This window comes from Molossus molossus, unplaced genomic scaffold, assembly GCF_014108415.1.
Source record: "Molossus molossus isolate mMolMol1 unplaced genomic scaffold, mMolMol1.p scaffold_m16_p_22, whole genome shotgun sequence".
NCBI classification, from domain to species: Eukaryota; Metazoa; Chordata; class Mammalia; order Chiroptera; family Molossidae; genus Molossus; species Molossus molossus.
Genome location: NW_023425358.1, coordinates 32,096,718 through 32,234,736, shown reverse-complemented (window position 1 = coordinate 32,234,736; position 138,019 = coordinate 32,096,718). Strand labels below are relative to the sequence as shown.

At 54.9% G+C, this 138,019-nt stretch overlaps 7 protein-coding genes and 1 pseudogene across 8 annotated transcripts in view; 4 read left to right on the top strand and 4 right to left on the bottom strand.

Annotated features, from left to right (window-relative positions):
• Positions 1–16,729, top strand: part of OAS2 (2'-5'-oligoadenylate synthetase 2) — a 22,151-nt gene extending 5,422 nt beyond the window's left edge. Inside the window, exons 4-12 of the mRNA XM_036277295.1 lie at positions 99–277; positions 2,036–2,271; positions 2,775–2,916; positions 7,247–7,420; positions 9,617–9,911; positions 12,242–12,417; positions 13,618–13,856; positions 15,209–15,365; positions 16,423–16,729. Of these exons, the coding sequence (XP_036133188.1) occupies positions 99–277; positions 2,036–2,271; positions 2,775–2,916; positions 7,247–7,420; positions 9,617–9,911; positions 12,242–12,417; positions 13,618–13,856; positions 15,209–15,365; positions 16,423–16,512 (1,688 nt within the window). The 3' untranslated portion in view covers positions 16,513–16,729. The remainder of the gene's footprint in view (positions 1–98; positions 278–2,035; positions 2,272–2,774; positions 2,917–7,246; positions 7,421–9,616; positions 9,912–12,241; positions 12,418–13,617; positions 13,857–15,208; positions 15,366–16,422) is intronic.
• Positions 16,730–23,529: 6,800 nt separating this feature from the next.
• Positions 23,530–56,619, top strand: DTX1 (deltex E3 ubiquitin ligase 1). Its single transcript, XM_036276692.1, has 9 exons — positions 23,530–24,442; positions 39,992–40,670; positions 53,399–53,460; positions 53,780–53,941; positions 54,216–54,277; positions 54,821–54,979; positions 55,070–55,231; positions 55,329–55,418; positions 56,067–56,619. Exons 1-9 carry the CDS (start codon positions 24,184–24,186, stop codon positions 56,289–56,291), a joined length of 1,860 nt encoding a protein of 619 aa, XP_036132585.1. The 5' UTR covers positions 23,530–24,183; the 3' UTR covers positions 56,292–56,619.
• Positions 56,620–58,441: 1,822 nt separating this feature from the next.
• Positions 58,442–84,372, bottom strand: RASAL1 (RAS protein activator like 1). Its single transcript, XM_036276572.1, has 21 exons — positions 84,218–84,372; positions 80,481–80,537; positions 78,242–78,355; positions 78,026–78,087; positions 75,300–75,429; positions 73,182–73,263; positions 72,969–73,100; positions 70,539–70,627; positions 69,921–70,038; positions 69,617–69,770; positions 69,201–69,265; positions 68,786–68,898; positions 66,780–66,972; positions 64,576–64,713; positions 63,872–64,016; positions 62,468–62,640; positions 61,236–61,373; positions 61,017–61,152; positions 60,235–60,355; positions 59,293–59,369; positions 58,442–59,044 (listed from the first exon to the last, which is right to left on the bottom strand). Exons 1-21 carry the CDS (start codon positions 84,280–84,282, stop codon positions 58,905–58,907), a joined length of 2,442 nt encoding a protein of 813 aa, XP_036132465.1. The 5' UTR covers positions 84,283–84,372; the 3' UTR covers positions 58,442–58,904.
• Positions 84,373–84,509: 137 nt separating this feature from the next.
• Positions 84,510–87,128, bottom strand: LOC118640392 (annotated as a pseudogene).
• CFAP73 (cilia and flagella associated protein 73) lies at positions 84,790–103,345 on the top strand. Its single transcript, XM_036276701.1, has 12 exons — positions 84,790–84,812; positions 89,812–90,012; positions 90,628–90,654; positions 91,465–91,689; positions 93,665–93,793; positions 94,635–94,740; positions 95,483–95,587; positions 96,189–96,389; positions 96,902–97,123; positions 97,422–97,580; positions 102,408–102,495; positions 102,810–103,345. The coding sequence occupies exons 5-11, from the start codon at positions 93,738–93,740 to the stop codon at positions 102,483–102,485; spliced, it is 927 nt and encodes a 308-aa protein (XP_036132594.1). The 5' UTR covers positions 84,790–84,812; positions 89,812–90,012; positions 90,628–90,654; positions 91,465–91,689; positions 93,665–93,737; the 3' UTR covers positions 102,486–102,495; positions 102,810–103,345.
• On the bottom strand, positions 103,276–119,139 carry DDX54 (DEAD-box helicase 54). Of its 2 annotated transcripts, none has more exons than XM_036276700.1 (20): positions 118,946–119,139; positions 116,459–116,588; positions 114,532–114,602; positions 113,771–113,959; positions 113,609–113,658; positions 112,746–112,787; positions 112,533–112,628; positions 111,505–111,626; positions 111,356–111,417; positions 111,146–111,277; positions 109,707–109,917; positions 108,618–108,752; positions 107,899–108,129; positions 107,746–107,819; positions 106,784–106,993; positions 105,568–105,710; positions 105,232–105,345; positions 104,665–104,769; positions 104,369–104,481; positions 103,276–103,962 (listed from the first exon to the last, which is right to left on the bottom strand). In XM_036276700.1, the coding sequence occupies exons 1-20, from the start codon at positions 119,117–119,119 to the stop codon at positions 103,730–103,732; spliced, it is 2,637 nt and encodes an 878-aa protein (XP_036132593.1). In that variant the 5' UTR covers positions 119,120–119,139; the 3' UTR covers positions 103,276–103,729. The 2 variants fall into 2 exon arrangements, with proteins under 2 accessions (XP_036132593.1, XP_036132592.1); XM_036276699.1 differs by having other exon boundaries at positions 103,330–103,962; positions 107,899–108,132; positions 118,946–119,119.
• Positions 119,140–119,425: 286 nt separating this feature from the next.
• RITA1 (RBPJ interacting and tubulin associated 1) lies at positions 119,426–123,781 on the top strand. Its single transcript, XM_036276895.1, has 4 exons — positions 119,426–119,641; positions 119,800–119,937; positions 120,589–120,954; positions 122,755–123,781. Exons 3-4 carry the CDS (start codon positions 120,653–120,655, stop codon positions 123,257–123,259), a joined length of 807 nt encoding a protein of 268 aa, XP_036132788.1. The 5' UTR covers positions 119,426–119,641; positions 119,800–119,937; positions 120,589–120,652; the 3' UTR covers positions 123,260–123,781.
• Positions 123,782–125,826: 2,045 nt separating this feature from the next.
• On the bottom strand, positions 125,827–134,735 carry IQCD (IQ motif containing D). The gene is made up of 5 exons (XM_036276971.1): positions 134,673–134,735; positions 131,944–132,735; positions 129,656–129,889; positions 127,706–127,777; positions 125,827–126,148 (listed from the first exon to the last, which is right to left on the bottom strand). The coding sequence occupies exons 2-5, from the start codon at positions 132,670–132,672 to the stop codon at positions 125,828–125,830; spliced, it is 1,356 nt and encodes a 451-aa protein (XP_036132864.1). The 5' UTR covers positions 132,673–132,735; positions 134,673–134,735; the 3' UTR covers position 125,827.
• Positions 134,736–138,019: the final 3,284 nt, after the last annotated feature.

The following is a 138,019-nucleotide window of genomic DNA, read 5'->3' as shown; positions in this document are numbered from 1 at the left end:
TCTTACAGAGGGAGCAGTTTGCCATCAAACCACGCCCGGCCTTCACGGTGGGTCATCACTTCCATGACTGCGAACGTCCTTTCTCGCTCTCATTCCAGGCTCACGTGACAGGCCCAGCCCCTGGACTTATCGAGAGCTCAAAAGATCCCTGGATATGACCAAAGCGAGCCCTGGTGAATTCTCGGTCTGCTTCACAAAACTCCAGCAGAAGTTTTTTAACAACCATCCCAGAAAGCTGCAAGATTTGATCCTCTTGGTAAAGGACTGGTATCAACAGGTAAGTTTCAAATCTCTAGCTGTCATCCATTTCCTCTTGATCACGATAACCTGTGATCCAGTAAAGTGCAACAATCTGGAGTATACAGCTCAATGCGTTGTTATAGAGAGAGGATGTCCCCCAAAAAGTATACACACAAAAAGTGTAATTATAAAGCCATGTTTCTTCAAATACATTTCATTTTCAAAACGTAGCAGAATCTACAGACACCCTAGATACATAGTTTTGGGACACTCATTAATTTAAGCAACACCCAGATCAAAATCGGGCATGTTTCCTGCACCCCAGGAGGCAGCTTCAAGCCCACTCCCAGTTAGTACCCCCCCAAACAGTCCATGATCCTAACAGCTGTCACCACAAATTCCTTGGCTTGTGTTTCAACTTGATACCCATGGAATCCTACCATATGCACTTTGTGTCTGCTGTCTTCTGTTCAACATGGTGTCTGAAAGGTTTGTCCCCATGGGTGCGTGTGGTTGTCATTGTTCATTGCTTTATACTATTCCATTGTATCACCATACCACACATTTATCCATTCTACTGCCAATGGACATTTGGGTCATTTCTGAGTTGGGACTGTTATGAACTAGGTGACTCTGGATATGTTTTTGTGAATCCGAGCACTCCTTTCTCTCGGGTGCATATGCAGGAGTGCAACTGCTGGGTTATGAGGTATATGTAATAAAAACATATGTGTGTCTATACATATGCACATGGCATCTATCTGTACACACGTATGTGTACACAATGAGGAACGCATACCTATTTAACTTTAGGAAATACCGCCAAAGACAGACGGGCCCATCAAAGTACCGATGGTTTGACTTAAGATGATGATTATTATTTTTTTATCCTCACCCGAGGACATTTTTCAATTTTTTGTTCATATAGAGTGGGAGGGAGAGAGAGAGAGAAACATTGACGTGAAAGGGACACATCGAGTGGCTGCCACCCACACGATCCCAAACTGCAACCGAGGTACATGTCCTTAGCGGGAACCGAACCCGGGTCTCTCTGGACCGCAGGCTGACGCTCTAACCACTGAGCAGAACGGGCCAGGACAAGATTATTGTTTTTACTACAATGGTGGGACAGTGATAGGCATTCAGTAGAAACTGTACTCCGAATGCTGGCCTTTTCCTGGGCTGGACGATGCGGTACGTGCTCTCTCTCGTGTGTCTGGACCGCGGCAGTGAGCTTCAGCGCTGGGTCCGCCGCGGGATCGCGACCCTCGACAGCGTGCGGGGTGGCCGGCCTCTTCCGGAGGCCGTGGTTCGCGCCTGCACATCCCGTCCTGTCTACAAAATGCCCCGCTGTGTCTCCTACTTCTGGGGAGACGAGGAAGGCCATGGCTCTTGAGATGAAACTCAAGATCACCACCCAGCTGCACGCGTCCTGGGCGCTTTCACGGTGAGCGGGGCTCAGCTCTGACGTTCGGTAGGCCAGTTGTACGAGACGCATTTCTGGGCTCCTTACGTTGGGTTTATCCAGAGGGAACCTTCTTGTCAGTTGAGCCGCATCTGTCATTTTCCCAAATGTTTGTACCAAATTATACTTCCATCAGCAACGTAGGACACTCTCAGGTGCTCCGCGTCCTTGTCAACACGTGACATTGTCAGTCCATCGTTAGGCGGAGTCCCGTTAGTCCCTGGTTGGGGACAGGGACTTCTTACGGACGTCTGATTTCTTGATTTCGGACCCCTGACCTGGGAGGAACTGGGTCTCCAACGTAGCCGCTGCCCCTTTTTTTGCCCGCAGTGCCAAAAACAGTCGGCGAGCCCGTCCTGGCCGCCCTCGTACGCGCTGGAGCTGCTCACCGTCTATGCCTGGGAACAGGGCTGTGGAGCTGAAGATTTCGATATAGTCGCGGGCCTCAGAACCGTCCTGGGGCTCATCAAGCAGCAGGAGCAGCTGTGTGTCTACTGGACGGTCAACTACAACTTTGAGGATGAGACCGTCCGGAACATCATGTTGCATCAGATCCGATCATCAAGGTACCAAGCGTCCACGGCCCTTTCTCTTTACTGCTTCATCTGTATGCTCGACTGTACCCCTTACACTGAGAGCTCAGCCTTGTCCTTCCCAGCCAAGGATGCCCCCCAAGAATGCCAGCGGCATTGGGTAGGGAGGTGAAGAGAGGTCTGTCTGAGGGCGAGAAACCTGACCGATGCTTTTCACGTTCCAAACCATCACATTTTGGACCCAAAACAAACACTTGAGAGGTACTTTTCTTCCTAGAAGGAAGAGGCTAAGAGAGAAGAAAGGTCAGCAGGGAGAGACCATTTCATGACTTTACTAATGGAACATCTGTCCAACAGAGACCCAGGACCAGAGAGGCTGGGCATCTTAGACAAAGCACCTCAGCAGCTGAGAGAAACCGCAGGACTTAAAATCCAGATTACCAGAAGCCCAGTCTAGGCCTCTTTCCCCACAACTGACTTCTCCTCCCACAAGCAGCCCAACTGATTTTTTTTTTTTAATCGAATGAAATTCATAGGCCAGTCATCTTGGATCCAACGGACCCAACCAACAATGTGAGCAAAGATCAGCTGTGCTGGCAACTGCTCAAAGAAGAAGCTCAACGCTGGTTGTCTGATCCCAGCCTGCAGGAGCATCCCGGACCACCCTGGAATGTTCTGGTGAGAGGGCTTTTCAAATATAGCTCGTGGCATGCTTCAGGGGGGCCCTCCTGACACCCAGGGTGCAGTCGTACTCAAGGTCGCCGTGTGTCAGTTTGCTAGGGCTGCTGTCCCGTGTCCTGGGTGGCTTCAAGCAACAGCCATCTATGCTGTCACAGTTCTGGGGGCTGGAAGTCCAAGGTCAAGGGGTCGGCAGGGCTGTGCTCCCTCTGAAGGCTCTAGGGGAGGATCCTTCCTTGCTTCTTCCAGCTTCTGTGGCCTCCAGCTCTCCGTGGCCGTGGCAGCATTGACACGTAGCCTTCCCTTGCGTGTCTTCACAACGTCTTCCCTCCCTGCTGCCTCTGTGTCTCTCTCCTCTTAGGAGACAGGTCATATTGGGTTAGGGCCCCCCTAACGACCTCATCGATTGTCTCTTGCAAGAACCCTCTTTCCTGACAAGATCACGTATCTTTTAGGGGGACGCAGTTTAATCCACAACATGCTGTTAGGGGTCTCTCCTTCCAGGAAAATCGTGGCCGAGTCCAAACTGAACAAAGAGCAAAGGGGCGCACCTGCAGATGAGAGATTTCGACTCATTTCTGCAGGGGGGACGGATGAAACGGAGCAGAGCTCGGGGGAGGAGGGCGGCAGGCACCCCCGCGGATGCTGGGACAGGCTCTGAGACACGGGGCTGGAAACAGGAGAACGGAGCCAGGGGCCGGCTGTCAGAGACTTGACTTGGCCCCTCCCACCCCCCAAAGGAGGAGCAAATCCATCATCACAGCCTCCCCTGCACTCAGTGTATCAGAGAAGGACAGTCCGACAGGAACATTCTCAGGTTAGACCACTGAATCCATTAAGCATTCCTGGGAGTCGTGGGGCGGGGCAAGGGGACACAAAAACTTCACTGAGGCCAGAGAGGCGAACTAAATTCTACATGTCACAGAATCGGGACTCCTTTCCGTCCAATTTAGGGGGGGCCAGGATCCATATTCCATGTGCACAGAAAGGTGAGGGCCCGTTGAGCAAAGATCTGGATGTAAACGGAGATGGAGATGAACTTACCCAGCTCACAGGGCCCACAAGTGAACAGGAAATCCCCTAATCGGACCCAGAAGGATGGGATGCTCTGAGCAGTCGCCCCTGGGCCCGCCCCCCTCGCCCCTGCTTCCACCGGACTCCTAGTCTTGGCTCCCAGCCTCCTAAGACAGCTTGGCAAAGAAGATGCCCCCCAACCTATGCTTCTGAAAACTTTCAAATGGATAGAAAAGTTGCAGAAATGGTCCGTGAGCTGCTGTGTGCCCTTTCTCCAGATGCCCAAGTGATTAATACCGTCCACACTGGGTGTGACGGTCTGTGTGTGTGCGTGTGTGCACTATCGCCGTCATCAGGATTATTACTGTAGTTGTTTATTCTGATCATTTGAGAGCCGGCTGCCAGATAGCTCTTCTCTTCACCCCTAGATGTTTCCGCAGGCATCTCTGAGAGCAAGGACGTTGTCTTGGGCAACCTCATGCAGGCGCCAAATTCCAGAGGTTCAGAGTCACAGCCGGCAGGTTCCCAAATGCCATCGTTTCATTAGGACGTCAACGCGATGTCGTGGGCACTCAGCCGGCAGTAACATTGGTTTTGTTACACGTCCTTTTGCTTAAAGTCACAGAACCGATCCGTGACGTTGGGTGAGGACTTACGATATTATTCAGTATTGTCTAATACAACCCACTTTCAGATTTTGCGAATTATCCTGAGAATGTCCTTTAGAGCCATTTCCCGCCCCCCGCCCCAGTCCAGGAGCATTTAGTTTTCAATGCCTCTTCTAAACGAGCCCGTGATTCCTGCTTTTGCCCTTATGGGTTTGTTATCGCCTTCAACTTCTATTTCCAAAGTTATGAGGCCACGCCGCTCACTACAGCTGTTGGAGGCAGTGCGGACGCAGGGACCCCGAGATCCAGGGACTGGAGGGCGCGCACACACACTATGCTGCCCAGCGAGCGAGGCAGGGCTGATGGTTAATTTGCCTTCAAGGGGACACTGTCCTCAGCAACTGTGACGTCCTCTTAACATCTGGGGCAACCAAGATTGACCTTCACCATTGAAGCTGAGCATCTCCCCCGCCCCCAGGACAGCTGGCCCATCTGATCTGTGCTCACCGGCAAAAAAGACTGCATCTACACACAGCAATGTACTCATTTTCTTTCCCCTTTATTGGTTTTAGAGAGAGAGGAAAGGAGAGGGAGAGAGAGATAGAAACATCGATGAGCAAGAACATCGACTGGCCGCCTCCTGCATGCCCCCCACTGGGGATCAGGCCCACAACCTGGGCATGTGCCCTGACCGGGAATCGAACCTGCGACCTCTAGGTGCATGGGTAGATGCTCAACCACTGAGCCACACCAGCCGGGCCATACTCAATCCCTTTTACTACTGTTAAAAAAATAATAATAAATAAGGAAGGAAGGAAAGAAAGAGAAAGAAAGAAAGAAAAGAAAAGAGAGAAAGAAACTTCACGGCATAAAAGAACATGAATTCATTATCTTAAAGTTCTGGAGGTAAGCCATCCAGAATCAGCCTTATGATGCTGAAGTCAAGGGGTTCACAGGCTCGGGGAGAGTTCGTTTTCTGGCCTTCTCCAGCTCCTTGAGGCTGCCTGTCCTCCTTGGCCCGTGGCCCTTCCTCCATGCTCTCTCCTGACCTCTGCTTCTAGCCCTAAACTTCTCGCTCGAGCTCTGACCCTCCTGCCTCCCTCTTGTCAGGACCCTGTGATGACATGAGGCCACCTGGGTCGTCCTGCACAGTCTCCCCGTGTCGAGATCCTTACTTTAATCACATCTGCAGAGTCCCAGTTTCCACGTAAGGTTCTGGGGGTGAGGACATGGACATTTGGGGGGGGGGGGGTCACTATTCTGTCTACCACCAGTGAGAAGCAAGCTTTTCCTGAAGACTGGAGCCTACAGGGGAGGCTGACCATTATCCAGTGGGACAGGGCACAGAACAGTCTCCGGTGGGGTGTTATGAGCAGACCCCCACTGTCTGAACTTTTCTACCCAAGAGGAGAGAACTGTAGTTCTTTGCAGATGTCAGACCCCATTAAGAAATCAGAATATGGTTTCTTTCCAGAAATGACCACAGGTGCAAGGGAGTGAGCAGGTCCTACCCTCCATGGTCCCATTTGATTAGAGAGCAGAGAGCTGTCTCTTCAGACTGAACACACAGTCTGGTCCCAGGACAGCCCTCTCAGCACACTCAGAGAGAACAGCCTTCCTTGCTGTAGAGGTTCAGTAGTGTCCCCCCAAATTCACGTCCACCCAGCTCCTCAGAATGTGACCTTCTTTTTCTGCTTTTTTTTTTTTTTTAAATATGTTTTTATTGACCTTTTAGAGAGAAAGGAAGGGAGAGAGAGATGGAAACATCGATGTGAGAGAGAAACATCCATCGGCTGCCTCCTGCACCACTGGGGATCGAGCCCGCAACCTGGGCATGTGCCCTGACCGGGAATAAAACCTGGACCTCTCAGTCCAGGGGATGACGCTCAGTCCACTGAGCCACACCAGCCAGGCAGAATGTGACCTTTAGAAACGGGGTATTTGCAGGTGCCATTCGTTAACATGAGGTCATCCTGGATTCGCATGGGACCTCAATCCAATAACCAGTGTCTTTGCAAGAAGACACACGGAGACACAGGCACAGAGCGGGGAGGCAAGTGCAGGGACAGGGGTCAGAGGGACGTGCCCACAAGCCGCGGAGCACCGAGGATGGCTGGCGCCACCAGAAGCCGGAGGAGGGAACAAAGGAGCCTCCCCGAGGAGATCAGAGAGAGCGTGGCCCTGCCCTCGCTCTGAGTCCGGACTTCTAGTCTCCCGAACCGTGAATGGGTGAATTTCAGGGACTTTCGGCCACCCGGCTGTGATTTCCTATGGCAGCCCTGGGAGACCGACCCAGCGGGGCCCCGCCTGTTGAGACGCTGATAGAACCTGGAGAGAGACATGAGTACGGTCATCAGAAATCTACGATAGCTGCAGGAACAGGAGAAGGGAGGAGCAGAGGCCAGGGGAAGCTGGCAGGCGCTGGCCACCATGGACGACGCCACGGCTGGACATGGGAACAGGGCAGTCTGGAGTTGGGGCGGGAAGGAACTCGTCCGGAGGAGGGTTCAGTTCTCGACGAGGGGAGAGTTTTGTTTCTGCGGGGTCTTGGGTACCACCCTCAATTCTCAATATGTTCCTGCGATATGTCACTAGACATAACGATGACGAAGATACCAGGGTTGGGGAGCAGGAGGGTGAGACAGGAAGAGAACCTGGGGCCAGCTGGCAGGGGGCCGCTCACAGGGGGCTTCTTCCACCCTCCCCAGCCGGTACCACTGCACGAGACGCCCGGCCACCTTCTGGATAAGTTCATCAAGGACTTCCTCCAGCCCAACCAAACTTTCCTAAGTCAGATCAGCACAGCTGTTGACATCATCTGTGCATTCCTTAGAGAAAACTGCTTCCGGCGCTCAACCACAAAGCTTCAGAAGCCTGTCAAGGTGAGCACTGGCCCGGCTCTTAAAGCAGCGGTTCTCAACCTGGGGGTCGAATGGCCCTTGCCCAGGGGTCGCCTAAGACATACCAGTAGCAAAATTACAGTGATGAAGTAGCAACGAGAATAATTTTATGGCTGGGAGTCGCCACAACATGCGGACCTGTGTTAAAGGGCCGCGGCATCAGGAAGGTTGAGAACCGCTGTGCGGTGTTACTAGCAAGATGCCAAGCGGTTTCTGGGAGGCTTGTCTCCCAACAGAGGCTTAAGGGCAAAGGATGAGGGAGGGAAGCTGGGGAGGTGGGCAACTAGGACACTGGTTTCCGGGGCGGGGGTGGTGCTGATGGACTGCTTAGGTCATTAACAACATTTTTGCGTTGATGTTCAGATAGAGTGGGAGGGAGAGAGGGAGGAAGAGAGAGAGAGAGAAACATCGATGTGAGAGAGAAACATCGAGTGGTTGCCACCCACGCGACCCCAACCGGGGCCGGGGACAAACTGCAATCAAGGTACGTGCCCTTAGCGGGAACCGAACCCGGGACTCTCTGGTCTGCGGGCCGATGCTCCAATCGCTGAGCCAGACTGGCCAGAGCTAACAACATACTTTTTTGTTTTTAATCCTCACCCGAGGACATTTTTTCATTTTTTGTTCAGGTAGAGTGAGAGGGAGAGAGAGGAACAGAGAGAGAGAGAAAGAAACATCGACATGAAAGGGACACATCGAGTGGCTGCCACCCGCACGACCAACCAGGGCCGGGGACAAACTGCAACCGAGGTACGTGCCCTTAGCGGGAACCAAACCCGGGTCTCTCAGGACCGCAGGCCGACGCTCTCACCGTTGAGCCAAACCGGCCAGGGCTAACAACATACTTTTGACTCCATCAGCACCCCAGGGCTGCTGGCATCCTTGGCGGTCCTCAGCTTGCGGCTGCATCCCGCAGATCTCTGCCTGCTTCATCCTGTCCCTTCTCTGAGTGTCTTCTCCCTTTCCCTTCTCTTCTAAGGGCACTTGTCATTGGATTTAGGGCCCACAGATCCCTCGTTCAGGCAAATCCACAAAGACTCTTTTTCCAAATAAGGTCACTTTCACGGACAGACCTTTGCAGGGCCACCATTCCGACCCCCACAGAGTCTCAGCTTGGTGTCCATGGAACCAAAGACACCTCTGAACCTCTTCCTTGTTTCAGTGACTAGAGCCTGGTTTCTCCCACCCCCTGAGCGAGAGAGTCAGTGGACTGGATTATCCTGCCCGTGGCCCAGAGGCTCCCCTCTGTCTGCACGAATGAATGGAGTTGGAGAAGGGATTCATTGCGGTTCTGTATACAAGCAATGGAACACCCTCTTCTCCCCTCTAACCTGCATAGCAGGGCATTATTTACCCCTGGGTAAAGGGGTCATTTTTCCTATAAAAACAGGATGAGCTTCCCAGGGGCCACCAGGAGCATGAGGATTGGTGCCCAGCACTAAGTCCACCGCATCGTGGCATTGGGAGGGTCCTCTGCATGGCAGCTGGCTTCTCCCCCGCTCACCCTCAAAGAAGCCACCAGCCAAGGACTTGTGTTTACAGACAGCACCCCTCGAGATAGAATGAGCCTGGCAGCTCACGCAGGGGTGGTCAAACCAGGGCCAGCGAGCTAAGAATGGCTTTTCCATTTTTACAGGGTTGTTGAAAAAGAGAAGGGGTGGGGAGAGAGAGGTGGAGGGGGGAGGAGGCAGGAAGGAGGAAGGAAGTGGAGAAACGCTTTACCAAGAGTGCCAAACCGCGCATCTAAGTGATGCCTGTTCATCCAACATTGCCCGGATTGCAGGAGAAAACGGATGAACGGGGGCGGGGGGCGGGGCAGATGAGAACTTTCCACATCATGACTGCATCGCTGAGTTCCTTTCAGGTCGCGGGAATTGCACGTGAAATACGCTTTAGGTTTAGGACAACAGCCTGAGAAGTAGGTCATTTCTAACCCATCCGTATAAATCAGCACCTCGCAGGGTGTGAGAACAACAGCCTTCGGAACCCTATCGTTCCATTCCTGTGAAAAACGAAGCGGTCTCCTTCAGACTCTGCCCTCACTGGGCCCCAACTTGGGCTCTACCCCCAGCAGCCTCCTGAATGGGTCCAGCCGGTGGGAGCCCATGGGGGTGAGGGGCTGGCGGTCTAGACTCTAGACTCCAGAATGCTGTATCTCACCCTGCCTGTCCCCACTAGGGAGGGTCCTTCAGCAAAGGCACCACCCTGAAGACCGGCTCGGACGCCGACCTCGTGGTGTTCGTGGACTCGCTTGAAAGCTACGCCTCTCAAAGGGACGAGAGATGCAAAGTCATCAAGGAAATCCAAGCACAGCTCGAAGCCTTTCAGCGCCAAGCAGCCAGTGAGCAGGAGCTTGAAGTGAAGTTTGAGATTTCGAAGTGGAAGGCTCCCAGGGTGCTGAGCTTCTCCCTAAAATCCAAACAACTCAACGAAAGGGTCGACTTTGATATGCTGCCGGCATTCAACGCGCTGGGTGAGATCCCCACCTTTGCTGCTGGAGGAGGGCGGCTCTGGAATGATGGTGGGAGGGGGGTGGAGGGAAAGCCAGGTGACAGTAGTGGGTCCTGGGTCCAGTGCCCCCAGCAGGTGGCATTAATAACAGCAGCAATAGCCCTGGCCCCTTTGGCTCAGCGGTTAGAGCGTCGGCTTGTGGTCCAGAGAGACCCGGGTTCAGTTCCCGCTAAGGGCACGGACCTCGGTTGCAGTTTGTCCCCGGCCCTGGTTGGTCGTGTGGGTGGCAGCCACTCGGTGTGTCCCTTTCATGTCAATGTCTCTCTCTCTCTCTCTCCCTCCCACTCTACCTGAACAAAAAATGGAAAAAATGTCCTCAGGTGAGGATAATAATAATAATAATAATAATGGCAGCAATACAGTAGTCCCCAGTCCTTATTCACGGTTTTGCTTTCCGTGGCTTTGGTGACTGGTGGTCAACCGTGGTCGGGAAATATTAAATGGAAAATTCCAGAAGTAAGCAATTGATACGTTTTAAATTGCAGGCCATTCTGAGTAGCGTGATGACGTCATGCCCCTTTCAGCCTAGGATATGAGCCTCCCTTGTCCAGCGTCTCCCCCTGTGTTCGCTCCCAGCCTGGTAGTCACTTAGTAGCTGTCTTGGTTATCAGACCCATGCCGTGGAGTCATAGTGCTTGTGTTCAAGTCACCCTTATTTTAGTCCTTAATGTCCCCGAAACTTAGGAGTAGTGATGCTGGCCATTCAGATATGCCCAAGAGGAGCCGTAGGTGCTTCCTTTAAGTGAAAAGGTCTGTAGGTACAGGCAGGTATGTTACTTAGTGTACCTTCCACCTGTACACATTTTCATTCCTCGTTTGAGGACCCCAAGATGCTCACAGCTTATTGTCCCGTGGTGTCATTCACAATATCTATCAGAGAATGGGGTGCACAGCACTTCCTTACATAGGTATAGAAAAAAATGCCTCAAGTATCAGTAAAGGGAATTAAAGAACAGATTGTGGGAGGAATTCTGGACAAAGACAGGAAGTCTGGGTGTTCAACTTCAATCTTAGGCAGAAATGTCCCTTACAAATTCAATTCGTGGGTGACAGAAACATGATGGGGTATTAAAAGAAACTAAGGCTATTTCAGGCATTTCCCAAATCTACACCACAAAGTGCCTTCCCTCTGAAGGGTTCTTAGTGTCTCTCAAAGAAAAAATAACGATTGGGGGTTGGCAAACTTTTTTTATAGGAAGCAAGATAGCAAATCTTCTCGGCTTTGAGGACTATATGGTATCTCTCACAACTACTCAACTCTACTGTTGTAGCCTGAAAGCAGCCATAAGTAATACATTAACAAAGGGGATGCCAATTTCAATAAAACTTTATTTACAACAACAAGGCGTGGGCCAGATTTAGCCTGGGGCCATAGTTAGCAAACTCCCAGTCAGTGCTATCCAAAAGGTCTTTCTGGCCCTGGCCTGTGTGGCTCAGTGGTTAGAGCGCTGGCCTGTGGTCCAGAGAGACCCGGGTTGGGTTCCCGCTAAGGGCATGTACCTCGGTTGCAGTTTGTCCCCGGCCCTGGTTGGGTTGTACGGGTGGCAACCACTCGATGTGTCCCTTTCACCTCAATGTTTCTCTCTCTCTCTCTCTCTCTTTCCCTCCCACCCTATCTGAACAAAATATGGAAAAATGTCCTCAGGTGAGGATAAAAAAAAAAGGTCTTTCTGTGATCATGGGAATACTCTCTATCTCTATACCTATTGAGAGCTTGAAAAGTGGGTACTGTGACTGAAAAACTAAATTTATTTATTTATTAAATTTATTTAGTTCCTAGGTAATTTGATTTTAGAGAGAGAAGAAGGGGGGAGAGAGACAGAAAGAGAGAGTGAGAAACATGGTGTGAGAGAGAACTATCCATTGGTTGCCTCCTCTATGCACCCCAACCAGGGATTGAACCCACAACCTAGGTATGTGCCCTGACCTGGACTTGAACCTGCAAACTTTCTGGTGTACAGGACAGTGCTCCAACCAACCAAGCCACCCGGCTAGGCAAGAAACTGAATTTTTAATTTGATTTCCTTCTAATTAATTTGAATACAAACAGCCCCATTGGCTGGCGGCTACCACACTAGACAGAAGCATTTTAATAATATCACTGGTATTCATAGACCATATCATTTGTTTCAATATCTCATTCCTCTAGAGTTGCTCCCAACACCTGACACATACACTAATAGAGTTAGAAATCATTTCCCAGAATTACATGGTATTTGTCAAAAATGTTTTGAAAACTGCTACTTTCTATATGTATTAAGGCATAATGTAATTATATCTCCCCCACACTAGATAAGTTGAAACCCCGCTGGAGAGTCTACACCGAGCTCATCAGTCTGTATAAAAACACAGACACCCCGGGGGGAGAGTTTTCACCCTGCTTCACAGAGCTGCAGCGGGACTTCGTTATGTCCCGGCCCACCAAGCTGAAGGATTTAATTCGTCTGATGAAGCACTGGTACAAACAGGTGTGTACCGATGTGTGCAACCAGCCCTGACCGAGGGCTCCGTGAGCTCACTCCCCCGTGCTGGGGGGGTCGGGCCGCTTTAATCCTGAGGATGTTGGTGGAGGGTCCCATCACCAACCCTATGAAGTTGGGTCGGGCGTAGAGCGTCTCCTACCATCAAAGCCGCCACACGGGGCTTCTTCTGCCCTTGCTCTGACACCCGAAGGATTCTGCCTAGGGAGGGCATGCCTGCAGGTCGCCAGCCTGGCTTTCCTCCTGCTCGGTGCCGTCGCTCACAGACACCGGAGCTCTGTCCTGCAAGGCAGGTTGATGCTGCAGGGGGAGCCAGGGGCTGCATTTTGGGGGGCTTTGCTTCGCCCCTGCTTCTCTTCCTTCGTTCCGGAGTATTTTCACGACAGCAAACGCACAGCACGTTATCGGCCCTTGCCTGCGATGTCTCCTTTCTGTGTCTGGCTCCCTGGAGCCTGAGCTCTGTGGTTCCCATCCTGGAACATTCGAGAATCATTCCACGCCCAGCCCCAGGGTGCTCAGAGGGCTTGGGGCTACAGGGTGACCTTGAGCAAGTCACTTCACTTCCCTGAGCCTCCTGGCTTCATCTAAAATGCAGTCATGATGCCTACTCTGAAGGGGGATTGGGAAGATCAAGAACGACCTAGGGAGCCCTGGCCAGTTTGGCTCAGCGGTTAGAGCGTCGGCTTGCGGTCTGGAGAGACCCAGGTTCGGTTCCCGCTAAGGGCATGTACCTCGGTTGCAGTTTGTCCCTGGCCCTGGTTGGGTCATGCAGGTGGCAACCACTCAATGTGTCCCTTTCATGTCGATGTTTCTCTCTCTCTCTTCCTCTCTCTCCCTCCCACTCTATCTGAACAAAAAATGAAAAAACTGTCCTCGGGTGAGGATTAAAAAAAAAAAAAGAATGACCTAGGTAAAAAGCCCGGCCCCATAATTAGCACGCAGTGGGTTTGTAGTAAGATATAGTATAACTCTAGGAAACCACGCATGGCCAGATCGCGGCAGAGAAACCTGCCCACCAGAGGCTACGTGGATGCCCACAGCCCTGCACTGCCCGGACCTCCCCAGGTCACTCCCACCCACGCTGCGTCTCGGGGCTCAGTTGCCAGGCTGTGGCTCCAGGAGTCCTTAATGTTCAGTGCGCCTCCCTGCCTTGACCGGTATGGTCTGATGACACCCCTCTTCTTTCAGTGCGAAAGGAGACTGAAGAAAAAGGGGTCCCTGCCCCCCAAGTACGCCTTGGAGCTGCTCACCATCTACGCCTGGGAGCAGGGCAGCGGGATGCCGAAATTTGACACCGCCGAAGCGTTCCGGACCGTCCTGGGGTTGGTCACAAGATACCAGCACCTCTGCATCTTCTGGACAGTCAATTACGACTTCGAGAATAAGATCGTGAGGGATTTCCTACTGACCCAGATCCAGAAACCCAGGTGCCCCAACCCCACCCCCTCCTTTCCTTAACCTGATTCCCTCCAACACTACCTCAGCGACCTGGATTCTCCCCTGTGGGGTCATGATTCTTCTTCCTCCTGTGAAACTGGGCGGGGAGGGGGTGTTGCTAACCAACAGCCTGCAGAGGTGAAACCCTAGGGAGGCAGAAGATGTCATCCAGAAGAGAAGGCGGCCCAAGGTTCCAGGTCCCTGTGTGGTCTTCTTTCCAGGTCACAAGGGAAAGTGTAGATTTGTTAGCAGGTCCCTGAGAACTACGTGACCCAGCCTGTGCGTGTCCCTGGGAACTAACGATGTCATTCGCAGGCTAGTTGATCCTCCGGGCTTCTTATTAAGTCAGGTTTTATCTAACCTTTCAGCCCCGCGTCCCACAAAGCCTTTATCCTTCAAGGATAGGAGGAATCTCAGCTCATCTGCTTGGAGCCACCGGCAAGGGACAAAAACAATGGAAGCCAAAGACAAGGAAAGGGAGAAAAGAAAGGAGTGTTGAGAAAGGATAGAGGGCAAGAAAGAGCACGAGATACCCTGGGTTGCCCACCATGGGTGTGGTCAACTTGGCAACATCATATATTTGGTTATGATTAGACATCACGGTTCAGTTTCCTGGCATGGGGATGTTTGTATGATGCCTTCATGTAGATAATAATGAGCAGCTTTCAAAGCATTCTTTTAAAATCCTCACCCGAGGATATTTTTCGAAGGGAGGGAGGGAGAGAAAGAGAGAAACATCGATGTGAGAGAGACACATCGATTGGTCGCCTCCGGCAGGTCCTATCCAGGCCCGGGACTGAACCGCAACTGAGGTGCGTGCCCTTGACTGCAATCGAACCCAAGACCCTCTGGTCCGTGGGCCGACGCTCTGACTGCTGAGCCAAACTGGCCGGGGCTCGGAACGTTTTTGTTTTTTTTATCCTCACCAGAGGACATTTTTCCATTTCTTGTTCAGGTAGAGTGGGAGGGAGAGAGAGGAACAGAGAGAGAGAGAGAAACATCGATGTGAAGGGACACATCGAGTGGCTGCCACCCGCACAACCGACCAGGGCCGTGGACAAACTGCAACCGAGGTACGTGCCCTTAGCGGGAACCGAACCCGGGTCTCTCAGGACCGCAGGCCGACGCTCTAACCGCTGAGCCAAACTGGCCAGGGCGCTCGGAACGTTTTTGACGAGTATAATTTGTCCTATGAAATTGCTTCGCCGAGCCTGAGTACATTGGAATTCCTGATCTGTAAGTGACAAGGACACATCGGTTTGCTGCAGAGAGGAGAATGGGCCCCCAACTCTGAGACCGCTGGTCCTAGGAAGTCCCTAATGCCTTGCAACCCCTCGTGCAGGCCCGTGATCTTGGACCCGGCCGACCCCACTGGCGACGTGGGCGGAGGGAACCGTTGGTGCTGGCATCTGCTGGCGAACGAAGCTGCCGAGTGGTTGTGCTCCTCTCTCTGCTGCAAGGACCGGGCTGGAGATCCTGTGCAGTCGTGGACAGTGCCAGTAAGAAGGACCTCAGGGGAGTGTCGGCTGGACATTGCCGGGGACGGGCTTAGACCGCAGAGCCTCTCCTGCTCTCGCCACTTGGAATTGAGTCAAATGACAGATCGCCCAAGTCAGGAGCTTAAGCCTTGTTTTCGCTTTTGTGTTTTTCTTGCCATGACAAGACATCCTGAGGCAGGCAAGCCAGGACTCTCCTAACAGCGCCACTGGGTGGTCTCCACCGTGCCACCGTCGGCATTTAGGGCTGGGTAGTTCTCCGGGGGGAGGGGGCCGTCCTGGGCCATCTAGGATGCTGAGCAGCACCCCTGGTCTCTGCCCACTAGATGTGACCGTGCCTCCAGACATTGGGGTCTCTGTGCCTGCAGGTGGCGGGGTCACGGTCCAGGCAGGAAGAACAGAAAGGGAAGGGTACCCACCCAAAGGTATCTTCTCAGAAGCCTCAGCCGGCAAATTCTCTTGCATTTCATTGCTCGCACCTGTCACGGGGCGACCTGTTACTTAAAAGTGGCTCCAAAAAGTGGGGGCAGGGGAGCGACGATGACCGTGGATGGGGTTCGGTCAGCAGCCGAGAGTGTCTGCCCCACCTGTTCACAGTGCCCCTCCTACCGAGATACCTGCCACTAAGGACACTTGGTTCTCCCACCAAGTTCTTTCGTTCTCAGAGTTCTTTCAAAACGGGGGTCCTCAACCTCCTCTCGGGCCAGAGAGCAAGGTAATTCTTTGTCATGGGGGGCCGTCCTGTGCTTTGTGGGATGTTGAGCAGCGTCCCAAGTCTCTACCCACTAGATGTCATCCAGCTGTGACCATTTAAAATGCTCGAGTCATTGCCTCATGTCCTGTGGGGGTGGGCAGCGAAGACACCTGCTCTCGAGGAACCCCGCCCCACTCCAGGGTCACCTTTCATTATCCAGATCTATGCTATTAACAAATACCCCAAAATGATCCCAGGTCATAGTTACCCTCTCGGATAGATTTCCTTCTTCTTCTTTTTTTTAACCAATGATTTTAACTGCATGGGACACATCTTATCCTCACACATCTGTTTCTTTGTTTTCAGACAGTGCAGATGCCAGGAAGTTGCGGGGTCTGTACGGCTCCTGTTGTCAACGAGATGCTCTCCTACAGAAGTCGCGGAGTCCTAGACTGAAGGAACCTCTGGAAGCCGTCTGGCGACGGCTTTTGAAGGATCGTTTCACCGTGTAGACCTGTGTCCCAGACGCGTTCTCACCGCTCCTCCCCTCGCTTCTTCGACCCCTTTGTGGATCAAGACGGCCACGTCCTTCTTGTCAAGTCTCCCCTTGCCAGATTCTCACTCCGTGAGGGAACTACCTTATTCAGAATATTTGCTCTTGCCCTGGCCGGTTTGGCTCAGCAGTTGGGGTGTCAGCCCCCGGACCAGAGTCGCAGGTTCAATTCTGGTCAAGGGCATGTACCTCGGTTGCAATTCGGTCCCTGGCCTTGGTCGGGGTCATGCGGGGAAGCAGCCAATCAAAGTGTCTCTCTCACATCGATGTTTCTCTCTCTCTCGCTCTCGCTCTCCCCCCCCCTCCCTCCTTCCCACTCTATCTCAAGATAAATGGAAGAATATCCTCGGGTGAGGATTAAAAAAAAAAAATGTGCTCTCATCTGTATTTTTCCAATTAGCTCCTTCCTTTTCCTTCAAGTTTTAGAAGACAGTCTCTCCATATTCTGAAAGTAAAATCCTTTATCAGCCCCTTGGTTCCCATAACCCTTCCCCTCACCCACCTCCCTCGGGACACAGCCCTACCTGTCCCTGCTGGACTGAAGGTCTAAGCCAGTAACAAACCAGTCTCTTTGAAGACCTTCAAACTCTCCAAAGGCTTGGATTATAACTGATGAAATATATTTATCTCCTGTTGTTGTCTCCTTCTGAGTCTACCTTTATCCCCCATCAGCGGTTGGAGCATTGGCCCGTGGTCCAGAGAGACCCAGGTTTGGTTCTCGCTAAGGGCACGTACCTCGGTTGCAATTTGTCTCCGGCCCCGGTTGGGGCCGTGTGGGTGGCAGCCAGTCGATGTGTCTCTGTCACATTGATGTTTCTCTCTCTCTCTCTCTCCCTCCCCCCCCTCACTCTATGCAAAAATGTCCTCAGGTGAGGGAAAAAAACCAAGAACCAAGAGCCCTGGCCAATTTGGCTCAGTGATTATAGAGTCAGCTGCAGACCAATGAGTTGCGGGTTCGATTCTGGTCAAGGGCATGTACCTCAGTTGCGGTTCGTCCCCAGCCCTGGTCGGGGTCATGGCAGCCATTCGGTGTGTCTCTCTCACATCAATGTTTCTCTCTCTCCCTTTCTCCCTCCCACTCTATCTGATGATAAATAGAAAAATATCCTTGGGTGAGGATTTAAAAAAAAAACAAGAACCAAAATTGTCAGAACAAATGGGGATGAGAGGCAGGCTGGGTGGCAGAATTATCCTGAAAAATAACAATGAGATTTATGAAAATAAGCTTATTTGATATGACATTTTACCATCTCTTGGATTACGTTCTAATCAATTACTAACTCTTGAGACAGAGACAAAATCAGGTCTTCCTTTCTTTTCCCAAGGAAACTATCCTTTTAGCAACCCCAAAGCTGGGCACACGCACATCTGAGTGTCCAGCCCGGAGGGACGTGCGAACAGACTCATTTCACGATGGTCAGGTCACGGGTGAACGCTTTGCTTCTCTAAGATCATAAGTCTGTGGAAAACAAAAGGTACCCTGGACTCAGGAACAGTCACCATGGCACCGTCAGCGGTAGTCAAGACCAGCCCCCTAAGGATATGAGGATATGCTGGGGCCTTCAGAAATCTCTTGTGTTTCTGACAACAGGGACAGCCTTGGTTGGCCACCACCACCCAGGCCTCTCTTACTTTGCCTTGAACACACTATCAAGTCTATAGCTGTGACAGTCACTTAGCAAGGACAAGGGACAGGCTTGAGCCCCCAAAGCCAACACACGCAATATGACGATCCACAAGTACAAGCAGGGGCCCTCGGCGACACGCTGAGCGGCCGATACCAACAGCGCCTGCCTGCATCCAGATGTCTTGCTATTTGAGAAAATACCCTCCATCAGAGCCAGGAGCTCAACCTCCTTCCCCACCCTCACAAACTAGGAGAATCAAGGCCTGTCACTCACCTGTTCGTTGAAGTCCACACTCCACACCCACGCTCATGGCAGCACTATTCACAACAGTCAAGAGCTGGGAGCAACCGAAGCGCCCGTGGACAGACAGCTGGCTAAACAGAATGTGGTACTTCCATGCAGGGGAATATTACACAGCCTGAGAAAGGAGGGAGATTCTGACACATGCTACGACATCGATGAACCTTGACGACATTATGCTAAGTGAAAAAGGCCAGGCACAAAAAGACAAATACGGCATAATTCCATTTGCCTGAAGTATCGAGAGTAGTCAAAATCTGAGACCGAAAGCAGAATGGTGGGCGCCCAGGGGAAGGGGGGAAGGGTTTAATGGGTACAGTTTCATTTTGCAAGATGAGAAAGTTCTAGAATTGGTTGCACAGCAACATGAATGTACTTAACACTACTTAACTGTGCACTTAGAAATAGTTACAGCCCTGGCCAGTTTGGCTCAGCGGTTAGAGCGTTGGCCTGCGGTCCGGAGAGACCCGGGTTCGGTTCCCGCTAAGGGCACGTACTTTGGTTGCAGTTTTTCCCCAGCCCTGGTTGGTCGTGCAAGTGGCAGCCACTCAATGTGTCCCTTCACGTCGATGTTTCTCTCTCTCTCTCCCTTCCTCTCTCTCCCTCTCACTCTATCTGTACAAAAAATAGAAAAATATCCTCGGGTGAGGATAAAAAAAAAAAAAAAGAAATAGTTACAATGGCAAATTTTTATGATATGTGTTTTTACCTCAATAAAAAGGAAATAAAAATGGCCCTGACCAGTTTGGCTCAGTGGTTAGAACGTTGGCCTGCGGTCTGGAGAGACCCAGGTTCGGTTCCTGCTAAGGTACCTTGGTTGCAGTTTGTCCCCGGCCCTGGTTGGGTCGTGTGGGAATAAAGGGGGAAAAATAATAATAATAATAAATAAATAAATAAAAACTTTTTGCCCTGGCCTGTTTGGCTCAGCGGTTAGAGCATCAGCCTGCGGTCCACAGAGACCCGGGTTCGGTTTCCGCTAAGGGCGCGAACATTGGCTGCAGTTTGTCCCTGGCCCTGGTTGGGTTGTGCAGGTGGCGGCCACTCGATGTGTCCCTTTCATGTCAATGTTTCTCTCTCTCTCTCTCTCTTCCTCTCTCTCCCTCCTGCTCTATCTGAATAAAAAAATGGAAAAATGTCCTCAGGTGAGGATTAAAAAAAAAAAATGAATTACTACCTGGGAATCCCTCCAGCATTAGAGCAAAATGGCCCCCAAGTGGCCACCAGGAGGCGCTGTGCACCCACTCCTATGTCCTTTCAGTGGTGGTTTCTAGAGGGGGGAGAAAGTTAGGGCTCCTCCATGGCCCTGGCAAAATTCTGTGATCACACTTTGTTGGATTCTTTGATTTGCCTCTCTCTCTCCCACTAGACTCTGAGACACAGGAGAGCAGGGACCATGGTGTTTTGGTTTTCTCTGTCTCGGCACATAGCCCAGTGCCTGGCACATAGACAGGGTCCAGTCTGGGGCCGGATGGATGAACAGATAGGTGAGGGACCGATGGATGGAGGGATGGTTGGGTAGGGAAAAGGAGGCAGGGAAGGAGAAAGGAAAGGTATGCTCACAGATGAATGTAGAGATGAGTGGGTGAATAGATGGGGGGATGGACAGACAGACGGATGGATGAAGAATAAGAGAACCAAAAAATGAGTTTATCTCCTTCTGCCATCTTTCCATGCCGCCATAATGGTGCACATGACCACCTGGGCCAATGCTCTCAAAAGCATCAACAATGCCGAGAAGAGAGGCAAACTCCAGGTTCCTTTGGGTCATGTTCCGAAGTCATCGTCTGGTTTCTGACTGTGGTAAGGAAGCATGGCTACCCTGGCAAATTGAAATAGTTGATGATCACAGAGTGAGAAAATCGTGATGAACATCACTCACGTGCAGGTTAAATGAGTGTGATCGGCCCCAGGTTTGATGCAGAACTCAGATTATCTAGAAAATAGGCAGAATAATTCTACCTCATCAGTTTGAGTTCACTGTCCTGATAGCCTCAGCTAGTATCATGGCCATAAGGAAGCAAGACGAAAACACACAGAAGAGAAAATCCTGGGATTCTTGTTCTAAGGTAGTAATACATACAGACAGATTTTTAAAAAGAACAGTTCATGACTGTGTTTGTTCTATTGGCTTCTCCACTGATGTCTGAGCCACCTCCCCAGCAAAGGGAGGCTCCTTGAAGGCCAAATTCCTTTCCCCTCCTTCGACTCCCTTTGTGGCTGCACCAGGTCCTCAGCTGGGTGCCGTTCATCAGCCACTGAACAAACACAGAGGCAGCGTGCTACTGTGGAAGGTGCAAAAGGGTTTGGGGTTCAAGTCCCAGCTCTGCCACGACTCCCTGTGGGAATGTGGGCCAGCCACTTAACCTCTTCCAGCTTCAGGATATTTGTCCATCAGGACATTACTACCTACCTTGTGGAGCAACTCTGAAGAGCAGAGAGTCTTAGGTAAGTGCCTGGCACATAACAGGTTCTCAACACGCGATAAACATCATGTAATGAGCACCAGCCACACCAGAAGAGATCACTAAGACACAGTCCCAGGTCTCATGGTCCTCTAGCGAGGACTGCACTGGAGTGGCTAACTGTGATACAGGGTGTCACATCAAGGTATGGGGAAAGGAGCTCAGAGGAAGATAGAATGAGTTCAGGGAAGGCTTCCCGGAAAAGGTGACATCTAGTCAAGCTCTTAAATGGCATTATACAGCTTGGTGTCTTGGGTCTTTCTTTCCAAGTTGCTGCTAAATTTCCATGTGGCTTTGAGCTAGGCTTTTCCCCACCCTGGGATCCCCAGATACACCTCTGTAACGTAAGACTGGTGAGCATCAGCTCTGAATCTTTTGGGTCACAGCCTCCTTGAAGAAGGATCTCTGACAGCCAGAGCCTTTCTTCTGGGAAAAATGCACAGACATGTTTATCTGCATTGGGGGAGGGGGCCTTCATGGCCCCCCAGAAAGCCATCGGTGGACCCTCGGCTAAAATACTAGGGCTCAGTGACCCTGCTGGAGCGTTATCACTGCAGAGCTGGCCCTGCCCTCAGACAGAACTTCTCTGTAGTCTGCAGCAGGCGCAAGCAAGCAGAATCACTGACCCAATCTGGAGAAGCCCATCAGGCACCGGGCTTCAGGACAGAGCAGGGGCCTGGGGAGGGGAGGTCACTCCAGCTGGCTGGGGGACCAGAGTTCAGTTCTGGGAAAGCGCCCCTGAGCAGCCTGCCCATGACCTCGACTAGTTTATCACCATCTGGCCTGGGGAGGAAGGGGAGCGTGGGCCGCCCTGGGCAGGCTCCCAAACAGGCCACTGACCCCCATCTGCTGCCCAGACTGGAGTTCCCGGATGCATCCTTCATCTTCCCTAATCTAAACACCCGCAGGCCCCGGGTGGTCCACCCCCTCCCAGCTGATGTGTGTCCTCAGCTGCATCCAGCTTGCCAGAGGAGGGAGAGGGCCATCCCATTAACACTTGAGCTGCTGCCATCACCTGCGTCCCTTTCCAGCCGGCCAGCCCTCACCCAGCATTTATGGAGCACCTAGTGTTTGCAAGCATCTGTGAATGAGTCGATGGAGGGTTTGCACTTGCCTTTTCCAAAGGTCTCTGCCTCCTGGCCTAGGCCCCCATCCCACCCCCCCGGCAGGATGCTGCTGCTAGTCCACTCACCTGTAGCAGGTGGGGCTTTGGGGAATTGGGTTCTGGGAGGAGAATCTACTCTAGGTTGGTGTCTGGGCACTGCTGTGTGATCTTGGACCTGTTTCTTACCCTCTCTGGGCCTCAGTCTCCCTGGATGGAGGGAGACTTCAGATTCCATGATTCCATTCGGCTCTGAAATGGGCCTTGCCAGCCCCCCCTCACTCCCCTCCCCCAGAGTAGTTGAAGGAGGAGAGAAGGGTACCCTAGAACGGTGGAAGGTCTTTCTTTAGACAGTCTCTGGATCTTATTCATTCATTCAGGCATTTATTGAGCATCTAGTCTGTGCCAGGCCCTGGACTGGACAATGGGAATGTAAAGATGACCAAGATTCAAGCAGGCGACCCACAGACACCGCACTCCATGCTCTGCGCCCTGCTTGGGGTAAGGAGACTTCCTGGGGTCCCAGGTGGGCCTAGGGGAAGATTTGGGGCGCCCCAGGGACTCGCGTGTCAGTGCCGCCGGCGCTTACGGCTGTGATCTGTCTCCTCCCCTTCCTCCTTCTCCGCCCCCTCCTCCTTCCTCCCCTGAGCGCGGCTGCGGCCGCCTCCCACCCGCGGGATCCCGGCGGCCGGCAGCCGGCTCACGCGTCCGTCGGTCGGCGGCGTAGTCTGTCCGCGCGTGGAAAGCCCAGCGTCCGGGCGCGCCGCGGCCGCAGGGCCCGGGAGGGAAGGCGCGGAGGCGGGACCGCGACTCCCTCCCACTCCGGGGGGAGCCCAGGAGGCGGCGGTGCTGGAGCGCGAGCCGGGAGAAGCAGGGGAGAGGAGAGGCGGTGAGAGCGCGGGGTGCTCAGGGACCCCACCCCCGGTTCCTGCGGGGGCCCTCGCGCGCTTTGGGGAGGTCTGGGCTCGGGAAGGGGGCTCTTACCCCCAGGACGGGAGCCAGTGACGATCCAGGTCTGGCTTCGCCTCCTCGGTGACGCGACCCCCGAGGGGCCTGGGCCGCGCCTGCAGCGCCGCGCACCCCCAGCGCATCACCGAGAACCCTGCATCCCGGGCCGGCGGCGGGAGGAGAGCGCTCGGGAAGCTGAGGAGGGGGCGTCGCAGGCGAGAGTCTCGGAAAATCGTTCCCTGGCCCCAGCCTGCCTTCAGGCCTGCTCCTATAGAACACGGGAGGCGACCCCCGAGCCCCCTTGCTGCTCCCCCCCATCGGTTCCCCATTGTTCTCAGGCGATTGCTCTCCTGGGAAGGAGGAGGGGGTGCCGCACTCTATTCTTAAAGGGCCCTCTCTCCTTGTCTCCCGGCAGGTCGCGAGCACGAGTGGGGTGGGGCGTGCCCACGGGCCCCCGCCCCCCTCGTCCCCGGCGCAGCAGCTCAGGAGCCGCAGCCCGGCCGGCGTCTGGCTAGGGAACCGCGTCGCACCCCTCCCCCGTGCATTCTTCAGCCACCCAGGCCTTCCAGGACTCCGTGGGGCAGGGACCAGGGGCACAGGGACACCCCCGTCAGCAGGAGCCGTCGGGGGGGCGGACCCCAGACAAAGCAAGCAGCCCCACTGGAGCCGGGCGCAGGGTCTGGGACGCGGTCGTGAGCGCAGAGGGCTGGCTGGGCGCTGCGGAGAGCAGCAGGCTGGGCCAGGCCTCCTGGGTGACAGGCCCTGCGCTGACCGGGAAGGACAGGAGACCAGCAGGCAAGAGACTGGACCTACAGTAGGGCGCTGCCTCACTCCCTTATCTGAGTCAGGGACCCAAGGAATGTAGAGCAACGTTCCCCTCATCGTAAGAAAGACACTTGCTTTCCAGAGAAGCACCCTTTATCTGAGACAGCGAGCGGGAAGGGGTCCTTGGAGCCTGGAACACCACCCACTCTCATTTAACTGAGGTCTCTGGGCCTCACAGAGGACAGGGGGTTAGAAAGGAGGCCAGACAGCCTTTGCTGCTCCCCTGGGGAGAGAGGAAGTCCCCTGCCTGCTCCCAGGCCCAGGAGGAGCTGGGCCAGCAAGAGTGGGGCCGTGGCCCCTGAGGCGGCCATGTCACGGCCAGGCCAGGGTGTCATGATGCCGGCGAGCGGGCTGGGCTTCCCACCCCAGAATGTGGCCCGAGTGGTGGTGTGGGAGTGGCTGAATGAGCACAACCGTTGGCGACCTTACACGGCCACTGTGTGCCACCACATCGAGAATGTGCTCAAGGAAGATGCCCGCGGTTCTGTGGTCCTGGGGCAGGTGGATGCCCAGCTGGTGCCGTACATCATCGACCTGCAGTCCATGCACCAGTTCCGCCAGGACACAGGTGAGTGGACTCGCTACCCACCCCACCCCACCCGTCGGGCCAGGCTGAGACCCAGACACTACCAGCATCACTACCTCAGCACCACCTTCTCTGGTGGGATGCTGAAATCCCCCAGCATCCCTGAGGAGGGAGCTGGACCGTCAGACGGCCAGTCAGCTGATCCCCACTCCTCCCCACAAAAGGGACAGCCTAGCCTAGTCCAGTTTAAGACTTCAGTAGGGCTTTCATCAAGTTACATCATCACCCCGCTTAGACTCAGTTTCCTCATCTGTAAAATGAATGGATTAATAGCTCTCACCGCCGTGTAAGGATTAAATAAAATTGTGCTCCCTGAGCACAGAACGTAGAACACCAGCACTCAATTATCATAGCAAAAGGACGTTCCAGGCACTTCCCCATTTGATTTTTTCCCAACCATCATAGGAAGTAAGTCTTGTTGTATCGGTAGTAGCCGTCATCATCCCATTTTACAGATGAAGCAACTGAGTCTCACAGAAGCTAAGGCATTTACACTCAGAACTGGGATTCAAGCCCAGGCCATTGAATCTAGAGTCAAAGCTCTTAACTGGTGTCCTGCCCTGGCTCCAGATGGTGGTGCTGAGGTGGTATGATGCTGGTGAGGTTGATGGAGGGGCAGGGTGGTAATGACGGAGGAAGTAGTATCGGTGGTGATGTCAGTGGGAGTGTTGATTGTGGAATTGGTGCTGGAGGTGCTCGTGGCTGTGTTGGTGGTTGTCTTAGGGTTGGTGAGATGGGGCGGTGATGATGGAGAGAAGGAGGTTGGTGGCATTCTTGGTGGTCGTATGACAGGTGATGATGGTGATAAAAATGGAGAGGCCCAGTCCCAGCATCTTTGTTCCAGAGACATGCCATCACCATCTCCCTGCGTCGTTGTTGCCTGGTGGTCTCTGTGACAAGTTGGTGGGCAGCGGGGGACGGTGGGTCCCTGCTTCATAAAGGCTGCCAAAGAATCCTTGTCATGTTTGACCCCAGGGACCAGCTGATGGAGGTTTGGGGGCTTCCTGTGAATCCCTGGATGGTAGAACTGTGGGTGACAGACTTGGAGATAGTAGGACACGTCCCTTCTCTCCAGAGCTGGGCTGTCCAATACGGCAGCCACAAACCTCCCATGACTATTTACATTTACATTAATTAAAATGAAATAAAATTGGAAATTCAGTTCCTCGGTCCTACTAGCCACATGTCCAGTGCTCAGTAGCCACCTGTGTCTCGTGGCTGACACACTGGACCCAGAACATAGCCATCATGGCAGAAAGTTCTGGTGGGGGACTCTACTCTAGAACACAGCTTAGTGCCTATAGAGTGGTCGCCAAGTGTGGAAACACAGGCAAACCCGTAACACATGGCTTCTTGATGTTACTTCTCAGTGCATCTATGTTTCCATAACTCCGGGCATTGCCTGAGCCGCTGGCGGTGCCATGCCTTCATTCATGCCCTCATACGATCGCTTATTGATTTCCTGCTGTGTAGCCAACCCTGTGCTAAGCACTAGACTACTGCAAGAAGTCCTGAGTAGCCAGCCAGGGTCCTGAGTAGAGGTTTTCCACTAGATGACCTAGGCTGGAGGTCCCCGTGTAGCCAGGGAGCAAACAAACACGTCATCTCACAGATAATCAGGTCTGAGAATATGAAATGAACCTGCTTTAGGGATTGTCCTGGAAGGCTCATTTGAGGAAGGGATGCTAGAATGGAAGTTTGAAGAATAAATGAGGGGGGCTGTTCCAGGCAGAGGGAGCAGCCAGTGCAAAGGCCCTGTGGTGGGAAGGAGTAGAGTATATTCAAATCCATTGTGTTTGGTGTGCCGTAAATGTGAGGAAGGTGATACAGGATGAGGTTGGATACAAGATGTGGTTTAAAGCCCCACAAAGAGGGCTTTAAATATTTTGAGCAAGTTGCCATCAAGGCCTCATGCCGATTCCTACAGAGGGGTAGCATCCCTTTGAGAAGTGAGGAGTGCTAGGGATCCCCTCTCTGCTCCCTCCGGCTTTTCCAGGAAGGCGGGGGTCTGACCGCAGGAGGAGATGGGCTCCTCACCGGCTTGGTGTTCGGTTCTGCAGATTCAGAGCTAGTACTGGAGGGGATCCTTAGAACGGAGACAGCCCCACCCAAGGCTGCCTAACAGGCCGATTTGTCTTTGATCCCCCCTTTCAGGGGCCATTTTCCCTTTACAGCACCCCCACTTGGGTTCCTAGCTCCGCAAACTCCCTTCTTTCCCCCTTTCAGTAGCTCTTACTCCCGGTGGCCACTCTGGCACAGTGTCACCTCTCTGGGACCGCAGAAGTTCATCCTCAGTCATTTCCCCACACCCCCTCCGGAACCGCTCACTCCACACCTGCCCCTGCTGGCCGGAAAGGGAAGAAACGCACTCACCCCTCATGGGCTCCTGGGAGCCTGCCAGACCCCCAGCGCGGGAGGAAGGCCTGGGAACCGATGGGGTGGGCAGGGGGCCTAGAATGCATGGAAAACTACTGGAGGGAGGAGCACGATGCCTCCCCACCAGACATGTCACAGGATATGCCCCACTTCTCCCAGGACGTCTTGTTCTCACTGTTGATGGTCCAGGGAAGACCCTCAGGCAGATGTTATGACCTCTCTGGGCCTCCGTTTCCACATCTGTGAAATGGGCAACAGCATCGCTTTGCTGCCAGGTTGCTGGGTTGATAGAGAGAACCAAGCCTGTTATTTTACCCCACAAACCTTGACTAATCACCCACCATGTGCTGAATACTACGGATGCACAAGAAATGAGTGGGAGATCCTAAACCTTAAAAAGATTTTAGACCTCTCTCTCTCTCACACACATAAAACAATATAAAGTTGTAAAACCCAAAGCTCGCATAGATGTACGGAAATGAACACAGCTTCTATCTAGATTCTGTCATTGTAGAATTCTCGATAAGCGCATTGAAGTTGAACTTGACTTTAGGGGCTAGAGCAGCATGCTCAGCTTTGCTAGTGCCTGAACACTGGAGCCGGCCGACTTTCTGGTAAGGTCAGAGAGTAACAATCCTGGCCTCTGCGGGCCCTACAGTCTCCGCTGAAACAGTTCAACGGCCACTGTAGCGTAAAAGCGGCCATGAACAGTATGTAAATGAATGAGTGCGGCTGTTCTCACTCAGCTGGGAGCCGCACAGAAGCAGGGGAAAGGCAGCCGGCCCGCGGACTGCAGTGTGCTAACCCCTGTCCTATCATGTTCTTAACCTGCCTTGTGGGGTGAGACAGTGCTGGTGCCACGCGTGTCCATGCTGAAATACAGGCCTTGTGGTGTGTGCCGGGGCAGGTCCATGCATGAGCAGGTGTGCACACAGAACCCCACAGCCATGCAAATGCCCTGTCCCTGTGCCTCTCCTGCAGCCAGTAGAGGAAAGCCAGGTGACAGGCTCAGCCACAGGGGAGAGGCCAGGCCAGGTCCCATGGGGGCTGCTGTTTGTTCAGCTGGTGCCTCCTCACCTCTCCACCCCTGGGCTATTTTCATTGCTCCCCACAGTGTGTGAGGTTCCCTTTGAAGCCCGACAGGTCCGGAGCCCACATGGAGGAGGAATACTGTGACCCTGGGCCACGTGACCTTCAATCACACATAGTGGTGTCCCCCTGTGAGGCCACAACTTCCGTGGGGGTCATTTGCCACCCCCACCGCCACCGAGGACCTCGCCCAGAGCCTGGATTTTCCACCCAGTCCCCACAACCGGATGAGATATGATTTAGCCACTTGCCCGGCAATTTCCAGATTCCCCCCTGGACTCGTGGCTGGGGGCAGAGGGGAGGGGGCTACCTTTCTGACGGGCTGGAGTCTCCCATTCTCCTCTTCCTCTGCTGCTGGGGGAACTTATAGCAGCCTTCTGCCCATTCTGTAGATGGGACAGCTGAGGCCGGGGGAGGCCAGGCTGGGGACCATTCACACCTGCTGTCCCCAAGGCTCAAAACACAACTGTGCCTCCGCTCCCAAGCTGTCAGTCTGGAGGAACAGGTGGCAGCTGGCTTCAGCATCTCCTAAGCCTATATGGTCCCTTCTGTGGGTGGCCTGGGCTCCGCTTAGGCCTGGCCCCTGCCTTTATGGAAACATCCCACCTGAGGACATGCTCAGGCTGCTGGGGATTGGGTGAGGCCTCCCAGATGGAGGAGCAGTCTTCACCAGGAAAAACACTGCTCAAATTTATACTCCTAAGCAGATAGAAGACTGAGGCCCAGAGAGGTTGAGTAACTTGCCCAAGGTAACACAGCCAACCCATCCCAAGATGGAACCCAGGCCTCTCCAACCGTTCTCAGAGATCTAGAACACAGTGACACTCACTGCTGGCTGAGAAAGTGCCCTCTCCCTTCTCCTTTGAGAGCTCTGTTGGGACTTGTTGTCAGGGTCTCTACTGAGGCAGGAACAACCCGTGCAACCCAGAGGCCTCCAGGGCCAGCTCCCTAGTTACAAGACCCCTTGGGGCCCTCTTACAGCCAAGTTTGGAGGCCCCTGGGGCTGGGCCTGGCATCAGGGCAAGAGGATGATGCATGTTTGGGTGGGGAGGTGTCCGTCCCATGGTGGCGCAGTTCAAGTAGTCCATGCATGGGTGTCTCATCCCCACCTGTCACACTGCCCCATTGCCACCTTTACAGAGCACCCCCCTCTTTTGCCTCTGGCTGCTCATCTGGCTCCAGAGCGTCTTCTGACACCATAAATCCATCCTCATTTTTATTTGACATCCAGAGGTATCTTCTCAGCGACAGGCCCTGGGCTGGGCCCTGGCGACTCAGGGAGGCCAGGACCCCTGCCTAATTGGCTTAGGAGCCCAGTGGAGGCAAAGGCAGAGACATGATGGGAATAGCAGTTGGATCGTCTGACTCATGAGGCCACAGATACAGACCTGCCTTGCGGCCGGCCCTTGGCTGGCTCTGTGAGCATGGGTAAGCCCCTTGGCCTCTCTGAGCCTCAGCTCCCTGTAAAATGGGGATAAGAATAGTCCCTACCTGAGAGGGTTGTCGTGAGGATTAAATGAGCTCATGCAGGTAAAGCACAAAGAATATCACTTTGCACATAATCAGCACCCAGGTGCAAGTAGGAAAAGGTTTGTAATGCCTTATAGGAGAGGCGCAGGTAGCCTTTGGCCAGGTAATGCGGGCAGTGTGTGCCTGAGGCCTCTGAGAGGGAGGACTTCCTGGAGGAGGAGTCCTCTGAGGGTCTGTATGGCTTGAGGGACACTTTGAGGTGGAGGTCCTGGAGGAGACCTTGGGCCTGGGTGGAAAAGGGGAGCTGCGACAGAAAGAGAGGAGAAGGAGGGAGGCCTCCTGGATCCCACGGGGCCTGGCTGGGCTGCCAGCTGCTGCTTTTTAGTGGTCAGGCCCCTGGGGACCCAGAGCCACGCTGCAGAACCAGGCTGGTTAATGACGGGTCATCAGGGGCCAGAACTTGAGCACGTTGGGCAGCGGGGCTGATGCAGACACTTTCTTACAGGCTGTCCGGCTCCTTCCACCCGGCCCTCGGGCATCACCCATTTCACACATAGCAAAGCTGAGGACCCACCTCTTCCTAGCTCTAGCTCGGGAGCCACCTGCCTGAGCTAGGAAGAGGTGGGTCGAGCTAGGAAGAGGTGGGTCGGAGATTCAGATCCAGGTTGCAGTGCCCGCCCCACGCCAGGCCCGGCTGTCCCAGCACCTTGGACAGCGCCGCCAGCGCTCTGCCCGCTCCTGCAGGGTTGGGGGTGAGGGATCCTGGGCCAGGACCTCCTCCCAGCTCCTCTCTCTCCTCTCACGTTCCCTGGCCCCTTATTCCCTCTGCATCCTCTCCTGCTCTCTCTCAACCCTCCAGCCTCATTGGTCCAAGGGAGCTGGAGAGTCCGACCTGGAGATGACAGAGGTGATGGAAGTGTGATAGGAGGAGGAGGGGTGGAGTGGGAGGTGACAGGGCAGGTGATGAGAGCTGAGGCGGGGAGGGGTGGGAGGCGATGGGGGCTATGGTGGGAGCTGTTAACGGTAGGCGGAGTGGGGGTCATGATAAAGCGGCCCAGATGAGGAGGGCAGTAGTGGCTGTTTGTGGTGGGGGAGGGGATGGCGGATGATAGCGGTGCTGTGGGGCTGTGATGGAGGGGGTGAAGGTGAGAGAGTGAAGCGGGGCAGGGGGGTCTAAGGGGAGGGAACAGAGGACGTGAGGAGCAGGTAGGGAGGAGGGGCCAGCATGGGAAGGGGCTGGGGCAGGACTGGTCACAGCGGAGGCACCCATTCAGGCCGTGGACAATGGCCTAGCCTCCTGCTCGGTGTGGAGTTGTCAGGATGTGGAGGCACCCAGAGCCCTCCCAGCCCTCCCCCTCCCCCCACATCTGTGTCTCCTTCCTCTCATGCCTGCATCACGCTCAGTGGGATCCACTGCCCCGGGCAGCCTCCAGGCCCCAGGACCACCCCCCACCAGCCCATCTAGCCTCCCAGTTGACACAGCCCCCAGCTGCCCCGACTGATACCAGCCGAGACATGGGGCCCCAAATCTGAAACGGTCTGCCTCGGGGAGCCTTGTTGGTGCGGCTGACTTCCTAGCTGCTCTCTAGGGATGGGGGTTGAGGGGCGTGAGACTCTGGGCAAACCTCAGCCTCGGTTTCCTCCTCTGTGATACGAGTCTAACACCAACACTCATCTCGTGGGACTGTGGGCAATAGTCATTCATTTCTTCAGCGGAGTTTAATGAGCACCTGCTGTATGCCAGGCACTGTCCTTGGTACCGGGGATGCAGCAGTATATAGAACAGACACAAATTGTTGCCCTCCAAGCCCTTCTATTCTGGTGGGAGGGGTGACAGGTGTGATACAGGGGGATAGACCCTGGGAAGTGCCAGGACGTGGGGCCCCAGAGGCTGCCAGGCTGGGGGCTGAGTAGCCCCAGGGTCCTGTGTGGCTGCGTCCATTCAAGCCAAACGCCTCCCCCTCTCTGGGTTCTCCTTGTCCCGCTGGAGCCGCTCTCGGCTGCCACCTCCACCTGCCCAGCCAGGAGTAGCAGGCAGGTGATGGGGTACGGGAGGGAGTCTGGCACCAGGCCCTGGAGCTGAACACCCTGAACTGCAGAACAAAGGACGAGGCCGTCAAAGGAGGCAACCCTGGCGGCCAGCACAGTCCTGCCAGCAGCCTCAGCAGAGCCACCTCTTCTCCCAGTGACAGGCTGGGCCCCTGCCGCCCCGGAGCCCTTGTCCCCTCTCCCTCTGACTGCAAGCCGAGCTCGCCAGGGGAAGCAGGCAATTCACCCGAAATCGCACGGCTGTGGATGGAGCTCTCCCCACCCCTCTCTTCTAGGGAACAAAGCTTCATTCATTCCAAGGTGTCAGTCACCTGTGCGGTGGGAACGGGAGTCAAGGGGCCTGGAGTCCAGATGTAGCTCTGATTTGTAGGCGATGTAGGCCACGTCCCTTTCGCTCTCTCTCGGACCCAGTTTCCCCATCTAGACTGAATACCCAGATGGCTGCGGGGCGCAGGAAGCTGACGGATGTGTGTGCAGTGGCTGGGGGCTTGCAGCTGTTATTCTCTAGTGCCCGGTACACAGCAGGTGCTCAGTAAATACGTGAAGACACGGACGGGGCACCTGTGACTCAGCTTCTGCCAGCTGTGGCCAAGAAGACCCATCCTTGTGGCCACATCTTTGGAGATTTTGGTATGGTTGACATCCGGGCGTAAGTCCACCCCAGTGTTTAAATGCCTGGTCGTTATATTTTTAAAATGTCAATAGTACGTGGACCAAACCAAAATCACATCCACCACCCACTCATAATCTCCAGCCCGGTCATTTGTCACACTCGGGTTCACTTGAGTGTATTTAGTCATTCATTCATTCATTCATTCATTCATTCATTCAGCTAGCATTTTCCAAGCGTCCACCTCCCTGTGCTTCTGGCTATGAGGGATGCTAAGGGGGCCGAAAGCCAGCCCAGTTTGAGAAGCTCCCAGGCTGGAGGGAACCCAGATGCCTCGACATTTAGTGAGCTTTGTGCCGTGGTGGGAGGTACTACAGGGAGAAGCTGTATGGGAGCCCCAGGGAGGGAGCGGTTCTCCCGGAGGGTGGCGGGGAAGATTACCAGAGGATCGTGCTTGCGCTGAACCATGAAGGTTGCGTTGAGACTCAGGCGGGAAAACGGGGTGGTGAGTGGAAGGACAGGCCAGACAGAGGGAACGGCACGTGCCAGTACACAGAGGCGCGGCCGTGCACGATGGGTCCGGAGAATAACCAGAAGTGTGGTGTGGTTACAGCGGGAGGCTGCTCGGGTGCTCGTGCTGGGTCTCAAAGGTGAGCCGAAAAGCCCAGACGGATTCCAAGGGCCCTAGGGAGCTACTGATGGGTGTTAAGCAGAGGAGTGATGTGGTCAGTTTGTGAAAGATCCCTCCGGCGACCACGTGAGAATATGTTAGAGTTCAAAGGGCGGAAGGGGAAGGTGGGACCCAGGACAGAAGCGACTGCAATAGTCTGGGAAGGCAGCAATGGTGACTTGGGCCAGGGTGGTGGCAGCGAAAGTGGGGGAAAGTTCAAAGCTGGCTGGGTTAGGTCCTGGTTTCCGAGCTTAGCAGCTGTGTGACTTTGGGCAAGTCACTTCACCTCTCTGTGCTTCAGCACTTGTACAAGGCGACGTAATAACGGCGCCTGCTCTGTAGAGTATTGCGTGGATTGACAACAGTGCCTGGCACACCGTGGGTTCTACTTCTACTGCTACTACTGCTATTACGTCCGTTTCACAGATGAGGGAGGAGAGGCTTGGAAGGGTTGGGTCAGTTGCCAAGGCCACACGGGGCTCCAGGAGACAGAACACTGCCTGCTCCCTCTGCTGCCCACCCCCTCATTTCCTGCCCTTGGATGTTGCCACTGTGCCAGGGGATCTGAACCCAAGGGCACTGGAAGCCAGATGACAGGGAAGTCCCCACACAGCCCATAAAGTGGGCAGAGCCAGCTTTCGGCTGCCAGCAGCCTCCAGGGTGAGAGGACCTTTCAAAACCATTTTGAAAGTGGTCACCTCTCTGCATGCCCTGCAGCCCCTCAGCCTTCCCTGGGCACGGCTGGAGAGCCCCCTCCCCTTCCGTCTCCACTACCCTGGCCTGGCAGCCAGCAGACCCCGAGGAGCCTGGGCCAGCTTCAAATGTGCAGAAACCACTAATGGGCTGTTGCTCAGCTTGACAAGTCCGCTGGGAGAGTTTGGTGGGAAACAGAACACTGCGGGATTATTGATCACAGGGCGGAGGGGTGGTGCCCTGTCCAAAGACTGCAGTTCGAATCCCAGCCCGGCCGCTGTCCCAGCCAGACTTCCATGTCTTCCCACGAAGTCTTGGGAGTTGGCCAGCTATACAGGTCATCGGGGGGGAGAGGGGGGTGGTGTTGAGGGAGAGGGTCACAGAAGCATGTTCTCTGAATGCAAATTTTTATTACGATTGCTTCTGGGTTGGTGGAGGATTTGATCGAGTCCCTTACTGGGGCCCGGCACCCAGTGGGTGCTCAATTCATGCTTAACCCTCTGCCCAACCCCTAGTCACAAGCCTCCGCCTGCAGAGGGACTCCCCCCACCTGACAGGATGTCCCATGACTGTCTCTCATAGGCCCCCTTTCCCGTCAGGGTCAGGGTGCCCCCAAGCTGAGGTCACTTCCCTCCGGGAAGCCACCCAGAGGGAGGGGTTTCTTGCCGGGCCTTGGGGCTGGCCCAGCCTGGGGAGGAACCCTTTGGAGGCTGAGAGGCAGGCAGGAAGGCCCCAGGCCTCTCTACAGAGACAGCTTTTTCTTAAGGCAAAAAGTGGGGACCCGAGACCCCCACAAACCCACCTGTAGGCAGGGGGTCAGATCAGAAACCTCTCACAGCAAAACAACTGAGGGCAAACCTGAGGTAGTATGTTCCCCGTCGCTGCAAGTATCCTAGACTGGGCTCCCACCTGGCTGAGTTGAACCCCTTCGAACCAGTCCATCCTGGCCTTTCCTTTACTACATGAACGGATGGATCATCCTTCCCAGCCCTCCCAGGATGACAGGTCTCTGAGCCTTGGTGGCCTCATCTGTAAAACACAAACAAGCCTGGTGCCCCCCTGGAAGAACCGTGCTCGTGTAAAGGGAGTTAGTGCAAGGAAGCAGACAGCCTCTGGCACGCAGTGGTCTCCGGCCACGTCGGCTGCATTGCCATTCAGCAGCGACCGCCCATCCTCGCCTCTCCCCTCCGCTCCCCGTCTCCTGGCCGCGTTCTCCTGTTCTCTCTGACTCTCCACGACCGTCGCAGCCTCTAGGTTTAGTTTCTTTATGTCTCCCCAGCTCCATCTCTCTGCCCCCAGCTGCCCTACATCTGCCTCAGCGTTTCCCGCTTTGATCCCGGCCTCTCTGGCCGTCTCTCTTGCACGTGGTCTCTCTCTGTCTCTGCGCCTATCTCTGGAGCTGCCTCGTCCCCCACCCTGTCTCCATCTCTCTCTCTTGTCTCTGCCCCCAGCATGAACTGGACGCTGGCTGCTGCGCTGTGGCCGCCCCCACACCCGGTCTCGGGGGCCCCGCTCCTGCAATCCTCCAGCTGACATTTGGCCACAGCCCCTTTCCCCGCAGTTCAGCTGGAACAAGATCGGAATTTTTCAAGCAAACGTTCCTAGGAAACGGAGGAGGGGTGGGGGCAGACAACAAAAGCAGACGCACACAAACAGGCCCAGAAGCAGTGCGTGCTGGACACCGGTTCCCAACTGCACGGGGACGCAGGCCCTCGCGGCCAGCGCAGCTGGGTCCCCGGGGGCCCATGAGCCGGGGCGGGGGCGGGGGGTCTGCTCCAGGACACCCAGCAGAGTGGGTGAGTGAGAAAGCCCAGCCGTGTCTCCAAGCTACCAGTCTGAGGCCCTTCCCGTCTCCTGGGCTGAAGAACCTCCAGCCCCATCTTAGACCCATTGTTCTGGCTGAAAATCTAGGCCAAGGCCACTGTGGAGGAGAAGGAATATTTCCGCCTCTGCTCCCTTGGAAATCTCAAGATCGCAGCCCAGGCAGGTCACCAGGGAGCCAGCTGGCCCCCCTCAGCCTGGTCCGGGGCCAGCGGGAGCGGGAGAGGTGGACGGGCAGGCAGACGGGCAGCAGCTCATTGCGGGGTGCAGGGCCCAGTGGGGAGGACAGCAGCTGCCCTAATTACTCCTGCTCTCCAGGTTCCAATCTCGTTTGAAAAGGACTCTAGGGACGCAGCCTTTAATAACTACCAGTAAACAGGCAGGAAAATCAATACCTGGTAAATAGAGCCCTGGAGAGAGGGACAACGGGGCTGGCTGGCTCTGACCTGGCCCGGAGAAGCTCCCAGAGTCCTTTGTTGCAGAGCTGGCCAACACTGCCCTTAGGAGCTGTGTCCCCACCCCCACCCCTGGGGACCCTGTGTGTGCTTTGGCTCCGGCTCCAATCTCCACTCCCTCTCCATGAAGACCGACTCCTCCTCTTTCCCACTCCATCTGAGCCCTGACTTGTGCCAAGTAGGTTGCCTGTTTCAGTTGCAGATGCTTCCTTTGTGCCGGGTTTTGGGCCTGGTGCTGGTAACACTGACCTGATCCTTGTCCTCCTGAAAGCCATCAACCAGTGAGGAAGATTAAGAACAAAAATGAATAATTGGATGACAATACAAGGATAGACATGCAACAAAAAGCTGTGTAGGCCACCTATAGCAGCAGAACAGAAAAGCACTTCCTGGAGGAGGTGAGCCTATAGAGGGCTTTGTTGGGTGAATAGGAGTTCGCAAAGTGAACAAGGGCCGGGAGACAGCGAATGTGGGTAATGTGTACAATAACAACAGCCCTCTTAGCTAACATTCACCAAGCATTTACTATAGCCAAGCGCTTTGCTAAGTACCCATGACATACATTATCTTACTTTGTCCCACAGTAGGTGTTACTACCCCCATTTCACAGATGAGAACACTGAGGCTATATGTGGAACCAGAATTTGCACATGACCTGTGAGACTTCTGAGTTGTTTCAACCACTTCACTCTGCACCTCCCATCCCTGACCCTGCTCTGCCCAGTTCAAGACGGTGGCACACAGAGGTGGTTAAATAAAGTGAGTTCCCATCCCGTCTCGTTCCTCCCCTTCCCATCGGGGATCACACCTTCCAGGTAACACAGCACCTGAACCCTCAGCAGGAGGCGGATGGTGGTACATCAGAGCTGAAGCTCATCTATCACGAGTTTGCAGACAGGGACACTGAGGCCCTGGGAGGAGAAGACCAGCACTCAGGAGCAGAGGCAAGACCAGGACCTGGGAGTTTCTCTCTAACTCATCCCCTCTCTAGCCTGCCCTGGAAGAACATCATTGTCAAGGGAAAAAATCAATATGCACACACTCAATTAAAATGATAAATCAGACATCAGAATGAGGCCGCCCCAGAGGCCCCGGGGAACTTTTCATATGATTGGCTGGAACGTTACAGGAGCCCAGGGACCCACCCCCTCCCTGCTTCTCTCATTATCGCAGCTACGGCTCTGTGCCTCAATTTCCCCAGCTCTCGGGGTCTGGGCAGTTGACGCAGGGAAGAAAAGTCCCTGGCAGAGAGAGAGAGAGAGCGAGAGAGAGAGAGAGAGAGAGCGCGTGCGCGCAGAGGTCAAGCTGCTTCAGCCCTGGGTAGGGACCCAAGTAAGGAGAGTCAGAGTGTGTGCTCAGGAGGAAGAAGCCTGAGCAAGGTGAAGGGGGAGGAGGATGGACAAGAATGGGTTCCCACCCACTTGGCTGCAGGTTCCTGGGCCAAGCACCCTGGGGGATGCCGATTACCAATAGTCATGAGGGTCTGCTATGTGCCAGGCACTGTGCTAGGTGCTGGGGAGGTAGACATGACCAAAGTGGTCAAGATCTCTGTCCTTGTGGGCTGACAACCTGGTGGGAGATGACAGAGAGTAAAGAACGTGTGCAGATCAATATATCATGTCAGGCAGCGCTAAGGGCCAGGAGGAAAAATAAAGCAAGATAAGAGGATGGGAATGGGAGGGTAGCGTTCTTGCGGTCTGGGAAGGTCTTTTCAAAGGGGTGACGTTTGAACAGAGATCTAAAAGAAAGGAGGGAGGAAACTGTGAGACCATCCAGGCATGGCTAGGTCCTAGACCAGGCAAGGGGACAGCAAGTGCAAAGGCCCTGAGGCTGGACAGCATTTGGGATGTTTTGAGGAACAGCAAGGAGGCCAGGGTGGCTGGAACGGAGTGTGTGAGAGGGGACTTTGTAGACAGTGAGGGGACTTTGTAGACAGTGTGGGGCTTTGTAGACAGTGAGGTGACATTGTAGGTCATGGCCAGGACTTTGGCTTTCACTCCAAGTGAACGGGAGCCATAGGATGATTTGCAGCAGAAGGATGTGGTCTGCTTTGCACTGAACAGGATCCTTCTGGCTGCCATGTCAGGAACAGACTACAAAGAGCAAGGACAGACACAGAGACCATCGGCCATGAGGCTACTGCAATAGTCCAGGCAGGAGACATACAGTGGCTTGGACCAGGTATATTCGGCGCCGTGGGGAGAGGGTGTGATCAGATGTGGGATGTATCTGAAGGTAGTGGTGACTGCGTTTACTGCTAGACTAGAGGTAAGAAGTGAAGTCCACGCTTAGGGAGTTTGGTGACACAGGCAGATGGAAGGATAGAGCTTCCAGTGACTGCAATAAAGACTTCAGGAGGAGCAGGTTGGGGTGGGGTGAGGTCAGATCTCTGCTGTAGCAGAAAAGTTTGAAAAAGTGCTGGGGAGGTGCTGGGGAGGCGACTGGACACAGATGTCTGGCTGGGGCTGCACATGACCAGTTTGGGAATCATCAGAGAAAAGACAGTATTTGTCTCGATTGATCCTTCTAGCAAACCTGCAAGGAAGATCTGCGTGTGCCCGTTTCAGAGATGAGAAAAGTGAGGCTCAGAGACATTGAGTCACCTGACCATAGTCACGGAGCTGGAAAGTCAGGCAGTCCGGACTTGAAATTAGGTCAGTCTGCCTCCCAGCCTTGGGGCCCTGCCCACGCACTGTGCTCTGTGGCTCTTCTCACTGAATCCTCCCAGCAGCCTCGTGTGAGAGGGGCAGGGTGAGTCACAACCTAGCATCACCGTCATTTTCGAGACGGAGCCACTGAAACCTAGGGTGGCTGAAGGGACTTGCCCACAGTTGAGGAGCAGTCAAGTTTGCAATTTCCCTGCAGGTGTGCTACGTGAACCCAGCCAAAGAATCTCCCTGCACTGGCCCCACGCACAGAGCAGGCTAAAGGCTCTGAGAAGTCCTGCAGCCTGGACTTTGGGTGATCTCTGCTTAACCCAGTGTCCCATGGAGCCTTGCTCTTGGGGAGCATCTACAGCTTTGGAAGTCACGGAGCAGTGGTTGGGAGCAAAGCCTCTGTGGCCTCATTTTTGAAATGAGGGCATGAATGCCCACCTGACTGGGTTATCGTGTGTTTATTATGTTCTTTTCGAATGAGCACTCAGTATGGAGTCTTCCAAAGAGCAGAAAGTCATCTGGCCAGTGTGGCTCAGTGGTTGAGCATCGACCCATGCACTAAGAGGTCACCGGTTTGATTCCCAGTCAAGACACATGCCCAGGTTGTGGGCCTGATCCCCAGTGGGGGGCATGCAGGAGGCAGCCAGTCGATGTTCTCTCTCATCGATGTTTCTATCTCTCTTCCTCTAAGTTCCTCTCTAAAATCAATAAAGGAAAAAAATAAATAAAAGGTTCTAATACATTAAAAAGAGAGAGAGAGAGAGCAGAAAGTCAGCAAATGTTTGTTAAAGGAAGGAGCAAATGAAAAAACAAAGGAATGACCTGGTACAGGGATGAGCAAAAGGCATGAGGGAATAACACAAGAATTGAGTAAAACGGATCCATGTCTGAACTAATGAATTCATTCATACGTTCAACAAATACCTGTGGGGCATTGACGGTGCAGGCGCTGGGGATAGAGCCGTGAATAAAACCAAGTCCCTGCTTCCTGGCGGAGACATTCTAGCGAGAGGAGACAGAAAACAAGATAAAGAGGTAAAATAGAAAGTATACCAAATGGAGAAAATGGAAGGAAAACGCGAACGGGGCGCACATTTTAAAACGGGGTGTTTGTAAGAGGAGGAATGGCGGGGTGCGTGGGGAAAGGCGCCAGGGAGCGAGGATAAATGCAGGTGTGAATGAAAGTGTAGTGGTTGACCGCAGGCAGGGGCGAGGATGTTTGAATGAATGAACTGAGGAATGTACGAACGTGGGAACTGGGGTATGAATAAATGAATGAGCTAAAGAAGGAATTATGGAATGAATGAAGGTCTGCCTGCCACCCACGTGTCTGCATGGCTCTCTGTCCCCACAGCAGGTGCTGACTCTGCTGGCCCACCTTGCCAGAGGAGCCCCACACCCCTTACCTCCTCCTGCGCCCCAGGGCCGGTGATGACCACTAGTCCAGTGCCCCGTCTTGACCCTCCCTGAGAGGTGGAGGGAGCTCACCTGTCTGGCCCCTGCCATGCTTTGCTGGAGTGCCTGGCATGGTGTCTCAACACCACCTTTGCTGACCTCCCCCAGCCCCAGCCCCTCGGCGCTGACCCTCCTGCCCGCTCCCCGCGCCCCGCACCCTCCTGACTCTTCCCCTTGTGAACACAGGCACCATGCGGCCGGTGCGGCGCAACTTCTACGACCCGTCGTCGGCGCCGGGCAAGGGCATCGTGTGGGAGTGGGAGAACGACGGCGGCGCCTGGACGGCCTACGACATGGACATTTGCATCACGATCCAGAACGCCTACGAGAAGCAGCACCCGTGGCTCGACCTCTCGTCGCTCGGCTTCTGCTACCTCATCTACTTCAACAGCATGTCGCAGATGAACCGCCAGACGCGCAGGCGCCGCCGGCTGCGCCGCCGCCTGGACCTCGCCTACCCGCTCACCGTCGGCTCCATCCCCAAGTCGCAGTCGTGGCCCGTGGGCGCCAGCTCCGGCCAGCCCTGCTCCTGCCAGCAGTGCCTGCTGGTCAACAGCACGCGCGCAGCCTCCAACGCCATCCTGGCCTCGCAGCGCCGCAAGGCGCCCCCCGCCGCCCCGCCGCCCCCGCCGCCGTCGGGAGGGCCGCCCGGCGCGCTTGCCGTGCGCCCCAGCGCCACTTTCGCCGGCGCCACGCTCTGGGCCGCGCCTGCCACCAGCCCCACCGAACCCGCGCAGCCCCCCGGGGCGCCCCCGCGGAGCCCGAGCGTCCCCAGCGGCGCGCCCACCCCGGGCCAGAACAACCTCAACCGGCCTGGACCCCAGCGCGCCACCAGCGTGAGCGCACGTGCCTCCATCCCGCCCGGGTAAGACGGGCCCCTGCGCAGGGGTGGCTGCCCAGCAGGGCTAGGAGCCAAGAATTGCGATCGTAACAGTAATCATAAGCGATATCTAGCATCTATTAAGTATTCGCTTTGTGTAGTGTTAACTAAGCACCTTAATCCGTTCCCACTCGTTTATCTTCATTCATGAAGACCCTATGAGGTAGGTACCACCATCACCCCAATGCACAGATGAAGACACTGGTGGGGGAGGGTTCATAACTTCCCAAGATCATACAATTCGCAAGTGATGGGGCTGTAGCAACAAGAATAAGGGTGTGTAGTCCATGCGTATTTGCTAAACTTTGTCTGCATTGTCTGGTTTATCACTCCAAATAATTCTAACGTGCCCAAATTACAGATAGAGAGGCCGAGGTGGGGAGAGGTGGGGTACCTTCTGAGAGTCACCCAGTCGGAGAGCAGGGATTGAAACTCAGACCTGTAGGATTCCAGAGTCCGTGTGTGTTGTCTTCTGGTGTTTAGAGGGTTTCCACCCCCTGCCCCAGTCCACGCCCATCTCCCCGGGGAGGTTCGAGCAGGCACTAGCCACCTATGCAAAATATTTCCCCTACAGGCCGCACCCGAATTATCACCATTACTTTGAGCTGATACTATGGTTTTCAAACTGGGCTCTGGGGACTCCTGGGGTCCCCAGAGCTGAGATAGTGGCAGGAGAGGGTGATGGGTAAGGAGAAGTTGGGTACAAAAGAGCAGGCCTCTGCTCTTGTTTTAACCAGAGCAGCCCAAGAGGAGGGCAGCACCAGAGGCCAGCTCTGCATCTGTGACCATGGCATGGCCCAGGGGATTGACCGTGATGCGCTGAGGGCAGCCAAGGTCATGTCCGGATACACTCTCCGAGGTCACCTCATCCAGGCCTCCCCTTTCACCAAGGGAAACTGAGGCCTTGGGGAGGGAAGAGACCTGAGGTAGGGTGCCTTCTGTCCCTTTGAGAGTCTGCATAGGTTCGAGTCCTGTCTCGGCCACTTCTGAGCTGTGAGATCTGAGGCAAGTCCCTCCCCTTCATGGAGCCTCAGTGTCATCATCTCTCAAATGGGAGCAGGACTCCCCATCAAGTGAACACGCTGTGTACCTGAACACATTGCCATAGTCAGCAGTGACAGGACTGTGTCGGTTATCCAGGGGCCGGTTGGCATGGGGGCAGGGGTGCTGTAACTTTCCATGGGGAGATCAGCAACTGCCACCTGCCTGCCTCTCCCTTCCCTTCCCCTCCAGGTCACCCCTCTCCGCAGGCCCAGTGCCAACAGGAAGGAGACCTCAGGAGGTGGGCGAGGGCTCTGGGGGAAGCCTTGCAGGCGGGGCTCAGCACAGAGACCCAGAGACTGGAGTGCTCCTTATGACTCCTATTAGACAGCAACCTGGCCCCAGCTCCCGGGTGCAAAGGGAGAGTTGGACAGCCCCAGAGCGGGACAGCAAACGGGAGTGGGTGTGGGAGGGGCGGAACCAGCGCCGGGCCAGGGGCCTCTGCCACGAGAACCCGAGAACTTTCTCCGTGGGTTGTACTGTTGAAACCCGCCAGTGGGTTATGGAATCAGAAGGCTGTAACCAGCGTTTCCTGGGGATGGAGTGGGACCCGTAGAGTAGGAAAGACAGGTCTGAATCATCATAGAGATGGTAAGAGTGGTTCCGTGAACTTGTGCCGCGTTTCTACGTGTGTTTAACAGGTTGCCAGGTGAAATGAGCGACGTAGTCCCCGCGGAACGTGAAAGCCGCCGTTTTACCGTAGGCTGGCAATTACGTAGCTCGCATTACTCACCATTAATGCTCCAAATGCGTTCCGTGGGTACAGGCTCGCAGAGCGAACAAGGCCGAGGGGGTCCAGCCTGATGGGGAGACAGGCAGAGAGCAAGTGGACCAGGAAATGAGCACAATCACTGGAGGGAGGGGAAGTGCTGGGGAGGTCGCGGGACAGAAAGTGTGGCCGAGAGGGAACGGCCAGCTCAGGGCAGGCCCCTCTGAGGAGGTAGCCAGTGCTGGAGGAAGCTGTCCCAGGCAGAGGGGCTGGAAGGACGCGGGCACTCGGGGATGGGCTGGATGTGAGGGGGGAAGGGCACCCCAGGCAGGGGCACTGTAAGTACAAGGGGTGGAGGTGGGACTGAATCCAGCAGGTTCTGGACGCCACACAGGGGTGGCACTTCCCTGCTGGGACATTGGGGGCTGAGGTTTTTCCCAAGTGGAGCTACGGAGCCAGGCTGTGGGGTAGGGGAGCCTGGGCTGGATGCTGCCGGCACTGGGGAGCTGATGCTCCAGAGGGCGGTGGAGAGAACGGTGATCTCCTGGGGGTGCTGATCATTAAACATGTCCCCTGGGACATACCAGAACTCCGTTCTCCCCAGCCATGTGCCCCACCGCTGGGAGCTGTGATGACCCTCTCAGAGACCAGCCAGTGTCCTGGAAAGGGGGCTCCCTCGTCCCTCCCTAGTCATGCAGACCCACCCAGCCTCACCTCTGCCCTCTGACCTACCCTCCCCAGCCAGACAAGCCTATGTCCAGGTCTCCTGACCCTCATCTCCAAGGAACACGAGCTAAAAATACCCCACTCAGAGTGGGGGTGGGCGCAGAACCCCGGAGTCTGCTGTTGAGTGAGGGGAGTGGGAGGAAGGCAGGATGGGGTGGCAGACCCTGGTCCCTCCCAGCTGAGCCCTCCTGTTACCAAGGCGGACAAGGCCCAGGTGCAGCGAGCAAAGGGATAGGGATGGGGTCTCTGAGGAGCCAGGCAGCCAGACCCCCACCCTGGTCCCCAACACCTCCCCCCCAAGCCCTCCTGGCCCCTGTTTATGGTGTTCAAATTTCCTCTTCATAAGGACACAGGTCATGTTGGTTAAGGCCCGCCCTAGTGACCTCATTTTAATCACTTCTGCAAAGACCCTGTCTCCGAAGTGTCTAGGGACTGGGCGTTAGGAATCCAACAGAGGTCTGGGGAACACCATTCAACTGGTAACAGTTTCTAACTCTCCTTTCCTAGCCCAGTCTTGGTCTCTTTCAGTCTGTGTCTCTCTGTGCCTCCCTGACTGTCGTCTGTTACTCCCTCCCTCCCACCTTTTCCTTCTTGGCTCTCTCTCCCCTCCCTGCTCTCTTCTCTCTGCCGTCCCTCCCTCCCACGCAGGACTCACGCGGACCCAGAGTCCAGTTCTACCTCCGTCCCTTCCCAGCTGGGCAACCTTGAGCAAACAGCTCTCTCTCCCTAGCCTCAGTTTCCCCATCTGCCAAATGGCACTAAAACCACCACCACCACCATTCACACGTGAATTTAAAACCGCTGCGCGTGATCAGCACGGAAGGGAGGGATGGACTCTGGAGATCTCCGAGTCCGTCCTCACATTCATCCCCGTCTCAGCCCGGGGTGGGCAACAGCGTGGAGGCCCAGAGAGGGCCACTGACTTCCCCAAGGCCACACAGCCAGCGGGAGTCGAGTGTCTCCACGACTGGGGTTTTTCCACTTGCCCCCGTGACAGAGCAGGGAGCCAGCTGGCAGCCGGGGCCTGGGGGACAGGCAGGGGTGGGGAAGATCCGCCCTGTCTCCTGAGAGGGCAGCGTCCAGCCACTTTGGAGCACAGCTGTGGAGCAGACTCAGACTTTCCACTGCACGTGTGGCGGGGGAGGGAGGGGACAGCTGCGGGCCTGTTTTTCTGTGCTGAGCACTCACTGTGTCGCCCTGGGCTCCATTTTGTAGCTTTTATATACATCAGCCTCTCATTTAAAAAAAATTTTTTTTTCTTTATTGATTGTAGAGAGAGGAAGGGAGAAGGAGAGAGAGATAGAAACATGGATGAGAGAGAACATCGATTGGCCGCCTCCTGCATGCCCCCCACTGGGGATCGGGCCCACAACCTGGGCATGTGCCCTGACCAGGAATCAAACCGGTAACCTCTTGGTGCATGGGTCAATGCTCAATCCCTGAGCCACACTGGCCGGGCCATATCGGCCTCTCTTATTTCCAAGGTGGCTGGTCCTGTGATCCCCATTTTTCACGTGAGGACACAGAGGCTCCCAAAGCCTGGCCCTTGCTCAAGGTCACACAGTTAGGACTCTGCTTCCAAATCCCCCCTCTGCTAGGGTGTTAGGGTGTCCCACCCTCCTGCCTGCCCACTCCAAGTTTCGAACCGTGGTCCCAGAGACACCCCCCAACATCCCACAGGGTGCCAGGGACCCTGGAGCAGAGGCTGAGTTTGGGCCTCCCACCACATCTCCTCTTCCTGGATGGCCCCAGCTGAACTCAACGCCCTCTCTGGTCCTCAGCTTTTGCACCTGTAAAATGGGTTCGACGACACAGGCCGTTGTCTAGCGTGAGGCCGGATGTCCGAACGGCTGCATTTTCAAGTCTGCACCATGACACCCGCTCGGCGGCAGCAGAAGGGCACTTCTCTCTCCCACCCCATCAGGCACCTGCGAGATTGCCGCCCTCGGTGCCACAGAGGTGCCACGGGAGTTTTCGTACCTCTGGCTCTTGCTGAGCCTCGGGACCTCTTCCTGTTTCCTAGGCATGAGTCGGTCCTTCTTTTGGTGACTAGTTGTTTATTTCTGTTGCTTGCCCGGCTCTTGGGCCGTTTGTGGCTTCCTTATCGATCTGCAAGCCCTCCTTCTGCAAAGGGGCACTGACCCCTTACCTGCCATCTTGTCCCCCGCTTGCTGTGTCTTTTTACCTTCTTTCCACCCTGTGTTCATCTGTTTCTTCATTAGTTAATCCGCATGTATCAAGCAACTAACTACTGCGGACCAGGCGCTACTTGGGGCCCTGGAAATGCAACAATGAACAAAGCAGACCTCCCAGCCCTCCTGGAGCTCACATTCTAGTGAGAGGCAAACAATACACAAAATAACTTCTAGGATATGGCGGAGAGTGGTAACTGCTACAGAGTCAAAATAAAGAAAAGGAGGGTCCGGCTGGTGTGGCTCAGTGGCTGGGCGTCGACCCTGCACCAAGAGGTCGCCAGTTTGATTCCTGGTCAGGGCACACGCCCAGGTTGTGGGCCTGATCCCCAGTGGGGGGCGTGCAGGAGGCGGCTGATCGATGTTCTCTCTCATCGATGTTTCCATGTCTCTCCCTCTCCCTTTCTCTCTCTAAAATCAGTAAAGGGAAAAAAAAGGAAGGATATAGGGAATGGTGAGAAGGATGTCATTTTAAATAGAGAGCCCTGGCCAGTTTGGCTCAGTGGTTAGAGTGTCAGCCAGCGAACCAGAGAGACCCGGGTTCAGTTCCTGCTAAGGGCACATACTTCAGTTGAAGTTTGTCCCCGGCCCCAGTTGGGGTTGTGCGGATGGCAACCAGTCGATTTATCTCTCTCACATTCATGTTTCTCTCTCTCTCTTTTTCCCTCCCACTCTATCTGGAGATAAATGGGAAGATGTCCTTGGGGGAGGATAAAAAAAAAAAAAAGAGAGAGATGTCAGTAAAGGCCTCACTGATAAGGTAACATTTGAGCGAAGACTGAAGGAGGTTGAGAAGCAGTCCACTCACAGAACTGGGGTGAGAGGTCCAGACAGAAGGAACAGCTTGTGCAAAGGCCCTGAGGCAGAGGCGCAGCTGGTATGTTTGAGGCCAGTGTGGTTGATGAGGCTGCAGGGGGTGAGCCTTGGGAGTGGAGGTCAGAGATGAAATGGGGCCAGTCTTCTGGGGCTCCGAGGGCTGTGTTGAGGCCTTTGGCTTTGACTTGTGCGAGAGACGGGAGCCAGGGGAGTTGTGAGCCAGAGAGAGACTGGTGTGACTTTGTTGTGACAGGGTCACTCTGGACATTGAGAATAGCCTGCGGGTAGGGCTGATGCCGAGGCAGGAGCGGGTGGGAAGGTGGGCTTTGATGTGGTGGGTGTGTTTGAGTGTTTTCCTTCTTTTTTTTTTTTTTTTTTACTTCTGGCAGTGATTTTACGCTTTTACTTAAAAGAGTCCACCTTCTGTTTCTGCAGTTCTTTAATAGGCGTTACATCGAAATGCTTCAAAAATCAAAATAAAAAAAGTACTGAAGAGCGCAACATGAAAAGTCTAGCCCTCACCGCGTCCCCACCTGGCCTCTGGCCTGCCCACCCTCCCCCTTTCCCTGGCCTCAGGGGGTGCAGTGGCTGCTCTGTTTCCCCACAGCCGCATCACAAGGGCAAAGCAAACACCCCACCCCGCCCCGCAGACCTGAGGCACTTCCTGCCCCCTCCCTCCCTGGGAGGCCAAACCACACACTCCTGTCTGCCGGAGGCTGCCCCAGGCCGTGGGAACCGCCAGCCCCGTCCTCCCCTCCCCCCCCTGCTGGGCCCCCCCCCCCCAGAGCAGGCGAGGAGACAAAGCCCCGCCTCCCCTCCCCCCCTGCTGCCCCCCACACACACAGAGCAGGCGAGGAGACAAAGAGGGCCAGGGGTGAGAGGTCCTGTATGACAGCCGGGAAACTGAGGCCCGTAGCTCCAGGGCTGAGCGAGAACAGGGCGACCTCGCACGGCGGGGCAGCTTGAGCATTTTGCTGGGTCCGTGGGGCACCCAGTTTTCCCACAGTTGGCCGTGATGTCCTCAGGCTTCTGGGTTCTGCAGAGGGGTGGGGTCGGGACCTGGTTGGCCCCGGACTGTGGAGGGCAGGGTAAAGTTCAGGTGCAGGTGGGGGGCGCTGAAAGGGACAGATGGCAGGAGCAGTCCCAGGGAGCATGGAACCCCCGCCCCCCACTTCCTTCTCTCCACAACCCAGCACTTTCACTGCCGCCCCCTCCTCACCCATTTGGACCAAGGGCTGAAGCCTGGGCGCCCCTAGGCCTCCCAGGGGTCCCTGGGCAAGTGCCAGGTGTTCTGAGGGCTCCTGCAGCCAGATGGGGGACTTGGAAACTGTCATCAGAGAACGTGGGGCGCCTGGGCCTGTGGGGTATCGGGGGGTGGGGAGGCCAGACGTAGGCAGAGGGATGGAAACTCAGCTGCCCTAAAGGGATGGTCACGGGGGCTTCTCACTTTCCTGGGGCCCTGAACTGCCTTGATGCCTGGGACAGACGGATGTACCCACCGATGTACCCGCCGTGCAGCCTGCTCAGGGCTGAGCCAGCTCCAGGGTCTAGGTCACGGGCTTCAGCCCATCTCTAGGGCACAAGGTCTCAGAAGGCTGGCTCATGTCCAGATGGCCCCACAGACGAGCCTAGTGGGGTCACCCCGGCCACTGACACAAAAACTCCAGGATCCAGAGCCAGCTGTGTGACCTTAGTGAAGTCACATCCCCTCTCTGGGCCTCAGTCCCGTCCTCTGCAGAATAAATCACGAATAGGTGTCATCTCCTGCGCATCTCTGCTTCCGTGGCAGAGCCTGCCTGGAGCACGTGTGGCCGAGGACTCTGAGTGGCCCTCTGGCTCAGTGATGGGTGATGCCCCGCACGGGTGGAGGGCTGCTGTTTGCCGTCCTCGCTCCAGTCTCGTGCCTGGGGGACATTTGGCATTAGAGCAACTATTTCTAAAGATACAGACCCTCCTCTGAAGCCACCACAGAGATAGGAGACCGCTTTCTTTTGTTGGTTTGTTTTTCTTTATCGAAGTGAGAGAGAGAGAGAGAGAGGAAGGGAGAAGGAGAGAGAGAAACATCGATGAGAGAGAACATCAATCGCTGCCTCCTACGTGCCCCCCACTGGGGATCGGGCCCACAACCTGGGCATGTGCCCTGACCGGGAATCCAATCGGCGACCTCTTGGTGCAGGGTCAATGCTCAACCACTGAGCCACACCGGCCGGGCTAGACCACTTCGTATTAGGCTCAACTCCCCCATTCAGTACTTACTGAGCGTCCACCTGTGTGAGTTTCGGCCTCAACCTGAGGGTCACAGGCCTGGGTCAGAGACGTTTCCAGAAGCTCACAATCTGTTGGAAGAGCTAGGAGTGGAACCGCACAACTGGAAAGCAAGACCGAAAATGTCTGAGTCTTCCCACAAAGAAACACAGTCCCCGGGGAATGAAGAGGAGGTGTGGATTCGAGGGTGCTTGCTGTCGCTCAGAAGGGTCCCCCCAAAGACAGTGCTCTTTGAACCTGTCTTCAAAGGGCAGGTGTGAATGTCTGGGCTCCTCACACCCTTGCCCTGGAACTCCTGCCCCGCATGGGATGGGGAGCCTTTCTGGGAATTTCTTAGAGAAACTTGCCTGGACTGTTCCCACAGGGTGCCACTCGGTGTGCTCACTAAGAATAAATGTTGGCGGAGAACCTCCAGGGACCAGCAGCGGCAGGAGGTGTTTCCCTGGGACTCCTGTGCCAGGCTCACTTCAAATGTGTGCAAAGAATGCAGGGGGTCCATGTGCCCAGTGCACATGAGTCCTCCTCTCGGAACCAGCCCACAGAACCCGGGCTTCCGTCCTCATGAACAGAACAAGTGTTGACTGAACATCTACTATGTGGTAGACTCTGGCGTCAATGTAGGGTGATCAGGAGGGTCTCTCTGATGAGGGGCGCTGGGCAGAGACATAACTGAGCCATTCAGCATGGGAGGCCTTCAAGTGCAAAGGCCTTAAAGGGACCGTGCTCAGCAGTTAGAGCAGCAGCAGCCTCTAGAGTAAAGTGGTAGGGAAGGTCTCTGGTAAGAAGACATTGGGGCAGCCCAGCCGGTGTGGCTCAGTGGGTTGAGCATCATCCCATGGACTGAGAGGTCCCGGTTCAATTCCCCATCAGGGCACATGCCTAGGTTGTGGGCTCGATCCCCAGTGGGGGGTGTGCAGGAAGCAGCCAATCGATGTGTCTATCTCACGTCAATGTTTCTATCTCTCTCTCCCTTCCTCTCTCTCTAAAAAATAAATCAATAAAAACATATATGTTAAGAAGGAGGAGGAGGAGGAGGAGGAGGAGGAGGAGGAGGAGAAGGAGGAGAAGAAGAAGGAGAAGGAGAAGGAGAAGGAGAAGGAGAAGGAGAAGGAGAAGGAGAAGGAGAAGGAGAAGGAGAAGGAGAAGGAGAAGGAGAAGAAAGCATTGGGGCAGAAGCCTGTGTTAAATGAGGGAGCAAGACAAGAGAATATCAGGGGAGGGATCAGCAAGTGCAAAGGCCCTGGGGCGGGAATATACCTGGCATGTTTGAGGAGCAGCGGGGAGACTGAGGAAGCTGGTGTGAAGGGATCGGGGCTGAGATGGGGAAAATGGAGTTCCAGGGGTAGGTACTGGCTATATCATGTCGGGTAAGGAGGTCAGGTTTACTCTGAGCAAGGCAAGAGCCACAGAGGATCGAAGGCAGAGGATAAACAGGATTCGATGGGAGTGACGAAGGCAGCAGGAAGACCAGCGTGGCAGCGGGACCCATCTCTGTCCTGAGGTGGCCAGGCCTGGCTTCTGGTCAAAGCAGATTTCAAGGGGGCTTGAAGGGTTCCTCTGACCTTTTGCCAGGCTGGGCCCCAAAGGGCGGAGCAGAGAGCGAAGGCTGCGGGCAGCGGCCCCTTGTCCAGGGCAGGAGGATGTTCTCACTGACTCGGAGGAAGCAGAGCATCCCACATCAAAAGGGGGCCCAGGTGGCTCCCACGCTCGGGCGTCGTGGGAACCCTGCTACCTGGGGTTCTCGCAGGGGCCTGCAGATTGAGAGGGGCTGGGGGCTGCCTGGGGACTGTCCCCCAGCTCACTGATAGGTAAATAAAAAACAGCCCCACCATCACGCCCCACTCACACCCTCTTCCCGGGAGCAAGACTGACTTGTGTAACCCAGGGCTCTGTGGTTCTTAAGGGGTGCCAGAAATTGCAGGGCAGCTGAGACCTAAAACCTTCCCCTTTGCCCCCCCCCCCCCCCGCCCTAACTCCCAGGCCAAAGGCTCAGCGAGACCAGGGCCATGAGCTAGACCAGACTTTGGGCATTCCAGAGACCTGGGTAGCACCCTGTCCTTACTGATTGGTAGAGGCTGCCCCAGGCACTGTGCTGAGGATTCTGTTCAGCTTGAGAGTGTGCTGAGATGGATTAGTGATGTCTGCCACAGGCAGGAGACAAGAAGCGGGGTAGCATGCTGAAAGCCGTCTTTCCACCCATTGTACAGAGAGCCCTGGAGAGAAGGAGGGATGTTTCTCGTGAGACAAAAGGAAAAGAAGGGGGTGGGGAGACCTAGATGTCTCCGCATAGAGTGTGCACAGTAGAAGCATTTGCAAGGACAGGACAGGGAAGAGGACAGAGACACGTGCCTCTCTGATCTCCTGTAAGAGTACGGGGAGGGGTAAGGTCAGTGTGGTGATCACAACAGACGCCGAGACGGCCCGACGGACACTCTGTCCCGTCTCTTGGGTCCCAGGATGGTGCTGGAAGGAGAAGTAAGTCCACGCTCACCCCTGCATCCGGCCGAGCTTTAAGTTCTAGCTCACTGAACCCTCACAAGATTCTAGCTCTGTTACAGAGGGGAAACTGAGGCACAGCACCCTTGCCCCTTCCACCCCAACTGACCAGACCCTGGGGCCCCTGGTATCTGCCCTCCCATCACGCCTCCCTCAGGAGCTCTGTTCTGTGACTCCAGGTCACCAAGGTGTTCAGGGTCCCTGACGTCTGCTCCAGACATGGCCCTCGGAGGGTCTGGGAGGAGGGCCCTGGCCGACCCCGATTGAGCCTGAGCAGCTGCGGAGTGGAGGGGGTGTGTGCAGTGCGTGTGCATGTGTGACTGAGCGTGTGACTCCACGTAAAGCGTGGGCCTTCTGGCGGAGCTTTGTGGGTCATTGTTGGGGAGTGTGGGTCATCGTGTGCCTGCTTGTGTCCCCTTGTGCACACGGCAGGGTCCCCTTGCAGGCTGCACAGTGCTGGGTGCTGGTGAGGACCAGGGTGCATTTCCCCGGAATTTGCTGTCTGCTTCTCCAAGGCGGTGTGTGTGGGGGGCAGAAGGGGTGGGACCTGGCTGGACGTGTACCACTCTGCATGGGCCGGCATCTCTGGTCCCATCAAGTGTCCTCACAGTGTGTGCACGTGTGTATCGCTTGTGTGTGGTGTGTTCCCTGGAGTCTATGTGTATGTGTTGTGTGGGTTCTGTGTGTAGAAGTGTGTGTGTGTGTATGTGAATCTCTGTGTGTTCATGGGATATGTTCCCTGATGTTGTTTGTGCCTATCTTTGTATGTGTGCATGTTATGTATTTCCTGGTGTGTGTGCTTGCATGTGGCATGTTCCCCAAGTATACATGTGTCTGTGTCTGTATCTGTGCATGAGGAAGGGGCTCCTGGAGAGTGTGTGCTTGTGTGCCCGTGTGTGTACATGTGTGGAGGCCTGTTCCTAGGGATGTGTCTATTTGTGTGCTGTTCTCCACGTCACATGTGTCTGTATATCTGTATATGTGTGCATGTATATATACCACAAGTTCCCCAAGGCTGTGTGTGTGTTTCTGTACCCACCACAGCTGCACCCAAGTCTGCCAAGCATACTATTTGCTTGAAGCCAGCTCCCTGGTGCCAACTGTGCCTGCCAGGGGCAGGTGACAAGGCAGCATTGGCCAGGCGCAGTCCTTAGCAGGCAGACTAAGGGGACTGTAGCAGCGTCTTCCCCAGCTGTCACTGCCCTCATCCCTTCCTGCACCCCTTTCTGGCACAGTCCCCAAGTCCCTCCTGCTTCCCCCTGGCTTCCAGAACACACCTCTTAATCAAAACGCATCCGTCCGGGGACCATGCCCATCAACAGCCAAGCCCTGGGGTTGTGAAGACACAGGCAGGCACGCCGAACAGATCATGGCAGATCATTCGGCCCTCCCCCAAACCTTATAAGTGAGGTATTATTATCCCCATTGTACAGATAAGAACGCCAAGGATCACAGAGGTTAAGTGACTTGCTCCAGCTTGTTTCTGCAATACATTTATGGTTTTCTCTTCAAGACGGAGAGAAATCACACCTTGATTTAGTGGGCTGAGGTGCAGAGAGGTGAAACTACGCATCCGAGATTGCACAGGGACGGTGATGATGCTGACAATGATGGTTAATGCCATTAGAGGCGTTATTAGTTACCGGCAATGGTGCTTGGCCCTTGACGTGTAGAATTGCATTGACTCTTCACAGCAAACAGAAGGAAGGCACCACGCTTTATAGAGAAATGCTAACGAGAAGGAGGAGGATGTGCTGGGTGTCACCTAGCTGGTTAGTGGTTGAGCTGAGATAGGAAAACAGCTCTGGGTGATTCCAAAAGTCAGAGGTCATTGGCGGGAGGGCAAAGAGGAGAAGAAGCAGGCTGCATTTCCCTAGGGCATCTTCATTTGAAGAGAAGGCGATGCCTTCGTCTCAGGAACTAACATCAGTAGACATTGCAGAGATGCAAGAAAAATGTCCATCATCAAATGTCTTTGGAAAACCTGGGTTTATCATCGCTAACCATATTTTCGTATGCAGGACTTATCAGAGCCTTTGATATGCTCATACCTGTTGTGAATTTTCGAAGAGGGAGACTTGGAAGTGTTTCCTAACTTATTGGGTCCTTAATTCGTCTTTCCCAGAACCATCTGTGCGGATTAGCGCTGCATACAGCAAGCTTTGGGATAGGCTGGGACGACTAAATCACTAAGAGTTGGGTTTCAGTGTGCTCACTAGGGAGGAGGCCGGTTGTGAAATGGGGAAGATTCGGTACCAAGTTTAGGGGTTCATTCCATTTTAACCGGGGTAAGATCCTGGCTACACCCCACCTTATCATAGAAGGATGTCAGAGTAGGAATCCAGTTCCCTGGGACCATTCTAGATGATTGGGACAGGCCAAAGCAGTCAGACTATGCCCAGAAAGGCACACTACGGTCCCTTGATTCTCTGGTGTGGGGACTGCAGTCTCTTCTCTTCTCCCCTCAGTGTCCCCGCGCTCCCGGTGAAGAACTTGAATGGTACTGGGCCCGTCCACCCGGCCCTGGCAGGTGAGGTCCAGCCCAAGACTCCAGAGGAGGATGGGGCCCTTGAGAAGGCAGCCCCACCTGAGGGCCCTGTGACTGCGCCCCTTAATGAGCTGGTGGGCGGGGCCCAGAAGGCCCTTGGCTTCAACCTAGGGTGGGGCTGAGGGGTGGGCCCAGGGCACACCCCACTCATCCACTTGAGATCCCTAGGATCCCTGGACCAAGCAGGTGGGCGGAGTCTGAGGGAAAGGCCCCATGCGAACACCCAATGACAAAAGGGTGGGAGGTGGTGGGCGGGGTCTGGACGGCGCCCCGCCCCTGACTGCCCAGGCCACGCCCTCAGGGATGACCGGGATCCTGCTGTGCGCCGCTGGGCTGCCCGTGTGCCTGACCAGGGCACCCAAACCTATCCTGCACCCGCCGCCCGTGAGTAAGAGCGACGTCAAGCCTGTGCCCGGCGTGCCTGGGGTGTGCCGCAAGACCAAGAAGAAGCACCTCAAGAAGAGTACGCCTTCCGCGCCCACCCTGCCCCTGAACCTGACCCCACTAACCCTTGACTTCAGTTTCTCTAACCCGTCCGCTCCAATTTGTTGGTGGGACTTAGGACCTCACCTTCATCTCCTGATCTCAATTCCCGTTTCCCTGACCTCTTCTGCCACCAACTCCAACCCCTGACACTTAGCCTCTGCCAACCCCACCTCTCTAACCCCTGACTCCATCCTGAGCCACAGCCTCGGGTAGACTCTGGGTGCCCTCCAGCCCACCCCGTGTCCTTGCAGGTAAGAACCCCGAGGATGTGGTTCGAAGGTACATGCAGAAGGTGAAGAGCCCACCTGATGAGGTCAGTCCCCGGGAAGGTGTGGACCTGTGCCCTTGCCTGCGGAGACAGGGCCCCTGCCCTCCCCTCCCCCCTCCCCCCTCCCCTGCCCTCCCCTCCCCTCCCCTCCCCTCCCCTCCCCTCGTGCCTCTGTGTGCTAGTCCCTTTTCCCAGCCTGTGGGTTTGCCTTTTCACTTGCTTCACAGTGTCTTGATAAACAGAAATGCTGATGTTTCATAGAATCACAGGTATCGGTCTTTTGGTGATTGGAAGATTTTGTATCTTATTTTCACCCATATTTTTATGGTACGTGCCCCTAGCAGGAACCGAACCTGGGACTCCCTGGTCCGCAGGCTGACGCTCAACCGCTGAGCCAAACTGGCCAGGGCTTCACGTATATTTTTAAAGTTTGCTTTTGATAGTCCTCGACTCCCTCTGGAGGAGAGTGTGAAGGAGCCATAGATCTGAGCTCGGTATACGTGGTGTCCTCTGCCCGTGATAAGTGGGTGCCCCAGAGGGGGTGTCCCCCCTGCCCTGTCCTCAGTCCCGGTCTGTGTCCCCCTGCAGGACTGCACCATCTGCATGGAGCGGCTGGTCACGGCGTCCGGCTACGAGGGTGTGCTTCGCCACAAGGGTGTGCGGCCCGAGCTCGTGGGCCGCCTGGGCCGCTGCGGCCACATGTACCACCTGCTGTGCCTCGTGGCCATGTACTCCAATGGCAACAAGGTGGGCTGGGGGGACAGTGGGTGGGGAGCGGGCAAGGCAGCCCAGTGGAGCTGGGACAGCAGGGCCCTCACCCCCGCCTCCCGTGCCCAGGACGGCAGCCTGCAGTGCCCGACCTGCAAGGCCATCTACGGGGAGAAGACGGGCACGCAGCCACCCGGGAAGATGGAGTTCCACCTCATCCCCCACTCGCTGCCTGGCTTCGCTGACACCCAGACCATCCGCATCGTCTATGACATCCCCACAGGCATCCAGGTGAGCCCCGCTCGGGCCCCTGACCCCGACTCCTTTGACCCCTGCAGAGACCCTCCCATGCCTGCCTATGGTTCAAGCCCCCGCTGCTCCCCCACAGGGCCCTGAGCACCCCAACCCAGGCAAGAAGTTCACCGCCAGAGGCTTTCCACGCCACTGCTACCTGCCCAACAACGAGAAGGGCCGGAAGGTGGGTGTCGTGAGGGTGCAGGGCTGTGGGCCTCGAGTGCCTACTGTCCCCAGTCCCTGCTCTCACATTCCTCCCCACACCAGCACTGACCAGAACCATGCAGTGTACATCCAACCCTGCCAGGCACTCCTGAGGTCAAGGTCTTGACTCCATTTTACAGATACAGAAACAAAGCCTCAGAGAGGGCAAGTAACTTGCTCAAGGTTACACAGCTAGCAAGTGGTGGAGCCTGTGTTTGAACCTAAGCAGTCCAGGGGTTTCACCACCACACTATAGACGGTGTCTGCTTTTACTTATTGTTTCTTGAGAGCAGACAGAAATTCTGGCTTTCATGTGAAATCTCCAGGATGTTTAAATATTGCCAACGAAGTCACAGAGTGGCCGTTTAATACATTGTGGGGTCCAAAGCAAACACAGCAAAGTGCCATCCATTTGAGACCCTTCCTTCACCCCAGAAGAAACAGGTAACTTGGAAAGAGCTTGTTACTGGGAGAGTCAGTCCAGGGAAGGAAGTGGCCAAGCCCAGCAGGGCATCTTGCTGGGCTCAGCAGGTCCAATGAGGCAGGGGGGAGAGGGGAGGCCGGGCTGCAGGGGCTTCGGCCATGGGCAGGGTGGCCTGTGACCCTGCCCCATCACCCCGCTCTCCAGGTGTTGAGACTGCTCATCACCGCCTGGGAGCGGAGACTCATCTTCACCATTGGCACATCCAACACCACCGGCGAGTCGGACACCGTGGTTTGGAACGAGATCCACCACAAGACCGAGTTCGGATCCAACCTCACGGGCCATGGCTACCCAGACGCTAGCTATCTAGACAACGTGCTGGCCGAGCTCACAGCCCAGGGTGTGTCCGAGGCCACGGCCAAGGCCTGAGGCCCAGGCTGCCCACCGTCCTCCTGCTTTGCCCCTGCTCCGGCACAGGCCTCCCTCCACCAGCTGTGTCATCCAGGTGGCCCAGGTTCAGGGCTGGGGAGGAACCTGTGAAGAAGCCGGAAGCCATCCGGGAATTTGACTGGTGGTCCTTGGGAATGATGGGAAGATAGGCAGGCCAGCCAGCTCCGACCCTCAGAGGGTCGCAGGGAGAGTACCAGAAACCACAGCGACCTCCCTACCAAAAGGACAGAGCCCCACCCCACACACAAACACACGTGTCCTGTTGAACACATGCACGCACACCCACGTGCCTCTACTTACCCCCAATCTGGGGGGGAGAGACAGAAGACCCCTGCGACACTCCATGTGGACCCCATCTGTGTCTCTGTCACATCTGTACAGGCTTGTCTGCAGCGGGGGGGTTCAGTTCAAGCACTAGGGACCTGCTGGGCTCCTGGGCGAGAAAGGGGCACTTGGGAAACTCAGCCGACCCCATCTCTGTCACCCACCTCTGCCCCCAGATTATTGAGCGGTTTTGCAGAGGGGCAGGCCAGAGAGAGGGGGACTAGAGAGATCTTATTTTGTGCTGTGTCTCCTCATCCTCTGGGACCCTGACCTCCTCCTCCTCCCTCCCATCCCCAGGCCTTATGTCTGTCCCAGATAAAGGCCTCGTTCTCCTCTCCTCCCCACCCCATCCTCTCCACCAGATCGCGACCAGTGTCGAGACCCCAAGGCTAGAGCTCTGGCTTCAGGAGCGAGACGAGGAGGCCTAGCTTCAGCCAGCAGGTCCAAAACACAGACTGGAGAGCAAAGAGTCCATTTCCCTTACTTGGAAGTGGGCAGTGGGGTGGCTGATGGCTCGGCCAACCAGGGGCCTGTTGCCCAGGCAACTCACCAGCTCCGCCTCTGTTGATTGGCTGCCACTGTGGAAGTCAGCCAAGAATTAAAGGGACGCCAGTGATTGCTCTTTTGAAAACCTACCAGTCCCACTGTGGGTGGAGAAATAAAGGTCTTTCTCCTTCTTGCCCTGTCTTTTCCTGCCAGGGAAGGGGTGTGGGAGGGTGGCTCTGTTCCTGGGGACCTTTGGTTCACCCCATAAAGCAGCTTGCAACGAAGGACAACCCCAGGACCTCGGGCAACTGGAGATGCAGGGTCCCCATAATTCTCTTGTCCTGGGACAGAGGGTGTGATGGTGGCAGAAGCAGACCCTACCCAAGAGGGCAGAGGTTAAAGTTTCGTTCTGGGGCCCGGGCACCAGGCAATGCGCTCAGGGTTCCCTGGTACAATGACTGGGAATGAGGAACTCAGGCCGCGAGCTCAGAGCCTCTGGGAAAATATGGGAGACAAGCTGGGAGACACCATGATCAGCTCCTTGGTCCTTCAGAGCCCCAGTCTCTGCCCTGGGGGAGGAGGGCCAGGTTCTGTCTACGGAGAGACCGGGACAGATCCCAGGATCTGCAACAAGCTTCTGATCAGCGTTGGCAACACCCCGGAATGCCCAGGTGGCTGTTGTGGATGCTGCGGCTCCAAGCGACCTCTGCTGGTCACTCGTGGGATAGCGCTGCATCCTGGTCCACCTTCTCCCCAGTCAGGTAGGTTTGGTTTCTATCCCACCCTAGAGTCACACAAACGCAAAAAACGAGTCCTTGGAGGCCCTTCCAGTTCTGTTCTTTGGGTGTTTCCAAACATAGTATCCCCTGTGATTCATTCTCAAACAGACTTTCACCCCCAACCCTAATACATAAAATCGCCCAGCCCCGTGATCCTTAAATCACGTTCACCCACACCACCTGAGGAACTTGTTAAGCATCCTGACTCCTCCTACCCCTCACTCCTTCCAATTTTGATGTAGATCAGGGTGGAGCTCAGGGATCTGCATTTCCACCCCAAGCGGGGAGGGGCTTTGGGCCAGTCTGAGAAACTCCTCCCTGGCTCCTGAGCTACCTCTATGGGACCCAATTTGAAAACCACACATCTAAGTCACTCCCTCATTTTATGCAGGGTAATCTGAGGCTCAAAGAGGGGGAAGGAGCCCGGCCCAAGGTCTCCCAGACTCCAAGCGTCTGTCTGAGTCCTGCACATTGGGGTCTCCATCTACTCTTTCTGAGGGCACCTGATTGTGGAAGCTTGTGATGAGGACCATCAGCCACGGGCAGGGTTCAAGAGGGTCAGTGAGGTTATAGTGATTGGCAGACATGTAGACAGGAAAGACTGAGCCGGTTTAGTGCTTGTCTGGGGGCAACAAGACCACATGGGCATCAGGGATTCAGGTACAGCTGTATCCAGCAGCTCAAGGTCAGGCTAGCCTCGCTGATGTGGGTAGAGGCCAGTCCAGTGAAGCAGAGACCTCAGGCTGAGCCAAATGAGTCAGGTTCCTTATCCCAGCCACTCAGGTCTGCTTCCGCCCAGAGAGTGAGACTCATTCAGTGCAAGGCTGGTCCCTGCTTCCATGCTCCAGGGTTTGGGCTCAGAGCACACGGGACTAGGAGATCTCCAGAAGCCTCCAAACCACAGCATCAACGAGGACAGCCACAAGGAGATCCTGGGCCAGGGCACACCGAGAGAGGCCCACTGGCTCCTTATTCTTCCTCCTGGGCTGGCGGTGGCATTTCCTCAGGGCCCAAGGGGAGCCCAGACCATTTTCCGCTGCTCCTGCTGCTGGAACTCCTCGTGGGCGTGATCCAGGTCTTCGAGGACGTCCAGCAGGCGGGCAGCTGCTGCTCTCTGCCCGACCAGGGCATCAGGACAGGCCCCTGGGAGGAGGGCCACAGGGGCTTAGCCAGGCCAGGGCGGCTGCCACAACCCACACCCAGTGGTCTCGGCTCTAGATTTGCCTTGTGCCTTGAGAATCCTCAACATTATCAGAACCCACACACCCAGCCCCGGGCCGCTGGTGAACTGGAAACAGGACAGTGACTCGGAGGACACAGGGGTGTACGTGGCAAGTCGTGGAAGGTGTGGAGAGGGCAAAGGAAGGGGACCTCCTTAACTTAACCCTTACCTTCCGGGGCACTGAAGTCCTTCCCTGTGTCTGCCTCCGGACTTGTATCCATGTTGAAATCCTCCAGGAATTTTATCCTAGAAGTTGAGAGGGAGAAAGACAAGGCTGATCCCTGATTCCCAGTTTTACTCTCTACCCTAGTGATTCTCGGCTGGTTGCAGGAGATATTATAGGTTCTGACTAATCAGCACCACCAACGTCCTCATCACAGCCAACATTTATAGAGTCCTAGACACTATTCTCGGCCCGTCACATGGATTCACTCATTCGATTATCACACACACACACACACACACACACACACACACTTATCTGAGGGGGGCACTCACTATTAGCTCCATTATACTGATGATTACTGAGGCACAGAGAGGTAAAGTAACTTGCCTAAGGTTGAGCAGCATCATAAAAGTTACCATTTTTTGAAAGATAACTGTGTGGCCAGGTACCTACACAGTGCTTCACTTGTGTCAGCTCATTTGATGCTCAGGTCAACCCCATGAGGTAGGTACTACTACTAACCCTCGTTTCCAAATGAGGAAACTCAAGTACGGAGAAGGTAAGCAACTTGCCCACGATCACACAGCCAACAAGTGGCCAGGCCAGGATTCGAACCCCCGCAGGCCAGCTTCAGAACCCACTCTGTAGTGAGTTGGAACACATCTCTGTCACTGAATAACAGTGTTCCTGAGACCAGGAAGGGGAGGGACACATCCAAGGTCTGTGCCCGTGTCTGGAGTCCCAGGTATTTAAAGATGCTAAGATGCAGTTCTGTGCTCGGGCCTGCCCGAGGATGCGTCCCCGTCCTCACCTTGAGCTTGCCCCTCCCTGCCCCGACCTCAGCTGACGCGCCTGGGAAGAACGGCTACATGAACAGGGGAGGCCACAGTGGGTGGCGGGCCCATCTGCTCATAGGGGGTGCAGTGGGATGAGAGGGGCACCCACCTGAGCTGGTCCCGTCCCAGGAGCAGCTGCCGATATACCATCTGGGTCTCAGCGTCGGGATCCAGTGGGTCACTCCAGTCTCCCAGGGTGACAGCCGAGTGTGTGTGGCTGCAACCAGCAGCTGAGGGGGCGCAGTGTCATCAGTAGCCCCTTCCAAAAGCCCCCATGGTGGGCTGTTGCCAAGCCCTGTCCCTTCTGCCTCTAAAATCACTCTGCAAGCCTACTACCTCCGTCAGGCCCACTGCCCCACCATCGCCGCGGAGCCGTGGCCCCGCCTCTCTGCAGCCCCCTCCCAGTCCAGGCGCCAGCCACACTGAGCCCTTCCCATCCTTCTGCCCCCTCTGTCCCCAACACCGGCCTGTGCTCCCATGTTTGCTCTGCTTGCAAAGTATGTCCTTACCCCACCCCTGAATCCACCTACTCTTCTCGGGCCACATCTAAGCAGCACCTCCTCCAGAAAGCCCTCCTTGATCTCCTACCCTGGGGCAGGTCAGAGGCATTCTCTGGAGTCTCAGAAGCCTCACCTTGGCACTTAGGAGGCTGCATTACAATTGCCTGGCTATTCGCTTGTCTTCCTCGAGAGCAAGCCTAATGCCTGGCGCATGCCTCACGCTGAATCCTCACAAAGCCCTGGGAGGTGGGTACTGTGATCAACTCCATTTCACACTTGAGGAGACTGAGGCACAGAGAGGTTAGGTAACTTCCTCAAGGTCCCACAGCCAGCCCAGGCAGCGGATTAACAGGTGGGGAGGGAGGAGCCTGTGTCTACCCCGCCCCCTCACCTGAGCGCTCCGCCTGGAGGCAGCAGGTCCAGCGCGCGCTGCGGAAGGCACCAGGGTGGCAGGTGGCCAGCTTGTCCGGGTTGGGGGCGCTGGCCTTGCGCAGGGCCGACAGCCATTGGTTGAGATCGTTCACATTCTGCAGGGAGTGGGGGAGGGGACGGTCAGGGGTGCGATGGGACTCAAGGTACACCCTCCGCCCCCCACCTTGCGGTGCCTCACCTTGCACTGGAGGTAAGTGGTGTGCAGCGTCCCCGAGCCGTCCTGCGTCACCACCTGCATCACGTGGGGCAGCTGGAAGGCGCCCTCGTCCACACGCTCCACGGCGCGGATGTGCGACACAGGAATGGAGGAGCGCATCTGGGGAGAGGATTGTCCCTGCAGGGTGGGCTGGGAGCTCCAGCCACGCGGAGCACGGGACAGCTTTCCTCTGGGTGTGTGCGTCACATGGTGCCCCCCGGGCACCCCGCCTATCCGTGATCAGTGTGCATGTCCATTCAGCTGTTCCCTGAGTCCCCAAGTCCTGCCCCAACACTAAGTGACAACTTCTCTGGGCATCAGCTTCCACCACCACCATCACCACCATCACCATCATCATCATCATCATCATCGTCACCAGACATGGCACTTGGGATGTGGTTCTAAGCCCTTCACATGTATCAACTTCTTCATCATCCCAACAAATTTCTGAGGCTGGGTCTATTCTTCCCAATTTGAAGGTGAGGGAAACTGAGGCACAAGAGGATGGATGACCCTCCCGAGGTCACTCATCTGGCAGAGCCAGAATTGGAACCCAGGTAGATGCCCTGGAGAACCTACCTCTGCTGACAAAGCAGAAATACTTCGGCTGTGATTATTTATGGTGTGTACACAGAAGTGGGTGGATCCCTGCGTGTATCTCTCTGTGCTGGACTTGAATGGCAGCCCGTGTGAGCAGGGATTGCGTCTGGTTTACTCTGCAACGCCTAGAACACTGCACGGTGCGTCGCAGGCACTCGATAAACGTTTGATGGATAAATGAGGGAGTGAACAAATGCCCAGCTGTGTGTGCCTAACAGCCAGGCACGCACCTCTTAGTGAGCAGATCCCATTTTATGTACGTCTCTGTGGTCTGTGGGCACAGACCTGGCTGGGAATTGCTGAGGGTGATGGAGCATCGGCCTTGCACTGTGTGGCCACATCTGGGAGGGTATGTGTGGGCCACTCCGAGGGGACATTCTGAAGGACATTTGATGGTGAGTGTGTTTAGGTGTATGCCTGTCCCTGGCCTGGGCCCACATGGGCCCAAGGGTGTGAGCAGAGCCTGGCCTGAGAATTGGAACTTGCCAAGTTTCTGTGGGGCCTTGGGCAAGTCCTTGCCCCACCCTGGGCCTCAGTGTCCCCTTGAGTGCAAAAAGGCCACTCTATGAGGGGGCCACCACGAGAAACCCTTCCCCCGTGGACTGAAGGCCCACCTGCCACTCAGGACTCTTGGAGTAGGAGAGGGTCTCCCCACTGAGCCAGAAGTAACGCTTCTTGAAGGCAAAGCGTGTGGCCAGACCAGCGGGATCCTCCTTGCGCTTCAGCAGGTAGCCTTCTCGAACGGTCACGGAGGGCGGGACCAGGGCCCTGGCTGGGCCTCCAGCCTCTGGGAAATGGGGAGGGGGGACAGTGAACCCTTCCTGTCCAGGCTCAACGTGCCCTGGCAGCATGCCCAGGGCCTCACGGATGACCATGAGTCTCTGTTCCGTAGAAGTCATCTCAGGAGGATGAGTCCATTGATGGCTTGGCCAGGAGCACAAAGTTGGCTTTGATCCCTCATACTGAGGGATCCGCAGGCAGTGGCGCAAGCAGCCAGCAGGGGGAGCCATGCCTCATGGAATCGGTCCAGGGAATGCCTGCGATCCAGCCACTCTCTGGGAGTCCAGACACAGGCTCCTCCCCAGCACCACAGGGGGCCCTCCCGCCACAGCCAGGGCTCCGCCTTTCAACAGGTTGCACCTGTGTGACTTGGACCCAACTATGTCATAACCTGGGTCCTACATTGTGATATAGACTCAACCCCAACTCTGCTTAAAACTGTCCTGTGGCTGCATTTCACTCCAAAACCCTTCCCACTACCTACAAAGCCCCACACAATCTGGCCCCCTCACCTCTCCTTCACTCCCCCTCATTCACTCTTCTTCACTGGCCTCCTCATTGGTGCTCTCTGTCCCCACCTCAGGACCTTTGCACAGGCTGTTCCCGGCCTGGAACACTCTTCCCCAGGATCCTCATGGCTTGCTCTGTCCTCTTTCAAGGTTTTTTTTCTTTCTTTCTTTCTTGGTACGTGCCCCTAGTAGGAACTGAACCTGGGACTCTCTGGACCACAGGCCGATGCTCCAACCATGAGCCAAACTGGCCAGGGCCTCTTTCAGGGTTTTAATTTCACTCTCGTGAGACCACTTCTGGCCACCCTATCTGAAAGTTTGCCTCCCCCCCCCAGCAGTTCCTTCTCTCCCTTAGTTTTTCTCCTTAGCACTTCCTAACACACCATGATTTGCTAGCTCATCTTATGTACAGCCTGCTGTCTCCACTAGAATAAAACTCCCACGAGAGCAGGAGTTTCTTCTGACTCTGTCCAATTCACCGCGGTTCCCCCAGCACGTGGAACAGTGCCTATTGCACAGTAGGCACTTACTAGATACGTGCCGACTGCGTGAACACCAGGCCACCACCCCCACCCACATCTCCACAGTGGCTGGACCGGCGCAGCAGGTGCCAGGAAATGTTAGTTGAGTGACTGGCTGATGACGAGCATACTCCTTACTAGGGGTGGGGCAGGTCCCAAGGGTCTAGGGGAGTGACAAGCTAAACATGACAGAGCCACAGGAACTCACCCTCCTCCCCATCCACGTCCACCAGCTGGTCCAGGAAGTCTCGCACACGTGAGATGCTCTGCAGCAGGAAGGGGTGCAGGGGGGCCATCCACAGCTCCTTGCCCTGGCCCAGCTGCTGGCCCAAGTTTCCGATGCTCTGCACAGCCTGGAGCACAGAAGCAGGGGAAGCCAGGGCCATGGTCACTGCAGGGGGACGGCCCTCTGTGAACCCAGAACAGAGTCCCAGAGTCCTGGCTCCCAAATCAGTATTCAAAGAAAGGGGAAAACCCATAGCAGCACCTGCTCTGGGCAATAGCTGTCCCTCCCTGTGAACAAATATGTACCCCTAGGGCTCTTACTATTCTGTCCACCCCCCAGCCCAGGTCCCCCCACCCAGGACTGCCTGATCCTATCATGCACACTCTGGATCCCATCAGAACCTCAAAATGTGGCCACTTTGCAAAGGATTAATTAATACTAAGGTGTAAATGACTACTAGCCTGCTTCCCACTTTCCTCCTGGGGAGAGTAGGGTCTTTGTTTCAAAAGAGGAAATCGGAGAGTATAATGATGCCTTCACACCCGGGATGGACGCTGACCGCGGTGTTCAGACAGGTTTCTCTGGGTCTCATCCGGGTCTCCTGTAGGTTTGGCCTCCCCACTCTGTTCCTACCACATTTTCCCCCGGCTCAGAGCACCCAGGACGGGGGCCTCGGCGGCTGGCACCTTGGCAAGCAGCAGCAGCGAGCGGCTGGTCTGGGGATCTGCGTGCTGGTCCCGGAGGTCGAACAGCTTCGGGGTGAGCACGGCAGGTGCGAAGAATCGCAGGAAGAGGAAGCCACTGATGGCCAGGTACTTCACGTCCTGCCGAGAAAAGCAGCGGGTGAGAGGGGAAACTGAGGCAGCAAGGACTGTAGACTTTATGGTGCCAGAGGAAGCGGAATGGGAGGTGGGTCAGGAGGCCATCCTGGTCTGCCAAAGAGGCTTTTCTTCTTGGGGCCTCAGTGTTTCCATCTGGAAAATGAAGTAATAATACCAATACTGCACCAGCAGTTTTAGCCAAACATCCTCAGAGTCTGCTAAGGCCATGGTCCTATGAAAGAAACTCCATCATTATCCCCGTTGACAGAGGAGGAAGCAGAAGCTCAGAGATGTCAACGGACGTGTCCAAGGTCACACAGCTGATGAGTAAAGGAGGCAGGATTAAAAGCCAGGTCTAGACCTGGCCGGTTTGGCTCAGCGGTTAGAGCGTTGGCCTGTGGACCAATGAGTCATGGGTTCGATTCTTGGTTGCGATTCGTCCCCAGGCCTGGTTGGGGTCGTGTGGGAGGCAGCCACTCGATGTGTCCCTTTCACATCGATGTTTCTCTCTCTCTCTCTCTCTCTCTCTCTCTATCTGAACAAAAATGGAAAAATGTCCTCGGGGTGAGGATAAAAAAACAATTCTTTTTTAAAGCCAGGTCTACGATTTATGATAATGAATAGCAACAGGCCAAATACTTCTCCATACACTTGTTTATTTAGTACTCATCCAGGAGGGATCAGATCTCCATTTTACAGAGGAAGCCACTGACGCCCAGAGAGGGCAGGTCACTTGCCCAAGGCCTCACAGCTGTAAGTGGCAGAGCCAGGATGGAGTCCAGGCGGGATCTGAACTCGGCTCTCCACCACACTCACCCAGTCAGGAGCTAAGCCTGAACTACCACATCTCATCTTCAAACATCCCGGGGGTCGAAACTATTACCTCCTTTGTCTAGAAGAGGAACCGGAGGCTGAAGAGGGCACCCAGTTGGGCTGGCTCCAGGGCCTGTCCCGTGTGCACCCCCAGCCCCAGCCTCTGCCCTGTGCAGACTGTAAAGTGCGGGACCGTCTACGCGAGACCCAGGCCTGGCCACCTGCAGGTAAGGCTAGTTAGTTCCCCAGCACCAGCCCAGGGGACTCAGGGGGTGTGTATCCATCCTGGGTGCAACTGGCTCCCCCCAGGCCACCCCGTCTCATACTCGCTGGGCTATATTTAGCCTGAGAATGTCCTCCGGTGTTTATTTAGGGGCTGTATTCGTGGGAGACAATACCCTCCCTGGTGGGTGCCCACTCCCTGCGCCACCCCTGTGTCGGCTGTGAGCCCTGCCGGGGGCTGGGTACCTGGAGCTGCCCAGAGAGAGTTCTCTGCCCCCACCCCACTCATCTGGAACCCTGAACTGCCCCAAGGTCACCACCCCTCACCTGCCATGTTCAAGGGTAATTTTAGCCTAGACCAGCCCATGACTTCCTCCTTTCTTGAGGAGGAGGAACAGGTGTCAGAGATGCAGAGAAAGGGGCCCCCCGACCCCAGCCAGTCGTGTGGGCCGAGAACGGGGGAGACTTGGGTGTCACCAATATTGGCTCCACCCACAAGAGCCAGACTGTGTGGGGAGCTGGCCTCTGCTCCCTTGCCCCTGTGTCCCCACGTCCACCTCTGCTAGCAGCTGGGTGAGCCCAGCAATGGGGGCAAAATCAAGCCGGGTCCCAGTTTGGAGGCCCCTCCTCAGCGGGGGCTAATGGGGAGAAAGGAGAGACCCCAGCTGGGAATCCGGAGGCCTTGGCCAAGGCTCATTCCCCCTGGGCCTCAGTTTCCTCCCCTGTAAAATGGAACAACCCGGTGTGGCTGTGAGGACTAGATGAGGTAACATGTATGCCTAAGGTCTGGCCCGTGGTTAAGGCTGCATATACTGCTGCTACTATTACTGTGGTTGTTGTTATTATTATCACCACCCCCTGTGGGCTCCAGACTCTGCCAAGAATGTTGTCCCCACTTCGGCCAGGACACAGAGTACTTGAGCATGACAGCCTAGCTTCTGTCCCACCGCTGCCCTGCCTGTCCGTGTGACCCTGGACAAGCTCCTGCCCTCCCCAGCCTGTCTCCCCAGCTGCCCCGTGGGAGCCCGACCCACCTTGTGCTGCGCCTGTGGGAAGCGCTCCTCCACCCGCAGATGCAGCTGCTTGAAGGCCAGGCGCATGGCAGCTGGGCAGCGGCCCGCAGAGCCCACAATAACATCCACGATGGGCCCCAGGTAGCCCGTCAGCAGCCCCAGGCTGGTCTCCCGCACATGCTCCTCCGAGGGCGTGCCCTTGAAGGAGATCCTCCTGGGGACCAAGCAGAGCGGTTGTCTCAGAGCCTGGCCCCTGCCCCCTCTAACCCTGCACCACCCCCACCTGCTCAGACAGCCCCCACCTCCCCATCCCCCCTCCGCAACATCTCTCCCTCCATTCCCAGCCTCTCCTTGCTTCTGCTTAAACACGGGCAGCTCATTCTGGTCTAAAAGCCTTTGTATGTGCTGGTCCCTCTGCCTGGGACTCCTTGCCCCCACATCCAGCTTAAATGTCACCTCTTCAAAGAGGCCACCCCTCCCCCATTGCACATCATCACAGACCCTGGTACCAAGGGCATTTTCAGCATGGACATGCCAGACACACGCTTCCACCCCAGGGCCTTTGCACTTGCTGTTCCCCCTGCCTGGAACACTCTCCTGCACATGACTCTCTCCCTCACCTCCTTCAAGAGTTTGCTTAAATGTCCCCTTCTCTGTGAAGCTGTCCTGTGACCACCCTATGGAATACCGCAAGCCCCGCCCCTGCTCCTGGCACTCCCAGGACCCCCCCGCCCCCGTATTCCTGCATTCCACTGATCCTGTCCAAGAAGCTGCTCCTTTCGTTTATGATCTGTCTCCTCGCAGAAGAGGGACTGTGTCCATTTGTCCTCTGCTGTGAAATCGGTGTCCGGCCAGTACGCAGCACACAGTAGGTGCTCAACAGCTGTTCCAGTGAGTGGGCTTTGGGGCAGCACTTTCTTATTTGCCATCATCCTGTTCCTCCCTGACTTGTCCCACCCAGAGTAAGGCTCCGATTGCACACGCTCAGACTGCGAGCCCCACAGAAGCCAGGCCGGGGGTTCTCGGCCCCACTGTGTCCTGGACCCAAGAAGCTAAGCCCTGAACTAACGTCTCTGGCACTAGCATTTAATCCTGACGGCAACCTGATGGACTACGTAGCCCAATGGTCCCCATTTAACAGATGAGGCAGCTGAGGCTCAGAGAGGTCACCTTGCAAATAGGGGGCAGAGCTGAGATTAGAACTCAGGACTGCCCACTGGGATCTGGCTACTACCCTGCACTGCCCAGGTCCCGGATGCCCCTGCTCATTGCTTGCCAGATGCACTGGGAAAAACCTCTGCCTTGGGATTTCACAGAGGGACCCTGCCCTCGTGCTCAAGGCCTGGGTTCAAATCCCTGCAATGCAATTTCTTCCCAACTGTGCAGCCCTAGGCAGGTGACCTCCCCTGTCTGAGGCTGTTCCCTTGTCTGGCAAAAGGGGTCCTGATGCCTGTCTCCAGGGTTATCAGAAGGTGTGGGCAGCACCTGCTGGGCAGGGCCCAAAATAAAGGTAAGGCCCTCTCCCGGCCCGCCAGAGTCCCCAGTGGATGCCCAGCAGCCAGCCTTCACGGCCTGGAGGGAACAAGCCCGCGCACCCTGGGTGGAGTGGCGAAGGGTCCTGGAAGGAGGAGAGGAGCCCACGGAGGCGTGGAATGACCCCCGGCCACTGCCCTGCTTCCCCCAATCTCATCGCGCGCTCCAGACCCCACCTCTGCACGCAGGTGCACGCAGGTGCACGCAGGGCCCGCCCCCGAGGGCCTCGGCCGCCAATAAGGAGCACCGAGGACTCAGGGAGCATAGCTTAGCGCTGGGCCTGCGCGTGGAACTCAGTTCGTTCTCGCAGCCCCACGGGGTGCCGTGGCTTCGCATCAGCGGTGGCAGCTGTGGCTTGAACTGGGGGGCTCAGATTTCCGGGTCCTGCCCGGAGCCTCTACGCTAGAGGGCAGAGGTGCCCACAGGGGACACTGGGCTCCTGAGGGGGTGGCAGGCGGCACCAGGGGTCAGGGCCCACCCCCAGCTCTGCTCACTTGGTGCGGCCCAGGTCCATCTTGCTTGGGTCCAGCTCGATGTACTTCTTCTCTTCGAAGACGCGGTTAATCGCCGGCTTCAGGACCTCGTGCAGGTAGGGCATGCCCACGAGCTGGGGGCAGGGGGCACCACACGGGGCGGGGCTGAGGGTGAGGCCAGGTGTGCCCGTGAGGTAGGGGCAGGGGCACCATGCAGGGAGAGGTTCAGAGCGAGGCCAACGCATGCTCAAGAGCTGGGGTGGGGGCATGACCCTGAGTGCCACTCAGGTGAGAGGTCAGGCACTCCCCACCAGCACCCCAGCTCAGCTACCCACTGCCACCTGAAGCCAGCCAAGCTCTGGGGTCCAGGTAAACGCTGGGAAGGGGGTCCCCTTGAGGAAGCTGCCGCCGGCCCCACCAGGCCTTGCCTACTCACCTTCATGAACTGTTCCATTGACTTGGATGCCAGGGAGTTAGAACGGAAGAGGGTGTTGGGGTCAGCTGGGAGGGCAGAAGGACATGTTTTCTGGGTTTTGGGGGGCTGATCCACCTCACCCCACCCACCCAAGGTGAAGGTCAGGATTTTTCCAGCCTCAGGAATCGAGAACACCTGCAACATCAGCTCCATTCACAGTACAGAGGCCCAGGGTGGTTAAGTGATCTGCCTAAGGTCACACAGCTCAAGAGTAACAAAAACCAGCTTGCTGGGAAGCACGGCACGGAGAACGCTCTGCGCGCGCGCGTGTGCACACGAGCCCCTGTCCTCTGCCTGAGCGCCCTGTACTCCCCCGAAGACCCTCTGCAGACTCCTCCTTGAGGAGTGATGTCTGGGGGGTCATGCAGGCAACTCACTGGTCCGTGCCAACTCCCGCCGGGTGAGATAGTCCAGCAAAGGCCCAGCCAGACCCTGGCCAAGAAAGAGCTTCACCAGCTTGGTGGCAAGGTCCTGGCGGCAGTCCCCCAAGGTCAGCTCCTCCAGCACAGCCAGGGGGCTGGAAACATCCTCCTGTGAAGGAGGAGGCGGGAGAGGTAGCCCCGGACCCTAGCCCCGGACCCTGGCCTCCAAAGCAGAAGAGCCCAGATGGGTCCCCTGCAACACGGGAGCCAGGAGCCAGGTCGTCCCCACGCCTGGTGGAACTGCTTGTCTGACACCCACCTCGGCCGGCCCCAGCACAGACTCCATGAGCAGCTCCCGGAGGGGCTGGTAGCACCGCGAGGGCAGGACACGGTCCTCCATGAGGCGCACCTTCAGCCGCAGGGCACCCAGGTTCCCCCTGGCCGGGCAGAGCACAGGCATGGGTGTATGGGGTACGTGTGGACAGGTGTGGAGAGCCAACGTGGGCAGGTGTGAGCACAGGCAAGGAGCAGGCATGTTTGCAAAGCAAGGTGAGCGTGGGCAGGTGTGAACAGGTGTGAACAGGTGTGGCCAAGTCTAAACTGATGGGAACCGACATCGACAGGTCTAAACGGACAGGGGCAGACAGTAAGCAGGGTGGCCAGCATGAACAGGTACACAGGAATGGACAGTGTAGACAGACCCAGGGTTCTGAACACACATCAGCAAGTGTGAACTGAGATGTTCACCAGTGGATGGGTGTAAGGTGAATGCATGTGGACATATATAAACACAGTTGTGAGACATTCAAACATGTGTTAAGTGAATGAACAAGGTGACATGGTGATCGCTCGTGGGCTGACATGGGCATCCACCACAGGCTGAAGATGGTACCCAACATGGTTCCAGCCTGGTCTCCTCCCTCGGCCCCTCATTTACCCAGAATCCTCCTCAGCTCCAGGAAAGGGCAGGAGACGGAACCAGCCGTTGGGTGGGTTCTGCTGCAGGACCTTTGGGGGGAACTCCACCTGGGGGAGGACACACACAGCCTCAGCTGAGCCCCACCCCACCCCACCTGGCCCTGGAAGAAGAGCTCAGACTACCCACCCAAGAAGGGGTGGCATAGCCTGCCAGGGGCCCCCTCTTCCTCCCTCTCAACAGCAGTGACATTCCCTCCCCCATTCCCAAATGACTAGTCCCGCCAGGGCACTGAGGGCTTCCAGGGACATTTATTTGAGGAAACTGAGGCTCAGAGAGGTGGAGTGACTTGCCCAACATCACACAGCTGCTAGAAACAGCATGTCAGACTGGGTATATTTTCCACTCTGTTCGGGGACACAGTTGCATCTATCACAAGGCTTAAAGACAGTCCAGACCCCTGAGCCCTACCCCCTCTTTCAAAATAACTTTATAGAGATATAATTTGCATTCCAAACAATTCATCTGTTTAAAGTTTATCATTGAATGGTTTTTAGTATATTCAGACTGTGTTAACATCACTAATTTCAGAACCTTTCTGTGAGGCCCTCCAAAAGCTGTTGCTCCCCATCCCACAGCCCTGGCAACCACTAATCTCGTCTTCAGAGATATATTCACCAATTCTAGACATCTCACATAAATGAGATCACATCATATGTGTGGGGTTTTTTGTTTTTGTTTTTGGGTTTTGGACTGGCTTCTTTCATTTAATGTATTGTTTCCAAGACTCATCCGATTGTAGCAGGTATTGCTACTTTGTTTCTTTTTATGGCTGAATGGCATTCCATTTATGGCTACATCACCTTTGTTTACTCATTCACTGTTGATAGATATTTGGTTCCACTTTGGCTACTATAAACAATGCTGCTAGGAGCATTCATGTACAAGTTTTTGTGTGGACATGTGTATTTTCATTTCTCTTGGGTACAGGCCCAGGAGGGGAATTGCTAGGTCACGTGATAACCATCTTGACCCATATCAGGCGCTGCTAGCATTGTGTAACCAGGCCTCCCTCTTATCTGCTCTAATCTTGCCTCCTTTTAACAACTGTCAGCCCAGCCCTGGCCGGTTTGGCTCAGCAGTTAAAGCGTTGGCCTGTGGTCCGGAGAGACCCAGGTTCGGTTCCCGCTAAGGGGCACATACCTCGGTTGCAGTTTGTCCCTGGCCCTGCTTGGGATGTGCGGGAGGCAGCCACTTGACGTGTCCCCTTCACGTCGATGTTTCTCTCTCTCTCTCTCTCCCTCCCATTCTATCTGAACAAAAAATGGAAAAATGTCCTTGGGGGAGGATAAAAAAAAACCCCACAAAACTGTCAGCCCAGCCCAGCCAGTGTGACTCAGTGGTTGAGCATCAACCCATGCACCAAGAGGTCGCCAGTTCGATTCCCAATCAGGGCACATGCCAGGCTGTGGGCCTGATCCCCAGTGAGGGGCATGCAGGAGGCGGCCAATCAATGTTCTCTCTCATTGATGTTTCTATCTCTCTCCCTCTCCCTTCCTCTGTCTCTAAATCAATAAAGAAAAAAGTAAATAAATAAAGTCATACAAAAAAAAGAACTGTCAGCCCTGATATACCTCCACTACTATTGAGAGGCAGGAATAATCACACCCATTGTTTTATTGACTTTTTTTTTTTTATCCTCACTTGAGGACATTTTTGTATTTATCTTCAGATAGAATGGGAGGGAGAGAGGGAGGAAGAGAGAGAGAGAGAGAGAAACATCAATGTGAGAGAGACACATCAAGTGGTTGCCACCCACACGACCCCAACCGGGGCTGGGGACAAACTGCAACCGAGGTACGTGCCCTTAGCGGGAACCGAACCCGGGACTCTCTGGTTCTCGGGCTGATGCTCTAACTGCTGAGCCAAACTGGCCAGGGCCAATCCCACCCATTGTACAGATGGGGAAATTGAGGTTCTAAGAGAAAGACCTTGACCCCAGATGATCCAGGAATAGGAGTGAAGGGCTTAGATTCTGAAGAGAGAGAGACCAGCGTTCAAATTCTGGTGCTGCCATTTCTTAATCATGTGACCATGGGAAAGCCACTTAGCCTCTCTGAACCTCAGTTTCCCCATCTGTAAAGTGTGGACAATAGTCCCAGCCTATCGGGGGTGGCCTTGAAGGTAAATGAGGTTATGTTGGAGAAGCATTTAGCAGAGGGCCAGCACACGGTCATCCTGGGTACCCTCAGCTCAGAACGCAAATCTGGGCCCACCGCGTGACCCTGGGCTGGGTCCTGCACCTCTGAGAGGCCCCGCTCCTCAATGGACAGGGGGCACTAGGACTCCATTACCCGGACCTGAGGAGGCAGCTTTCACATCCACCCGTCTGAGCCCCGGGATACTCAGCCCACCTCCCTTCCTTCCCCCTGGGAGGTGGTGGGGGCTCACCATGCCCAAGAAGTCGTTCTTGCCCACCATGTCCCAGTCCCAGAGCTCCACCCGCAGCGGGCATGGGGCCCCTGGCATCTCCCGCAGCTCCAGCACCTCATCCCAGTGTGGGAAGCGCGTCTTCTTGATGGTCTGGCGGAGGAGGGGAGGAGGAGAGAGCTGGGACCCCAGCACTCGATGCCCCACCCTGTCCCAGCTCCCCTCACCACTCACCGATGTCTCCAGGCTCTGCCTGCCCCAAAACACTCGTGCGAACGGGTCAGACGTGCCGGAGATGTCTCGGGGGGCCAGGTCCCTGGAGACGGAGGAGGACAGGAGTGGGAGACACAGGACCCTCAAGGACCAAGACCCAAGCTGGACCTTGGAAAAGGGTTCAGGGTGGACCATTCAAATGCCACTGGTTTCCAAGGTAAAGAACTACTCCTCTGCAGGGACCCCGCGAGGAGCACCCCTCACCATGCCCGTCCAAACCCAGTCATCTTCCTATTGATTAATGCCGCCCAGTGAGGAGGCACTAGTAATGACCCCATTTTCCAGATGAGGAAACTGAGGCACAGAAAGGTCAAGTCCTGCATCACAAAGCCCAGCAGACGAAGGTGTAGTGGGGAGGGGGAAGGGAGCCCCAGTGTCTTTGGAGCCCGGGGATGGGAGACCAGATGCCAAGATTCAAAGCCTGGCTCTGCCATTTGTTGTCTGGGTGATACGGGGGAAAGTCACTTCACCTCCCTTATCTCCAGCTTCTCATCTGGAAAATGGGAGCACGTAATAACAGACCAACCTCACAGGGCCAAGGGTGAATGACATGATGTGTGTACAGGGCTTAGCATAGCAGCTGACAGGTAGTGAGAGCTCTGCTCAGGTTTTCATTCAACAAACACTCATGCCCACACCCTGGCTAGGACCCAAGAAAAGTCAGGAGGCAGAGACCCCTGCCTCTGTTTGTCGTGACAACCCAAAAGTCTCACCCCCCCCTCCTTCCTGAGGTCTCCCAAATCCCAGGACCCCCCACCCACCCACCCAGGAGCTGATTGCTTCCTCCTGCTTCTCCTCTCCCACCCCTGCTCAGCATCCAAAGTCTTCTTTGGTTTCCTAGGAGCCAGCCCAGTTGCTAAGCGACAGCAATCGGTCCCTTTCCCGTTGCAAGGATCCTGTACAGCCTTGTGGCTGGGGAGGAGGCCCTGCCTCATGCTCAGTTCTTTCTCCTGTCCCTGCCCCTCTGGTACTCCTTCGCCCAGACTCCAAGGATCCCCAGCTGGAGGCAGGAATCTGGACGTGGTAGGAGAGGCACAGAGAGGGCAAGAAACAACTTTAAAGTCACACAGCAAACTAGAAATAGAGATCCTCCCCAACCTGGGCGAGAATTGGCCTAAAAGTGAAGGTTGGAGGAGTAAGGTGTGTAAAAAAGGCAGAAAGACAAGGTGAGAGATGAGAGGGGAAAGTATTTAAGAAAGCCAAATGGTGGGGAGCCCAGAGAGAGGAGAGAGAGATAGAGAGAGAGAGAGAGAGAAAGGGGATACAGGGTGATAACGAGGTGGAAGGAAAGATGGATATCCCATGAGCTGGTGCCCCTGGAGAGTCATTCGTGGGTTTTGCTGGTCCTACATCCATCTTCCTTCTGATGTTTCTTTGGGATGGGACCTCCCCTCCCTCTCTCCCAGCCCGCGTAACTTAGGTGGGCTGATCCCTCCGTCCACTCCAGGAATGGGCTTGTGACTCAGACCTGACAAATCAGAGTCAGTGTAATTGACTCAGAGACAGGTATGTGCCCCAGACTGAGCCAATAACAGTTATTCCAAAAATACTGGTTGGAAATGATAAGAGATAGAAGTGTTTTTTTTCTTTCAGTTGGAGCTGCCAGGTTGTTAGGTTGTCAGCTGAGGCACTGGGGCCATCTTTGCCCCCCCCCCCCCCCCCCCCCGCCCAGGAGAGACTTAGAATGAAGCTAACACAAAAGACAGCTGAGGAATCTGTGTCTACGGATTCCTGATGTCACTGTTTGAGCACCTGGATCCAGCCATGCCTGAAGCTACATGTCATTCACATGAGACAATCTGCTTAAGTCAGTATGATTTAGGTATTTCTGCTTACAATTTGATTAGTACACTTCCACACTCATCTGTCTGAGTGTCTGGCCTTTGGTTGCTGGTTGCTGGGGACCCAACAAGTATTTTGCTTGTGCTTTGAGCCCAGGAAGTTGCAATCTAGTGAGATGCTGGCTGTGAGCTCAGAGGTGCCCAGGAGTGAGAAGTCCAAAAGGCCAGGGCAGCTGGGGGCAACCAGGGGATTTCTGCTCATTCTCAGACCACCCCCCACCCCCCACGATGACCATACCTGGCCTTGAGCACGTGGCAACGAAGAGAGCGGCCCCGCACATCCTCCAGCATCTGCACGGCCAGGTAGATCTCACCTTGCACCTCTGCATCCGGGTCCACACGGCTCAGGTTAATCCAGCTGTCTATTCCTGGAGGGCACAGGCACCGACATTCATTAAGCACCTGCCGTGTACTAGGCGTTATGTTAACTTAAACACCGAATTAACATTAAAGACGTATCATCGCATGGACTTTATCCGTGTTAGCCTTCCGATGGAGGTGCTGTGATTATCCCCACTTCCAGATGAGGAAAACAAGACTCAGCTAGGGAAGAGCTCTGCCCATGAACCCACAGCTGGAGGAGACAGAGCTAAGATGTGCACGCAGACAGTCGAGTTCTAGGACCCATGCCCTTCACCGTTCAGTCCCAACATACTCTCCCTCACGTAGATGTTGGGTATTCCTGTCTCTGTGCCTTCACTGGGCCATTCGCCCTTCTCGGCCTGCGTCAGTCGAGTAGATCTCGGCCTGGCTCCGTCTCTCTCATTTCCCTCAGCACTTTGGAGAAACTGCTCCACTGCCTTCTAGCTTCCGATGCAGTTCCTGGGACGTCGTTTTGGCCTAGAAATCTATCTTGAGTAAACAGTCTCGTTCCTCTCTAACTGCAAGGACTACGCCTCTGGTGCTCTGTAGGTGTACCCCAACATGTCTAGGTAAGGACGTTTTCTTATCCTGCTTAGTACGGGTTGTGCTTTCCCTATTTACAAAATCGTGTTCTTCCTTGAGTTCTGGAAAATTCCAGGTCATCGGTTGTTTGGGGTTTTGTTGTGTTTTTTGTTTTTTTTTGGTGTTGTTTTTTTAATCATTTCCTAAGTATATATGTATGTGTGTGTGTGTGTGTGTGTGTGTGTGTGTATATATATATATATATATACATATATATATATATATATATATATATATATATATATATATATAATTTCCTCTCCAAATTATTTTCTATTCTCTCTTTCTAGGACTCCAATTAAATGGATGTTGGACCTTCTCAGCTATGTTCTGTCTCCAAACTTCTTTTTGATACGTTTCTTCTTGTTTCTCTGGGCTAAAGTCTGAATAATTTCTTCAGATCGCTCTTCCAGCTCACTAATTCTCACCTCTGCACCAAATGATCTGCTGTTGAGCTCACCTACACAGTTGTTAACTTCAACAATTATACTTTCTATCTCGAAAAGTTTGATTTGGTTCTTTTTCAAGTCTGTCTGTTTGTTTATTTATTTTTTAATGTATTGCTTTAATTTACTGTGGTTATTGCTGGCCCTTTCTAGTGATTACATTTTTTTATTTACTTAAGTATTTTCTTTTTAAAAATGCTGTTTATCACAATTACAACATCTAAAGTCTTTGTGGGTCTAAATCTGAGGGCTGTTGCTTCTGCTGACTCTTGCTCATGGTGACCCCCATGGCTCAGATTAACCCAGCTATCAATTCCTGAAGGGCACAGGCGCTAATATCTGTTAAGCACCTACCATGTACTAGGCGTCGTGTGTGTGCTCACCTTTGATTGTGAATTTATGTGTGTTTGATCTCATTCTGTGCGGGACCTAACAGGAGGATGCTTATCCTAGAGAGGAGCGGTGCTGGCTTATTCTGGGCCTCTTTATAAGGGTCTCAGTGGAATAGGAAGTTTCAGGGTCAGTACCATCTGCCTTGCCCTAGCTCAAGATTTAGTGTGTTGACTGCGGATGTGATACTGACATTTACTTTCGCGGAAATCCTTCCTTATTCCCTTGCTGTTGCTCACCACTCCCTGCTCGGTTTTGCTCACGATTGGGGGAGGGGAGGAGAACACTAAAGAGTTTTTCTTCTTTACAGTAAATCCAACAATGTATTAGGAATCCCATCTAATTCAGGAGCTCACTGTTAGATGGCAGGAGGGCCCTTCTGAAGATGTAGTGCTCCAGGCTGCTGGAAGTGAGAACTCCATTGCGCCTCTCTCTGTCTCCGCTCCTCCCCCCAAGTCCAGGATGCTGTCAGCTTTCTCTCACTTGATTATTGCACAGACTTCAAACTGATTTCCCAGATCTACTCCTGTCCCACTGTGATCCAGTATCCACAAAGCAGCACAGAGATCTTCTCATCTCTCTTGTCAGCCTATCCTTCTATAGTATGGCTCCAATCTCTTCACTGCCCTGCTCAAGGACTATCAATGGCTCCCCAGTACCTCCAGAAAAAAATTCAGACTCTGGTCTGGCATCTAGGGCCTTCCCCAATCAAGCCCTACAAAATACTTTATCTGGCCCCAGCCGGTTTGGCTCAGAAGTTGGAGTCGGCCTGCAGACCAGAGAGTCCCGGGTTCAGTTCCCGCTAGGGGTGCATACCAAAAAAAAAACACACACAAAAACTGAATCTGGTCTGGCCCACACCTGACCTGACCCTAGAAGAGAATCCATGGAGATGCACCTCAGCATCTTTGCCAAAGCACCTTGAAGGACCAGCTCATTCCCCTTCCTCCAGGAAGCCTTCTTTGACCACATGGCCTGCTTCTCCTCATCCACTGTCGTACCAGTGATGTTCCACATCCCTCCACTCCCACATTTCTATCCTGTTTACATCAAACACTGAAATAATTTTCCACCGAGGGCTCTGTGCTTCCTGTGACATTTGCTGTGTCCTTGCAAATGCCCACTCCGGGCATGGCCACACCTCCTCCCTCTGCCTGGCTGAGGATCGGTGCCCCGCACCCACCTCGGGGGTCAGCTGCAATCGCCTCCCTGCTCAGCGAGATCTTGCCGATGATGTCATCGTGCCTGTAGAAAGACGGGCAGGTGAGGGTCCAAGTCAGGGTCCCCTGCCCCAGCTCTAGAGGGACAGACACCGAGGGCTAGGGAGGCGGGTGGATACTTTGCTTTGAGGTGTCCAGCTCCCCTCAGATGCCCAGGCTTGGGTCCCCAGCACACGTACCCCACTGTGTCCTCATCCAGCACATAGAAGGCCAGATGGTGGAAATCCAGGGGCAGGTGCACCGTGTACTCCTCCCCCCAGAAGGGGCTCAGGCTCCGCCAGACAGTTGCTGTCCTACAAAAGGGGGTACAGGGAGCTGAAACAGAGACTCTCACAGATACACCAAGGAAACCAGACATAAACAGACACATTCACATCTACACAAAGACATGTATGTAGCCTCGGAAATTTCTAGAAAGACACATCTATGTGGTTTCTACATACTGACACATGTAGACAGACATAGAGAAAACAGACACATTCACACAGACACACAGAGACCCACAGACACACTCAACGGTATATACATAAAGTTATACACAGCAGATACACACACAGAATTACACAAACATAGTAACTAACACACACAATTCCATCCATCCACCCATCCATCCATTCATTCACTTCATTGACACCCCAACTGGGTGCCAAGCCATATGGGTTATGGGGACCAGAGGAGGAGATGCCAAGGTCCGGGCACCCACAGAGCCACGCTCTCTCCTGAGCTCTTATGCCACAGCGGGAAGTCCTGTGAGTGTAGTTAGCTCGGTGGTGCCTGGTTGGATCTGGGAGCGGGGACAGAAGGGATCGAGAAAGGCTCCCTGCAAGAGCTAGTCGGGCAAAGTGGGAAGAGAGAAGGAGGACAAGCGTTCCAAGTGGCTGGAACAGCATATGCAAAGGCCCTGAGGCAGAAAGAGCTTGGTGATTTTGAGCAGCAGGAAGGTGCTGGCTGGGAAAGGGAGTGTGAGGGGCCAGAAGACCATTAAATCAGCAGGAGCCAGAGCCCTCAGTAAACAAGAGGGAACCACAGAAGGGTTAGGGGCTCAGACAAGCTCAGAAACAGACACATACATAGAACATCTTTACCTCAATACTCCTGCAGACGCCCTTCCCCTTACCCAACAGGTTACAAAGAACCTACTTGCTCAGTGAAGACACACCCAAATTTATGGCTGCAAAATTTGGTTGCCACTCCCATCCTCCTTCCTTTCACACATTCTTCCCCAGCAAAGAGTATGAGCATGCACACACACACGTGCACACACACACACATGCACACACACACACACACATGCACACTCCTCTCTACTCCAGCCCAGGGCACCACCAACAGATGGACCCTTCTTCCCATACACCCCCTTGCCCCTACTCTGGCCTTTTCCCAGCTGGGAGTCCCTCAGGCTCCCAAGGCCCTGATGCTCCTCAGAGCCCAGAGAGGGAGGGACAGCAGCCTGAGGAAACACAGAAAATCAGTCTGGGTTCTGGGGTAAGGGGGCAGCATGAGCACAGAGAGAATGATGGAGTCCGCCGGGGTGCTGCAAGCTGACCTTCCCCCATGTGGGCTCCCTGCCCCCAGCCATCTGGACCAGTACCAGCGCCAGCAGCATCCTGAATCCTGCTGTCTCCATAGGAACCAAGGCCTCAGCCATCCGCCCACCCACACCCCTCAGGCCTGCGGGGGCTGAGAGCTGTCCCTTGATCAGCCTGTGGGGGTGGGAACCAAGCGTGACCCAGCCCAAAGTCCCCCCGCTTAGACTCACACACCAAACACCCTCACATCTTCACGTGGTCACATTGGAGCCTGTGTACCCAAATAAGCAGGCAATGGCGCACATATGTACAGGGCAGCCCATGTGTGTGCACACACATCCACACATGCACACAGACCACGCACTGGTACACAAAGGGATACTGTGAGCCTGCACACCCACAGGGATATGCACATCTGGACACCAGCCCTCCAACACCCCCATGAACACTCACAAGCAGGCCCAGCTGGGCACACACGCGCACACACACCCTGGTGCCCGCAGCACCCAGCATGCAGCCCCGGAACCAGCCAGCCCAGCCAAGCGTGAGGTGCCCGCCCCCAGGGAGGCCACCATGGGAGGCACAGGCTGGCAGCCGCTGATTCAGCCCCAGGGAGCCAGCAGGGACATCATCAAGTCCAAGAGGAAGGTGTGGACCAGTGGGGCTGAATGGGGAGAGGACCTGGTGGCCCCAGCTGTCCCGCGCTGATGCCAGGGTTACAAAGCGCCCACCATCAGGCCCGCAGGTCCACCCCTGGGGTGAGCATCACCCTCCCCAGCTCCTCTTTCCCTGTGGATTCTTGCGCCTGGACTCCCCAGGTCTAGAAGGAGCCCCTCCCCTCCCCCTGCCCTGCTCGCTTGGCCCCAGGCCCAGGCTCTCCTCTCCTCACCTGGCCACCACCTCGTCGTCCACTTTCACTATGCAGTAGGGGTCACTGCTCCCAGACCTGTGGAAGGAGGAGGTTTGGGGAGGGGGTCTGAGAGGCAGTCCTGGGTATGGACCCAAGTCCACCTTCATTATACAGAGAGGCGCAACTGAAGCCCAGAGAGAGGAGGAGACTTGCCCAGGGTCACACAGCAAGTCTAGCTACGAGGCAGGACCTCAGGGGACCAGCAGATGTCCATGGCTGCACAGCCCACCCGCTGCGACCCCGACCCACCACGCTTGGGCTCCCTGGGTGTCCACCCACAAAAGTAGAACATTAGGCACAAAGCAAGAAAGTTCAGTCAGTCCCAGGAAGCCCAAAGCAGAGGTCAAGGGTGCGTGCTGGGGAGTCCCCCCTGGCTTTCCCCCTCTGGCTGTGGAACCCTGGCCCCTCTGTGGACCTCAGCTCCTCTGCTCTATAAATGGGCATAATATTAACACACACCTCCTAGGGCAGATGGAGGAACTAAAAAAGACAATACATGGTGGGAGGCATCACAGGCTAACCCCCAACTCTCCCCCGGGGCCCAGAACACCTCCCTCCGGGATGAGCGTTGCCCTCTCCAGCTTTTCATTGCAATGCAATTTCCCTGGGTTGCTGGGCCTTCAGCAGGTATGGACCTCAGAAGACTCACTGCAGGCACAGACCAGGGCACCTAGACCTCAAAACTCAACCAACAGGGCAAATGTGCTCCTTCCCCTGCAGTACCCATGAACCATCCGCCAACCAAAGCCAGCTCCATCCCCCTTCATTCTGTTACAGTCCACCCCAGCTCGGCCCCTTGTCTCATCACACAGGCCTTCTGTCTTCACCAAGCTCAGTCCAGCTTGTCTCTGGTTGAGCCCTCCCTGTGCCTCAGTTTCCTCTCTCAACTCCTTCCCTTAGCCCCCTCTGCTGGGTGCTCCAGTGCCTTCATTTCCCTTCTGGTCCCCAACTCTGAACACCTCAGACTGGACAGTGGCCTGTGCTCCTCTCTAGAGTCTCACCTCTGACCCCCCGCTGTGTAGTGCTCTGGGCCTCGGTTTCCTCTTCTGGCCCACTGGGCTGAGTAACCCCAGGAGCCTCAGTTTCCCCACCCAGCTCCTCCCCCCGGAAGCCCTTGGCTGGGTGACCCCCTACACCTCATTTCTCTCTCTGGGTTCTCTATGCCTGAGCTTCTTTAAGACAGGCTCCCATTCCTCAGTTTCCCCAACTGCGGGTGTGGGCTGGGATCCCACCAGCAAAGGGCTGGGAGACACGCCCCCTCCTGTGGACCCCACCTGACCTCCAGCCCCTCATGGGAGCCAGGCTCACACGTCAGCAGGGCTCTGACGCACAGGGGCCTTATCAGGCTCCTATCAGGTAGGGGCGAGGGTGGCGGGAGGGGGCCACCCCTCCGGACCGCAGTCTCTCCCAGCCTGGCCTCTCCCACGGCCCTGGCCCCGCCTCGGCGTGGGAAAGCAGGCCCCTCGGCTGATGCCTGCCCCGTCTGGTTTGTGCATTGGACCAGTCAGTTTTCAGACCCCAGCTGCGTGACCTTAGGCAAGTGACTTTTCCCCTCTGGGCCTCGGTTTCCCCATTTGTAAAATGGAAATGCTAGTAGGACCATAGGAAGTGTTAAGCTCGAGACCTGGCTGTTATTATTCACGATACTAATAACTAAAAGTTGTCACCGAGTCTTCCTCTGAGGCCAGGTCCAACCCCCCTAAATCTGGTGAGGCTTCAGGAAGAACCCAGACCCTTTCCTTAGGAGAGGGGAGAGAGGACACACCCTATCTAAGAGCCCCCACAGAGGGGAAGATCCCAGCATGCTCTGAGAAAGCCCCTCTGAAGAAGGGAGCCAACAGCTAGGGAAACTGAGGCAGGGTGGCTAGATCCCAACTGGGGCTTAGTGACTCCCTACCCATGCTCTTGGGTGTGGCCCACCCCAGAGCTCACCTTGGCCCAGGAACATGGGGGAGAAGGGATGGCATGGGAACCAGGCATGATTCAACTCCCTCCCCAGGAGAAGCAGAGAGAGCTCCCTCACGCCCTCAGCAGGAATGGGGGGGGGGCAGAGCACGCTGAGATGGAAACCTGGTTTCTAGAAGGGCCCCCCCTCAGCCCTCCATCAGCCGCCAGACCCCTTCCTCCGGCTTCACTGCCCCAACAGTTCCAGAATCTCTCATTCTCGGGGACCCAGAAAGGACACCACTGAAAGAGGGAGGCACCCTGGCCGCGTCTCAGTGGTTAGAGCACTGGCCTGCTCACCGAAGGGTCAAGGGTTTGATTCCCGGTCAAGGGCACGTACCTGGGTTGCAGGTTCCACCCAGGCCCCGGTTGGTGTGGGAGGCAACCAATCAATGTGTCTCTCTCCCATCAATGTGTGTGTCTCTCTCTCCCACTCCCTCCCTCTCTTCCACTCTCTCTAAAAAATCAATGGAAAAAAATATCCTTGGGTGAGGATTAACCAAAAGAGAAAAAGAAAAGAAAGAGGGAGGCAGGGGCTTGTCCAAATGGTGCATTTGCACAGTAAGCTCTCTGCCTCCATCGACTGCGGGGTGTTTATTCCATTAGCTGATGAGGATGGCGGGAGCTCTAGCAGCTCCCCCCTTGACACAGCTGCAGTGTTGGGAAGGGGGCTGGTCATGAAATCAAAGGCGGGATACTCCTTGCTGGAGGCCCACAGCAGGGGGAGTTAGGGCAGAGCTAAACCCCATCCTCAATGTGTGCAGAGGCTCAGGTTCCTGCTTTCCTTGGCCCTGGGGTAAGTCCTAACAGTTCTCCACCCTCACGGCTGCACAGGGCTCGAAGACCCTGTCCAGAGCTCCCATTGCACAGATGGAAGATTGAGACCCAGAAAGAACCAGGTTCAAGGTCAAACAGCCGATGTCCTGCCAAGGATCCCATACCTATTCCAGGTGCTGACACCCTCAGACCCCCTTCTGGGCTCCAGGCCAGGCAGGAGGGAGACCCCTCCCACCATTCTGCTTATTTGGCAACTGCTGACTCAGCCCCAGGGGAAGCACAGCCAAGGACTGGTACTGAGGGGGGGGCAAGGGGATTCCAGCCCCATCACACCTGGCTGGGAAGGAGCTGCAGAGAGGGGTTTAGCTCTTCAAGCCACTCAGCATCCAGCGGAGGCCCATACTGGGCTGGGAGCTACTGGCTGGGGAGCTCAGAGCTCTGGGGCAAAAGGACCCCAGTTTCCCCCAAGGCTGGCCAGCTGGCCATCCAGTGGCACTCTGCAAACCGAAATCCCAGATGCACACAGAGGAATGCTGGGGCCCCCTGAATCCCCAGCCTTCTGGGGCTCCTCCCCAGGGTTCTGTTAATAGGAGCCCACCCAAGCCTGGAGAAGCCCCACTTCGGACACCTGCCTGGACTAGGGAAGAGACACCACCCCATACCCCTTCCCAGCTCCCACAGAATCCGACCCTCCAATCTCCAGGGCTGAAGCTCTGGAAGACTCCCTTTAGTACATCCCAGGAACAGTCATCCCCTCTTGGCGGGGGAGAGGGGACAGGGCGGGGCATCTGTTAAGTCTGGGCGCCCCCTCCCACCAGTACAGCGATGGGCATGGGGCCTGTCGCCCCGTGAAGGTGTGCCCCAATACGGAGTCTTAGGGTCTTAGGAACGCCCCGCCCACTTCACCGACCCTTCCTGGCACACGGAATGGGCGACCCCTACCCCATCCCATGCCCCGAGCGTCCCTCACTCCCGATACACCCGGGAGTACTCACACGTCCTTGGCGGGCAGCGCCCGGCCCTCCACCACGCGGACATTCAGGGAGCTGATCTTGGCCATGGCGCCTAACCCCAAACTTTCTGGGCAAGAGGGCGCCCAGGTTCCAAGGCTGGACCACGGGGTGGCGGCAGGGGGGTACAGAAAGGAGTCTACATGTCACCAGCTGCGAGCCTGGCGCCCTGTCCCGGGGTCCCAGCGCCGCCTGTCCGAGACCTGGGTAACTGGGCGGGAGGTTTTCGAAGGAGGAGAAAGGATCGGTGTCCGCGGAGAGGGCGCCCCCCCAGACTCTACAGGTAGGAGCCGTGCGCAGAGCAGGCAGGCGCAGGGAGCACCCTCGGCTTTTGCCTCTTAGTCTGGAGCTCCTGGTGGGCGGGCAGGGCGGGCGGAGGGCGGAAGGGGGCGGCCCGGGGCCCTCCTGGCAATCCCGCCTCCCGCCGGGTCCCCACTGGTCCCCGGTACCTCGCGCGCTCTCTGCTGGCACCCCAGCCTAGCGCAGCGGAGCGCACGGGCGCGGAGACCAGGGCGCGGAAGCTGGGAGAGCCAGGTGGGGTGTGGACCACGGCCATGATGGGCGTGGCCAGTGGTTCCTGGTGAGTTGGCATTAGGCTCAGAAAGCGTAGTGTGTCCCCTGCCTGTCCTCCCTCCCACACATTCACATCTCCCGGCCCTCTCCCGCCTGCCATCCCGGCGCCGCCTCGGTCCTACCTCCCCGCCCTGTCCGGAGCAGTATCCCAGGCCGACGGGAGGTGTCGCTCGAGAGAGAGTCGCCCATTCCCTGGGGGTCCTTTCAGAGTCAGAGGAGGGGCCTCAAACACACCCTTCCATCTCTTAGTTTCCAATTAAACCCAGACTGTGAGAGCCGCAGCACCCACGTCACGGGCTGGCACTGCGGGGGAGGAAGCCGCGGACAGAGGGGGAGGGGAACAGACACTACAAGGATGATAAAAGTCATTTACAATTGTTTGAGCACTTAACTTGTGCCAGGCACTGTTCTAAGCGATTTACGGGTTTATCTCATCTTCTTCTCACAATAACTCTATGCACTAGGCAGTATTGGACTGTTAACCCCATTTTATGGATGAAGAAGCGGAGGTTCCGAGCGATTAAATGACTTCAGGCAGGTCTCAGTCAGTTATTGGTTTGACTTTCTGGATTTAAATCCTGACTCTTGTCACTTGGTCGCTGTGTGGTGTTGGGCAAGTCAACCTGTCTGTGCCTTGGTTTGGTTTTCTCATCTGTTCCAAGAGAACATGGTATCTCACTCATGGGGTCTGGAGGGAATTAGATCAGATAAAGCAGATAGGAGGGAAACAGATACATGTCTCAGAACAGCGACAGGCACTTGGGAAGCTTCAAAAAGTGTTGGATGTTATTATTGTTATTGTCCTTCAAGGCATAGCTCAAATGTCACCTCTCCTGGGAAGTCTTCCAGGATACCCTCCCACCCCAGGCAGAGGTTTCTTCCCTTTCTCTCTGCTTCTACAGCTCCAGGTTTGGACATTTTTCAATTTTTAAATGAGATAATATGACCAGAAGGGCCTGTTCCAGGGCAGATACTTACACACTCTATTTCTCTCAGTGAGTTCATTGTTTACCTGCTTAAGAGCTCTTAGAAGGGCTTGTGCCGAGCCTGAGCCACTCTGGTCAGCCCAGGGCTGGGCACCAGTGGGAAGTCCCCTGCTGAATGAACGTGGGAGCCAACGCCCAGACCGGCAGGACTGGGAGGGCCTTGCCCAGCCACAGGAGTAGCCCAGTGATCTGCCTCCCAATCTCCCTCCTTGACTCCCACTCAGCACCCAGCCAGTCTCATGAAGGGTTCAGATCCCTGGAATTCTCTCCCCAGTTGGCCACTGTCTGGTGACTCCTCCAACTTCCAAAGTCTGGGCCTCAGTTACCCCATCTGGGGAATGGGTCTAGCAGGGCTGGACCCAAGCCTTAGAAATATTGCAACATCCTTCAGATGGAGATGAGGGGTGATCCAGAGTTGAATCCAGAACAATGGTAGGGGGTACTTAAAGCAGCCCCCATAATCATCAGCCACCCCAGATCTTCACCAGCAGAAAATGGTACTTGCTATCTAAGTGCTGCTTCAAGACAGGTGTCCTGGCTCTCCTCCTCCAACCTCAGTGGGAGCTTCCAGCGGAACCTGTTTCTTTTGAGATCTTGCAGAGACTTCACATAGGTTCTCCAGCACCTGGGGACCCCAGATGGAACCTGGGGGGTTAGTTCTGGGTCCGCCTAGGTTGCCGCCAAACTGCCATCGGCCGTATCAGCCTGCCTTCCCGAGCCGAGCAGGAAGTCACGTTCCCAGGCCCCCAGGGGGAGTTACAAAGGTTATGGACTGTGCCAGCCAGGCCTCTAGGGAGCCAGCTCTGCCACCTGTCCAATCTCTGGCATCTGACCCTGCATTCTCCTGGGGCTGTGGCCAGAATCCCCAACCTTTCCGAATGGCCTGGCCACTTCCTGTTATTGTGAGAAGCTTTGACCCAAAACTGGCAGAGAGTCTGAGGTCTCCTAGAACAGCCTCTGTTAAGGGCCCAAAGGGGGAAAGGTGGCCCACAGAAGGTATGTGACCTGTTGGAGGCCACCCAGCCACGAGAGCAGAGGGCAGGCTCATGAGCACCCAGACCTGGGCTGTCACGTGGGAAGGGCCTCACCGTTCTCTCGGGATCGCTGTGAGAATTCATTGAGACAGCAGTGGCACGTGGCATCATCCGGGCACACAGTAGGTGCTCAAGAGATGATCTCCTCCCATTCCTCTTCTGCTAAGATCCTTAAAGACAAACCCGTGGTCACTGCCAACCCCTTGCATAGTCAGCACCATGCGATGCACACAGCAGGTGCCTCAGAAAGCCTTCAGCAGGGGAGATGCTGAAGTCAGGATTTAGGAGCAGCGGTTTTAGCATCCAGCCAGCCTCGGAGTGAATCCTGGCACCTACACTGAAGAACTGGATGTTCTTGGCCCTGGCCGGTTTGGCTCAGTGGCTAGAGTGTTGGCCCTCGGGCCAATGAGTCACGGGTTCGATTCTGGTCAAGGGCATGTACCTCGGTTGTGGTTCGTCCTTGGCCCTGGTCGGGGCCGTGCAGGAGGCAACCAGTCGATGTGTCCCTCTCACATCGATGTTTCTCTCTCTCTCCCTTCCTCTCCCTCCCTCCCACTCTACCCAAAGATAAATGAAAAAATATGCTTGGGTGAGGATTGAAAAAAAAAGAACTGGATGTTCTTGGACAAGTGAGTTATCTTCTCGGTGCCTCAGTTTCCTCATCTGGGGATAATAATAGCGCTCCCCTCATGGGCTGGGTGAGGATGGGATGAAGTAAATGTCCAGTGTTTAACACACCCTGGCACACAGCAAGGGCTCAGTAAGTGCCATGCCATTGTGAGATGTCCTGAGCCCACCGCTGCGCCTGACACTGAGCCCCACTGGGTGGCCGAGCGCCGAGGTCGGCAGGGTGCCAGGCCCAGCCCCGAATTCCAGGGGTGGACGGAGCGGCCACACGTCAGTGGCCAGTGCAGCTCCGGACTGCTGAGCTGGGGGAATCGGGGAGTTTGCATCCAGGTGAGACCTGTGATGGAGAGATCCCAAGATAAAGTTCCTGCCGCCCCGATGGGCCCCACTGCCCGGGACTGAGCCCTCCCTTCGTCTGAGATGCTGGGCCTGGGGCCTGGGAGAGCTCACGGACACGGAGTCCAGAGGCTTCTCATCCCGGAGCAGGGACGGGCAGGGGTGCTGCAGTCTCTGCCCCTCCTCCCAACTCCAAGCTCAGCAATGCTGTGATGGAAACTAAACATCCACTGTGGAAATTGGCAAATGCCATGATTTTTTTTTTTTTTTTTGGAGAGTTAGTTAACAACACAGCACTGGGCACAAGGTTTCCTGGCCACATGGCCCTCTAGACACTACTCCTGAGTTCAATGCCCTTAGGATTTTACTCATATCCCCACACCTATCCCACACTGCCTTTCCCTACGAATTCCTTCCATCAGAACAGCCTTTACATTCCTTTTTCTACCTATTTCCTTGTTTAAGTCCTACAGATACAATTAAATAAAGACTAAAAGGGGTGGGGTGAAAGAAAGTAAAGACAATGTAATGGCAAGGTAAAGGAATACTATACAGCTGTTAAAAAGATCTTCTCAAAGACTCTTTAATGACAGGGAAAATGCAAAAAAAAAGTACAAATGCCATATAAGTAGAGGGGAAAACACAGTATACCCAACTATATATATACCCTGATCCTGATGCCATAGTATATTTATATACAAGTATTTTTTTATTCAACAAATATGTTTATTTTTCTTCATTGATTTTAGAGAGAGAGGAAGGGAGAGGGAGAGAGAGATAGAAACATCAATGAGAGAGAACATCAACCGGCCGCCTCCTGCATGCCCCCCACTGGGGATTTGGCCAACAACCTGAGCATGTGCCCTGACCGGGAATCGAACCGGCGACCTCTTGGTGTCTGGGTCCATGCTCAACCACTGAGCCACACCAGCTGGGCTCAACCAATATGTTTTGAGCACGTACTATGTTCTAGGCAGTGGGGATACAGTGAGGTATAGGACAGCCCTGCTCTTATGAACTCTCAGTAAAGTGAGGAAACAGACAAGAGTAATGTGCAGAAAAGAATACACTCTCAGCCCTGGCCAGTTTTGCTCAGTGGTTAGAGCGTCGACCCACGGACCAATGAGTCACGGGTTCGATTCTGGTCAAGGGCTGGTTCATCCCCGGCCCATCAGGGTCATGCGGGAGGCAGCCAGTCAATGTGTCTCTTTCACATCAATTTTTTTTTTTTCTCTTTCTCTCTCTCTCTCTCTCCCTCCCACTCCATCGGAGATAAATGGAAAAATATCCTCAGGTGAGAATTAAAAAAAAAAAAGAGCCCAGCTGGTGTGGCTCAGTGGTTGAGCGTCGACCCATGCACCAAGAGGTCGCCCGTTCGATTCCTGGTCAGGGCACATGCCCAGGCTGTGGGCCTGATCCCCAGTGGGGGGCATGCAGGAGGCAGCCAATTGATGTTCTCTCTCATCGATGTTTCTATCTCTCTTTCCTCTCCTTTCCTCTCTCTGTAAAAATCAATAAAGAAACAAAATTAAGAAAAAAAAAGAAGACACCCTCAGCAGGAAGGAGTAGGAAGTGGTATGCAGACGCGGAGCAGGCAAGGCGAAGAGCTGGAGGGCTTCCTTTGACATCATGGCATAAACTTCTTCTATAATCAAAAAACAATTTTTGCTCCATCTGGTTTCTGAAGGCACCGCTGCTCTTGCTTTGCAGCCTGGCTCCCGGCCTCCAGGAAGCCCTGATGGCCGCTGGGAAGGCGACAGTGACCACCCTGCAACCCCCGCCCATTGGCACCGCTCTGTGACCTTGGTCTCTTGTCCTCTTGTTTCATGGTGATTTACATGCCTGTCTTATCTCCTAAATGTCAGGGACAATGTCTGATTCATGCTTCACCTCCCACACGGCTTGGCACACGAGAAAGACTCAACACACACTCCGCAGGTTAAATAGGACTCAGTTCCCCTCGAGGCAGGAATCTGCAATGTGATAGTAGTCATGTTATTTTTTACTTCCTTCCTCCCCACAGTGCCGAGGGTGGCAGGTGATCGCGGCCGACCTGCCACTTCCCCTCTCTGTCTTCGCCCCCAGACCAGAAGGCAGACTCCTGCTCTGGCTCCGCACACCTCTCCCTCGCTAGACCTCAGTTTCCCCTCCTGGGAAGTAGCGCCATCCCTTCTGTGGCCAAGATCGGCGCGAGGCGGGCGAGCGAGCGCTGGGCCAGGTTGGGGTAAGAACTATGCTGTTTGTCTTGGGAACACAAAGCCCCGTTTGTGGCTGCTGGGCATGAATCTGGGCAGGGAGCCACGTGGGACAGAAGGCAGCAGTGGGAGGAGGGGGCAGGATTTCCAGAACCCCGTCCCGCCGGCGGGCTGCCGAGGAAGCAGGGGGGCAGACCCCTCCCCCCATGGCCGGACCGCGAGGTGCCTATCAGTCCATACCTGGCTTCCTCCTTCCGCAGCCCAAATTCCCCACCCGCCTCTGCACACACACACCCCTGCTTTGGAATGGAAAAGCAGGAAGGGGAAGGCACTGAAGCCTGAGACTTGGGGGTGGGGGTGGGGAGAGTGGATGTTTTCAGAGCTTGTAGGTTTGTGGCGAAAGGCGAGGCCAGCTGAGGAGTTGTGTCCTCCATCATACAGCGGCCGCAGGACATGGGGACAGAGACCGGCGGGAGGCTGGGACCTCATCCTCAGCAGGGTGGCAGGGAGCACCGGCAGGATCTGGGAGCGGCACCCCATCCCACAGAGAGGAGTGCTGAGGCCAGGGGTGGAGTGGCTGGCCCCAGAGCTAAAGCCATTGCCCTAGCCTTCCAAAGACAAGGACCTTCTCTCCTTCCCTCCAGGCGTGAGCAGTTCCAGAGCAGGGATGGGTGAGCAGTTCTATAAACAAATGCCAGCGTCCATTGCTTCTCAGCCTCCTGTCCTTGGAGGAGTCACCTAACTCCCTCATCTGTCACTTACAGCACAGGTGTGGCCACTCCTTGGCCCTCTCTAGTCCTGACTGACCCCCATCATCCTTGAATTCTGCACACCAACCTACAGACCGTTGTTCTCTTCTGGGGGGGCACTCTCCTGCCTCAGGACCTTTGCACATACTGTTTTCTCTACTTGAAATACTCCCTCTCCCTGTCCTCTAATCACCCCTCCTCCTTCTTCAGGTCTGGGTTCACATGTCACTACGTCAGGGGGCCTCCATGCCCCCTCCATGTGCTCTAGACCTCTCCTCACCCTATCAGAGTGGGGTGACATATTTTCAGGATGATTTGATTCACCTAGCCCCCCACCCTTAGCCCGCAAGCCCCATGAATGCCTGGCTCAGAGTACAACAACAGAAACTAAGACAGGAAGGATGCGTACTGGCTTCAAGATGATGGCACCCCCGGGGAGGGAAGTAAGGGAATGGACCCGAGGAGGGGAAGGCCCAAGAAGGGCGCAGCTGTATCTGGAGTGTTGCAGTTAAGAAGGCTGACTCTAGCCCTGGCCGGTTTGCTCAGCGGTTAGAGTGTGGGTCTGTGGCCTAAAAGTCAAGGTTTGATTCCGGTCAAGGGCATGTACCTCAGTTGCGGTTCAGTCCCCGGCCCTGGTCGGGGTCTGCAGGAGACAAGCAGTCGATGTGTCCCTCTCACATCGATGTCTCTCTCTCTCTCCCTCTCCCCCTCCCCCTCCCACTCTATCTGAAGATAAATGGAAAATATCTTTGGATGAGGATTTAGGGGGGAAAAAGAAGAAGGCTGACTCTACACCCAGAGGGCAGGTGGCCTGAGTTCAAATTCCACTTAGACTTGACACCAGAAGCACGATCCGTAAAGGAAAAGGTGGCCAATTGGACCTCATCAACATGTAAAACCTCGCTTTGCAAAAGACCACAGGAAGAGGGTCAAAGAGAAGCGACAGACGGGCAGAACGTAAGTATCCGACAGAAGGCTACCTGGAGCACGCAGACGGATATCCAGAGAGACGTCTCAACACTGGGGTGCGCCGGTGGGGAGCCCTCCAGTAAGAACACAGGCAACAGACATGAACAGATATTTTGCTGAGGAGGATATACAGATGGCAAATAATACAGGAGAAGATGTTCATCATCACTGAGAAATGCAAAGTCAAGCCACAATGAAATATCACAACATTCCTATCAGAATGTCTTTTTAAAAATAGGAGTAATAGCCCTGGCCGGTTTGCTTAGTGGTTAGAGCATTGACCTGCGGACCAGAAAGTCCTAGGTTTGGTTCCGCTAGGGGCATGTACCTTGGTTGCAGTTTGTCCCCGGCCCCGGTTGGGGTCATGTGGGTGGCAACCAGTCAATGTGTCTCTCTCACATTGATGTTTCTCTCTCTCTTCCTCCCTCTCTCCCTCCCGCTTTATCTGAAGACAAGTGCAAAAATGTCCTTGGGTGAGAATAAAAAATATATATATATATATATGTAGGGGGAATAGCTCGGCCAGTGTGGCTCAGTGGATTGAGCAACATCCCATAGACTGAGAGGTCCCGGTTTGATTCCCGGTCAGGGCACATGTGCAAGTTGCAGGCTTGATCCTCAGTAGGGGGTATGCAGGAGGAAGCCCATCGATGTTTCTCATATCGATATTTCTATCTCTCTCTCCCTTCCTCTCTCTCTAAAAAATCAGTAAGAACATATTTTTAAAAAAACAGGGGTAATAGTGAGAATGCAACCCCGGGCGTGTGCCCTGACCGGGAATCTAACTGGCAACCCTTTGGTGCACAGGACAACGCCCAACCAACTGAGCCACACCGGCCAGGGCGTAACGGTAGTTCTTTAACATAGTGTTACCTGCGATAAGAAAATACATTCTTAAAAAAGAAAATGCCTTTTTACATGAAAAAAATAATTTAAAGCAGAAAAATAAAATAATCAGAAGCAAAGATGACAAGATGCTAGTGTAGACGCTAGTGTGGTCATTTCCGGCTGGAAGACCGTTTGTAACTGTAATTTTACTCTCAGTACTTTTCCCTGATACCACGCCCTGCAGCGCTGTGTTTTTTTTGTTTTGTTTTTTTTTGTGGTACTTGCCCCTATCTCTCTCTCCCTTCCTCTCTCTCTAAAAAAATCAATAAAAACATATTTTTAAAAAAAAATTAAAAAAAAAAATTGGGGTAATAGTGAGAATGCAACCCCGGGCGTGTGCCCTGACCGGGAACCAAACCCGGGACCCTCTGGTCCGCAGGCCGATGCTTAACTGCTGAGCCAAACTGGCCAGGGCCCCGCAGTGCTGTGTTAAGGACTAAACCAGGTACTACCTGTAGCGTGCTCAGCCCAGTGTCTGATCCACAGTAACTGCCCCCAGTATGTGAGCTCCTCCCCTGCCCCATTCTCCAGTCCAGGTCGGGGGGCTCTTCCAAGCAGGTCTCCAGCCAGGCCTCTTTGCCTCCCTAACCAGGCTGGGGGCTCCTGAGACGTGGCCAGGGGAGCCCTCCCCCGGCAAAGGAAGTGGACCCTCAAGGGGCTAGAACATAGTAGGCCTTCGACACCTTGCTGGGGAGTAAAGAACCCCACTCAAGACCTGGCAAACAGTGGGTGCCCAATAATAGCAGACATCTGAGCATAGAACCACATTAGAGAGGCCCGGTCCCACCCAGCCAGGAAGACTTGACCAGACACGGGTCACCAAGAGGGGTAAATTCTTGGCCAAGGGATCCGTCCTCTCTGGCACCCCAATTTAGATTGGGAGTTGAAGCCTTCTCCGGAAGGGGCAGAGGCTGCTCCCCTCCCTTCAGCCCCCTCCCTCTCCCTTCCGGGGTGGATTCCCCTGGCCTCAGCCAGGCAATGGAATGTTGTGTCGGTGGTTGCCCGGGCAACCAGGGCCTGCTTGGTGGCTGCCTCCTGGGAGTACCGAACCGCTGTGGGCACTCCCCTCCACCAGGAACCCCCAGGACCCCTAGGCGTCCACAGAACTCCGGCCCGGTGGAAAGAAGGCCGGAGCAATCTCCAGGAGAATGGCCGTGTCCTGGGAGGAATATTTCCGACTGGCCTTGCGAGAGAAGCTGCCTACGTGAGTGGCACAGGGTGGCAGGGAGGGCCGGAAAGAGGGCAGGAGTGGGTGGGGTGGCCCATCCTTTACCCTACCCCTGGATCCTGGCTTCCTCGTACTGTTCATGGTGGGAGATTATTGTCCCCATTTCACAGAAGGAAACAGCCGAGACTCAGAAAGAACCCGGGACTTCCCCAAGGTCTCGGGCTCCTGGGAGCAGAGCTGGGTCCATGGCCCAGGCTTCTGACCTTTCCTTGATTCCCACCCCAGCTGACCTCGTTTGAACCCAAGTGGGAAGAAATGTTCTTCCATGAACTCTTGCCCCTGTGCCTGCAAACTGCTTTTATTGTTGTTGCTAATCCTCACCCGAGGATATTTTCTTCCACTGACTTTTAGAAAGAATGGAAGGGAGGAAGAGATGGGGGAAGAGAGAGAGATCAACTGGTTGGCTCCCACACATGCCCTGACTGGGGCCGGTTTGGGGATCGAACCTGCAACCCAGGTCCGTGCCCTTGACCGGAACTGAACCTGAGACTCTGGTCCACAGGCCGACACTCCAACCGCTGAGTCAAACCGGCCAGGGCGGTCCTGGCATTATTTATTATTGTCTGTTAGCTTTGTTTCCTGCGGCCCCACCAGGATGCCAGCGCCCGCAGGGCCGGGTTTGGTCTGTCTTGCCCATGGCGGTCCCGGTGCCTACGGGTGCCTGGCCCTTCCTGGGTGCTCAGTACTATTCGGTGACTGAAGGAAGAATTCAACAGCCAGTAGATGGTTAATGGGGGGATTTCAGGCACAAGGGAGGAGTTTGGGGGCCCCTGACTCTTGTCTCCTTCACCCCCACCTCCTCCGTGAGCCCCCCCAGGAAGATCCCCGAGCAGAATGCTGGCCGCCTCCCGCCACTGCTGTGTCTCCTGGAGAAGAGGCAGGAGCTGGCGGATGCGGACCAGGGCCTGCGGGCCCAGGAGGAGGTGAGCCCCCACTGTGGTCCTGAGACATTTTGAAACCCCAGGCCAAAAAAAAAAAAAAAAAAATGACGGTGAGCAGGATCATGGGAAATGATGGAGCCAAGGTCTAACACAAGTCATTTCAGCACTCTGAGCCCTGTTCTCCTCACCGGTCCAATGGGGAGCAAATGAGATCATTTGTTGGTGCAAATCAGTGTGCACTGAGCTCCTACGTGCCGGGTCCTGCCCTGGGACCTAGAGGTCTCACCGTGGTCCCTGCCCTCATGGGGCTCCCAGTCTAGAGAAGGACACAGACCAGTGTCCAGCTAGTGCCTGCTATGAGGGGGAGCACTGAGGAGGGACTGTAGGAGCCCAGAGGAAGCCCCTGTTTCCACAAGGGGGTGCTCAAGGAGGGCTTTCTGAAGGAAATGATGTCTTAGGGATCACTGAAGGGCAAGCTGGCTTCTCCAGCAAAGGGGGACCATGTGAGAAGGAAGAAACAGCATAGACAACGGCTGAAGGGCAAGGACAAAACACAGCCGGCCAGAGGGCCGAAGACCGTGCAAGGCCAGGCTGAGGAAAGTGCAGGGACAGGGACGTGCAGGGGCTGCGGGAGGGCACTGGGGCTTCATTCGGGGTGGTGGGAGCCATGGGTGGATTTGAGCAGGGGTGCAGCAACAAGGTCAGGGACAACAGCCCAGAGAGGTTAAGTGTAAACCTAGACGTGGTTCCCCAGACACACCCAGACACCCACTCTCAACCCCAGGCGCTCCAGATCACAATGGCAGTCTTGAAGCGGCGCCGGGAACAGTTGGAACAGAAGAAGCAGGAGCTTAAGGGGTCCTTTGCCCGCTTTGACAAGTTATTGCAGGTAGGTGGAGCCCGCTGGGGGGTGGGGGGGAGGCAGGTCACAGGGTCACAGAGTCACAATCCTGTAGGGCCGGACATGTCACACACATTTTAAAAAATGGGTGTACTGCCCTGGCCGGTTTGGCTCAGCGGTTGGAGCGTCGGCCTGCGTACAGAGAGACCCGGGTTCGGTTCCCGCTAAGGGCACGTAACCTCGGTTGCAATTTGTCCCCGGCCCTGGTTGGTCGTGCGGGTGGCAGCCACTCGATGTGTCCCTTCACATCGATGTTTCTCTCTCCCTCTCTTCCTCTCTCTCCCTCCCGCTCTATCAGAACAAAAAATGGAAAAATGTCCTCGTTTGAGGATTAAAAAAAAAAAATAGGTGTAATAATACAAAGGGAAGTGGTGGGAAATACACACGCGCTGCCTGAAGCAGCCAAGTCTTTTAAAACCGTGGGGAGGAGTGAGGGACCGAAATCAGAGTCTGGCTGAGTGTGGCCCACGGGCCATCTGTTTGCAACCCGTGGCTCAACATGCTCATGCTGGAGCGGGGTGGAGGCAGCGCGCTCTGCCGGCTCCCGAGTCCTGCGGGTCCTCGCCTCCTTTCCGTTTCTCCTCCGCAGGACACCGAGGCCCGACGCAGCCGCGCGATGCGGAGGGCGGCAGAGGAGGGACAGCGGGCCCGCCGCCAGGAGGCCGAGGCGCTGCGGCTTCGAGCCCGGCTGGAGGAGCTGCAGCGGGAGCGCGCGCGGCTGCAGCGCCGGCTGCCGCGCCTGGAGCCCTGCGCGCGCCTGCTGGAGCAAGTGCTGGAGCAGCTGCCCGAGGTGAGTGCCCTGCAGGAAATTTCGGGGCTCAGCGCCACTGTGCAACGCTGGGTGGCCCCAGGGACGGCTTTGGAAGGGTGCACTACTGGAGCGCAGATTGCATACCAGGAATCACCACTTACTGAGTACCAGCTGTATGCCAGGACACGCTTTGCTTTTGCATTCTCCCCAAGGCCCAGTGAAGTGGCCCTGTTCCCGTCAACCCCACTTTACAGATGGGGAAATCGAGATTCAGAAAGGCAACTCTTACTCAAGGACACACAAGCAGGCGGAGCGGGTTAGATCCAGGCACTCAGTAAATATTAGTTGAATTTAACAATGAATTAGTATTAATCACAGGCAGTGAGCTTAAGTAGGCTTAATGGGGAGGAACGGGGTAATCTCCACTTCAGGGGCAGGGGCTGTGTGATGTCCCCATTTCACCGGTAGGCTGAGGAGGCGCTGGAGAGCCAGGTGGCATGGGGAGGGAGGGGCTGCAGGCCCGGTGAGTCCCCATGTGAACCCCATCCCAGACCCAGGAGATCCCCGAGCTGGTGGAGCGCTTCCATACCCTAGCGGACACGCTGGCCGCGCTCAGGCTCACGGAGCGCCAGCGGTCGGCGGAGCTGGAGGAGGCGCGTGCGCGGCTGCAGCAGCTGCGGGACACCTGGCAGGACGAGCTGCTCCAGCAGGGCCAGCAGCGAGCGCAGCTGCTGGAGCGCCTGGAGGCGGCGCGGGAGCGCACACTGCACTGGGTACGGCCGGTGGGCGCCGGGACCCCAGCCTTCCACCCCGGGATAGAATGCTGGGGTTGATAAGAACAGATGGGTCGATGCTTATTCCAGAGGGGCGGTGGCATTCAAGCGCAGCTTTGCGGCATCAGAAAGCACTTCAGGGCACAGGAGGCCAGTCCTGCCGTACCTGACACCGTGCCTGTCCTCCTCTCCGGGAGAACGCCCACCGTTACCCGGCTGGTGGGAAGAAAATGGGAACAAGGCCCCGCCCTCCTCCAGCCATCACACCTTAATCCGGAATGGGCGGGGCGTTCTCCAGGAATCCAAATGGGTTCAGATCCAGAACACGGCAGCTGAGAAGACCCTGCTCCTGGGACACACTAGGATGTCAGTGCTCAACCTGTTCCAGTTAGTGTGCCAGCATAGGAGGCAGTCGCCTGCCCTGGACATCGAGGACACCGAGGGGCAGCTGGAGCAGGTGAGGGCCCCTGTTGTCACCTCCAGTTCACAAATCTTAGGGACATCACGATGCCTGAAATCTCACTTCTCTGGGTTAAGCATGACCCTCTGTGATCAGAGGTCATGCTCCAAGCACCACAGTTATGGGCTCGATGGCCGCCTAGGCCCCCTGGGATGGTCTTGGCTCTGACAGTCGTGGGCTGTGGCCAGAGGAAGTCACGCCCCTCTGGATCTCAGAGTCCTACTTATGCAGGAGGGCCAGGGTGTGTGCTGAGAGACTCCGTACATTCATGCTGAGTCAAACAAGTGACATAATAAAAACCCAGGTCAAGACTCACTTTTATTTAACCAGACAGGCCTGGGCTTCCCTCGCCCGGGTGAGGGGGGTGGAGCAGTGGTCTGTCTGCACAGTGGCATCACAAGTATCACTGGACCAAGCACCGTTTTTCTATTCATTCAAGTTTGCAGGACTTACAAAGGAGGGGGGTTTCTGACTTTGGAGACACTTGTTTTGGGGTGGGGGGTGTCCCAAAGCAAGAGCCATTTGAGAAGTGGGGAAAACAAAGGGAGGCACCCTCTTTCCCCCCACTCATCCCACCCTGCCCTGCGCCCAATGGCCAGGATCCCAACCAAATGGCAGGAACTGTGTTGCCAGAGCCCACCTTTGTGCCGCATCCTGAGCTGGGTAGATTTCTGTGGACCTCTGCTTTCCCAAGTGTGGCTCGGATACCAAGGTCCACACCCAGGTGACACTAGGTGGGACGGTGGCTTGATATGCAGTAACAGCAAAAGCTGGTCCCTTTTCAACCAACTCTCCGATCCCAAGACAGGGGGTGACGAGGCCTCCCACCCCCGTACAGCTCCCTGGTCTCCAGGCCTGGGACTCACCCCATCGGCAACAGCAGCTGGCTGAATTCAGCAACACAGTTTTGTTTTTGTTGTCGTTATTTTTTGTTACCCTGACTCATGACAGGGTGACTTACAATTTTTCCATTTTTGCTGGAGCTGTATTTTCCTTCTCAGATGTTTATTTCAGTGAAAAATGCCAAGGGAGAGCCCAGGGGAAAGTTTGCCATCGTGTTCTGGTTCTTGCCAGTGGACCCAGGGGTGCTCATTAAGCTCGTATCAATAAGTAAGTTAATTAAAACCAAATAAAGGATGGCCACCCATGGAGAAGATGAGAGTAAATCATATGCCAATGAATATGACTGATCCAATTAAAAGGAAAAAAATAAGTTGAAGTAAGTGAAAATATGAATTTAATTACAATACAGGTGATAGCCAGCTAGCAAACTGTGAAGGCATCTGCTCAGAAATTGTCTGGGAGGCAGACTGAGGCTTTAAGAACCCGGAGCAGTTTAGGCCAGGTCGCTGGCCCTGGGAATCACCAGCATTGCTCTGCTTTTCTTCTCTTCAAAATATATTTTTTATTGCTCTTTTAGAGAGAGAGGAAGGGAGATGGAGAGAGAGATAGAAACATCGGTGAGAGAAACATCAGTAGGCTGCCTCCTGCACGCCCCATACTGGGGATTGAGCCCGCAACCCGGGCATGAGCCCTGGCCGGGAATAGAACCAGTGACCTGTTGGTGCGTGAACTGAAGCTCAGTCCACTGAGCCACGCTCGTCGGTCACTCTTTTTAAAAAAATTTATCTTTATTGTTGAAAGTACTACAGATGTCCTCTCCCCTTTTCCCCACTGACTCTGTCCTCCCCACTCCCGCCCCCCTCCTGCCTTCCCACACTGTTATGTGTCCATTGGTTATGCATACATGTTCTTTGGCCGCCTCCCTTTCTTCCCTCTGAAATTCCTGTCTAACAACCAATGTGTACTTCTTAATCCTTTCACCTATTTTGCCCATCTCCACATCCTTTCTCCCATCTGGCAACCAACAAAAATTCTCTGTATCTGAGTCTGTTCTGTTCTGCTTGTTCATTTGGTTTGTAGATTCAATTGTTGATTGATAGGTACTTATTGCCATTTTATTGTTCATACTTTCGATCTTCTTCAAGAGGTCCCTTCAACTCTTCATATAATACTGGTTTGGTGGTGATGAACTCCTTTAGCTTTTTCTTGTCTGGGAGGCTCTTTATATGCGCACTGATTCAAAATGATAGCTTTGCAGGATAGTGTAATCTTAGTTGTAGGTCCTAGCTTTTCATCACTTTGAATATTTCTTGCCACTCCCTTCAGGCCTGCAAAGTGTCTTTTGAGAAGTCAGTTGACAGTCTTATGGGAGCTCCTTTGTAGGTAACTAATTGCTTTTCTCTTGCTGCTTTTAAGATTCTTTGTCTTTAACCTTTTGCATTTTGATGATGTGTCTTGGTGTGGGCTTCATCTTGTTTGGGACTCTCTGTGCTTCTGGACTTGTGTGTTTGTTACCTTCACCAAGTTAGGGAAGTTTTCTGTCACTATTTTTTCTTTCTTTTTTTTTTTTTTTGCACTGGATTAAGAAAATAGAAGTGGTTTTATTTTTATTCATACAAATTCCAAAATGAATGAGAGGCACTTTCTCTCTTTCTCATCGAAAACAATATATTCTGAAACATCATGGACTTGAATTTAGTATGTGGCGTTTCTTAGATTACATCCAAGAAATCTTTCAATTTTATGCATCAAATCCATAACTGAGAGTTTCACATGTGAGAAGATGCTTGAGCTCCAGCAGAGGGAGGGCAGACTGGAGTGGAACTGTGTGGAGACACCTGGGATTTGGAGGGTGCTCAGAGCTTTTGCTGAGTTGCAGCCACCCAGGACTGTGGTCATCATACTCCTTCGCAGGGCCCTGGGGAGTGTCACTATTTTTTCAAACAGGTTTTCCTTTTTTCTCTCTTCTCCTTCTGGCACCCCCATGATGTGAATGTTGGTATACTTGAAGTTGTCCCAGAGGCTCCTTACACTATCCTCCTTTTTTTGGATTCTTTCTTCTCTTTGCTGTTCTGATTGGGTGTTTTGTTTGTTTTTAATCTTCACCCTAGGACATTTTTCCATTTATCTTCAGATAGAGTGGGAGGGAGAGAGGAGAGAAACACCAATGTGAGAGGGACACATCGATTGGCTGCCTCCCACATGACCCCAACCAGGGCCGTGGACAAACCACAACCAAGGTACATGCCTTTGACCAGAATCCAACCTGTGACTCATCGGTCCGCGGGCCAACGCTCTACCACGGAGCCAAACTGGCCAGGGCTGAGTGGGTATTTTCTGCTTCCTTATATTCCAAATTGATGGTTTAATTCTTGGCTTTACCTACTCTACTATTCATTCCCTGTAAATTATTCTTGATTTCAGTTAGTGCATCCTTCATTTCTGACTGGTCCTTTATTATGCCTTTGAGGTCTTCAGTAAGTTCCTTAAGCATCCTTAATACCAGTGTCTTGAACTCTGCATCTGTTAGATTGCTTATCTTCATTTCATTTAGTTCTTTTCCTGGAGTTTTGTTCTGCTCTTTCATCTGGGACATGTTTCTTTGTCTACTCATTTTAGCTGCCTTCCTGTTTGTTTCTATGTATTAGGTAGAGCTGCTACGTGTCTCCTAGGCTTGGTAGGGAAGTTTATTGTAGTAACTGTCCTATATACCATCCTGTTTTTTATTGAGTCTTGATTGCTGTTGGCACATCAATGGGAGGCATTTACTCAGGCTGATTAGCTATAAGGACTGGTTGTTCCCATTGACCACTGACCTCTGACTGCCTTGGAGGATCAGCTGTGCAGGGGCCCACCTCACAGAGCAAGACTTACTTCAGCAGTGCTCTGGTACCCACTAAGTCCACTCCTTGAGTGTGTCACTTGTGGAGGTGGTTGGGTGGTGATGCTTCGACATGGTCTGAAGCTGTCCACTGCATGTGTTGGCTCTGGGGCCTCCTGGGAGGCACAGGCCAGGGTGAGACACTGCCTATGTTCTCCCCAGGGCCACCAGGCATAAGCAGCTATCTGCGGATGGCTGCTTCTTGTGCTGGGCTTGGAGGTGCCCAGGCAGGGTCAAGCTATGAACCAAGGCCTCTGCTGCCAGTGCCGGGCCTGGGGCCACTTAGTGAGAGGTATGGGGCTCACTGAGGCCAGATGCTGCTTGTTTGAGAAATTTTAGGAAAATCCGAAGCAGCTTGGGTGGGCCCAAAAGTTGGGTGGGGAGGGGCCTCAGGAAATCACCAGGGCGGGGCAAACAGTGTGAGCCAGGTTAAATGGTCTCCGCCAGCATGTCTATCTGGGAAAAAGCTGCCCCTCCAGCTCTCGGCCCGATGTCAAACAACTCAGTTCTTCCGTGTATGTCTCTGGTGCCTTCCAAGCTGCTTCCCACATGCTGGAGCCCAGAGGGAGCTGGTCCAAGTAAGTCTGTGCATGGGTTCTTTAGGAGGAGCTGCCTGGGACTCCCTGCTGGTCTTTACAGCCAGAAGTGATGGGGATTCTCTTCCTGGTACTGGAGCCCTAAGCTGAGGGACCTGGTGTGGGACGGGGACCCCTCGCTCTCCAGGGAGCATCGTCACAGCCAAGGTGTCCCTCCTGATTTTTATCCACTACATGTGGGTGTGGGACCAGCCCATCAGCACCTCTGCCCCTCCTACCAGTCTCCATGTGGCTTCTTCTCTAAATTCGTAGTTGCAGGACTTCCACTCAGCTCGATTTCAGGCGGTTCTGAATGACGGTGGTTCTGTAGTTTAGTTGTGATTTTGATGTGGTTGTGGGAGGTGAGCACCGTGTTTACCAACCCGCCATCTGACCGGGAGTCTCAGCATTGCTCTTTCACAGGGGTCTCCACCGACCCCACCTCACGGCATCCCATGCACTGGGGGGTGGGGATTGGACACTCAGGGGCTGAGATGTGACTTGGGCTGTGTTGGGGACCCCCAGGTGAAGCTGTTCATCCTGGATCTCTCTGCCATGCTGGCCAGCCTTCCCCAGGGTGAGCCTGAGGCCCCGGCCCCCTAGCCTGACCCAGGTGAGCAGTGGGGGAGGGGGCCCCTGAGGGACCTCTCCTCCCGAGAGAAGGTGCACTTTTCCTGTGGGATGGGGCAGAGTGGCTCTCACCGGAAGATGGGAGGGCTGTGCCCATGCAGACTGGGGCGGGACATAAAGGCACACAGCAAGCACTCAAACACATGGCCTACAGGGGGCACCCAACCCGCATCCACCACCTGGCCTGGGGCCAGGTCCTTCCTCCAGGCCGTTGGGGGCATTAAACAAGCAGGTATTGGTCGGGTGCTTGCAGGGGACCTGGTGTGGATTCTAGATGAGTGTTTGTTAAATCAATAGGACCAGAAGAGGGTGTCAGGAGCAGATACCTGCTCATTGGACACCCGCTCACAAAGGCTCCTCCACTATGGACTGGCACTCAGTAATCCAGCTGCTGGGGGCTGCCCTTGACCTTCCCAGGACCCAGCTGGGGCCGAGGAGCAAGGCCTTCCAGCAGGACAGAGGCCAGGCCAGGTTCTGACCTCTTGTGTGTGGTGGGCAGTGTCAACCTCGTCACAGCCAGGGAGGAGCAGCTGTGCCCTCTGCCCCCAGACCCTCGTCCGGGCCCTCCAGCCGTCACTCCCAGCTGCGAGGCTGGCCTGGCAGGAGGAAGGGGACAGAAGGCCAGGTTTGGGGTTCTCCCACCTCAGGCACCTAACTCATACTTGAGCCCCATTTTCCTCATCGACAAAATGGGGACACTAATAGAATGCACCCTCGGGGGTCCCGGGGGGATCACACAGGACTGCCCACATGCTCCCAGCTCCCACACCAGCTGGGCCTTTAGCATCTGCTCTGTCCCTCCAACTCCAGTGGACTGGACTCCTGCTCCACCAGAGGTGCTCAATAAAGGTTTATTACATTAAAAATACATCACTGGGCCTTAGGCACTCATGGCTCAGGCCCGTGTGGCCACCACCTCTGAACCCAGAGCACACAAAAGCAACAGGAGCCGAGTTGCCAATTCAGGCCTTGGCCTACCTGGCTTTGCTGGCAAACTCCTAGGCACTCTTCAAGACCTTGCGCAAATGTCCCCGTCTCCGGCAGAGGCAGCTGCTGCCCCTCTATGACCATACAGCACTCCTTTTTCAGGGATGATGGTTCTGCAGAGAGCTCCCCAAATGCCCAGCATAGCGCCGGGCACACAGCAGTACCCAAGGAGCATTCGCGGATGTTCACACTTGGACCGGCTGAGGAGCTACAGGGCTGGGTCATCTTCTTTACATCCTCTTCCTCATCTTGCCCTTCTTGGCGTGGGCGCCCCGGCCGAAGGCGCCCTGCTGCAGCTCCCGGGCGTGGCGCCGGCTGCGGGCAGAAAGCTGCCTGAGGCCCCCACGCTGCAGGAAGCGCATCTTCTGGGCTTGGCGCCTCTGCTTCAGGATCTGCTGCTTGGTCTTGAGCTCTGAGCGCACACGGCCTGCGGGGGCGCCTGGCGGGCGCGGCTGGGAGGCACCTGCCGGGACAGGGGTCCAGGGAGCTCAGCCTTTGGGTCAACTCCCCTGTCCCCTCCTCCCACAGCCTCCAGACTGCTCCCCTGCCCCCACTCCCACACAGCAGTGCTTAATAAAGCTTAAGCAGGCTACTGTATGGGTTGACAGCTTGGAACCTCGAGCCAGAACTGCCGGGGTTCAAATCCCAGCTGCGGTCTCTCAGACCCTGGGCAAGTCACTTACCTTCTCTGTGCCTCAGTTTCCCCCTCAGTGAACTACGAATAATAGTACCTACCTACCTCAGGGGTCCTAACGAGCCAGTGAATGAACATGTGTCAAATGCTCAGAACAAGGCCTAGCCTACAGTAACAGCCTCCTAAGTGTACCCCTTGCCAGCCTGCGTGTTCAGGTACCCCCTGTACACCCTACCTTGGCCTCGGCCCTGCTTCCAACCTCTTCGCTCTGGGCCTCGCCGGTTCGATGCCCCTTCCTCCTCAGAGTCGCGGTCATCGATTTTCTGTTTCTGCTTCCACTTCTGGTAGCTGGGAAGCTGTGTCAAGGAGGCTGCTGATGGGAATCCTGAAGCCCTGGGAACCCTGGGCGGGGAGGAGGCCCCGCCTACAGGAGATCCGGGTAAAGGCCCTCAGCGGCCCCTCCAGAACAGGAGTTTGGTCCCACCCCAATAGGTGTGGGCAGAAGCCACTTAGCCCCGCCCCTCAGGATACAGGTCCCTCTTGTAGGAGCTGCTGATGTAGCGACCACTTTCTGTCTTGATCTTCTTCTTGTCCTCCTGTCCTGACTGTCCCACAAAACGCTTCTTCTTCCGGTCCCTGCAGGAGAGCAAGCTGGGTGGGCTGCCGTGGACAGAGGTGGCCTGCTCCCGAGGCCTGTTTCCTCCCCTACCCGCTCACTGGGGTGCTGGATTCCAGAAAGGCAGCATGGCTATGCCTGGCATGCAGTAGGTGCTCAATCAAGGCCTGTCCCCTGCCCCGCCTCACCTTTCCCTGGTGGTGCAGGTCTCAAAGGCAGGGCGGGGGTCATCGGGAACTGGGGAGCCTAGGTCAAGGATAGGGTTCCCAACCCCCACTCTGCTGCCTCCTGGCTCTGAATGGGGGTGGGGTGGGGTTCATCAATGGAGACAATGGGGGAGAGTCACTGAGAGGGTGGGGGTGGTGTATTTCCTGCTCTAGGGATCCAAGGGGAGTCAGGACAGGCAGGGGTCACATGCCAGCTGTGTGGGACACGTGGCAGCCAGGCGGGCACGGAAGGGCTGTGCTGACGAGCTCACTCACCACTTGAGCTGCTGCCGGCCCCTGGTCAGGTTCTGGGCCTCGTCCCCCATCAGATCCAGGACAGCACCAGCTACCTGCTGCTCGAAGGCACCCCCGTTCTCACCAATGCTCAGGCTGCAAAGGGAGAGTGGGAGACACACAGGGTTGATGGGGGCCCGTTAGCCCCACCTGCCACATACACCCCCACTCCCCCATCCCCCGGCTGGCTGCTCACCCCGTTCCCACCAATGCTCAGGCTGCAAAGGGAGAGTGGGAGACACACAGGGTTGATGGGGGCCCGTTAGGCCCCACCTGCCACATACACCCCCACCCCCCCACCCCCGGCTGGCTGCTCACCCCCGTTCGCTGTCGAAGTCCTTGGGCCGATAGGGGACATAGAAATCCTGGTCCCGCTGCCGGGCCTCTTCCCTCCGCCTCTTGGCTCCACGATCAGGTCCTGGCTGCTGCCGCTTCCGGCCCATGACCTCTGTGAAGACGTCCTGGCAGACCGAGGCCCAGTCACACCTGCAGCCCCTGGGAACCCACATGCCTCCAACACCAGTCCCGCTAGGTGTTGCCATGTAGCCCCCCATTTTTTCTGCACGTGCAGCACAACCCCAACTCAAGCACCAGCCGAGCCAAGACGGGTTGGGGGGCCGAGGCGGAAAGGCCAACCAGGGAGGGACCCACATTCCAGAGCCAGCTTGGTCCCCCGGGCTGTGTGACCAAGGCGAGATCCTGCCCGTCTGGGCCTGGCCTTCTCTATGTGTTAGGGACTAGTCCAGGATTTTCAACTGTTACGTTTTGGCTACTGAACCCCCGTCCAAATCAAATGTAAGGGGTGGGCGAGCAGGCCAGGACCTCGCCCGCCAGGCGAACAGGACACCTGTGGTCCCGGTCTTGCCTCTGGCGCTTAAGCCCAGCATCTGACGCTGCCCATGTCATGCCTCGCTGATGCCAAGGGCCCTGCTCTGCCCCTTCCCGCCTGCCCCAGACCTCAGGCGCAGCCTGCTGTCGTGGTGATGACAAGGACACGGGCACCAGTGGGACCCGTCACGTGCTGTGCTGCGTGTGCCCCGCAAGCCAAGGAGCAGGCCCCAGCCACGCGGCCGCAGGGTCTGGCCCACAGCGCTGTGCAAACAGACGTCCCTGAAATTCACTTGGTGGCAGAAGCCGACCAGAGCTGAAGGGGGAGGGGCTATCTAGGTGGTGTCTGTCCCCTCGGTGTGGGGACCGGCAGGTTTGTGGTGGAACCTCCAATGCATCTGATGGTGGTGACACCCAGACCCCACTGAGGTGCTATGTCACACACACTGCACCCACCCTAAAGATTCTGAATCCCAAAACATGTCTGGTCCCAGGGTTCAGGAGAGGGTGGGGGACGAGTCCCACAACCTCATTCTACAGGCGGAGGCTGAGTCACTGATTTCCACGTGTCAGGCATCGGCCGGAATCACTGAATCCACCCCAGTGACTGCGCAAAGCCCTGAGGACAGTCCCATGGCTGCTGGGTCTTGACCACCCCTTGCCCCAACCCCAGGCCGACTCCAGGGTCCCCAGGTGGGGCCTGTACCTCCACACTCTCTCCCTCCGCCGCCTCCTCCTCCTCCTCAGGCTGCGCCTGCTGTGGCGCTGGGCAGCTGGGGGCTGGGCTGGCCAGGCTCCCCTGACGCTCCTGACGGCCCTGCTGGAAGCTGGTGATGGCCTTGCGGTCCTTCTGCCGCTTGGCACGCATCACCTGGCTGCTCGGGTCCCGGCTGGAGGCGTTGATCTCAAAGATGGTCTGTGGAGGTGACGTCCGAGTCCACCCACTGGCCTCTCCTCCCCAGTTCCACCTTCACCAGCCTGGTGGGCGGCTCTCCATGGCATTCCTCCCCAAGTCCCTGCCACCCCCAGGTGGGTGCTCTCCTCCCCCGTTCCACCTTCACCAGCCTGGTGGGCGGCTCTCCATGGCATTCCTCCCCAGGTCCCTGCCACCCCCAGGTGGGTGCTCTCCTCCCCCGTTCCACCTTCACCAGCCGGGTGGGCGGCTCTCCATGGCATTCCTCCCCAAGTCCCTGCCACCCCCAGGTGGGTGCTCTCATTATCTGCATTTCAGTCAGGAAGGGCGCCCCAGAGAGGGCAGGTAACCTGCCCAAGGTCACACAGCGGGGACGTCAGCCCAAGGCCGCCTGGCTCTGAAGCCAGTGCTCTTGGCCAGGAAACTCCAGCTCCTGTTCCTGGGCGGGTTGCCGGGCAGGCTCGCCCACTCCTGGGCGGGTCTCCCTGCTCTAGTGCGCACCCGCTAGTACAAGGTGGGGTGCTCAGGGGGAAGCCGGCTCCTCGGGCCTCTAACCGGCCCAGGGCCTGTCACTGCCCCTGCCAGCCTCAGCCCAGCACTGGGAAGTGGGAAGGAAAGCTTCCACACGGGGATACGGGGATCCAGGGACCCGCGGTGGACAGCAGGGGCGGCTCCAGAACAAGGCCGCCTGTGCACAGGCTAACAGAGCTGGGGGAAACCCCGCCCCGCGGCGCCGGCGCCCCGCCCTCACTCACTGTGCGTGCGCGGTACTGCTTGATGCTGTCCACCAGCCTCAGCCGCTGCAGCTCCTTCTCCTCGAAGCGCGAGCCTGGCGGGGACGGAGGTGTGAGGCCGGGGCTCAACTCTGCAGGGCTTGCGCGCCGCCCCTGCCCTTCATGGGCACTCACTGAAGAGGGGGTGCAGGCCCAGCCCCGCGAAGTCCAGCTCCTTGGCCCGCTTGATGGACTCTGGAGAGGGCGCGGGCCGTGAGCGCACGTACTGCTGCTGGGCGTTGTCGGCCACGCGACCCAGGCCTCGCAGCTCCAGAGACGCCTCCAGGGTGCTCCGCAGGCCGCAGTCCTCGTCGTCCACCACGCTCTGGGGCACCCGGCCCAGCACGCCGTCCGCGCCGACTGCACCTGCTGCCCCACGCGGAGCCTGGTCAGAGGCCTGCCGCGTGGCCCATCTGCCCGTGGCCCGGCCTCCCTTGCCGGTCCCACGCTGGCCCCCGAATCACAGAACTATCCCGGTGGTTGCCAATGTGTACTACGTAGTCAGGCCTACGATGGAGACTCTTTTTTTTGTCATGATTCCCTAAACAATACAGTATAACACCTATTTACATAGCATTTGCATTGTATTATGATAAGTAAACCAGAGGTGGTTTAAAGTTACAGGAGGATGTGTATAGGTTCTATGCAAATATGATGCCATTTGACAGGAGGGACTTGAGCATCCTAGGATTTAGGTATCCAAGGGGCCCTGGAACCAAGCCCCTGCGAATACCGAACAGGGATCTTCTCCTGGGGTCAAATCCAGCTCCGCCCCTACCAAAGTCAGGACAGCTTTGCCCCGCCCACGTCACGAACTCCACAGGGGACCTCGGCCTGCCCCTGCCTCCACTCACCTGAGGGCTCCTCGTGGGGGCGGGCGAGGGTGAGGGCGCGGCCCAGGAACAGGTGCAGATCCAGCAGGTAGGGGACCTCATCCGGGGCCACCAAGGAGTAGGCTGTGCCACTTCGGCCAGCCCGGGCCACACGACCTTCAGGAGGAGGCGGGAAGCTTCAGCAAAGGAAAGTCCCCACAGCCCAGCACAACTGCCCCACCCTAAGGGCGCAAAGCAGGACACCTCGCCGAGCTGGCGTCCCCACCTACGAAGGGGAAGGGGCACCGGAGACTGCTGGGTTCCCTGCGCAAGAATGCCTGAGCCTTCCCAGCGCTCTGGGAAGGGAGCAGACAGGCGGGGCACTGCTCATGGTCAGTGTCGAGTCTTCAGCAACCCCACTTCGGGGGCTTCTTTCCCCAAAGACGGAGCCAAGACCGCAGAGATGCACACACACGCCTACTGCAGCTCCGCCCGGAACAGCCCCAGCTGGAAGCCACTTCGGGACTTAGGAGAGAGCGCTGGGTGGGCTAATTGGCTGGCGACCACGGGGTGCTGGTTATACAGCAAAGGAAAGGGGCCGGCAAATGGGCCCGGAGGCCGAACCCACCTGACAGCCTGTCTGTGTAAACAGCCTTATTGTGTCGGTACAAGATCACTTACATGCAGTCTGTGGCTGCTTTCATGCTATAAGGACCAAGCCCAGAAAGAGACCACATGGTCCCCAAAGCCTACAGTATTTATTCCCCAGCCCTTGACAGAAACAGCCTGTCCACCCATCACGGAGTGACATTGAATGGCGGACAGAAAACACGCATGGTGATCACTGATGCAAGAAAAGGTCACAGAAAAGAATGCCCGGAGCGATTTTAAGTTTGTGTTAAGTAAACCCATGTGGAACATTCCATTTTGTCTCATTTCTGCAGTAAAACAGTGTCACCACATTGGGGAGATTCATTTGGGGTGGTCTGATTTACACTGTTGGTCAGGGGGTGCATGAGAAATTCCCTTTGGGGGTTCTGGGGCCCCCGCAAGGAACAACAGAGCCAGCTCTTCCCTGAGCAGTGGGAACTAGGGCACAGCGAGGGGCAACCAGCAGGGCTGGCTCCTTACCCACGCGGTGCAGAAAGAGCTTGCCCTTGGCCGGGAAGCTGTAGTTGATGACGTTGTCCAGCAGCGGGATGTCCAGCCCCCGGGCTGCCAGGTCAGTGACGATGAGGGCGGAGCACTTCCCGTGGGTGAACTTGGCGAGGTTGATCTTGCGGGCCGTCTGGTCCAAGGCGCTGTATATGTGGGCACAGCTCACCCGCTGGGTGGTCAGCAGCTGCTCAGAGCCAAGACGGAAGGAAGGGAGAGGGGTGAGGAGACTTGGAGAGCAGGCCGGGCCACGGCGGGGATGCCACGACCTGGCTGGTGGGGAGCCTCATCCTGACTCTACCACTAACCACTGCATGACCTTGGGCGAGTGACCTGACCTCCCTGTGCCTTCACTCCCCTCACGTGTAGAATGGGGAGAAGAGTTCCTTCTTTGTAGCTCTGTCATAAGGGTTAAATGAGTTAATGCATATGCCGTGCTGAGAACACAGCCCAGACCACAGGAAGCACGTGGAAGTGTTCACTGCTCTCTGAATATTACTATTTTGGTCTCATTCATCAGTGACCCCAGCAGCTGCACCCCAGGAGGAAGCACTGCTAAACGTATGACGAATAAGTGAAACCCAGTGAACTGTGTACTCGGAAAACAGACCCCAGGTGTGGCTGACCAGGGAAGGGGCCCCAGCAGCCTTCAGGGCACAGAGACCCCCATACTTAATATAGCCAAGGTCACAGGTGTACACGTACGGAAAAACTCATCAAACTGCTCACGTAAGATTACGGCACTTTTGCCCTGGCCGGTTTGGCTCAGCGGTTAGAGTGCCCGCCTGCGGTCCGGAGAGACCCGGGTTCGGTTCCCGCTAAGGGCACGTACCTCGGTTGCAGTTTGTCTCCGACCCTGGTTGGTCGTGCGGGTGGCAGCCACTCGATGTGTCCCTTTCACATCGATGTTTCTCACTCTCTCTCTTCCTCTCTCTCCCTCCCACTCTGTCTGTACAAAAAAATGGAAAAATGTCCTCGGGTGAGGATAAAAAAAATAAATAAATAAAAAAAGATTACGGCACTTTCATAGCTACTGCATGCAGGGTACACCTCATTTTTAAAAAGCAAAACACACGGGACACTGAAAATGTATAGAAAAATGATAGGATGGCTGGGAAATACTTCAAAATAACCTGGATGGAGGAGAGAGCAATAGACGAATCAAAACTGGCCATGAGTTGATAACTGAGTACCTGAGAATTCATTATGCTATTGTCTAACTGTAGTATGTACTTGAAATTTTTATAATGAAAAGTTCAAAATAAAAAAATACCAAGTCCCGGCTAGGCCCATGTCCTGCTCGGGTGCTGCCCTCTGGTGTCTGTACATGGAACTGCAGCCCCAAGCTAATGAAGGCGCAGATCCCCAGGAGATGGTCAAAGTGCTATCTTCCTCAACCTGCCGGGGGCGCTCACCTCACTGAGGTACTCCGCGTGGTGCTTTGTGGCCACGAACACCACGGTCTGGTCCTGGGGCCGCACGACATTGCGCAGGAGGTAGAGGAGCACAGCGGCCTTGGTGTCCTCCCGCACAAGGAAGAAGGAGGTCTGCAGGGAGAGAGGCGATGAGAGTCGGCTCTCAGGGCCCCAGCCAGGGCCTGGAGGGGGACACAGGCAGAGCCTCACCTTGAGCTGCTCATTGAGTTTGGCGTCCACATCTAGCCGAATGAGTACAGGCTCCGTGAGGCCTGAGGTGGGTACAGAAGGGGGGGGGAGGGGGTGAGTCAATGAAGGACAAGGCCCCTGGGCCCAGACCCTGACCCAAGTTCACTCACCAGCCCGGGCGAACTCCACCAGCATTTTGGGCAATGTGGCAGAGAACAGGACCATCTGGTGGCCCCCGGGGAGGCGGCTGATGATCTCCTGCAGCTGCTCTGCAAAGCCCATTTCAAAGAGCCTGGGAGGGCGAAGGGCGGACAAGGTCAGGAGAGGGGCTTCCATTCCAGTGAGTGCCAAACCTGTCATCCTCGTCCCCAACACACTCTCCCCGCGTGGACTTGTGTTTGCCTCACGTGTTTCTTTAACTCAGCTCACTTTTTCTCTGACTTTATCCTAAGCAATAATGACCCTGAAATCTTGGATCTGATCTGTTTCTCACAAATTCGTACTGAAATGAATGACAGCAGCCCTCGCTCTGTGTCAGGCACCATTCTGAGTTCTTTTCTTTTTTAAAAAAATATGTTATTATTGATTTTTTTAGAGAGAAAAAAAGGGAGAGAGAGAAACATCGATATGAGAAACATCAATCAACTGCCTCTTGCACGCCCCCTACTGGGCATCGAGCCTGTAACCAGGGCATGTGCCCAACCAGGTATAGAACTGGGACCTCTCAACCTGTCAGTCCACGGGACAAGGTTCAATCCACTGAGCCACACGGGCTAGGCCATTCTGAGTTCTTTAGAAATACCAGCTCCTGAGTCCTCACAGCACCCTTAGAGACACATGCTCTTTAATCCCTACTCCAAGGTCAAGGCCACGCAGGCCCCCAAGACCCTCAGTGATCTGCCCAAGTTCAAAGAGCTGGGAATTGATACCACCTGTATTCTCGATTCTGTGCTACTTTTTCTAACTTTGAAATCACATGTTTGTTTTATTATTCTTTCCAATATTCCCCAAAGCAATACAAGGGAAAACTGTTGGTCTGGGGAGCCCATCTGCTTTGGGAAACCTGTGGTGTGTGGCTCGTATCTGGGGAAACTGCTGTGATCCCATCGTGGGTCCCCTGGCAGAGCCTTCCTCCCAGCAACCCCAGCTCCCTCTGAGCTCCCAGCCTGAGCCAAACTGGACACTGCATGGGGTGTACCTGTCAGCCTCGTCAAACACCACGTACTCCACACTCTGAAGCTTCAGGTTCATCTCCACAGCCACGTGCATCAGGCGTCCAGGGGTTGCGATGATTCTGGAAGAGGTGTGCAGGCCAGGTCACCCAGGGCCACCAGCAGAGCCCTCCTCGTACTCCCCAGCCGTTGGCCATCTGGGAAGGGACCCCAGAGCATTATCCCCAATCCAAACTCACATGTCAGGATTTTCATGCAGGGCTGAAAACTGGTCTTCCATTCTAGGGAGAAGGGGAGGTGTCAACTTGATAGAACAGGTCTCTGTCTAGTCCCTCTCCCGTCCCATACCAAATGCCCAGGTGAGTCCCACTCCCTGACCCCAGACATGCAACTAGGGAAAGGCTACTGCTGACATCCTAGGCAAAGGCACTGCCCTGACACTTCACACATACATCGCTCGCCATCATGAACCATAGAGGTGGTAAACTGTAATGTAGGCAAAAAAGCACTGGACAGCAAAACACTCAGAATTGACAGCGACCGCTGACAGTGACATTGAGAATAAGGAAGGGGCTGCCCTGTGAGGGAGACACTGTGGAGTAGGGAAGGGGCACAGCAGGAGACCAAGTTCTAATCTCAGCTGTACTACCAAATCACTGCATGGCTCTGGGCCCATCACCTCCTCAGTTTGCACACCTGTGAAACAGGTGTGGTGCCAGCCACCTCGGGAGGAGGGTACCAGCATGTCGGGAAAAATACATTTTGCAAATCTGAGCTGTTACAAACACGCTTTGATGTTTGCACGTGCCGCTTTAAACCACCGCTAAAGCACACACAACTACGCTACCCGCTTCGGTGACCTGTGCCCCGCCAGCTGTCTTTCAGGAGCATCAGAACCTTTGCAGTGCTTGTGTTGGAACGTTTTTTCATATTTTACTGCGTTTCCCTTGTTAGTTTTTTTGGAATGTGCCGAGAACTTGCTATTGTTAATAAGACTTGCAGGCTGCTTCACTCCCATACCCTGGAGGCATGGAGTGTGCCTGCATGGGTATGGGGGTGTGGGAGTGTGGGTGACCGTGGCCCGGGGCCAAGGGGCTCTTACTTGTCCCCGCCTAGGATCAGAGCAGTCTTGAGGCCGGTGAACTTGCCCAGCTGTGGGGAGAGAGAAAGATTGAGAGGGGGTGAGATGACAGCCCACTACGACCTCCCCACTGGTCCCAGCTCAGCCTGCACTGCCCCCCACCCCACCCCGTCCCTGACACACCTCCTTGGTGAACTTCATTGTCTGCAGGGCCAGCTCCCGGGTGGGCGAGAGGACGAGGGCACGGGCCCCGGTCTGAGCGCTGCGGGTCTTGAGCCGCTCGAACATGGGGATGAGGAAGCAGGCTGTCTTGCCACTGCCTGTCCGGGCCATGGCCACCACGTCTTTGCCATCCAGGATCACCGGGATGGTCTGGAGAGGAAGAGGGAGGGCGGGGCGGGGTCAGCTCCTGCACGCACACACCATGTCACCCGGAGCTTCGAGTTCCGGGCCAACAGGGCATCCCAGTGAACGGGAGGGGCCTGTTGCCCAGCCCCACCCCCACTCTGCACAGCTTCTCTGCACACCTCCAGGGACGAGCAGCTCTTACCCCAACTCTAACCACTGCTTGAACATCCTTCTTCGGATTAAGCCAGACTCTACCTCCCTGACTATTCTTCCTCCTCGGGACCCCAGAGGAATGTCTCCTTGGCTAAATGTCTGAGGACAACAATCACGTGCCCTGGGTGACAACAGGGAGCCTGCGAGCTGCCCGTGCAGGGCCTCAGCCATGAACAGCCTTACAGGGCAGAGGCCCAGGGCCGACTCTCCTCTTTGCTGGACCAACTTTCCCCACCCGTGAAAAAGGCAAGCTTGTGGGGCTTCCGAATAAGAGGGACGACAGACGTGACAGCTGGGACAAGGGGTGTCCAACAAGAGGCCAGAGAGAGGGCCCAGTCGCTCTTCCCCTCCTCCCGACACCATCAGCCCTCCCCGCCACGCACCTTCCTCTGGATGGGTGTTGGCACCTTATAGCCCTTCTTCATGATGCCTTTGAACACCGGGTAGCTCAAGCCTGGGAAAGACACAGGAGTAGGAATGACTGGGGGTTGGGGGAGCCCCCTCGGCACCACCTTCCAGAATACTACACAGGACAAATGACTCTTACATTGTCAAATAAGTAGCAAGAGAAAAAAGAAAGCAATAGAGCAAACCCAATTGATTAACTGAAACTTAAGAGACAAATCTATAGCCCGGCTGGTGTGGCTCAGTGGTTGAGCATCAACCCATGCAGCAAGAGGTTGCTGGTCAGGGCACATTCCCAGGTTGTGGGCCAAATCCCTAGTGGAAGGCATGCAGGAGGCAGCCAATCAATGTTCTCTCTCTCTCTTTCTCTCCCTCTCCCTTCCTCTCTCTCTAAAATCTAAATAAAGGAAAAAAAAAAGAGAAATCTACTGATTATGGGGTATGAACCATATGTGGTGGATTCTGATGGGAACACACTCTTAATGCCTGAGACACTGGGGTCTGAATGATGACGGGGCTTGGACGGTACCAAGAACTATGCGTTCGTTTCAGGTGAGTAGGGTCCTGCCTCTCTCGGAGGTAAGCAGGCCGTGTTTAGGGATACAAGGAGGGGATGTCTGGGACTCACTTCAGAATCCTCCAGGATGATGGGGCCCAGTGGGTGGGGTGGGACTAAAATAGGACTAGAAACAGTTGCAGCTGGGATGGGTAGGTGGCGACTCACTGTATTCCATTTTTTGTATGTTTGAAATTTATAATTAGAAGAAAAGGGTGTTACGGGACAAGGGCCCATGACACGTGCAAGCATGGGTGCTGACAAATGAGGCACGTGGTGCTATAAGGGGGAGCAGGAGGCCTGAAGACAGGAAAGCACCCTAGTTTTAGCTGCTTCTTGGTCAATTATCTTTGTGATTCACAAAGACAAGAAATGGCCACATGTAAATGTTTTTATTTGCTTTTTTTCTTTGGTTTTTGATAAATGTTAGCCAGTTTTTAATATAGTTATTGGCTGTCTAGATTCCTTTTGTGAGTTGACTATTCATGTTCTTCACCCAAGTTTCTATTGAGGTGTCTGTCTTTTCCTTATTAATTTGTAAAAGCTCTTTGCATATTAGGGATATTTACCCTTGTCTGGCCCATAGGTTGCAAATATACTCCCAATACAGCATTTACTTTAACATAGTTTACAGTGTTTTTTGGCATACACGTGTCTAATTGAAAAAAAAGTTGAACGGTGCTTGGGTCACAATTAGAAAGTCCTTCCTTCCCTTTCTAGGATTATAAAAATGTTCATGACATGTAAATCTTTGCTCCAGATGCTACTGATTTGTTAACAGCAAGAAAGAGAGTTCAGCCCAGCCGGTGTGGCTCAGTGGTTGAGTGTCGACCCATGCACCAAGAAGCTGCTACTTCGATTCCTGGTCAGGGCATGTGACCAGGTTGTGGGCCAAATCCCCAGTGGGGGGCATGCAGGAGAGCACCAATCAATGTTCTCACTCATCGATGTTTCTATCTCTCTCTCTCCCTCTCCCTTTCTTTCTCTCTAAAATCAATAAAAAAATTTAAAAAAAGAGTTCAGCTGTATTTCCATCTAGCCAGGTTTCCCAATCCCACCCAACTATTGCATCTTTTCCCCTCTGCTCTGAAATGCTGTTGTCATATAGTAAATCCTCAAATGTCTTTGCCTGTTCCTGCACTAGCGTCACCCTCCGTCCTGCTCTAATTGCTCTCTCACTCCGTCAGGCCCGTTGCCCCCTCGAGAAGGCTCTGACTGGCTTTGAAACTGTGTCTGCTGCCTCAGTCTACCTAATACCTCCCACAGTGCTGGGCCCAGAGCAGAGCTTGGAGGGTGTGATAACCCCCGGCTGCTACTCCCCCAATTCCCCAGATGCCTGGTTCACCCACCCATGGACTGGAAGCCTCCCGACTTCTTCTTCTTCTTGTTCTGGGCTCGTACCATCTCCCGCGTGTCCGGCTCCACGTCCGAGGTGCATTCCGAGGTGGGGAAGGCAGGCAGTGGTCTGCCAGGTCCCAGCTAGGAGGGAGGAGAAGAGGAAACATCACGGCAGGCACATCAGGCCAATGGGGGCAGGGAGGGGGCTGTTGTGTTGTCAGTCTGTGCCCCATTTGAGCCGATGACCCTCTTGCCAGATTACATGACTTCCCTACTACAGGGCTCTCCTCTGACTGGGCCAGGACAGGGCAGAGGGGCAAAGAGTGGGCTCTGCAGACCGACTGCTGGTGTTTCAATCCCAACTCTGTCACTTACCACCTGAGACCTCACGCAAGGGCCTTAATCTTCCCTGAGTCTGTGTTTCCACTTCTGGGAACTGGATGACAAGCGCATATGCCTCACAGGGTGTTGTGAAGACTAAATGGTGAGTGTGAAGCTCAGAACAGTGCCCAGTAGGTAGACGGTGATAACATCACCATCATCGTCATCCTGGCCTGTCATTCAAAGCCCTCGAAATGAAAACCTCTAGAGAGCCCATCAAAACTTCTACTATGTGTGAAGTACTAGACTTTTCCATGCTGCTCTGCCCCCCTCTTCTCAATCCCCTTTCTGATTCATCACCCTTACCCAGTTCTGGTCTCTCTCGTGCCTGCCTCCTCTCTGCCCATCCAGGGCCCACTTGTCCCAGCATAGCTAAGTCTAACCCACACACCTCCTCTGGGAAGCCTTCTCAGACTACAGGGCTGTCCCCTTCCTGTCAGAAATAACATGTATGGACCACTAATTCATAATAATGCCTAGAGCTTACATGGCTCTTACTCTAAGCCAGGTGCTAAGCATTCATATACGTTAACCCACTTAATCCTTACGACAACCCCAGGAAGTGGGTGCTATTATTTTGTCATCTTACAGAGAAGGAAACGGAGGCACAGAGAGGTGACGTGACCTGCCTAAGATCACACAGACAGCAGGTGGGAGAATCAGAGTCTATGTTCTTTCCACTGTGACCCTCTATGGTCCATGACACCATCTAGGTCAGGGCTTACAGCCCTTCTAGTATATTCTGTGAGCTAAGAATGGTCATATACATTTTAAAACACTGTCAAAAAGTCAAAGAAGACAGTGACTTTATAGGGCCCTGCAAAGCCTAAAACACTTACCATCTATTTCGTCCTCGGAGGAAAAATTTGCCAACCACGGCTCTAGACACATAACAACAAAGTCCCTGGAACACACAGTGCCCAGCATTTCCCGAATGAGTAGAACATGGGAACATGTCATTTAATCCTTTCCAGAGCCTGTGAGGCACATAGAATCATCAGCCTTCTTCACAAGTGGAAACTTCTACCTTCTACAGATGTGGCTCAGAGAGGTTAAGCAACTTCTCCATTATCCCACAGCCTGAACTGGGTTGAGCCAGATTTGAACACAGGGATGAGCCAGGGCACAGCCCTTAGTCTGAACCACATCCTTGGGCTCGTCTTTGGTACTTAGTACTCTGCCCTCCTGTTCATTACCTTTAGCAGTCTCTCCACATGTATAGAGCACCTACTGCATGCCAGGTACCGGCTAGGCTGGGGAAACAGTGGGATAAGGTCTGGTCCCTGCCCTGGACGGGTATAGACCACTCTCTTCATATAGACACCCACTCATTCATCTACTTACTGAGAGCTACCCTGTGCCAGGCACCGGCTGGGCACAGAGCTGTGGGGAATAATGGGCTACTGCACTCCCTCCTCATTTACATACAGTTGGCACTCTGTAGTGGACACAGCACAGAGTGAAACAGACTGAATCCAGACAGTCCCGGGTTTGAATCCCGGCTCGTCTACTCCCAAACTGTGAGGTCTCGGTCAACTTCCTTTACCAGTCTGAGCCTCAGTTTCCGCCTCTGGGAAATGGGATGACAATACTTAGCTGATAGGGTTGGTGTGAGGATTAAATAAGGCTGGCAAAGCTTAACACGGTGCCTGAAACACACTGGTTGATGAACAAACCCAAGTTTAATTGATTACTAATAGTTTCCCAGAGGCTTGGGGGATCACTGTCCCAACCTACCGGGTTCGGCCTCCCTTTAATTCAACCTCTCAAGAATCCCCTAAACTCTCAAAAGTCAGAGCTTCTGCATCTACACTTTTCATTGGACGAATGGGCACTAGGACCCGCCCCTCGAGTAGGAGGTAGCCAATGAGGAGCGTAAAACCAAACGCCGGCCCGGAAGGCCGCAGCCTCTGGAACGCGGTGGCTCGGTCGGTCAGACCGGGCCTGACGGCCCCGACACACGTGATCCGACCGGCGGTCCTGCCCCGATCCCTTGCCAGCTGACCTCTCCCCACCCTTGGTAGTGCCCGCTCCCCAGCTGGGGAAACTGAGGCCGCGGGGCGCCGCACGGAGCCGGGGTTCGGGCTCCAACGTGTGTCCCTGCCCCGCGATCCCACCTTCTGAGCCCGGGTGTCATCTTCCGCCTGGATCTCAAACTCGCCGTCCTCCGAGTCGCTGCTGCGGGCTTCAGAGGTTGCGCCCCGGCGCTTCCGAAGCCCCTTCTTTTTCTTCCGCTGGGCCATAGCAGCGCGGGACCGCGGTCGGGCCGCCGGGCGCGTGCCGGCAGCCATGCGGGGCCGGCGCAGGAGAACGGAAGGGGGCGGGGCCTGCGGGACGGACCACGCGCGGCCGGTGGGGGGACGCGGCGCCTCTGCGGCCCCGGCTGCGCTCCCTCTTCAGCAGCCCCAAGAGGCTGGGCGCGAATGCCCACGCTCCCCTGACCGGCACGAGAGGCCCCTCTCTGAGGCTTTGGGGAGCTCGGGGGCGTCCGGACCTGGGCGCTCCCCCCCGGGCGCGAATGGTTCCGGCCGCACCGCCCAGACGCTGGCTGGTTGCTGTTTGATGCGCGCGCGGAGCACACGTCGCTAGGGCCTGGCTGTCTGGTGAGTCGGTCCGCGCGGTGCCCGAGGCGGCGGCCGGGGGCGGCCCGAGAGGCCCGCGTTCCAGGACTCCGGGATTCCGGAGCCCGGATAAACTGGGATCACGGATGCACCGCGCGCCACGGGTGCCCGAGCACCCCCTCGGAAGAGCTCAGACCTGGTGGAAAGGGGCCCTGAGGGTTGCAGCCGACATCCGGGAGCCAAGATGCTCAGGTAGGAAATAATGCAGGGTCGTCCGACTTCAGCCCGGACGTTGACTTGGGGTGGGGCATGTGGGGCAGTTGAGGGGACGCGATCCCCCTATAGTAGAATGGTTAAGTGTACAAGCTACGGATTCCTATCCGGTTCAAGTTCTGTCTCCTCTGTTTTAGCTTTATAGGTGTGACTTACACACGTGGCGTCACCTTTTGAAGCCTCAGTTTTGTCATCTGTAGAATGGACATAAAGCTGCTTCGCAGAACTGATGAGAGGATTAAATGAGACAATGCTTCCAAAGCTCTTTGCACGAGGTAGATATGAGCTTGAAAGTGGTTATTTCCATGTCCTGCTGGTGTGGCTCAGTGGTTGAGCGTTGACCCATGCATCAAGAGGTCCCCAGTTCTATTCCCGGTCAGGGCACATGCCCAGGTTGTGGGCCTAATCGCCGGTAGGGCGCATGCAGGAGGCGGCCAATCGATGTTCTCTCTCATTGATGTTTCTATCTCTCCCTCTCCCTTCCTCTCTCTCTAGAATCAATAAAAAGGGAAAAAAAAATTAGAAAGAAAAAAAAAGGTTTTTTCCTGCCCCATAAATATATACAGGATATAAGGATCTGCCCTTGTCTTCCCCCTCCCACCATAGTTTGTTTTGTGATTGGTGCCAAAATGGCCACAAGGCCCATCTCTTCATCCCCCTAGTCTATAAATATTATTGAGTACACACCGTGTTCTAGGAATACATAGTCATTAAATATTTGTGGCACTCCTCTCCTCATCACTATGAGAACTAAAAAAGCCGAACAAATTTCTGAAATGTCCCCAGAGGTTGGCCGTTCTTCTTTGAGGAGGGTTTGAGGGAGAACTTGACCCTTTTGCCCTTGGGATGGGGACTTAAGAGACTGCCAGTCTTTTTCTGGTGGCACTGCCGATGACAGAGAGGTGGCACCCTGACCCCTTTCACAGGGAGCCCTGGAGGCACGAACTGGTGGGCAGAGCATGCCTGCTGTCACCTGGGACCACAGGCAGCATGAAGACCCACATGGAGCTGGCCATCAGCGGGATGCAGACCCTCCGCCGTCAGCACCGCTGCCGGGGCGGCTATCAGGTCAAGGCCAGGGCATCATACGTGGATGAGACTTTGTTTGGCAGCCCTTCAGGCACCCGGCCCACACCACCAGACTTTGACCCACCCTGGGTGGAGAAGGCCAACAGAACCAAAGAGGTGGGCACAGAGGCTTCACGGGCTTCAGGGGCCAACGGGAGCTGTGAGACCACCTCCTCCAGGGGCAGTACCCCGACCCTCACACCAAGGAAGAAGAACAAATACAGGTAACAGCATGGGGAGATGCACTCCTGCACAAAGTATAGCCACTTAGGTTTCTATTAGAGCCCTGCTGTTCGCATGCTGTGTGACCTTGGGCAGGCACCTTGACCTCTCTGAGCTGCAATTTCCTCATGTGGAAAATGGAATTTCGTGGGATTATTGAGAAGATGAAATGAGAGGAGGTGTGTGCTGACACTGAGGAAGCCCTCAATAAATGGTAGTGATGATGGTTGTGATGGTGGAGTACCCATCCCAAAAAGTCAGACTGGCATCTGAGGCCGAGAGGTCAGGATTGGCCCAAGATCACAGAGCAATTTGCAGAAGATTATTAGTGTGGTTGATCCATGAAATGACATAGATGCGGTGGTTCCAAATTTCAGCAAGTCATTTTGAAAATGGTTCTTGCTGCATATTCATGAAGAAGTTAGAAAAACAGGAGCTGATGCTAAGGGTTATAATGTAATTAGATTAGGATTAGATTATTGGGATTATTCCAGATTAATATCACCCTGGAAGGAGGTATCTAGTAGTGGGCCACCGGGCTCCTTGTGTATCAGTGGTTTGGACAAAGACACAGGAGACTGGTGTATTCATCAATTATGGCTGCCATGACAAAATACCATAGACCGGGGAACTTACCAACAGAAATTTGTTTCTCACAGTTCTGGAAGCTTGAAGGCCAAGATCAAGGCACCAGTGGGGTTGGTTTCTCCTGAAGTCTCTCCGTGGCTTGCCGACGGCCTCCTTTTCACTGTGTCCTCACATGGCCTTTCCTTTGTGGGCATATATTCTCCTGGTGTCTCTTCTTAACGGGACACCATTCCTAGTGCATTAGGGCCTCGCCCTCATGACCTCATTTAACCTGAATTCTTTAAAATTCAACATGAATTTTGGGAGGTCACAATTCAGTCCATAGCAACTAGCCAATCATATTTAGGATCCATTCTGAGCCAGGAGGGACATCCTTTAGTCAAGAAAGGGGAATGGTACCTATTTAAGGAGATAAAATTCAACGAGCCAAAAATAATAAAATTTCAGCGAGCTAAAAGCAAGACTTGCTATTATCATGTAAGGATGAGGGCGATATCCCTGACAAGGTTTGTGGCCCACAACCTGACAAGGGTCAGGTTGACATTAGCAGCACTGATACCTACAGTATGGCTGAAAATGCTGGTGTAAATGTAGGCTGCAGTAACAGAAATAGGGTGTCCGTGACAGGGACGGTTACAGTCAACCCCATGCTCCTGGAGGATGGAGTTTTGTACTGACAAGTAGAGGGTGTCATGTAAGAAGGTGCATAAGAAGTAACGATGTCATTGAGCAAGAGCTGTGGCACCAAATATGGTTTGAGAAGTTAAATAAAGTGGCAAAAGGTTGACTTTTCAAAGACTTAAAGTTTGGGAATTTGAGCACTCTCGGTCCTGGTCAGAAACCACGGACCTCACAGGTACGCTGTGAGTACTTGTGGGATTAATTTTAAAAAATGATTGCTGAGTGAACCTAGTTAAAGATGAGAGGCCTAGAAGGCATATATATGTCTACTTTACTGATCGGGAGCCAGGCTGGATTTGAATCTTGTCTCTTCCCTTCTTCCTGTGGGGCTTTCCCTTCCCTATACCTCGGTTTTCTTGTCTGTAAATGGGCTGTGTCCTCGCTGTGGGTGCTAGGCTGGGAGACAGGGACTTCTGGGATCTACGGGCAACCCTCTCTGTTGCTGCAGGTGCCTGGCGGGTGGGTGGGTGGGGGTTAGGGGTGTAGAGTTTGTTCACTCCATCCGCTCACTGTGTTTCTCTTCCTTTCACCAGACTGATCAGCCACACTCCTTCTTACTGTGATGAGTCACTGTTTGGCTCCCGACCCGAGGGTGCCAGCTGGGAGGCCCCGTGGAGGGCGAAGGGTGGTGCTGCAAAATTCCACACCCTCTTCTGGACACCCCCGGCCACCCCCAGGGGCCACTCGCCCCATCCCAGGGAGACCCCGCTGCGTGCCGTTCACCCAGATGGTCCCTCGAAGACAGAGCCTAGGGTGGGGGAAGTCGCCCGGAAGGTGTCCATGGATAGGCTAGACTCTCCACGCCCTCCGAGGCGGGGGCGTTCCTATTCCCTCACCCTCCTGAATGGCCCCAGCACTGGCCACCCAGCCACCAGTGGCCCGCACACAAGTGGGCCTCAGGATCCCGGGCCTTCCCCGTCGGGGGTGACCTTCCGGAGCCCCCTGGTGACGCCCAGGGCTCATTCAGTCAGTGCGTCAGTGCCAGCCACCCCCCGACGAGGTGGGGCCACCCAGAAACCAAAGCCCCCTTGGAAATGAGTCTTTTGATCCTTCCATCAGGTTTGCCCATGGGGTTACAGCTGGGGCACCATCTCAGAGGATGGCACAGGTGGGGAGACCACCAGGCACAGAGAAGTGCTCATGGCGGCAGACACGGTGAGGGTGGCCAGGGACGCCCTCTCCCCTGGCGGTCTCTGGTTGTTTCCCCAGAGTGGATTTGAGGGCCACCCTTGAGACACCTGTTCTAGTCCTGTCAGAGCCACATGCTCTATGAGTGCCAACTCAGGGCTGCCCCCGGAAGGGGCCCTCCGCCTCCCCATCACTTCCATACATTGTCTTGCCGCCAAGTATGAATAAGTGCTGTGGTGCCAGCCTGGAGGGTTTCTTCTCCCCCACTTCAAGCTGAGCTTCCTGCTCAGGATGTTTCCAGCCAGGTTTGGAGGCCTCAGGAATTTTCCCTGGCACGGTGTGTGGACCACAGGGGACACGAGGATCTGGTGATATGTGGGTGGACTTTCTACTTTAACACTCATGTATTTATTTCTATGTATTAAATCTGTCAGTAGCTCATCAAAGCCATGGCTTTTACTAATTTCATTTTCCTTAGGCCTGTGTTGATTAAATTATGTTAAATAACACAGCAAGGAAGTAGCAGAAATCACGACAGGCGCGTGGGCTCCAGAACACAGGGCTCACGCAACATGGGGCTCCTCCTCCCATCGGTCAGCCAATACCACGAACTCGTGGGTCGGTGGGTTCTTTCTGAGCTCAGAGTGTGGGCCAGACTTTCATACATTTCCCACCTTTGCAAATATAAACAGCGACCAGGACTTACCGAGTGGAGGGCCCCAAGTCCAGAAAGTTACACGTGCACCTGGAGAGCGTTTGGGGCCGAGGCCTAAGGGGTCAGGGCGTGACTTTCCTTCTCCACTGCTTGTTGGCTACACCACCTGGCCGCCTACAACAGCAGCACAGCCTTTGCTCAGATGCACCCAGAATCCCAGCACCCCTGGTTCGGGGGGGTCTGGGCTTTGAGCCTCGCCTTGTCCCCTGAGGCACCTCCAGAAGCAGAGATTCCAGCCAGCCCAGCTGGAAGCCCTGTCATTGGTCTGCAGCGCCTCCTGGGGCAGGGAAGAGCAGAAACATCTGGGTAGCAGCCTGGGGGTGCTGCCAGTGGCCAGGGCCGTGGATGCACATGGGGGAGAAAGTCAGCAGCTCTCTTGGCACAAACACTGCATTTTAAACGTGGGATTTTTAAACTTCATAGAACTTTCACAAAGAATTCGTTCCCTCCCTCCCAGCTCTCTGCCTTTATCCCCTCCCTGTGTTAATAGACATGGGCCAGAAATATCTCTCTCTCCTCTCAACTAGACTAAAAGAGAGGCAACAGCCTGAGTGCTGATAAAGCTGTGGTGTCCAGGAAGACAGTTGGGAGTGGTGGGGACTGGGGCAACCTGCAGTCTGCCGTCGAATGGGTGCTGCAGCTCAGCTCTGGAAGGCAGGCAGGCCCAGGGTATCTGGGTGATGAGATTTTTTTCCAGAAAAGGTAGGAAGCTGGATTTCTTTGTGAGGGTCTCCAATTTCTTTCAATGCCAGCAATTACTTTATTTTTTAATCCTCACCCAAGGATATTTTTCTATTTATCTTCAGATAGAGTAGGAGGGAGAGAGAGAAACGTGGATGTGAGAGGGACACATCAACTGGTTGCCTCCCACACAACCCAACCCGACCAAGGCCAGGGATGAACCATAACCAAGGTACACGCCCTTGGCCAGAATCGAACTTGAGACTCATTGGTCCTCAAGCCAACACTCTACTGCTGAGCCAGACCGTCCGGTTTGGCTCAGCGGTTAGAGCGTCGGCCCGCGGACCAGAGAGTCCCAGGTTCGGTTCTCACTAGGGGCGGCACGTACCTCGGTTGCAGTTTGTCCTCGGCCCCAGTTGGGGTCGTGTGGGTGGCAGCCAGTCGATGTGTCTCTCTCACATCAATGTTTCTCTCTCTTCCTCTCTCCCTCTCATTCTATGCAGAAATGTCCTCAGGTGAGGATAAAAATAAATAAATAAAAAATTTTTAAAAAGTTACATTGTTCAACTACCTGGGCACCAAATAAAGCCAGCGGGGAGGCTGCTGGTTTATGATCTTCGGACTCCTGAGCTCCCACAGTGCTGGCTGGGGAGAAGCTGTGGGCAAATGGACAACCCCAGAGCAGGGGCTGAGGGCCGCCTGAAGTCCTGGTCCCACCCCACACCCGCAGTCCCGGTGGATGAGGTGACCGTCGTCCATGGCAGCTTCTGGTCTGGGACCACGGGGGCTGCACTCTGGCCTCTGGCTTCCCATGGAGGCTAAAGGAAGGAACGGTTACGAGCTGCCACCGCAGCCTGTGTGCTCCCCGTGTGGAACCTGCACCTTCAGGTGTGGACGTGCACACAGCCAGCAGCCCTGGGCACAAGGAGGCTTATTTGTAGGATGTGGTTTAAAATGGTTTTTAATGTTGAGGAAGTGTTAAGGCCGTGACCTCCGGGATTCCCCGTTCAGTGGCTTCCTGGCCTGCTCTCCGGGAGAAGGGCTCAGTGAGCACGGGGGTCGGAGCAGGGCTGGGGAGGTGCTCATTTCTTGCCCTTGGCCTTCTTCTTGCCCTTGGCGTTCTCCTTGCCCTTCTCATCCTTCGATTTGCCCTTGCCCCGCTTCTTTTTCTTGGAGCTGAGCATAGAGCGGACGAGGTAGCCCTTCCACATGGCCTGGATGAGCGTGGCCGCGCGGACCATGCGCACCAGCTCCTGCTCGTCCTCCAGCCTCTTCTTGGAGTTGATCTCCCGTTCCTCCCGGATCTGGGTGAACTCTTCAACCAGCACGTCGTACCTCTGCTTCAGCTCCTCCAGCTGGACCTTCTCCTCCCTGTGGATGATGTCCAGCTCCTCGTACTCGTCCTGGGGATGGAGAGGGTGGGGGGCTCATCAGGCATGGGGCCTGCCCAGTATCCTCCTCTGCGTGCATGCCCACCCTTCCCAAAGGGGGTTCCGCCCCAGCAATGCCGTCTGCACTAAGCCTGTCTGCCTCCAAGGCCCGGATGAGAGTGGGAGGGGTGATGAGGTCCAGCCTAGCTCGAGGGGGGACCGGACTATGGGAATTCCAGGGACGGGGAAAGAGCAAGGCTTGTGGGTTGGCTGGAGGAAGTACAAACCCCAGCTCAGCCACTACAGGCTTCACCTTTCAAGCCTTCATTTTCCCTTATCTGAACATGGGGACAATTCCAGGAGGGGGATGCATGGGAGCCGTTTCCGGATTAAGTGGGGGGATGGACACAATTGCTGGATGTCGTGCTGGGCACACGTGGGGACCTAAGAAATGCAAGCTGCTGTCACTGAAGCTGTTGTTTCACAGAGAGATGGTGAATCGAACTTTCTCAGGTGACTAAGTCCCATAGTTCTTCCTTATGTCTAACTACAGCCTCTCCTGCTGTGTTTCACACCTATCTCCCTCCCTCCCTTCCACTAATGTTTACCAAGCATCTACCAGAACAAAGTGCTGTCAGAGGACGCAGGGTTGAGCAGGAATCCACCCCCACCCCACTCCCACCCCTGCTGGGACCAGGGAAATGAGAGCACAGCCTCCACAGTGTCCCCTCCCTGGAGCACTCAAGGTCAGTCAGACCTGACCTGACGTTCCCTGAACAGCACACTGACTTTGCACCACTGTGGGCTGGTATCACCCACAGTGCTCACCAGGCTTCCCTGGCCCCGAAGCCAGGGCCTGTGCCTCTGAGGCTATCACAGGGCTGGGTGGAGGGCTTGAGGGCACCATACTGCAGGCTCCCATTCCCTGAGCATTCCTCCGGGCCAGATCCTGTGCTGGGTACAAGCGCTTGCGGTGATGGTGCCTCACTGAATCCCCACCATGCTCCCAGCACAGGTAGGATTACCTCTGTTGACCACGTGCAGAAACAGGCTCAGAAAGGTCACGCCTCTTGCTTAAGGTCACACAGCTGCTAAGTGACACTGGGGTAGGGCCTCCAAATGATAACGGGGCCTTTCTTCACTCTATTTCCCAGCACCTGGCACGTCGCAGGCACTCAGGAGAGACTTTCTGAGTGACTGAGTAGGGGAGGCAAGCCGATGTCTGAGTCTGCCCGGGACGAGCCCTGGCTTGGGTGCTAGCAGGAGCTGACCGAGGAAAGAACAGTATGGCTTGTGGACACTAGATGGAGCCAGGATCCTTGGGCCTAGTGTCAAGCACTTCTTAGAGGCCCATAGCTTCTGGATCCTTCCTTTCCCACCTCTCCCCTCGCTTCCCCAGGCTAGACAAACCCTTGAGCCTAGGGAAGGAGCAGGGAAGGGCCTGCTGCAGGCCCATGTTCCCAGGCCTCCTTGGGGAGGCCCAGAGCTTGGCCAAGACCAGGGACCATCCTGGGGCCTCTTTTCCCACGGCCCCATTCCTACAGGATTGTGGGAAGTACACTTAAGAGAGACTTATGCAGCGATAAATACCTGCTTTTCGCCCATCTCTGTATCGTATTTCTGGATCCAGTTCTCGATTTCCGTCTCCACTTTATATTTCTTCTAAAATCGAATTAATCATGGTTTGAGGAACTGGTAATCACAATAAACAAGGCCGAGCACTCTCCCCATCCACCGGCCCTGTGGGGGGAGCTTTACACGCCTCGCCTGTGGATCCAAAGGTAGGTTCTCCTCTGTTTCACAGGTGAGGAAACTGAGGGTCAGACGTGCTAACTCACTTGCCCAAGGTCACAGAGCTGAGGAGTGGTAGAGCTCGATTTGAAGCCAGAAGTCTGGCTCCAGAACATCCTAAGCAGAGGGAGCAGCAGATGCAAAGGCCCTGGGGTGGGAACAAGCTTGTGGTGTTTAAAGACCAGAAATCAAGTCAGTGAGGCTGGAATGGAGCGGTTGAGGAGAAGCGTGGTCCCAGTGAGGGTGGAGGAGCTCTGTCACAGAGGCAGTATCAGCAGGGGGAGGGGCTTGGCTTCTAGTGTAAGGGGGAGGGGAAGCCACTGGGAGGATTTAGATGCAGTGGAAGGACGTGATCTAATTTTTATTATTTATATTTATTTTTTTATTTTTTTAATCCTCACCCGAGGACATTTTTGCATTTATCTTCAGATAGAGCGGGAAGGAGAGAGGGAGGAAGAGAGAGAGAAAAACATCGATGTGAGAGAGAGACATCTATCGAGTGGTTGCCACCCCCACGACCCTAACCGGGGCCGGGGACAAACTGCAACCGAGGTACATGCCCTTAGAGGGAATCGAACATGGACTCTCTGGTCTGTGGGCCAACGCTCTAACCGCTGAGCCAAACTGGCCAGGGCTGATTTTGCTTTTGAAAGATCAGCTCCTGTCCATAGAATGGACTATTATTCAGCCATTAAAAAGAATGAAGTACTGACACATGCTACAACACACATGAACCTCGAAAACATGATGCTCAGTGAAAGAAATCAGACACAAAAGGCCACATGTATGATTCCTTTGGCACAAAACATCCAAACAGGCAAATCCATAGAGACAGAAAGGAGATTCGCAGCTCCAGGGACTGGAGGGTGGGGGGACTGGGGAGAAACTGCTTGATGGGTGTGGGTTTTGCTTTTGGGTGATGAAAGGGACCCGGCCGTGGTGGTCGCACAACACTGTGAACTGTTCACTTTAAAATTATTAATTCCATGCTATGTGAATTTCACCTTAATTTCAAAATAATAATAAACCAGCTTCCTAATCCTACAGAGTAAGAATTCTTAACTTGGGCACCATGGATGGGATGGCGTCGGGGGGCCTGTGACCCCCAAGAATTGTCTACCAGTGTATATATGTACATCTGTGCTGTTCTGTGTGGGGGGAGAGGCCCATGGCTTCTATCGGAGGCTCAGAAGAGTCGTGACACTAAAACGAAACCGGAACGAGTACTAGAAAGGGTGTCCTTCGTGAGGAAGGGACTTGGAAAGGATCTGGTGCACGGTGGGCCTGAGTCTGGCAGTGATGACGCAGAAGCGAAGGAGGCAATGGTGTTTCCTGCGCACCTATTCTGTACCAGCTGTCTGCCTGTCGCCTCATTTAGTTCCTATAATAACCCATTAAGGCTGATTTGATCACTTTCATTTTAAAGATGTGAAGACTGCAGGCCTGAGGGTTCAATGCTCCTTTGGTTCCTTCGTGTGGTATCTGACAAGGTGGGTTTCATCATCCCCGAAAAGCCCAGAGGAGTTGGGGAACAAGATCACAGAGCGGGCGTGCAGCAGCAGGACGGGACCCTGCCTCTCTGTCCCCAGCCCCGGGCCTGTGTGCTGCACCCTCCTGCCTCCCAAAGGACACTGGCTCAGCCCTGGGCTTCCTGAGCGGCTGGGCAGCCCTGCCCTACATGCTGGACCTCCCCCGCCCTGTCCCTCGCCCAGTGGCTCCCTTGTCCCCTCCTCCCTGCTCCCCAGGCACCTTCCTCAGCGCCTGCTCTGCCTCCCGGTTCTCCATGACCAGGTTGTGGTGCTGTGACCGCAGCTGCAGAATGTCCTGCTGGATCTTGGCCACCCTGGCCTGTGAGGCCCGGAAGTCCGCCTTCTGCTGCTTCTCGGCCTCCTGCTTGGTGCGAAAGAGGCTGTTCTCGGAGAACTTGAGCACCTGGTGCAGGTGGTTTTTCAGCTCTTGGACCACAAAGTTCTCCTTCTCCACCTGGGCCAGGAAGAGGGGAGGCTCTGTTACTACCTACGTGACCACCGCTCACCGCAGGAGAAGCTGGACATTCGGCATTGTCCCGGCTGCATCCTGCGCTCACCCCGATGGGCACAGGGGCAGCCGATTACAGACGAGGAAACTGAGGCTGAAGGGCTCCTCTGTCCGGCGCGGTACACCTGAGCCAGCGTTTGAAACCAGGTCTGTCTGATCGAGAGCCTGGGTTCTTGGCCACCCCCTCTCTTTCCTGGCATGAGGGAAAGGCACAGGCGAGGTCTGGGAGTGCCACTGCTGCTGGGGGCACCTGGGGCTGCCCACTTGGCAGAGACGCAGAGCGATGCACGAAGCGGTGATAAACACACGCTGCAGGACTGCCACCCGCTCTCCTCTGAGGGCCTGGTTTGTCCCCTGCCCTCGGTTCAAAAATAGGGATGGGGAGGAGGCTGGGGCTGCTTTGTAAGCAAGCTGGAGGCCCTGGAGTCTGAGCCCGCTTCCCACACACAGCAGGGAGGGAAGGGGCACCCGTGGGCAAGGCTTCAGGCCCTGGGCTGGCTTTTAGAGCAGGTGGCACTGTCATCTTCCCTTGTGGACTCCACACGATGCCTGATCGGTGTCACCCCCTCATTCTACACTGAGCTCCAGTGACATGATGAAATTTGCCCACCTGGCAAAAATGGAATTTGACCCCAGATCTATTCAACTGGGAAACCCTAGGTTGGTTCCACCACCTGAATCGGACCAGCAAAGCCACATGGGGCCCTTGCTCTGTCCCTTGGTGACACCCCTCCAACCTAAGAGTGGCCTCTTCTGGCTGAGCACCCAGGAGCCGGTCACCTCTCCACTCGGCAAACAGTTACCACACACCCCTTTCTGTTCTTGGCTCACTCATGACAGACACACTGGAGGGCCAACAGAGACAAGGTCTCTGTCTCTTCCGGGGGAGCTAGACCCAAATCAGACAATCATACACATGTTTGCCAGCAAACTCTGATGAATGCCTTAAAGGACAAAATCAGTGATAACTTTCCCAGCTGGTGTGGCTCAGTGACTGAATGTCGACCCATGCACCAAGAGGTCACCGGTTCAATTCCTGGTCAGGACACATGCCTGGGTTGTGGGCCAAATCCCCGGTGGGGGGCATGCAGGAGGTGGCCAATCAATGTTCTCTCTCATCGATGTTTCTCTCTTTAAAATCAACAATAATAATAATAATAATAAAAGAACAAGACCACCCAAGACAAAGAAAAGAAAAAACACAGGCTATACATGCTTTTAAAAAAAAAAAAACAATCAGTGATAACTTAAGGAAGAGGGGTGCTTGAGCTAGTAAGAACATGGGGGTGAGGGAGTGGTAAACAGCTTCAAAGGGCCTTGGTCGCTCCTCTCTCATGGGGGTGAAAGGGAAATGCTTGGGACCTGGGTACACACATTCCCCTCCACCTGGGGCGGGGAGTCTTCAAACAAAAGCCCACAGGCCAAATCTGGCTGGCTGCCTGTATTGTAAATAAAGTTTGGTTGGAACATAACCCATTCATTGATAGATTGCTTATGGCGGCTTTCACACTAGAACAACAGAGTTGAGTTCAGCAGTTACAACTGAGACTGCTTGGCCCCCCAAACCTAAAGTATTTACTATCTAGCCCTTTGTAGAAAAAGTTAGCCTACCCTTGGCCTGGAAGGTTCTTCCCTATCTCACCTGCCTGGCTCACTCCCTCTAATTCTTCACGTCTTGGTTTTACCATCCTCGGCCCTCTTGGCCTCAGTTCAGCTCCCCTGTAACCCTCCTTACAGCACCTCACACTTTCCCTTCATTGTGTGGCTCGAAACTGCATTAAACCGGCCCAAACCCACCTTCTTCACTGTAAACTCCACGAGGCTGGGACCATGTGGGCTTATTTATAAGACCTGGCACTTAGCAAATACTCAAACCCGCATTCGTGGAATAAACGGATGAAAACCTCTACTTGGATCACTGAGGGGAAACCAAACTGCCAAAAGATCTGGGCTCCTCGGGGCAGCTCCCTCCATAATTGGACCGGTACTGTAAGCGATACCTCCGCGGCCCTGTTCTTCATTCTCGCGGCCAGTTCGTTCTCCAGAGCATCGATGACTTCTTGGTTCCTCTTGTTCCGCTTCGTGATGTCCTGTACGAACTGAGTCTTGTCTCGAGCTTCCATGGGGCTGGTGAGGAGCTTCTCAAACAGGAAACCCCGGAGTTCCACCAGGCTCTCGATGAACCTCTGGGCTCCCGCGCTTCTGCCCTGCGTCTGCATCTGCAGGAGCCCGGCGGCCTGCGGGTTCTTGAGCAAGAGCCTCAGGATGTTCTTGGTGGAGTCTTTGACCTGCTGCTTGAGCGGCAGGAGGTGGGATTTCTGCCGCTCTATGGAGCGGACGTGGTCTTTGAACCACGCTTCCTCCTCGAAGTCTTCCTCCTCCTTCGACCGCCTTTCTTCCTCCTGCAGGTGACCGAGGTGATCCAGGAGCGTCTGGCAGAGGTGCTCGTGTTCGTTCACTGCCCTGGTGATGTCCTTACCCAGCATGTCCTCCAGACCTTCCTGGTTGGACGCCACACACCCCAGCAGGGTCACCAGCTCCACCTTCTGGATGGTCTCGTCCAGGACGGACATGATCCTCTTGGTCTCGATGGTGGTGAGTTTGGTATTCAAGGGGACGGAGGATTTTAGTGAGGAGGCTGACTTTATGGATGGTTCTGCCACCAGCCTTACCCTGCTCATGTCAGGGCCCTGGTAGAGGGGGCCCACGGCGAGGACGTCTAATGCCATTTTATCAAAGATCCAGACTTGGCAGACTAGATGGGCCTTCTGCTTTTACTCTGCCTAGAAATCCTGAAAAAGGAAGGAGTAAGCAGTCACTCGGGCTGTGCAGACATCGGGGTGGCTGGTGTGGCCACAGCCACCATCAAATTGACATGATGTGCCCTGCAGCTTTTACAGAGAACCCTCCTCCCATAAAAAAAGCAGTTCGTGGCTCTGGGACAGTGTCAGGGCCACAAGGGTAGGAGGCCACGTGTGGAGGTGGGGCTGGGGCACAGGCGACAGGCAGGGACCCACCAGGAATGCTGACCTCATTCTAAGTATTTAAATACAGAAAACCAGCCCTGGCCGGTTGCTCAGTGGTTAGAGCATTGGCCCGTGGACCGGAGAGACCCGGGTTCGGTTCCCGCTAAGGGCATGTACCTCGGTTGCGGTTTGTCCCTGGGCCCGGTTGGGGTGGCAACCAGTCGATGTGTCTCTCTCACGTCGCTGTTTCTCTCTCTTCCTCCCTCTCTCCCTCCCGCTCTATCTGAAGATAAATGCAAAAATATCCTCGGGCCTTGGCCGATTTGGCTCAGTGGTTGGAGTGTTGGCCTGCGGACCAGAGAGTCCAGGGTTCAGTTCCCGCTAAGGGTATGTACAAAAAAATGTCCTCGGGTGAGGAAATAAATAAATAAATAAATAAATAAATAAATAAATAAATAAATAAATAAATACAGAAAACCAGTGACATCGGTGATGGGAGAGTTGAGAGGCCAACCAGGGCAAGGTGAAGCCCTCCCCCCAGGCCCCAGCAATTTGAGTGGCAGGAGGAGGTGGTGAGCTTTAGGATCAGGGTCACCCAGGAGAAGCTGGAACCAGAGCCATTTCCTATCCAGGAGGAGCTGCAGCCCCAGAGGACCTGTGGCCACGGCCAGAAACAGCCCACAGCAAAGAGGGGAGAAATACTCTGGGGTCTCCCTTCGCCCTGCCCTCCAATCTAACACCAGGGCTTCCCATTGGTCAAACCCAGTGAGGAACCAAGTGACAAGGGAGCCCGGGCAATGCAGCCTCCCCAGCGGGCGCAGCAGCCGGACACAGCAGAACAGGGACTAGGACCAGCACAGCACGTCTGCGCTGGGTTTTGAGTATGGATTTTGAAAATCAGGGTGGGATGAACAAAGACTTTGAAATACAATGTTTAAAAAACTTTTTTGCTAAATGCAACATTGTATCCTAGATTGAATTCTGGAAGGGGAAAAAAAGGAAGTGAGTAGGAAAACCGGTGCAATCCAAATCCAGTGGCTAGTTTAGTCAATAGCATTGTGTTGATGTTAATTTCACATTGTTAGTTTGGACGAACTGTAACATGGTCCTGTTAACAGTAGGGGGAGCAGGATGAAGGGCATACCAGGGCATACCAGCTTTCTGCGCTATCTTGGCAACTTTTCTGTCAAGTTACAACTATCACAAAATAAAAAGCCTATTTCTAAGACTGCTTCAGAAAAATCTATGGAGGCAATCAGAAATCAATTTACGTCGCCGACATGGCATGATGGCTAAGAGAATTATCTCTGCAGCGGCCCCATTTGGGTTCACATCCTTGCTAGGGGACCTTGGGCTGGTTGTCTAATCCTCCTAAGCCCAGGCGTCATCAGCCATAAGACAGGGATCTTCAGATCTTATGGGAAGTTTCTTGCACAGGGCCTGGACATTGTGAATGCTAAATTAATAATAATAGTAATAATAATAATAACAATAATAGCCCAGGAAAACTGAAATCCCAAGTCCAGACTTCAGTGATTTCCCAGTCTCAGCCCCGTTGGAGATCCAGATATATCTCATGAACACTTACTACCCAGGACCGGCTGGACTCCCAGCATTACGTGTCTAAGACGGACACCACCACGTGCCTATTCCGCACCCTGTTCCTTCTTTATCCCTTGTCTTGACGATACATCAGCCATCCTAGTTGCTCAAGTCAGAAAGCTCAGTGCCACCCCACACTCTTCTTTACCCCTACATCTGACCTGCCATCCAATTCCATCAGTGATTTCTCCTCCACAGCTCCCACTCCATGTCCTTCCTTTTCAGCAGCCTCTGCCACTAAGGGCCTTATAATCTCTCCCTCAGATGATTAAAGAGCTTCTTAACTGGTCTGCTCCCATCTGCTCCTGCTGCCCGCAATAAAGATCATCCCTGTAGTCATCTATTCTGGTCTTTATTGGGCCCTTGGGAATATGAAAGAGATACAAGGCATGGCTCCCGTCCTCCCAGAGTTTACAACCTAGCTTGGGATCTAAAGCATGCACACATGAAGGTCCCCTCTAAGAGGAAGGGGATAAAGCAGTCACAGACTGGGACAAGATTATGACCAGCCTGCAACACTGGAGTGGGGGCTTGATCCTTTAGGGAATTGGAATCCGTTTTGATTGCAGGAAGAGTGACAGGGGGAAATCAGATGTTTGAAAAAGATCTGTTGTATGGATGATTCGTAGGGAAGGGCCAGTGGCAGGCAGGTAAGCTGAGATACTATAAACCTTCCAACTGGGGGCCTCGGTACCCGTTGTTTCTATTTTCTGAAGTGCACTTCTCTCTCTTTTTTGCCAAATTAATTTCTTACTCTCAGTTCAAGTGTCACTTCTTCAGTGAAGCCTTTTCTGGGCTTCCAGCCCTGGTGGGATTCTCATGACAGGTTCTGATCATGACAAGCCCCTCTGTGGCAAGCACCATCCCCTATCCCAACCTCATTCCCTTTAAAAAAATTTTTTTTTCTTTATTGGTTTTAGAGAGAGAGAGGAAGGGAGAGGGAGAGAGAGATAGAAACACTGATGGGAGAGAACATTAATTGGCCACCTCCTGCATGCCCCCCACTGGGGATCAGACCCACAACTTGGGCATGTGCCCTGACTGGGAATCGAACCAGCGACCTTTTGGTTCATGGGTCGTTGCTCAACTACTGAGCCACACTGGCCGGGCCCTCATTCCCTTTTGATGGCCTCTATTGTAGGGGCTGGAAATACGTAATGCTCACCGTCTCAGCCTCCTTTACAGCCAGGGGCCATAGACACAGTTCAAGCCAACGAAAATCAAAAGGAGGAGGAATCAACAGGACTCGAGGGAAGGACAGTTTTGAGTTTGGGTGACTGGAAGGGAGTGTTGGGGCCCTTGAGTCACCAGGGAAATTGGGAGAGGAAGTTTGGCGGGGAGGACAAAGAGCTCAGTCATAAACTCATGGAGTTCTAGCTGCCATACCTAGAGCAGACAGTGGGCAGGACGGTTCGGCCTTCCCATGATCCATTTCCTCTTTGTCAGAGGACAGCACCCGTTTCCCTAGAGAAACTCATCCTCCCTCCTACTGTGCCAATCAGACAGCCCTGCTTTCTTCCTCCTGGGAATTCTACAGGGGGGCACCTGGATGGGAAATGGTGGGGGCTGATGCCAGCCCATGGTGGGCTCCCCAAGATCCTGCTACCAAGATCCCCAGAACCTCCTCAGCTGCTGTCCATTCGGAGGCCTGGTTCTTCAGCTTTTCCATCACCATTCTGTTTAGCCAGGGCCAGCTTCTGTTGCTTGCAATCAAAGAACCCTAGCCGAAAACGTAGTCTAGGCAACTGGCAACACAAGGTTGAGGGGGCTCCAGGGAGACCTTGGGGATGGAGATATAAATGCGAGGAGGAAGTGATATCCAAAGACACAGAATATGTCTTCAGTTCACCGAACTGAGGAGTCCACAGAGAGCAGGGGAGGGAATCAAAGAAGCACCTGAAGGGACTGAGAAGGAGGAAGAAGGTAGCCAATCGGGTGCTGAGGCTGCTCTGTTCCTGGGCCAGGCCGAATGGATCCTGAATCAGGAGCCCGGGAGCTGAGGACCGAGGGAAGAAGGACATCTCTTCCATTCCCACCCACTCCCTGCTCTTCCTCCAGTCTTGTGGGTTCCTTTAGGGCAGTGGTTCTCAGCCTTCCTAACGCTGAGCCTGTAATACATTCCTCATGCTGTCTGTGGGCGCATCTGCATGTGGGCGGACCCGCCTGGAGACGGATGGTCTTAGGCGACCCCTGTGAAAGGGTCATTCCATCCCCAAAGGGGTCGCAACCCACAGTTTGAGAACCGCTGGTCTAGGGACAAGAAAGAGAAGGGCTAACAGCTCGGTCTTCATTAGGTTCTTTACTGACAGTAACGTTCTCAGGACAGCCACGGACCATCCTCTGTGAGGATGAAGGATCTTTGCCCCACGGCCACGGGATGGATGTGACCAAAGTGCTTAATGAATGCACTGTCCCCAATGCCCACCCACACAGCTTGCAGGCATGAATCGAAACGCCCGAATTCTTCAGAGACGGCGGCTGGAAATGCAACGTTACATGAAATGTTTCCAATTTGCTTTCAGCCAAATTACCTCTTTTGCTTTAAAGGGCAAACTTGTTTTCTTTGATTATGATGACGCCTATCAGCTCTTGACAGCTCATTTGGGTGAACAAGAAAAAGCCTGTGGAACTAGGATCCGGGGAAACACGTCGGACTCTGATGACAAAAATCACTGGAGAATCTCTTTTCCTCGAATTCTAATATGATCATTTCATGTCCTTTTTTTTTTTAATGCCACCAACCTTAATATTTAAATCATTTCCAACTTCAGCCTCTTCTTTGAAAATTCCTGCCCTGAGAGTTGAAGCAAGATTGTTAATGGATGGGGAACTTTAATTGGATCTTCCCTTTATTTGTCATTAATTCTGCTGATGAACTTTATAAATGGAAATATATCTTTATCATGCAAATTATACCTTGGCTTCATTCAAGAGGGCTGGTTGGATAGTTTATTACTTTCATTCTCAGAACATTTTGAAGGGGGAAAAAAAAAGTTTTGCAGTAAATTATATTTTTGCCCCTCAGGAGAAAAAGGGGAAGAAAATTTAACCTTACAACTACCCCATAAGTCCAACACTGGTGTGTGGGGAAGTCAGAGGGTGTTAAGAAAACTGGAATATGTGTGTGTGTCTGTGGGGGGGGATCTCATTTTAAGGAATACCATTTTAATATTAGCTAATTCTTGAGAACATACTATGTGCCAAATGCTATTCTAAATTCTTTTTTTTTTTTTTTGTCCTCACCTGAGGACATTTTTCCAGTTTTTGTTCAGAGTAGGAAGGAGAGAGAGGTAGAGAGAGAGAGAAACATCAACGTGAAAGGGACACATGGAGTGGCTGCCTCCCACAGGACCCAACTAGGCCAGGGACAAACCGCAACTGAGGTACGTGCCCTTAGCAGGAAATGAATCCGGGTCTCTCTGGACCACAGGCTGACGCTCTAACCACTGAGAAAACTGGCCAGGGCTAAATTCTTTTTTTTTAAATCCTTATCCGAGGATATTTTTTT

Coding starts and splice junctions, on each gene's coding strand:
- DTX1 (XM_036276692.1), top strand. CDS start 24,184: ATGTCACGGCCAGGCCAGGGTGTCATGATGCCGGCGAGCGGGCTGGGC. Junction 24,443..39,991: donor CCAGTTCCGCCAGGACACAG/GTGAGTGGACTC, acceptor TTGTGAACACAG/GCACCATGCGGCCGGTGCGG. Junction 53,461..53,779: donor CGTCCACCCGGCCCTGGCAG/GTGAGGTCCAGC, acceptor CCACGCCCTCAG/GGATGACCGGGATCCTGCTG.
- RASAL1 (XM_036276572.1), bottom strand. CDS start 84,282: ATGGCCAAGATCAGCTCCCTGAATGTCCGCGTGGTGGAGGGCCGGGCG. Junction 70,628..72,968: donor AGAACGACTTCTTGGGCATG/GTGAGCCCCCAC, acceptor GTCCTCCCCCAG/GTGGAGTTCCCCCCAAAGGT. Junction 59,045..59,292: donor GGACTTCAGTGCCCCGGAAG/GTAAGGGTTAAG, acceptor CCCTCCTCCCAG/GGGCCTGTCCTGATGCCCTG.
- CFAP73 (XM_036276701.1), top strand. CDS start 93,738: ATGGCCGTGTCCTGGGAGGAATATTTCCGACTGGCCTTGCGAGAGAAG. Junction 93,794..94,634: donor TTGCGAGAGAAGCTGCCTAC/GTGAGTGGCACA, acceptor GAGCCCCCCCAG/GAAGATCCCCGAGCAGAATG. Junction 94,741..95,482: donor GCCTGCGGGCCCAGGAGGAG/GTGAGCCCCCAC, acceptor TCTCAACCCCAG/GCGCTCCAGATCACAATGGC.
- DDX54 (XM_036276699.1), bottom strand. CDS start 119,119: ATGGCTGCCGGCACGCGCCCGGCGGCCCGACCGCGGTCCCGCGCTGCT. Junction 113,960..114,531: donor CAACACCCATCCAGAGGAAG/GTGCGTGGCGGG, acceptor CTTCCTCTCCAG/ACCATCCCGGTGATCCTGGA. Junction 108,753..109,706: donor GCTCTTTCTGCACCGCGTGG/GTAAGGAGCCAG, acceptor CTCCTCCTGAAG/GTCGTGTGGCCCGGGCTGGC.
- RITA1 (XM_036276895.1), top strand. CDS start 120,653: ATGAAGACCCACATGGAGCTGGCCATCAGCGGGATGCAGACCCTCCGC. Junction 120,955..122,754: donor AGGAAGAAGAACAAATACAG/GTAACAGCATGG, acceptor TCCTTTCACCAG/ACTGATCAGCCACACTCCTT.
- IQCD (XM_036276971.1), bottom strand. CDS start 132,672: ATGGCATTAGACGTCCTCGCCGTGGGCCCCCTCTACCAGGGCCCTGAC. Junction 129,890..131,943: donor TGAAGAACAGGGCCGCGGAG/GTATCGCTTACA, acceptor TTCCTGGCCCAG/GTGGAGAAGGAGAACTTTGT. Junction 126,149..127,705: donor CAGAGATGGGCGAAAAGCAG/GTATTTATCGCT, acceptor CTCCATCCCCAG/GACGAGTACGAGGAGCTGGA.